General features: G+C 41.3%; 3 protein-coding genes and 1 long non-coding RNA gene across 8 annotated transcripts; 2 read left to right on the forward strand and 2 right to left on the reverse strand.

Moving 5' to 3' along the window:
- The first annotated feature begins 4,617 nt into the window (after positions 1–4,617).
- LOC137596462 (alpha-2-macroglobulin) lies at positions 4,618–32,560 on the forward strand. Its single transcript, XM_068317030.1, has 36 exons — positions 4,618–4,873; positions 8,189–8,369; positions 9,220–9,376; positions 10,598–10,650; positions 11,240–11,260; positions 11,530–11,698; positions 11,787–11,871; positions 12,848–12,968; positions 13,045–13,159; positions 13,243–13,352; positions 14,042–14,197; positions 14,559–14,795; positions 15,081–15,144; positions 16,997–17,142; positions 17,721–17,870; positions 18,111–18,386; positions 18,482–18,569; positions 18,814–18,961; positions 19,246–19,471; positions 19,575–19,701; positions 21,495–21,616; positions 21,743–21,794; positions 22,252–22,335; positions 22,440–22,616; positions 23,400–23,481; positions 24,930–25,086; positions 26,577–26,651; positions 26,791–26,947; positions 27,344–27,540; positions 27,629–27,844; positions 29,445–29,563; positions 29,699–29,789; positions 29,869–29,937; positions 30,197–30,302; positions 30,395–30,436; positions 32,066–32,560. Exons 1-36 carry the CDS (start codon positions 4,791–4,793, stop codon positions 32,104–32,106), a joined length of 4,500 nt encoding a protein of 1,499 aa, XP_068173131.1. The 5' UTR covers positions 4,618–4,790; the 3' UTR covers positions 32,107–32,560.
- Positions 32,561–34,886: 2,326 nt separating this feature from the next.
- phldb1b (pleckstrin homology-like domain, family B, member 1b) lies at positions 34,887–108,180 on the reverse strand. Of its 5 annotated transcripts, XM_068317025.1 has the most exons (23): positions 108,008–108,180; positions 95,492–95,590; positions 92,838–92,961; positions 91,617–91,787; positions 76,114–76,239; positions 67,634–69,132; positions 53,269–53,586; positions 52,439–52,585; positions 52,205–52,342; positions 50,885–51,013; positions 49,526–49,681; positions 48,768–48,878; positions 48,574–48,663; positions 46,393–46,554; positions 43,611–43,748; positions 42,272–42,388; positions 42,027–42,129; positions 40,579–40,891; positions 39,424–39,514; positions 38,912–39,058; positions 38,608–38,827; positions 36,362–36,447; positions 34,887–35,295 (listed from the first exon to the last, which is right to left on the reverse strand). In XM_068317025.1, exons 2-23 carry the CDS (start codon positions 95,546–95,548, stop codon positions 35,155–35,157), a joined length of 4,584 nt encoding a protein of 1,527 aa, XP_068173126.1. In that variant the 5' UTR covers positions 95,549–95,590; positions 108,008–108,180; the 3' UTR covers positions 34,887–35,154. The 5 variants fall into 5 exon arrangements, with proteins under 5 accessions (XP_068173126.1, XP_068173127.1, XP_068173128.1 ...); XM_068317026.1 differs by lacking the exons at positions 46,393–46,554; positions 108,008–108,180 and adding an exon at positions 98,500–98,619; XM_068317027.1 differs by lacking the exons at positions 43,611–43,748; positions 46,393–46,554; positions 108,008–108,180 and adding an exon at positions 98,500–98,616.
- An 8,507-nt stretch (positions 108,181–116,687) lies between these two features.
- On the reverse strand, positions 116,688–124,882 carry arcn1b (archain 1b). Its single transcript, XM_068317031.1, has 10 exons — positions 124,711–124,882; positions 123,474–123,737; positions 122,109–122,288; positions 120,653–120,858; positions 120,394–120,555; positions 119,353–119,518; positions 118,684–118,831; positions 118,493–118,601; positions 117,711–117,915; positions 116,688–117,494 (listed from the first exon to the last, which is right to left on the reverse strand). The coding sequence occupies exons 1-10, from the start codon at positions 124,711–124,713 to the stop codon at positions 117,405–117,407; spliced, it is 1,533 nt and encodes a 510-aa protein (XP_068173132.1). The 5' UTR covers positions 124,714–124,882; the 3' UTR covers positions 116,688–117,404.
- On the forward strand, positions 117,888–120,817 carry LOC137596464 (uncharacterized). The gene is made up of 4 exons (XR_011035546.1): positions 117,888–118,027; positions 119,395–119,526; positions 120,051–120,148; positions 120,687–120,817. It is a non-coding gene; the product is annotated as an uncharacterized lncRNA (long non-coding RNA).
- Positions 124,883–126,613: the final 1,731 nt, after the last annotated feature.

Here is a 126,613-nt window from a genome sequence, read left to right on the forward strand (position 1 = left end):
GGGTTTTTCTGTCTGTTAAAATACTTTGAAATGTCTGTTGCCATGATTAAACGCTTTATAAATAAAACTTGATTGATTGATTGATTGATTGATCGATTGATCGATTGATCGATTGATCGATTGATCGATTGATCGATTGATCGATTGATTGATTGATTGATTGATTGAAATCCCGAAATCAAGTTATTGATACATGTAGCCACAGATAATTTGAAGTCGTATTATTGATACATACCTAGGCTAATAGATATAAGTCATGTTACTGATACTTCCAGGCACTGATAGTTTTAGGTCATGTTATTGATACCTATATCTACAAAATGCCATAAATCACATTTTTGGTACATGTTGCTACTAATAAGACTGTAAGTCATTTTATTGATACTTGTAGCCAACGATAGTTTTAGGACATGATATTGATAGAAGTAACTATTGATATCTTTAAGTTACACTGTTTATATATGTAGCTGCTAATTCCCTTAAGTAAAATTTATACATGCAGCCACTGATAGTTGTTTGTGAAGTCACCAACACCTGTAGCTGTCAGGTTAGCTCAGTTGGTTACAGACACAAGGTCTGACTCCTGGCTGGCTCAGTCCACTTTGGGGGTGGCAGTAGCTTAGTCCACTGGGTCAACAAGCACTCATTGGGTGCAACACAGCCCAGCTACCTGCGTCCCCACCATCATCCTGTCCTCTGTTTGCATGCTTACAAGCCACTTCTTCTTCTTTTTTTTTGATAAATGTATCTACTGTTTTATAATAATGTCTACATTTTTGAATTTTTTAAAAATTTGCAATATCAGTGTAAAATAGACTTGAAAGCAAACTGGAATTATGTATAAAAAAATCTCAATTCATAATAACAATTCAAACATTTATAATCCTGTGAAAAAGTGCAAAAATGCAACTTTTAAATGATAATTTTGTTCAATGACAGTAAAAGATCATTCAAAACCGACGTCATCGATGTTTGTAATTACCCCCTAAACCTAATAACTCGTTGTACCACGCCTGAAGGCAACAACCGCAATCAAGTGTTTTCCATGACGAACAATGACTCTGCACTGACGTGGTTTCAAGCACGAAAGACCTGTGTAAGGTCTTTACATGGTGACTCAATAGGACTGAAGTCCAGACTTTGAATGCTTTACTGGCATGTTTCAGATCATTTTCCTGCCGTGTAACTCAAGTGTGCTTGAACAGGAGGTTGGGAACTGACAGATACTCTCCAGCAGAATTTAGTGCCCCATTAATTATTCATCTACCTAACGAAGCAGCAAAGCATTACTGGACCATCACACTACTACAACCATGTTTGACTCTTGTTTAATCATGTTATTGATACATGTAGCTACTAAATTCATATTATTGTTGCCTGTACTTTTTAATAGTTTTAGGTCATGTTATTGATACATGTCTGAAAGTCTGAAATTTTTTAATGATGCATTTAGCTATTGAAAGCCTCAAGTCATGTTATTGCATGTAAACAAGAAAACAGTGGGGTTGTTTCTTTTTGTTTGTGACTTTAATAATAATAATAATAAGCAATCAATAAAATGCATATAAATCCCATGTAAAATGAAGACACATGTGGCTGATTGTATACATGTACAAGTTTTTCGGGAGAAAATGTCAAATTTATGATGTAGAAGTATCCAAATCCTGTCCGAGTGTATTATACATTTGGTCTTATGGGGTTTTACTCATGTTATTGATACACGTAGCAATCGAACACCTTCAGACATTTCCCCTACGGATTAAAGCCCTCAAAGACCAAAAGCGTGCTTCAGCTGAGTTGCGGGGCGTGCATGCAAGGGGCACCATGGCTGTGAGTTCATTAACCTCACTTTGATGGACGCTCCCTCTCACTCTTTCTTTGGGTTGGGGAGAGGAAATGGGAAGGGGAGGTTGATCCACCTCTCTCTGTGATCCACGGCTGCTGACATCACCCTGCAGGAGCTGTCTGTGGCCCTGCAGGGGATAAAACCTGGCAAGTGGGCAGCAGTGGCTCCGTGGTAGAGCAGGCGGTAGAGCGGGTCGTCCAATGTTCCTACGATCCGTGATTCGATTCGCACTCCCGTCCAAAAATAACCCCAGAGTGTGAGCTGACAGTGGGAGGTGCCAGCTCACCTCCAGAGCACTGCCAAGGCGCCCTTGAGCAAGGCGCCGTCCCCATTTACAAGTTGCTCATTTGGGCGCTTCACAAAGGGACTGCCCGCCACTCTACCTCTCCTTGCATGCCTACAGGCCCCTTTGTGAGCCTGTACAAACTAACATGTATGCATTTGAAGCATTTTCTAACTAGAGTGTGCTCTTAATTTATCTTCGGGGGATCAGATCAGTATATAAAATTTTTTTTTAAAAAGTCTCCTGGCCTAGATGGCCTGCCTATTGAATTCTATTAAGAATTCTGTGCAATAGTTGGCTCAGGGAAAGCCTGATGACAAATCAGCTGCCCCTGAGCTGTAGGAGGGCAGTCCTCATGCTCCTGCCGAAAAATGGAGACTGGCAGGACATCAGGAACTGGTAGCTAGTGTCCTTACTCTTTACAAACTACAAGCTCCTCTCCAAGGTCTTGGCCTACAGGCTTAGAGACCCAAGTGGAAGAGTGAGGTTACAGGGAGAAGAGATCAAGAAGGTGGAGGATTTTAAGTACTTAGGGTCAACAGTCCAGAGCAATGGAGAGTCTGGAAAAGAGGTGAAGAAGCGTATCCAGGCAGGATGGAACGGGTGGAGGAAAGTGTCAGGTGTGATGTGTGATAGAAGAGTTTCAGCTAAAATGAAAAGAGAGGTGTACAAAACTGTGGTGAGACCAGCGATGTTGTTTGGTCTAGAGACAGTGTCACTGAGGAAAAGACAGGAGACAGAGCTGGAGGTAGCAGAGATGAAGATGCTGAGGTTCTCTCTGGGAGTGACCAGGAAGGATAGGATCAGGAATGAGTACATCAGAGGGACAGCACATGTTAGAGGTTCTGGAGATAAAGTCAGAGAGGCCAGACTGAGATGGTTTGGACATGTCCAGAGGAGAGATAGTGAATATATTGGTAGAAGGATGCTGAGTTTTGAACTGCCAGGCAGGAGGCCTAGAGGAAGACCAAAGAGGAGGTTTATGGATGTAATGAGGGAAGACATGAAGGTAGTTGGTGTGAGAGAAGTGGATGCAGAAGACAGGGTTAGATGGAGGCAACCGATTCGCTGTGGCGACCCCTGAAGGGAAAAGCCGAAAGGAAAAGAAGAAGAAGAGGAGACTGATCCCTTCCCGGTCAAAAGTTTGTCTCATGGTTTTAACGACTCAGTGTCAGACCTGATCAGCCTCAGTGACAGTGATGGGAAATGTACTACCTGATGGTAAAGATTATAAACAAAAACAAACTTAAACATTGGGTTCACACACCATTGAGGGTTCACTTCGGTCTGAGAGCAGGTGTAAACCCTTCATGGGAGTCTTTCTACAAGCCATTGTTAACCAAAGAGGTTGAAGATCTCCAATGGAGAATTTTGCATGATGCTGTGGTCGTCAACAGTTTTATTTCAATTTTAAATCCAAATATGTCAGAAAACTGTCCGTTCTGTACTCACAGAGAAACTGTCTTTCTCTGTTTCCTGGACTGTCAGAGGCTTGAAAATCTGTTCCTGTTAGAGAAAATTTTTCTCTAATTTGGTCTCATTCTTAACAAACAAAAATATGTTAATAGTTTTAAACACGGGAAACATAAAAAAAGTTGCGGCAAACTTTATCTACTAAGTGTTTTAAGTCATGCTATCAATACTTACAGCTTTTGATAGATTTCAGACATATTGTTACATGTAGGTACTGAAAGCCTTCAGTGATGTTATTGACACTTGTAGTTACTGATCATTTTAAGTCATATTATTGTTTCTTGGTACTACTGATAGATTAAATTCAATATTATTGATAAATGTACATGTGACAGTATTTTCCGTGGACTATAAGGCACACCTTCATTGAATGGCCTATTTTAAAACAGTTGGCCTATTTAGAAACTTTTTTTCCATATGTAAGGCACTCTGATTATGAGGCGTATCTGATTATAAGGCACACCTTCAATAAATGGCATATTTTAAAATGGTTTTCACATATAAGGCGCACTGGATTATAAGGAGCACTGTTGGCTTTTGAGAAAATTAAAGACTTTAAGGTGCGCCTTATAGTGTAGAAAATACTGTAATAATTTACTGAATGCTTTATGTTATTTAATTGACACATTTTATTTAGACATATGTACCTATTGATGTGTTTTATGTATGTTATTGATATGTTTGGCTACTACATTATTGATACTTGTGCTCTGCTTATACTTGGAGATTTGACAATCAAACTTTAACCTTGTCCTACAGAGTTCATGAAAGACCTCTTGTGTAATATCCTTTTCTTTTCTAGTCATTCTCTTTCAGTTTTCTGTCAGCTGTTGGTCAACAGATCATCGGTCATCATGTTTCTGTCAGACTGTTCTTTTCCACCTTCCAAACCCCCACCCTCTGAACAAGAAGAGTGGGCTGCTGACCGGTCTGGGCTGCGGTTCAACTTTTTGGGAAATTAACCTTCTCCGGGAATGGGGAGGAGGCTGCAAGGACCGGACGACCGAGGGGGTGTGACTCCAACGGGAGAGGTGGCCGTGGTCGGACATATAAACAGCGGATCACCTCCTCCGACCGGACAACTTAGTGCGTCCGGCTGAGGCGATCTGTCCAGAGGCTTGAGGAACGCGGTGCTCCGGTCCGTCTCTTGCTGCCCCGCTGCCCGAACCAAGTCGCCTCTCTGCAGACATGGCACCTGCCCTCCAAGTGTTCGCCGTCATCATCGCGTCAGCTTTCCTGCAAACTGCGACATCGGCCCACCTCAACGACACGTAAGTCCAGAAACACCCTCCGATGTCCGGCAAGTGTGATCTGAACCCACGACAAGCCAACTTCTTCTTCTTCTTCTTCTTCTTTTTACAAGAGAAGCGCATATATAAGAGGAAATAATCAATCAGTTGGTATATCAATCAATCAATCAATCAATCAATCAATCAATTCAGATAAATGTGAAGTGTCATGGGATCAGAGACCGATATACAGTCCAGTGACAGTAGTAGAAGGGGCCCAAGATAAAGAAGGACTATTAAAAGTGCATTCAGTCAGTTAATCTGAATGAATTTCAGTCAATCATGTATCATCAGACAGAATTGATAACATTAGTTATTGTATTTTGCTTTCTGTTTCTGATGACCAGACAGGTGTGTTCCGTTCTTTGTGTTGTGAGGTAAGACAGGTGTCCGGACTGACAGGGGCCGTACTTAAGAGCATCCTAAGATATATTAGATACTGGTTAAATGTGCTCTGCTACCTTGAAATGTGAGTTGACTAAATGAGGATGAGGTTCGTTTCAAATAAAATAGAAAAAGAAACATGTCTAATCATAAGGAGAAACACATCTGCTTTTCCACGATATCACAAATTCAGATATCAACAGGTTTTCATGAGAATCAGTTATAACTGTTAGTTTATAGCATGCTTCAGACCTGATATACTTGAGTTTTTGTAAAACACACACACAGAGACACACTTCTGTGTTCATTCGTTTGTCAAATTATAACTTAATCTGCAATTTACAAAGATTCAATACAATGAATTCCAGTCTTGTTAGCATTTAAACCTGAAACAGTGGCATTAAAATGTGAGAAGCGACAAAGAAATAACTGTCAGTCTTGCCTTCATGGGAGGTTATATTTGTGATTGTGTCTTAATTTCCCTTCGGGGATCAAAATCCGTATATACAATTTTTAAAGAAAGTTCAGATTTTTGTAGCCCCTTCTTCACAAGTTTGTGAAGACAACCTACTGATTGGGAGGTGTATTGAAGGTATATCCCTGATCCAGCATCAACCCACTGAGCAGAGTCCATGGTTGGTTTACTGTTATATAATCTGTAGAGGCAGACCCTCCAATATGTGTCTGTCTAAAATGTGTGTGTGTGTGTGTGTGTGTGTGTGTGTGTGTGTGTGTGTGTGTGTGTGCGTGTGTGTGTGTGTGTCTGACACTGAGTCGTTAAACCATGACCGCTGTCTCATTACAGGAGTTCCCATTCTAAATGGAACTGGGAGTGATGACTGATGTGCACGTGTGTGGTTAAATCACTAAATTATCAGAATTATCACCAATTATCAGGTTAAAGGGAGTTATTGGTCTAGTCACATGTTCAGGTCAAACAGCTCTTTGTCATGAAGAACATTTGACATGACCTTATTGTACATTCCTACATGTTATCAGTGTGGTGCTGATTATGACCCAAAGGCCTCCCATCAGCTTCCATTGTTATTCAGATTCCCTGTAAAGTACATCAGTTTTCTCTGCAGCACCTCCCAAAACACAATGAACGTTCCCTTGGCCCATGAGTACCTGACACCCCCAGCAGCACGAGGCAGGAAATCGTCAAACAGAAGATAACAGACCAGGAAGTCTTTAAAATGAACACAGTATTCTAAACTCATGATGTGAAGAATATATCACCAAGGTAGAAAAAGTCCTTTATTCCAAACGATTTCCAGTCTCTGGCTGTTGATCTCAGACAACACGATATCTTTACATCTGACCGCTAGCAACACTGGACTGACATATTAATTCAGTCTAAAGGGACCTATGATGCAGAGCACCAGCTTGATGGATAGTCACGTAGACGTCATGTCCCAGACAGTGAATGCTAGGTTTACATGGAATTAATCATAACGCTTCGGTCAGCAGGACTTAATGCTTCAAGGTTAGAGGAAAAATGAAGTGTTCTAATCAGAATGTATTATAAAAGCTAAGATTTACAAGACTTAAATATTCATGTTTGTGCTTTTTTGTGAAAGTATTCGAAGATATGCCCACAATAGACACCTTGATATCTTAGACATAAGTGAATCTACCTGAGCCTCAGTCTCAAAGCATTTTATAGCAGTGCTAGTGCTTTGAGTTTGACAATGTTTTAATGGCTATATAGAGCCAAGCAGTGAGTTAAAATGCTTTGTAGAGCCTGGGCTGTAATTATTTTATATTGAAACTTTTTTATAAAGTTTGGCAAACTTTTTGACCAGTGGCCCACAAAGATTTCTAATTGATACGCAAGCAGTACAGTGTTTATTTGTACTACTGCCAAAGGCACGTAAAAACCATTACCCTGTACTTTAAAATGTTTTGGCCTTAACAGGCGGCAAAGCATAGATATGCTAAACTTATTATAGAATTAATGTACAAAGGCATTTCATGAAATTAGTTATAAGCTATAAACAGGTTTGGGGGGCCAGATTACAACGCCTAACGTACAGCACTTTCCGCACTGTAAGGTGCACCTAAAAGCCTTTAATTTTCTCAAAAACCGACAGTGCGCCTTATAATCCAGTGCGCCTTATATATGAAAACAGTTTTAAAAAATTCAGAAGATGGACGGATGAATTCATTGAAGATGTGTACTCAGCTCTTAGCTGTAACCTCAACCCCCACGCTGTTGCCTACCTGGTCAGCAGCCCAGACAGAACACACAAGTCTAAACTGCGCCCCCCCCCCCCCACAGTCACCTGCTGTTTCCGGTGTCAACCATATTTGGAACCTATTGAAGCATACCAGGCACCTTTGGCTAGCAGTGACTTGGCTCTTGAAATTTGAGAAAGGTCCGTGAATGCAATCCCTTTAGCGCAGCTCAATCTAGTGGATACATAACGCAACCACAGCCGTTACAGTAGTTAATATTCTCAGCGCCTTATACTGTGATGCGCCCTATTCTGGTGAAAACAGTTTTAAAATGGGCCGTTCAATGAAGGTGTGCCTTATAATCACGTACGCCTTTTAATCCCGTGCGCTTTATAGTGCGAAAAATACTGTACTGTAAATGGCCCATGGGAGATTTATGATCCTTTTGGGTTCCATAACCCAAAATGTGATCCTTGAGGAAAATTTGAATCTTAACAAATAGCGGCATGTAGGGCCAGAGTGATAAATGGGATATCCAATAGGAAACCACAAAATCAGAAGGGGGCACTTCCGGGGCCAGTTACACTTCAGCTGAGCCAATCCTCCTCTGGCCCCGCCTCCTGATCTACCCATTCCTTACAGTCTAACAGATGACGTTAGTAATGCTGCTCCTGATATGTTCTGTCCACTTCATGTCGTGACCCTGCTCCCTTGCTGTCATCTCTCTACCCCCAGTGTTTTTGCAGTGACTGTGAGCTCCCAACTGACAGGAGGGAAGCAGGAGACTTTGTGTGTCCACATCCACGGCCCAACGGAGCCCGTCTCTCTGAACGTCACCCTCCACCTGGACTCTGTCATCAGCGTTATCCTGGAGACGGCGGTTAACCAGGACTTTTACCACTGTGTAGACTTCAAGGTCTGACATTTCCACGTATAGTTATGTCATTCGCACAATGATGCCATATTTCATTTAAAGAATAACACTTGTTTGTCTAGAGCACAATATTAAATGTTTGTCAAACATGAACACATCTGACATCTTCAGAAAGGGTATTCTCTTATCTCATACTCAAGCTCTCTTTTTCATTAGTAATGCAATTATTAGTAGCTTCATATTGATAAATTTCGTCAGCGCCAGTATAGATTTCCACTCTTGTTTCCCTCCACCACTGTCCTGTTACGCAACTTATGGCTCTGGATCCATATTGACTTGAAACGACCCACCAACCCCAATCAGCTCTGGTTACAGCAGCGGTCGCCCCGGTGTTTGTCCCAGTCCACCACGAGTCCATCAGCAGCTACACAAAGAACGCTTTCTGTCAGAGGCCGACTACACACACACACACACACACACACACACACACACACACACACACACACACACACACACACACACACAGGGAGAGAGACAGATAACACCCCTCCACAACTCTTGTCATTGGCTTCAGTCCATGTTGTGTAACTGATGTAGTTGCTGCTCCAGTAGCATGTTAGGGTCAGAGGTTAGGGGGTTATCGTTAGAGGGTTAGGATTAAATGGTTAGGGAGTTGGGATTAGAGGGTTAGGACTAGAGGGTTGGCGTTATGGGGTTAGGGTTATGGTTGGGGTTTTAATCTCTCCTTTACCACTTCCTGTCCTATTCTTCCGTTTATAGGGTCAGGATTAGAGGTTTAGGATTAGAAGTTAGAGGGTCAGTGTTCAGTGTTCGGGATGGCCGATGTCCTGAGAGGTCCTCTCTGAGAGGAGTGTGCTTTCTGGTGTCACAGGTTCCTACAGTAAGCTCCAGAACTGTGGCATCTATTCTTATCAGTGTCGGGGGGGAGAATGAAACTCTGAACAAGAGAACCAAGGTCGTCATCGATCCCCCTGCCTTCATCCACATCATCCAGACTGATAAACCCATCTACAAGCCAGGCCAAACGGGTGAGCATTGCTGTTGTGTTCATACAGGCCACTCTATCTCTCTGCTTAACTATTCTGCTGCACTTGCATGATTTTGGACTACATTAGGAAATCTGCATAATGCTGAGTCTCTGGTTTAAACTTTAGGAATGATGTCTGTTGAGCACGCCGGGCGGTGCTTCTCTGTTTGGGTGTGTTGTAGTAGATTTGAGTCGTGACACATTTATGCTCTTCATAACCCCCTTCATGAACCAGCTGTTGCCGGTTACAGTCAGGATGTATACTGTAGCACGAAACCTCCCGCCCTTAAAAGTTACTGCATGTATGTACCAGGGATGAGCGAGTACACCCCTATCTGTATGTTCAACCATCTAAATTATCTGTATCTGTACTCGGAATGGGCGGTACTTAAACTGGAAGTGGGTGTGGTTTGACTGGAAATGGGTGGGGCTTAAATCAGTATCATTTTAAGTCTGAAGTTGATATGGATTGATCAGAAGTTGCTATATTTATTGTTCGTTTTTAAAACTATTTACAGAACAGCCTCAAAATTTAGATTCAAATCAATGTTTTTGATCGCAAACGTAAGAGAACTATTTACAGAACAAGTTTTTAATGAACTCAATGAACTTTTTGTGTTGGATGGACTGCTGTTTGTCCTGCCTCTATGACTGCATGGAGGCCAAGACTGCATCTACATGAATGTAAGGCGACGCTGGGATGTTTGTATATACCAATACAGCCACGTTAAGCTGTACACAGATCACACTGTTATAAACCAGAGGGTGTCTACATAATGGAATGTAGCTAATCCCCTTTTTTCTCAAGTGGTGGTTGTGAGAATAAATGTGACTTTTCCATTACGCTGATGTGTTTGGGTAAGAGTAGTGTGAACGGACCCGGAGCATCCACCGCCAGGCTTCTATTGACTGCTTGTCCTGGAACAGATCCACATCTGATTCTCCTCATGTGGCCTGAATGATAACTCTCATATCTGATTATTTGACTTTGGCAGTTTGGCTTGTCTTGCTTTGCTCAAGGGCACCTTGGCTGTGTCCAGGAAGTGAAGTGGCACGGGATCATTTCACTGGATGATGGATGTATACTGTCAAGTCACAAATCTGATCCTAAGGATAATGACTTAGAATGTGAACGTATTAGTGCTCCTCACCTCCTGTTTTTCCTCAGGTGTTGATGTCAGACTTTTCTCAATGGTGGTGTGTTTTTGTTTTGTCTTTTAAGTCCAGTTCCGGGTCGTCTCATTGGATACCAGTTTCATCCCAGTGGGGCGATTGGTGAGTTTGATATATTATCTTCTGGAGCAATTCCTACCAAGCAGTGGGTGAATGTGGAAAGAGGTCTATTTTGGTTCAGGGGAGTGGGAGGTGAAAGTAAGGCTGTTTGTTGATTCTGAAGACAGCGTGGGCGTGAAGCTCTGTGTGCACTAGTGTGATAAACATGCTGTCAGAGTTCATTTGGCACACACTGCATTTGACCCAAACATCTGAATCAATATAGACTGAAGGTCTGTTCTGTCTTTTCAAGCTCAAATCAGAAATCATGTTAAATTCCTTTTTAGATGTGTTGTTGGACGATGGTTTTTCCTCAGGTGGTCTCACAGGAAACGGTGAAACACTCCACAATGTCTGCATTGATTTAGGACACATGATGATGATGTACAGTATTTACTGCTTCTGATAGATTAATATTATTTGGAAGTCAGGGCTTTTAAATTAAATTGATAAAGTTCTATTCTATCAAAGCATGTTGGTGGGAAACAGGTTTCTACTAACAGACAGAAGAAAATTGAGATTTTTTTGCATTGTGTGTGTGACTATTGTGTTAATTCTATGGAAAGGTAAATTTTCTTTTTTCCTATTTCAGTACAAAAGGTTGGAGCTCCAGGTAAGTTGGATAAACCTTTTTATGAAGCATTTTTGGGACCCTGAATGACACCTTAAACATGTTTGTCTAGCATTTCTTATTTGTTTGTATAAAAAAAAATAAAAAATAATGAAGAATTGAGTTGAATGTGTAAAATCACACATATTTTCTGAAACCTTCATGTTACCTGCTCTAGGTGCATTCTGGAAACGTTCCTGTCTGCATTACCTTAGTTCCTTTTGATTACCTGCAGTAAACATTATGAAACATCAGTTTCTGTTTTCATGTAGGATCCAAATTCAAATACCATTGCCCAGTGGCTGGATCGGACCATCGACCAAGGCATCCTCGATCTTTCCCATCCCATGATTCCTGAGGCAGTAGAGGGAACCTACGTGATCTCTGCCCTGACGGACAAAGGAGAGACAATAACCCACAGCTTTGACATCCTGGAATACGGTCTGCTGCAGTCACCTGACAAAACCAGAACTGTCCAAAAATGAGGGTTGATCGTTCAGATTTATGATTCTTTTTCCTTCTGCTTTAGTTTTGCCAAAGTTTGAAGTGACGGTTCGCATGCCCAGTGTGATCACCATCGTGGACGAAGAAGTAACATTCAGGGTTTGTGGAAAGTGAGTTCACCACACTAACAGGAGAGATGACATTTAAAAGTGTCAGTGATGTACACTGCACACTTTATCTAAACAGTACATGCACAACATTTGGGAGACCCATTATATACGGTTGTATTTTATCCAGAAGATGAAGGAACCTAAGCTAAGCCAAGTAGCTCTTTCTAGATTGCTAACAAGGACATGATTCTCATAGGCCCCCTGGAAATTGTGTACAGAATGTCTAAATCCAGAGCACATACGTCTGAAACATGTATAGCATTGTACAAAGTCATACTTTACTACTGTACAGATGAAAAGGAAGATTTCAATATGAATCTAGAGAAGAAGGGAGGTTCTACCTCCATCAAGATTTGATTTAATCTTCAAAAGGTCCATCAAAACCTACGAGAAGTTGAATCATGGAGACAGCATCTTTCAGAGGAGCCACTGCTGGGGAAATACTTAATCTATTTATTTAAATGCATTAAGGTTTCTTGCAATGCTGGAGAAAGTGAGCCACTCCTTTTTAATTAGATTTTTTTTTTGTCTAAGCTTCCTCCCAGTTTCAGGTCCAAACGGCATCATTTTGTAAAGTCAGGAGGGATCGTTCCCTTCATCCAGATCAAGAGTGTAATGTCTTTGTTTCGTGTGTAATCCATCTAACAAGCAACTACAATCAAGTTACTTTTGTGTTTCAATGATAACTATAATTAAATTTACAGGAAGCATTTCTGACAAAAAAAAGGATCCCTTCCACAAAAGAATCACTCAATGAGTATCACTGCCCATCGAGTGAAATGTAAAGACTACACATCATGAATTTGTGTTTTTTAACTGTATATGATCAATATTTAAACTAAATCTTAAGTCATCAATATCGACCAACGATTTCAATTGACTCCAATTTAAATTGATGCAGATTAAATGAATATGTCGTAAACTAATTAAAATCAACTGCAACTGAAACCATGTCCGGGTTTGTTTTGTCCTGCAGGTACACTTACGGGAAGCCAGTGATTGGTTCAGTGAAGGCTGTGTTTTGCAGAAGAGCCTTCCGTTTCCGCTGGCATGACGTAGTTGAACACAAGGACTTGTGCATGAAATATGAACTGGCGGTCAGTGTTCCTGATTAAGAAAAGCATGGTACAGTTGTTACACTGCATAGTTTAACAGCGACTCTCCATATTCCAGACGGATAGAGGTGGCTGCGCTACACAAACTGTCATGCTGAAGGAGTTTGCCCTGAACAAGCCCATGTATGAAGACAGTTTCGAGGTGACCGCTGAAATTGAGGAGTTTGGCACAGGTAGGTGGGCTGAAAACTGATCCCGCATCAGAATGAGGATTGATTCCTGATGAGGTGTGACCTGTGTGTTTACTTCCACTCAGGGGTTGTTCTTGAAGGCAGTGGGAGGTCCGACTTCAGCATCTACATCAGAACTGTCTCCTTTGAGGATGTATCTGACGCCTACAAGCCTGGAATCCCATTTGAAGGAAAGGTAATCTGTGAACACCTCCAGGGCCACAGGGGGGCAGACACCCGGCTGTTTTAGTCGAACACCTCAACCACTGCTCCCATCACTTTTAGTACCTCTGTGCTCCAAGAAGGAGGTTTACAGTTAACTAATTCGCTGCCAGGACAATTAATATCCTTTGGCGGACTTTGTCCAACTCCCCCCGGACACTTACTCATCTTTTCTTTCTGTTCTTGACCAATGTCAAGATGCTTTGTTCAGAACCACACCATGCACGTTGGCACACGCAAAATGTATTTTATTGTTAGTTCCTGCAAATTGTCCTTGTCCGTTTTCGTCTGATTCAACACCCTCGGTTCCTTAACTGGATCAGCCGTCATTATAGACATCAACGACAGCCAGTAAGTTAGTATGTGGCTGAATGGCATCATGGTTTTAGACATCCATTTCTTGATTTCAAATGTTATATTGGGTAGAAATGAAATTTCCTAGATAACTTGATGAGATTTTTTGTTTTTTTTTGTATCCTTGGGAATGCTTCTGGAAGATAAGGGGGTCTGTGGTGAACCACCTTGTAATAACATGTATCTTTGAAAAAATTATTCTTTATATGGCCGTCATCTTTGGTGACCAGCTGCAGGGAAATCACTGGAACGGACATATCTTTGGTCTCAGAAGATTTCTGAATATTTGCTGTGGTTGTTTTGTTTCAGGTCAAAGTGGTCGGTGCAGACAACCAACCTGTGGCCAACGAGGCCGTGTACCTGTATACTGTAGAAGATCAGAAGCAAACACTCACTACAAATGAGAAAGGCTTGGCTCCATTTTCTCTGGACACTACCCTCTGGACTGACTTTGTCAATTTAATGGTTTGTAACAGTTCAGGATATATCAATAACAGTGAATGCCCTGTCAAAGAAACTTTGCATCACATGGTTGTTGGAAGGGAAGGCGAAATCCATTAGAAATGTATTTGAATTGGTGGGCAGAAGTCTGAAAAATCACAACATGACAACAGTTTTTATGATGTTTTCGTGATTATCAGTGAAACTCTAGCTGGAGGGGTTTAGTTGCAGATATTTTTTGATTATAGTAATAGAAGTCATTCATTCGGGTTCATTGAAGGCACAGAAAACTGTCTCTATATACATAGGGCACATAATATGTCTTTATATATGCATTCCTGATAACTTTAAGGCTGTTACAGAGTCTTTGTTCCTTTACCAACAGGCAACGTCTAGGAAGATCAAGGAAGACGAGCCATATGTGCCCAATGTGCGTAAACCAGAGTACAGGTCAGCCTTTCACCATTTGGTAGCATTTTACTCCAAGAGCAACAGTTTTGTGAAGCTCATGCAAACGAACGGAGAGATCACCTGCTGCAAAGATACCACTGTGCGTGCTCAGTACATCATCAGAGGGGAGGAGCTAAAGAAGGGGCAGAATGTCCTCAACTTCTTTTACCTGGTAGGACTCATGTTATTGTTTTTGTTTTTTTTTTGCAACAGTCTACAGAATTGCTATTATTGCATGTAATAAAAAACCAAATCACATAAACCTGGTGAGACCTGGAAATGATGACATCGATAAAATCACTTAGATCATGAAATCTTTTGTATCTACTATGTTAAAGGGCTCCACTGATTAAAAAGGCTTGTTTTTGTAGTAACAGAAGCTTTAAATGAATTGAATTGAACACGGCATCACTCAGTGTATAAGTATTTTATACACTTAGTCTTTGTTTGTTTGTAGGTGATGTCCAAAGGCGCAATCATTCAACACGGTGTTGTCCCGGTATCTGTCAATGACGGAAATGGTAAAAACAAGCATCACTTAACGTAGTTTGGGTGTCAAGCATACATTCAGCAACCTTCAAAAAAAACATGAATTTGTTTGATTTGAGAGGATTTTAATAATCCATAACCTGCTCAGCAATAAACATCTAATGTTAGCTTCTGGTGAGAATGTTAAAATGACTACTAAATATTTATTTACGAACACCGTTGGTTCAGAGAGGTTGTTCATAAGCTTTTATTTACGGTATTATGTTTTAATCCATAATTGCCATTTGAGGTCATTTAAATGCTATTCCTACTCATTAATACATTAATATGGAAGTACAGTAATATTCCCCAAGACCTATCAATAATAATTACATGATTACATAAGAACCACACATAATAAAATAAAATACAGGTACGGGTCGTTTCAAGATAAAGTCCTTCTCAATTACATGTTAGTTTTCAAAAAACTAAACACTTAAAATTCACTTCACTCAAATTTACATCTGTCCATTTCAAATATCATAAATGTAAAATCATTAGAAAACGATTAAAAGCACATAATGGCATGTTACGGTACAATGAATCACGTACATATAATTCCAGTGTCTGTTAAGTGTCACTCATGAGTCACAAGATTGGTTTGAATTCAAATTGGTGTACAGTAAGATTTTGGTTCTTTATCATTTAATCTTTGAAAAGAGGAAAAAAAACACTTAAAGGAACTCTCGATCAGTTTTTGAGTGCATCCAACAGCAGCCAGAGTCAGCTGTCGATGCTGATTGTTGATGATCTACTGTAGGGCACTGGTGCATGTACCTTACGTTTAGAGCAGAGGAGTTGTCGTTGGTCAGAGGCAGAGTTGTCATCAAGAGATGGTCACTAGATGGGGGGGGGGGGGGGGCAGAAAGGGGAACTACAAGATGATAGTCAAACATGGCGGCGCATGTTTGTTTGTATCTCCGAAAGTTTGTAAGTCTAATGTTCGTAAGTTGAGGACTATCTGTTTTACTTTATCCACTGGTACTTTAGTAGCAAGTTGCCTGCAGCAGACTTACTCTCCCCTCCAGTGGTCAAAATGTTGTGGTTGTAAAGCATAACTTGCAACTCGGTGTTGTCAGGTGGTTCATTGCAGTGGCTATTTTTAAAACCCGTGGGGATCTGCCTTCTTATAAACAAGGAGATGTAGATAAAATAGCAAAATGTAGAATGAACAAAATGTAGATTGATATACAGTAATCCCTTCTCGCAGTCACGCATCACCACACACAGCTTCAACTCATCGTGGATTTTTAATAGGTAGTAACATGATACCGTAAGCGCATTCTATTGGCTGACGGCAATAGTTTCAGAACGCAGCGCACCTCAGTGAGACACAAAACTGCTTTAAACAGTCAATAAGAGTGTGGGAAAAGTAAAGTACTGTATTGATATCATTATGGGGAGGGTTCATACACGTTTAAATTATTGTAAATGATAAAATAAATTGTCGCTATATCGCGGAATTCCGTTTTTGCGGGTGGTTCCTGGAGCGCATCAACTGCGAGTAACAAGGGATTACTGTATACTTTTTTAATCCTGGAGGAAATTGTGATGTGTCAGATTGTACCGAATTGTTGTTGGGGAACAGAGTGTTTATACCGACAAGCAGTGCTTTAAGTATTTGCAGTTGCAGTTCCTTCTGAGAGAGTCCACATATGAGTTTAATCTGAACGCACCTCTTGTTACATGTCTCATACCATCACCACATCAATGACAAAAACACCCACAAAAAGTAGTTTATCTAATTGGTCCAGTTCAGCCTAACCATGGTAGCTCCAGCCTGATACACTTCTGTGTTTTTACTGTATTGTGGATGTCAAAAGTTTTCTGTGTTTTCTGCCTCAGTCAACAAAGGAGAGCTGTTTGTACCCCTTACCCAGACCACCAGCCTGGCACCATTTGCCCAGGTGGTGGTCTACACAGTGATGCCCAGTGGAGAGCCTGTCGCTGACAGCATGGACTTCCCCATTCAACTCTGCCTCAAGAACCAGGTACACCATAGAGCTACAGGAAATTGTTCGCGACATGCAATGAAGCCTGATTTATTTATCCCGCTTCAAAGCGGTGATGGATTGTAATTGTCAGTGTTCGTCCGTTCGCTGTTCCGACCGTTCATATGTCCACCAAATATCTTCGCAACCATTGAAGATAGAAAGATGAAACAAAAAGCACATTACTCGGGCAGCAAAGGGGAAGAAAATGAGATGATGACCTTGACAAAAATAGGTCAAGGTCGAATTTTAAATTTTCAACACTCAGGAACAGGATAGGATAGAAAGACGAGTGAGAAGGCCAGTTTGAATAAAACCATAGATCAAAGCTAGTGCTTTGATCTACCTATGCACCAGCTTTGATCTATGGCCTCACTCACACTGGCCTTCTTCAAATGCACTAGTAGCTGGTTAGTGCATAGACTTTCAGGGTACCCTGACCTACCCTGAAAGTAGGTCAGGGTAAGTCGCGGGATGTTGCAGTCTCTGACTGCCTTGGTTCTAGTTTAAGTCTTGTCCCTGCTCCTGGTCTCCTCCAATGTTCTCTCTTCCTGTCCACCTTGGTGTCTCCTGAGCAGGTGTCTCTGAAGTTCTCGTCCATCCAGCAGCTTCCAGCAGAGAAGACCAAGCTCAATCTTGAGGCGCATCCAGGTTCAGTGTGCTCCGTCCGAGCCATCGACCAGAGCGTCCTCCTGCTGCGGTCGGAGGAGGAACTCACTGTCAGCTATGTACGGAACACGGATGATGATGTTTGAATTTTAAAAAAACACACAAGAAAATATTGGCATGTCTATGAAAACACATTTGATTGGATAAATGCATTGTTTCCACAGAAACTGTTCATGTAAAAAAAAAAAAAATCATCGTTATATCATTAAAATATGACTTCTTTGTTATGACAGGTGTCACACAACACCTGAACTGTACCTTGTGTTTACCCTGTTCCGTGTACATGTGTGTCTGGGCAGGTATACGGTCGGCTGCCTGTACAGAAGCTGAGTGGATACAGCTATGATGTTGAGGATTTTGATCCGTATGCCTGCCTCCCCATGCCAATGCCGGAGATTGATCTCGAGGTTGACCCAGAACAGGAGATCCCGGCTGGGGCCGGCTCCGCCGCAGACGCCGGCTCCGCCGCAGACGCCGGCTCCGCCGCAGACGCCGGCTCTGCTGCTGGTCGAGCAAAGCGTTCACTGTTCTTTGAACCACCCAATCAAAAGAATGACGTCTACAGCGTATTTAAAGTATGAAAATTATTACATTTTTGCCGAGTCTTGAAGGGTAGACGTAAGTGAGCTGATGTGAGAGAATTAATGTATTTCTTTTTGTCTTCTTTTAGGAAATTGGAATGAAATTTCTGACCAACTCTGATGTGAAAAAACCCTATGATTGTAATTCAAGGCACTATGAGTTAATGTATGATAATGGTATGTTTTTCTGGTTTGCTTCTGATATTGTCTTTTGGCTGCCTTGTTTTTCGATACTGTACTTAAAATGAGTAACTACCATTATGCTGTAAGCTCTATTCTGCTGTGGATTTTACAAAGGCTTCTGGGGATTTTGTTGATTCTGATTCTGGGGATTCTTGGAATTACCAAGACCAAGCTGGTCTCTGTTGGGTAAGTTCAGTTGTTTTAATTGGGTTTCTTACTTTATCCATGTGTTCTTAAGATATTGTAGACTCTCCTGTTCCCATGGCCAACATGATGCCACAGGAATCAGGTGCTGAGTCGGCAGGTAACGGGGGGGAGACGGAAAAGAAGGAGACCATCAGGACATTCTTCCCAGAGACTTGGATATGGGACCTGGTTTCTGTTGGGTAATAACATGATGGAAATGATCAGTACTTCATATTTTATTAATATGTGAAGCTGTTTATGAGTATGACATGTCTTATTCTAAAACAAGGCACAATTATGAACATCACTTATTATTATTTGAAGAATTTCCTATTTAAAGAGCAACAAATTACTGTTGAATTAAAATTTGATTTCAAACTCCAAATATTCTTGAATTAATTCACTAAATGAAAAATGATTCAAGAAAAAGGCAAGTTCTAAGAAGTCAGTATATATATTGTATATTATTCATTTTGTTCCACAGGGATAGTGGGTTAGTGACAGTTGAGAAGACGGTCCCTGACACCATCACAAAGTGGGCTGCTGGAGCTTTCTGCGTCTCTTCTGTGGGATTCGGGGTGTCGCCCAACACCGGACTGACGGCCTTCCAGCCCTTCTTTGTCAGTCTCACCCTGCCTTACTCCGTCATCCGAGGGGAGGTGTTCACACTCAAAGCCACAGTCTTCAACTACCTCTCCAAAGGCATCAGGGTGAGTCTGGTGCGCAGAACGGGTTTAAATGGACAGTCATAAATTACCAAGTAAATATTGAGCGTTCTTTGTTTTCCGACCGTATCTTTCTGTCTCTTTGCAGGTGGAGGTGAGACTGGCTGACTCAGACCAGTACACATTCAGAAACTCTGATAGCTGTGCGTACAGTACGTGTCTGTGTGGGGAGGAGAGCAAGACCTTCTCCTGGATTGTAACTCCTTCTACTCTAGGTATCAACTGACATCCGACCAGAGAATCTGCCTCAGAGACATTCATTCGTTTCCTTTGTTTGCTTTACCACCTTTAAAATATTCTATATTAATACTTAAACTCTGTTCAACTCAGGTATTTTTTTTACTTATACTTTTTTTTGTGCTATTTTTAGTTGTCTGCTACAGTCAATAGATACTTTACAGGCAATAGATGTTATATTCTACAGATAGAATAAATAGATAGAAATAGAATATAATAGTTAAATCTACCTGAAGGGTAAGATAATTAGTACAAACTCATTAAAGTATCAAACAATAATTCCATTGATTAGGAAAAAAAGTAATCACATTACATAATATCATCCACCAATCTGAAAACTATAAACTACTAATCTGTATATAAATAATAATAATTTATATAGGCCTACATGAAATTTGAATAAATGAATGACTGCATGGATGATTTTTAGTAACTAATTATTACAAGCAAAATTGATTCATTAATAGATTAATATTTTTTAAAATGAGATGTAAAGAGTGTGGGGAAACTAGTAGACAAATTGTTTTTGTGTAAACTTTGTTAACTCTCAGAACAGTTATGTTCATAATAATAACTGTGTATAAAAATGTGAGTAAACCTCAAAACTCTTCAAATAATTTTATTTTGATGCACATAAATGAATTGGGGCACACAGTCATTGAATTTGATAATATTTTACAGAAAGTCAAGAAATATAATGTTAAAAAAAGAATATTTTTTGAATCTTTTTTTACATAGTCAAAAATGTATAAACTAAGAAATGCTTGAAGATTCAACTTCCCTGAGAAGCATTAACTAACATTTCGTTGCGTAACCATGGTTACTGATAACTGATTCACATCTGTGTCTGTTGAACTGAGTGATCTGATTGGTGACAATGTGAAATCTCATTTGTCTATTTGCGTTCCTATCCGTAACCAATCAGAAGAGAACAAACAGACGAAAGAGACAGATTTTAAAATGTCAATTTTAAAATGGGCACAAATGTGAGATTGGAATCATCACTGTAATCTAAATCTGTCGAAATAATCTTGGATTGAATGTTAGTTTTTGTCTAGAGGCTATATAACCACATAAAATTTCCCTTCGGGGATTATTAAAGTATACTAAATTAAACTAAAAGGATTACTTTTATTAAGTAAAACTTTGATGTTATTGCTGCAAAATATCAAATTCAGATTAGTTTTATTTTACACATGTAATCTGCACCATAACCTGGAGATTATTATCGCTGTCACTAATAATCTAATGTAATCTTTCTAAATTTAACGCTGCTGCTTGCTTCTCAACTCAAATTTGAATTCTGTGAGAGACGAGCTCATTAATCAGTATCAGTGTCAACAACAGCTGATGCGGCTTCGCTGCTCCAAGCGAAGAAAGAAGACTGTGGTCTAAAAACAGAGCTTTGTTATCAGCCCCCATCAGCAGGCGTGGAGACGAGGCTCTGATGAATGACAGATTGAGCTCCTCTAACCCCCCCTTAGAGGAACACTGACAATCACTTGTACTAACTAGTCAGGTAGCATCCCTGACGAAACACTCAGAAACCTCTCCCTCGGGGGCTGATCTGTACTTGTCCTCTGTGTGAAGGATTGTGGGCTGTGAAGGATTGTGGGGGTGGGGGGGAGACAGTATAACAAGGCAACAAATGGGGATTAATGAGGGTGACTGGTAAACAGAAGGGATGGAGGATGATGAGTTGGATTCTAAAACGTGTGACAGCCAATCAGTACACAGCATTTTCACAACAACACCGTTCTGCTGATCTCAGGTCACGTGAGTCTGAAGGTCAGTGCTGAGGCCATGGAGACTGACCAGCTGTGTTGCAATGAGGTGGCCACCGTACCCCCCATGGGCCAGATCGACACCGTGGTCCGCAGCCTGCTGGTCGAGGTCAGACACACACAAACACAACTACTGCATCAGGTGTAGGTGATGTCACCTACAGTGTGTTGTCGTGTTTGGTCACATCACCAAACGTGATGTGGGGCCCTGAATCTCTTTGTGTTTCTCCAAAAGGCTGAAGGAACCCCGCAGATGGTCAGCCATAATGCTCTTCTCTGTCCTAAGGGTAAGAACCCTCTATTGACCTGAGTGTCTGTCATCTAAAGTCTCAACTTCATAGCAAATTCACTGTGGACAAACTTCCAACAAGTCCAGAAGGCTGCTAACGTAGGTTAGAAGAAGAAGATCAACTTTATTAATCCCCTTTACGGGGAAATCAATTTTTACACTCTATACATGACTTTTTTGTGTTACATACGATTGAATTGCCGATGTCTTGGCAATGTCTGGTTGGAAGACGTCCGCTCTACCGCTGAGCCACTGCCACCCCAAGCTTAGTATAGCTTAGTTAGCTTAGTATAAGGGCAATTAGGAAACTGGGTAAAAACTGTGGTTTTATCCTGTGGTTGAAAATCTTACTCTCACATCTAAGGATTACTCTTTAACATGTTTTTATATTTTTGGTAGACATCTAATAAAATGATATTAATGAAAAATTTCTTCTGTGGTGTATCTTTTCTCAGAGGGACCAGTGGAGAAGAATATCTCTCTCCTGTTGCCTGACTTGTTTGTTGCTGGGTCAGCCAGGGCTTCCGTCTCTGTACTAGGTTGGTGACTACCTGCAGACACCTGAAGCATCTACTGAGGCCTCAGCAACAGCATCTCATTGGCCTGCTCAGGGTAAAAACCTTGTCACCTGGTGCTTCTGCAGGTGATCTGATGGGCCGGGCCATGAAAAACCTAGACAAGCTCCTCGCCATGCCATATGGCTGCGGAGAGCAGAACATGGTGCTGTTTGCTCCCAACATCTTCATCCTGAACTACCTGAAAAGCACGAGTCAGCTGACCATGGAGATTAAAGACAAAGCAGTGCGCTTTCTGGAGAGCGGTGGGTCTCGCATCCAATGAGTTTTAATTACAAACTGAATATTTTGTTGTATTGATAGTTTATTTTTCAGGTCACAAAAGTCTACAGGAAATGTTTTATCACTAATACTTTACAGGCTTTCAGTTATATCAGATAAAATACCAATGCTATTTACACATTTAAATGCATTATACATGGCAGCTTTCTAATTAAAAGATGCAAACAGTTGATTCATGAGTGACGCTTTAATTATCATTAACCGGTGCAGCAACCAGTCTCAATGTGCTTCATCATTATGTGTTTCCCAGTTTGATATCATTAAAGTATATCTAATCTAATCTAATCATCACTTGCAAGTCCAGTCCAGCCCCAACTCTGACTTGGTCAATGTGCTGCTGTGTTTTGGGAGCAAACACAACATTGTCTAAAGAAATGGTTTGATATTTATTATTTATTAAAAAAAAAAAAAAGAACAGTGTCTCGCCTCAAGAGAAAAAAAGATCAGCGTGTTCCTTAACACGGACATGATGCGTAACAGACAACAACAGATGAGCCTGGAATATGAATGATAATGAGAAAACCAGCTCAACCAAATAGTTTTGTGTTGATCTTCTTTTTCTTTGTGCGTTTGTTTACCGATTAAAGTGTTGTTGATCTTGTGATCCGCAGTTTTATGATAATAAGTGATTGTATCAAGGTTTCATGATGAATTTGCTCAATTTTGAACCCAGAGATATTAAATTGTTCCATGATGGGCAAAAAAGGGTTTACAAATGTGTGTGTGTGTGTGTGTGTGTGTTGTAGGGTATCAGAGGGAGCTTACCTACAAGCATGATGACGGTTCCTACAGCGCCTTTGGAAAGAGTGATGATTCTGGAAACACATGGTCAGTGAAGTCACATGTTATTTCTCCTCAAATGCAATAAAACAATAAAAACGGTGAGGATGATGCACCCTGGCTATCTGTTAATTAGACCCTTGGGTGGTGGAAATTTTTTAATATAGTTAAGTTGGCAATGTTACCGTACATAGCGGACGGCGTAACAACGTAACTCGAAACAATGTAAGCTGAGGTATAGCTGTACATTTTATGTATACATATGTGTATATATATGTATGTATATATATATATATATATATATATATATATATATATATAACATACACACACATATTGCCTGAATCGTATGCAAAATCAGCTATTTTGGAAAACTTTCATCTCAATTTTCCCTTTTGATCTTTACTTGAATGACTAAAATATGTTAATATTATTATTATTGACAGGTTCTGTCCATCAGGTTTTATTTCTGGAGCATAATTTAAAAGTTTCTTCTACAAAACTTTTCACACATATTAAAAATGTACTGAAGTGAATCCTTTTGCTATTTAGGAACTTTTATTCTTTACATTATTTTAAGGTTCCTTGGTTACAATTTGAATTAAGGCCAATTTTGAAGGCGCATATTTGATCATTAAATACAGAGTTTAAGATTACAGTATCTAATTCATGTTACCTATTGATCTATTAAATAATATTAATGAAAATACAAAATGCCATAAAAATGTAGATTGAATGATTGAAGTGAGGAGGTGCCAGAAATCTCACCCACATATTCCTTGTGTGTTAGTTACACACCTGTCACTAAATCTTAATTGTGTGCATGTTTCAACAGACGAGTGATGGTGAAAAACAGATGATTGTGTAACTCTGGTGTTGCGTCAGTGGTCAGAGAACAGCTCTGGTGTGGAACGGAATATTGTCACACTTCATTTAATGAGAGAATAAAACATGGTGACACAGTGGGAGATGTTTGGCACCAGCAGGCATCTAATGATTTACTTTATGGGGAAGCTGCCAGACACTATTAATATTTGCATTTAATGGGTTTAAAGCGCAGCGCCTGGGGCTGAACAATCCCCTCTGCTATTTGAAAGGCTGCTGGGCCGTTTGGCAGTTGGTGAGTGTGTGTGGGTGTGTGTTTGTGTTTGCGGAGAAAGTAGGACTCAAGTATTCAGTTCCATCGTATCGTAACAGGAGATTCTTCCAAATCACTTCAGATAGAACACACATTTATTTTTATTCCAAGCAGCACCAGTCAAGCGTGTTTGAGACGGTTGCTGAAGTGATGAATTTTTCATTTTTCAGTTTCTCATATCTGGTTTTGATTTTTTTCTATTGTAATACAGTATTTATAATATATGTCAGAATGACAAAAAAAAAGTAGCCCTGCATCCTCACTGAATGATTGTGTACTATCCAGATATATGGCTGACATTTAATGTTATTCTGGGGTGGGTTTCAGCCTTGTGTGTGTTTTCTGTGTCACCTTGAAGGCTGACTGCCTTTGTGATGAAGTCCTTCGGCGCGGCGAGGCCGTACATCTTTGTGGATACCAAACACATTGAAGACGCCAGAAGTTGGCTGTCCAGCCTCCAGCAGCCCAACGGCTGCTTCAGATCTGTGGGGAAGCTCTTCCACAACGGCATGAAGGTAATAAAATGTAGACATTCTGAAGGTTTTTTTGGTGAAAAGATGAAGGTTAATGCCGGTATATGAATTAGGATTTAACAGAATGTGTTTAAAATAAACATATCGTAGCTGTTATACACACATTCAACAGATGTGAGGAGACTGACTCACATCCGGCTTTCTGAAACGGGGACGCTCTGATGACAACACATCCAGAGGAAGTGACATTATCTCTTCAGGACAGTTCTTTTTATGCAGATTGCAGCTGGTGTTCATTTAAATTTATGAAATCGCAGAATGCTGAAAGAGGCAAGCCATGGCAAAGGGTAGGGGGAAATTGTATTTTGCCCACTCAGTCAAAAGTTGTGTTCAGCCAATGGAAAGATGGTGAGGAATATACAAGTACGATTTCTGGCTTCTAATTGCTTTGTATTGATTTTTGCCTGTAAACCCAGAGCAGTAATGTTAGTCCATGAGCGCTGCCCCAAAGCTGCCCCCTCTCTGGGTTGCTTCAGCCCCACCCGAGTGGGTACAGATTCCACCTGGGGTTCAACAGTAACGTTTTTTACATCCCACTGCAATGTATTGTAATTGTCAGCGTTTGTGTGTTCGTCCGTTCGTTAGTATGTCCACCAAATATCTTCACAACTGTTGCAGATAGAAAGATGAAACAAAAAGCACGTTACTCGGGCAGCAAAGGGGATGAAAATGAGATGATGACCTTGACCTTGACTTATGCAAGTAGGTCAAGGTAAAAATTTTAATTCAGGGGTGTCGCGGGATGTTGCAGTCTGTGACTGCACCGGTTCTTGTTTTTACCTTAAACCTCCGTGATAACACACAGAACAGCAGGTGGCACCAGTGAACACCACGAGCCAGCTTGTTCTTGGCTAATTTAGTTCCTTTTTCGGTTTGAAAAACCATCTATTAAACAAGAACTTTGGCAAAGTTCTAGTTTAATAAAAATTGATAGGTTAAACTGTATAATATTATTATTATTAATAATAATAATAATGAGGGTAGTGCAGTGGTTAGCGCTGTCGCCTCAGAGCGAGAATGTTCTTTGTTCTTCCTGTGCTTGAGTTTGAAGTTCTCCCGCGTCTGTGTGGGTCCTCTCCACACCTATACAGTAATCAATCTAAATTGACCATGGGTGTGAATGTGTGCATGAGTGGTTGTTTGTCCTTCATGTGGCTCAGCGATGTGCTGACGACACCATTGGCTCGACAGGCTTCAGCAGCACCTGTGTCCTCAGGGTGGTGAAAGCAGCTGTAGTCCAGACCATTGGGGTCAGAAAGGAATGAAACGGATGGATGTTTCAGGTTTTTTTTGCCACGTTTCAGTTTCAATGTGAGCAGGACTCGGAAATTAACCAAAATGTCACTTTAATCACAAACCTCCACCAGGGTACATGATGTCGTAAAATCTGTGTGCGTGTAAATAGCGGCCAGTTTGAGGCTGAACATGAAGGAGGAGCTGCTCTCTGATTGGTCCTGCTGTGTTTCAAACAGGGAGGAGTCAGCGATGAGGTGTCCCTGACTGCTTACATCACAGCTGCCATGCTGGAGCTGGGCGTCAACGCCACTGTGAGTCTGACATCACTGTCCTCTGGTTCACACGTATTCCGTTAGTGTCACCACCGTTTTTTAAAGATGAAAGAGGTTTTCCTTATTGTTAATAATAACTACTCCATCTGATGGTCCGGTTGTCTCTGTCGTGTGTCAGGACACCGTCGTGCAGAACAGCCTGAGTTGTCTGAAGGGGGCCAAGCTGGACAACCTGTACACCACCGCCCTGATGTCCTACACCTTCACTCTGGCTGGAGATGAGGCGACGAGGGGCAAACTCCTCGACTACCTGCACCAACACTCCACCACCGACAGTGAGATGCCTTCAGCATCATTACATCATCACTTTTTACTCAGTGCTGTCGTTCAAGTCTAGTTGGTGAAGGTTGGTTTTTTAAATGGTGAAACAACATGCCATTTCTAAACCTGCCAAGTTGGTCCTGAAGGTGAAACTTAACCTCAGTCTGAAATTTGTGGAACATTTGGAGTCTTATTCTTGGAAAAAATTTTATCTTTTTTATCCAATCATGTTTCACACACATGTATTTATTGTATCGTGCTCTTATTTTTTATATTTCATTCGACGTTGACTTCCTGTCCTGCAGCGAAACTTGATTTTCATTATGACGACACTAAACAGCTCGAAAGCATCGGTAGAAGCTGAACATGTGTTTGATGTGATTGCCCGAATTCCCTGATCTGATTGGCAGTTGGGACCCGTCACTGGAAGAGAGCAGAGGCTTCTGGGAAAGGCTTGGACTCCCTGGAGGTGGAGATGACCTCCTACGTGCTGCTGGCGCTCCTTTCTGGTCCACCCTTACCTGGCTTTGGTCTGGATTACTCATCCAGTATCGTCCGCTGGCTCACGCAGCAGCAGAACCCGTACGGCGGCTTCTCCTCCACGCAGGTGGATGGACCTCACACACAGCGTCATGGCAACCTCTCAGCCTCATTAAGTGTTTTTTGTGACCATCCAAACCCCCTCTGTTCTTCAGGACACCGTGGTGGCCCTCCAGGCTCTGGCTGTGTACGGTGCTGCCACCTACAGCAAGGAGGGCAGCACTACAGTGACGGTGACATCATTAGGAGGCCTGAACATACAGTTCATAGTGGATCAGACCAACAGGCTACTGTACCAGGAGGAGAGGCTGAGTGAAATCCCTGGAGAATACACCATTGGAGCCCAGGGCCAAAGCTGTGTTCTGGCGCAGGTCCGAAAATGTGGTTATGTGATCAATTTAAAGTCAAAAAGAAAGTGTATACCTTTAAAAATAATTACACTTTACAATGTAAATGAAATGAGTCACTTTAAAAAGAAGTTACATTTATAGTAAACATTAAAATTAATTATAAAAAAAGTAAATATACGGAAAAAGTTAGCATATTTCTAAATAAATCTACAAGGAAGCCAGCTTTTCTAAATATTTATATAAATATAATATTTATATTAATATAACAAAATTGATTTATATAAATAAAAAATAAATTTATATAAATAAATATAAATATTATCAATATAATATAGAAATTTAGTATTTATATTATATATGTATATAAATATTTACATAAATAATAATTTTCTTTTCTAAATATCTGTGGTATGTATATATATATGTATGTATTTATATAATGTATATAATATACACACATATTGCCTGAATTGTACGCAAAATCAGCTGTTTTGGAAAACTTTCATCCCTCTCAATTTTCCCTTTTGATCTTTACATGGATGACTAAGTATGTTAATATTATTATTATTATTGACAGGTGCTGTCCATCATGTTTTATTTCTAGAGCATAATTTAAAAGTTTCTTCTATAAAACTTTTCACACACATTAAAAAAGTACTGAAAAGTTCCTTGGTTAAATGTTGAATTAAGGCCAATTTTGAAGGCACATATTTAATCATTAAATACAGAGTTTAAGATTACAGTATCTAATTCATGTTACCTATTGATCTATTAAATAATCTTAATGAAAATACAAACTGCCATAAAAATAATAATAATAATTTTCTTTTCTAAATATCTGTGGTATTTAGAAAGCACACATTCACACAGCTCCAGCTCCAGATAGAGGTCCAGCTGAGAGTCATGTGACCCCACAGTTCTGCCTCTGTGAAAGTAGGGACCAGTCAATGCTCTAGTCATTCTAATGATTATTAACACTATAATTAACTCATTGGCTTCCATCCATTTTCAGAGCAGAGTTTTGTAGCAATGATCTTCTCTGGTGGACTTTCTTCGACGCTTTGGACTTTTATTGGTGTTTTCTGTCTGTTCCTGATCGATCATAACATGCTTCGCTCAAAGCGATACCGTGTTCGCTCGCAGGTCGGTTCTCACACATAAAAATTTTGTCGCATCGTAAGCAGCTGCGACTTGTCCGTCTACCTCTGATTCACCATCATCTGTTCCACAACTGGATCAGTCGTTATTACGCTAAATTCCATGATTAGACATTAGATGTGCCACTTTCAGCAGCTGGTTGGTTTTCTTGTCAGGATGTCTTTTTTTCTATATATAAAGCCCACTGGATTATCAGGGGGACTATCGGTTTTTGAAAATTTAAGGCTTTTAGGTGCGCCTTATAGTCCGGAAAATACTGTAAATCATTTGTCAGTGGATTGACTTGGTGTGAACTGACAGAATTAAGATTATAAACATTAGCACTGACCGTCTGGAGCTGATCCAGATTCTGAAGGAGGATCGCAGCTCTGCTTTTATGACCCTGCTCCATGTCAGGTCATTTTCTTTGGCTTCACACGTCTGATGTGAGGGCAGCTGATGAGTGACAGCCTTCTCTCCACAGATCTCCATGCATTACAACATTCCTCCTCCCCCAGACTTCTCCTCCTTCCACATCTCTGCCACCACCGTGGCGAAGTGCAACATCAGCAGGCCTCAGCTCAGCCTTTTCGTCCATGTCAGGTGTGAATACAACAACAACTGTTTGTCTCAGAGTCTGAAGCAGACCAGAAACACACTGCTCACCTGACTGGATCCAGCTCACGTGTGTCCAGCTTCATTTTTCACCATTTGATGGAGGGTCGTTTGTGTGCTCAGGTACCAGGGCAGGAGAGAAGAAACCAACATGGTGATCATCAACATCAAGCTGCTGTCTGGATACGTCCTGAATGAAGGCTCACTGGAGATGGTCAGTAAATAAGCATTTAAGTGAAATCCTGTTTGCGTGGCTCCTCCTATCTGTATGACGTGTGTCCATGTTTTCTCAGCTGCATAAGGATCGCACAGTGAAGCGAGTGGATGAGGAGGAAGGATTCATCAATATCTACATAGACGAGGTAGGGTCCACAGTGTGAAATAATGTTTCAAACAACAGTGATACTTTAAGAAGCTAACAGTAGTAACATGATATTTAAAAAAAAAAAGAAAAGCATGCTATTAATCTTATGTGGGGTTTTTTTTTTTTTTTGGGTTGAATTTATGATGTGATCAAGTACATGACACCACTTTGGAGAGCATAAACCTCCAGGGCTGATTTATCATAGTTTGTTCCCTCATGACTTTATTCACTAACTTGTTTTTGTGTGATGGTGTCAGCTGAAGAAGGACATCACAAAGATCTACAGCGTGACGCTGGAGGAGGATCAGCCTGTCAGGAACCTGAAACCAGCTGTGATCAAAGTCTACGATTACTACCAGACCAGTAAGACTATGGTTTCATCTGGTTACTTGTCTTTCATGCAGACAAATATGAAGGATTTGATCATGTCTACATGTATCTGTTGCTGTTTGTAGGTGATGAAGCCGTCACTGAGTACACTTCCCCCTGTGCAGAGAGTAAGTCACTTTTTCAGGATGCTGAAAGATGAACTAGCATTCACCTCACCTCAGAATACACTGAGTCATCCAGCTGATAGTCAGCCACGGACAGGGAGAACCATGACTTCACTTTAAACAAAATTCGATGTAAAAACTAAGATGCCTGTGTCCTCACAAACCCACGTTTCCCCACCCTCCACCCTCAAAATTTATCATGTAAACCAGTTGCGGGCCGTGCGTTTCATACCGAGGCCTTCAGTGATGCTATCCTGAGTCAAACTTGCATAAATACATCCCATAATGCTGTGAATAGCTCCCACCGCTGCCACCAATGTAGCGTTCAGGACTGAGACATTTATACCTTCTCTCAAATGGGACAACCCCACTCCTTTTATTGTCACTTGGACAGAAGAACCCCGCGGCCACACCTTTTATAGACGTCACACAACTACGTCACAAAACAAAACCGACTGAAATGATCATCATTTATGACACCACAGCTAGAGAAACAAAATACAGACATAGACTAACACTACTAGATGTTGCATTACCTCTATCAGGTATAAAACAGGCTGTTTTCCAGCAGGTACACAAGTCTCTATGTGTATCTCCACTACGATCACACAGCTGTGCAAGTACACCACATTATTAACACACATTGCAGAAGAGCATGGATTTTTTATTATTTTTAGTATATTTGTAATTTCATTTCATTAATTTATTTGATATAAATGAAATTAAATTACAAGAACATTAAATATGAAGACTTGAATAAATGAAATGCTTGTACTCACCGAAACAACTCTTCAAACGGCTCATTTAAACACACAATCCATTCTCCTTTATTTCCTCAAGAACACTCCGTTAGCTAGAACAGGTTAGCTAGAACAGGTTAGCTAGAACAGGTTAGCTAGAACAGCTAGCTCCCTCAGGGATCGCACCCTCCTCTCACTGGAGCTTTTCTTCAAACGTGCGTTTGCATGGCGCCGCCTTCTCAGAGTTAATAACCAATCAGACGACATGTACATGTCAGGTCAACGTGAGGCCAGCTAGAAAGCCTTAGCAACACCAACTCGTGATCTGATTGGCTATCGCGTCTGTCTGTTAACTATATGTTCCCGTTCACTCACAGTGCAGAGAGACCTGCGTTCTAGATTCTGAAAGTCCTGGGCAGATTTCATTCAACCTGGCAACACAAGCTAGCTGAATTTTGATTGGATAAAACCCCTCTAACCTAAAAATAAGACACCCAGCGTTGGTCTATGTCATATTATATCCAAATGTTTAAACATATATTTGAATATATTTATTAAAGGAAAATGCATTAAAATATAATTAACTTTCATCATAGATATTATCATGATCTCTGGTTATGTTAGACCAGCAGAGACGGCCTTGCTGGCCCTGACCGCCCACCACTGACGTAAACAGTTTTGAGTGAAGTTCTAAATTACAAGTACACCTGATTGCTATGTGGTCATTTATACTGAGATTTATTCACTCATAAATTCAGTAACAGGTTCTTGTCTGATAGAAGATTGATCCTGTCATGAAATGTGTTGTAGTTTGATTTAAAATGTTAAGTCTGACAGTGATGGGTTTGGTGTAATGGACTAGGCTTCATGAGGGACCATCTGTCTTTTCCAGGTGATGATGTCAACGAGGTGCTGACCGCATCCAAAGCCTGAAGGGACTTGACCCCTGACCTCCAGATGTTCTTTTTTTTTTTTAAAAAAACAAACGAAAACATTTTAACTTTTGTAGCCGTTTCATTAAGTCTAGTAGTAAAGTGTAGTTCTAGAAACTACAACAGCACCAATAACAACAGTTGTACTGCAGTTTTCAACACTGGAACCTTAGAATAATAGCAGACGCTTTCTGTAACAGCTGTTTTTAATAGCTTTATAATGTCGTACGTGAAAGAAACACGAGACACACAGAGTACCGGTGACATAGTCCAAATGCTTGTTTGTGACAGAGCGTGAAACATGATTTGTGTGCAGAAAACATGAATGATGGTGACTTCTTGTGTGTACGGACGTTTTTTGCTGCATGAGTTAAAAAAAAAAAAAAGGTAGACTGATACATCACTACCGTACAATTTGAAAGTGTAATTGATAATAAAGTTTCTAAAATGAAAAAGGTTAAAAAAAATCGTATTTCTTTTCCATACCATACTTTCATTTCAATATCATTTCATTAAAGCATCCATTACAGTATTTATATTCTTCTTTTCAACACGGATCACAATAATGTATGAAGCACCAACCATCAACACACATGATCTTTATACTGCAGAGAAAAAGGCAGAATATATTAAGGTCTTTTCACTTGTCTTTAGAAATAACTGCATCTTAGGCACCACAACCATAAACTACTATTACTGCACCCACACGTGTTCCTAGTTTCTGCTTCTACTGAACAGTCTGAACTACAAACTTGGCCAATCAATAGTCACAATGTGGTGATCAACACCTGACAAAAGACACAAGGAGAGTCTGTTAAAGCTGAATCTGCATCCTCGAGCCAGAGGGATGCTCGTGTTCGTGACACCGACTGGTTGGAGGAAGTCAGCGCTGAGTGAATGGGAGTTTATCAGAATACTTTATTGATCCCCAAGGTGGGAATTGCTTTTATCAATCAGCCGGTCTGAAACACGAGGGACGTGTTGGGGCTGAGGTTCCGTTTGTGCACTATTTTTACCCGGCATGTGTGGTTAAGATGTAAAAGCAGCACTTCAATCATTCTGGTTTGGAGATAATCCAGGGCATACTTTTCCAACTCCACCCACCTCCACTGTGTTCGGTGTCCTCTGAGGGTCCACCACATAAATCCCATAAACCAATCACATGAGTCATGATGTGATAGAGCCCTCCCACCGACCACGTAGACCAAACGCATCTAGGTCATTAGGTCAGGCTGGACCAGAACCATCAGAGCTACGGGTGATGCATGCTGTCCCCACCAACTCGCTGGGTAGCTTAAGGCGGAGGCGTATCCCTTTAACATAATGAAATGGGTGAATCATTTCTACGTTGAGGATTTCAATAAAATCTGGCGGCTGCGGTGAAGAGAACCCCATCTGGCAGGTTCACCCCACATCCACCGGAGGTTTTCCTGCAAGGCTGTGACAGTGACACAGTCAAGGCACAGTTCAGACATGCATTATTCAGTACTTCAGGTGTCGTGTTCTCTGTAGCGCCCTCTAGTGGTTGTACTTGAGGATGGCAGTGACGCTGGACGCTTCCTGCCGTGTCGTAGCGAATCATGTTTGTTAAAGGCTACGTGGCAAATAGGTGAGATTTTTTCAGTCCATACATAAAAATAAAAACCTTTGTCCATCTGATATATTAACGTTAATATTTACAGTGGCTATGTGGCCACTATGGACCAATATACAAGTTTTGGGGTATCCAACCAATAAGATGATGGTCTGACATAACTAAAAAAATATATATTTTGAAAGGTTGAGTCTCATGTTCAGTTTATCTTAGCACAAAAACTGCAGATGGAAACTGTCTCCTGAGAGGAGAAAGGCTAGCCTAGCTCTACCGGAAGGTAAAAATAAAAACAATTCATATAATTAAACATTAAGGAAAACGGCTGGCTACCTATGCGAGCTTCTGGTGTTAATGCTAACCTAAGTAGTGTTTGGTTGCATGTTTAAGAGAGGCAGAGTGGTACCATCAACCCTCAAATCGAACCATATTGATAAGCACACTTGCTAGAGCTTCTATCTCAGCACGATGACTGCAAGTAAAAGTAAAAATCCAGCACAAATCTCCCTTCTAATGAACAGCTTGCGATATTTATGATCGTCTAAACTTTTGATCGGATTTAATTATAGGTAATACTGTCTCATTTAATTAAATATTCATTCATAGATTTGAGGGCTTCGAAGGAGCTAGCTAGCCGAGCCAGTTCCAACAGCTTTCTTATGCTACTATAAAAACATAAGAGTGGTATCTGCTTGTCTCACACAGCCAACAGGTGAGCAGGAAAGATTAAAAAAGGAACTAATTATATGGTGATAATTTGATCCTTTGAAATAATAAAGATTCCCAGTGGAACACAGTGGCTGCTGTTAATTTGATGCTCCTTCCTGTTTTTACTGATCGAATGGTGACCTGTGTGACATCAGGACCAGATTATTTTATTCCTGGTGAACCACGACTGGAACTGTAGTGAACTCTTGAGCTGTGATTGGGCAGCGTGACTTTGGTATGTGGAGTACCGTGACCCTGGACATGTCTGAGTGGGAGGAAGCGCGCCAGGAGCCCCCATCCATCTCCAGTCCCACTGACGACTCGCCGCTATTTAACCCAGTATTATCACTTTAACCCTTTAAACACTGTCTAAACAGAACAAACTCACGATTGAAAACTCAAACAAAAACATTGGCATTTTTGTCATTTGGCAATTCTCTATGTAAAAAAAAAAGGAGAAAAAATACAAAGGTAACTACAAGATCTACATGTGCTGATATAAAAAAAGGCTTTTTATAAATTGTTATAGTTGGTTTTATATACAGTGTGTGTGTTTGTGTGGTGTGCCTGCATGCGTGACAGTGTAGGTGTTTTGTGTGTGTGTCTCCCTTTATCTATCCAGACAGAATTAACAGAAAATGTGATGAGAACATTAAACTCAGAGTGTGTGGCGCTGAAACAAGGCGTTGTGTCGCTGCCGACTGGAAACGGCCCGTCGAGTCCGTGATGGAGTTCCTGCCATGTTCCTGCTCAGTTCATGAACTGTGTGTATCCCTCCGCTCCAGTGACGATCACATCCATCCAGATCCTCATGGCCTCTGCCGAGGGGGCCACCATGAAGTAGAGGCGGTCGTGGGTCTTCACGCAAAATGTCAGGGAGGGGTTCGGGCTCTGGGGTACAGAGAAACAGACAAAAACCAGAACCGCATCAAGACCTGATCCACCGGCACAGACTCAGACAAGATGAAGTGTTTATGAGATGAAAACTAGGCTCGTTGTCATGGAGACAACTTTTTAAAAAAAGGAACCGTATGAAGCTGTTTAAGAACACTGTATGACAAGGGTAAATAACATGACAGGAGAACCTGAAGATGTTCCATCAGCTTTTATTTAGAAAGCACTTTGACTTTAAGGCACACCTTCAATGAATGGCCCATTGTAATTTTTTTTCCATATATAAAGCGCACTGGATTATAAAGGACACTGGATTATAAAGGACACTGGATTATAAAGTGCACCTTCAAGAAATGGGCTATTTTAAACCTTTTTCCATATATAAAGCACACTGGATTATAAGGCTCACCGGACTATAAAGCGCACCTTCAATGAATGGGCTATTTTAAACCTTTTTCCATACAAGGCACACTGGATTATAAAGTGCACTGGATTATAAAGGGCACTGGATTATAAAGCGAAACCTTCAATGAATGGCCCATTTTTTAAAAAAATTCCATATACAAGGCACACTGGATTATAAAGCACACTGGATTATAAAGCGCACCTTCATTGAATTGGCTATTTTAAACTTTTTCTTTATATAAAGTACACTGGATTATAAAGCGCCTTGTTGGTTTTTTGAGTAAATTAAAAGCTTTTAGTTGCGCCTTTTAGTGCGGAAAATACTGTAATGACATCAACAGACATTACAGTATTATACATTATGTATTATATTAATTAATGTATTATACATTAATATATACATTACAGAAGCGAATTTACAGGCAGAGAAACCCAACAGAACCCTCCTGTTTCAGGTGTGACAGTCTTCCATCGGACCATTCAACACGTTATTCTAACATTCCTTCACTCTTTTAAATGTGAACCCCCATCTAAACAGTGAGAAAAACCCAGATCACAGAAGGTGACAGCAAAATCAAAATATGAAACATTCAACTCAACACATTTGATGGAGGAATCACCGGCAGAAGAAACAGCAGAGCGGAAACGTGAAGCGTACCTTGGTGGCGCTACGGAGGTGATCGTAGTAGACCTCCTCTATCGCCTGGAAGTAGATCACTCCCTTCAGCTTGGTCTCATGTTTGTCTGCGGGAGGGGAAATAAAGTGAGTTTGTTAAAAAAAAAAAAAAAAGATTCAATGCGTTGACATGACAGCCTTTCTCCAATAGTAACGCTAAGAAGCATCACTCTTCCAGAATAACGATGGGGGAGACGTGACCATTAGAAGACACAAGAAATCAAACTTTTGATCATTGACAATTAGAGGATCGTGATGATGGATGAAAAAAGACAACCACAGCACTTTTTTTTTCTCTCCTCTGTTTTTAAAACCAACAGGCCTCTCATTGTGTTTTCACACTTGACTGCATTGTTACACCACTCTGGTAAACGGTTGCAGTTTGTTTCATCAGCCACTGCAGAACTGCAGTCAGGAACCGGTGGGGGAACTCGGCAGCCCCTCTTCACCTCCAGGCGCAAAAACACTCCAGCAGCCAACTTAAGAGCAGTAGGTAGAAGAAGCTGCGCTTCATTTCGAGGAATAACACTTTTCTTTAAATATGCAGCTATTATCTGATAATGACCTCTTTAGCATTCAAATAGCCCAGCGTCTGCGTCTCGTCAGCCTGCGTGGAAATGAGCAGAACTCTTGCTGGCAGTTGAGGTTTCGATTGAATTAGCGGTGCTTCATGACGGATGCTTGTCACCTCTCCTCTTCCTCCCGTTCAAGGTCAGGACACACGGACAGGAAACGCATCTCAATCAGGCGGGGGGACGTGGCGCCGCACACGTTAACCACTGCCGCAGTAATCTCGCTGCGCCGCCTCCCTTTTTCAAGGCGCTAACGCTTCAAGCGCAACCTTCTGAGGACTTCAAAGACCTGACAAGCGAGTCAGCGTCCCAGAAGCCACCAGCACCACCCAATCAAATTACACCGCCGAGCAGCGCTACATGCTACATGTAGCGCTGCTCAAGGTCCTGAGGACACATGTTCTGTCTGCATTCACTCACAGCAGGAAGGTCTGCTGCGTTAGATGTGAAAAGAATTTAACCGGCTGTGACTGCTGGCATTTACATACAGATAATATAATGCATTTATAATATAATATAATATAATGTATTATATTTCCACCAAGGGCCACATCAGCCTATTGGCTGTCCTCAAAGGGCCACATGTAACTTATAAATGTAACTAAATGTAACTCAATGTAATTTAAAATAAATGTAACTACTCCTTAATGTTAAGTAACTCTGAATATATCACTTACTCAAGTTACAAACATAAAAGTTACATAGAAAAAAATATGTTATAAAATGTTATAAAATAAATCTTTAATTTGTCAGGTTATTATGAATAAAGAAAAATAACATCAAACACAAGTTACGACATTAACTCTGTTCAAAATGTCTTTCTCAAAGTTAAAATGGGCAGAATTACTGCATTGTGGGAAATGTAGTTTTTGGTCAAAGCACACGCTCCCCTTTTATGCTCTTGCGGGCCACCCAATAAGATGTGGAGGGCCACATTTGGCCCCCGGCGCCGTGAGTTGGATACCAATGATATAATGTATCCCCTCTGACCACACAGCAACACACATTTAAGTACAGATGAGCAGGACCATCTAACACACACACACACACACACACACACACACACACACACACACACACACACACACACACACACACACACACACACACACACACACACACACACACACACACACACACACACACAAAATAAGTTTACATAAGTTCAAACTTCACCTCAATACTGAACAGATGCTAACGATTTTAGCTTACAGGCGAAAAGCTTTTAGTTTAGAGACAAAAGTAATGCTATTAGCTGAGGGACGACGCTAACAGTGTTAGCTTTGAGACCACAATGAAGGTTTCTCCTTGAGGTGTCTGTGGGAGTTTTCTCTGGGTTCTCCAGATTCCCTCGCAAACATCTCGTCTTCAAGAAAATGGATGGATGGATGTAAATGACATGTTTAATCCACTGGGGGCGCTACGATGAGCTGGCAAACTGCCCTGAGTGTACCCCCTCCTCCACAGCCGGCTGAGATAGGCTCCAGCAGATCTGTGACCCACAAATTGGATAAACCACAGTAGACGGGAGGACTGTGGTTGCAATTGTCTCATCAACAAGAAGATGGATGGATGTAAAATCTGAGCTGAAGCTACAAGCATGTTATTAATACTTATTAGAAATAAAACAAAAAGTTTTAGCTTGGAGGGGCTCACCGACGTAGTACGAGAAGGTTCTTTTGAGGCGGTCGAAGACGAACCAACGTTTCTTCCAGGACTTGATCTTTCCTCCCATCTTCACCAGGTAGCCCTTACACATCTTCTCTGTGAGGATGACCTGGTAGCAGGTGTCCACGCTGTGACCCGAGGACTCCACGTGGGAGCGCAGGTCGAACTCCTCCTTCCGAATGGGAAGGTATCGGGTCATGGGACGGGCCTGGACACAGACAGGAGATTTAAATGGCCATCAGGGGTCAATGCAGGGGTAATAAACACACTAACATTCTCCTGTTTCACTGACCTGAGACAAATTCTTGGCCCTCATCTTCACCTCCTTCTCCACCAGATGCTGCCGGTGGATGGTCTCGTCCTGCAGGCGTTTCTCCACCTCCTCCCTCCTCTTCCTCTCCTCCTCCAGCATCTGATGGCGAGCCAGGCTCTCTCGTTCCTGAAGGACGAGACATTAAATATTTTATCATCCTTTTTCAGCCAGTCATAATCACATCGTGTGCGAACACGGCGTCGCTCTGTTGCTCACTTTTTCTTACTTTGGCAAATTTTTCAATCTTAAAAAATCTTTTCTAGACTGTGATAAAATCAATGTCTTCAAAACAATTGATTTTAAACAAAAAAAAACCACAAGAAGAAAGGAAAGCAGAGTTATAATTTCCTGTCAAGCGTCATCTTTTTCTGATAATCAGCCTAGATCTATAAAACATTGACTAACATGAACTTTATTTTGAAATTCCGGTTCAACGCCATTGACAAACGCTCCAGCGAGCGTCATCCATCACCGTATGGACTGATTCTTACCCGTGACTCAATAAGTCTGGCTTTCTCCAACTGAGCCTCCTTCAGCATCTTCTCCATCTCCTCAATCTTCAGTGTGTCCACTCCCCCCACACTGGCGTCAAACAAAAGTACACAACTTATACAATTAACCACAAATCATGATGTCGCTTCTTTTAATCCACATTTTATCTACAGAACTAAACCTCTGGAGTATGAGAACCAATACAAAACATGTTTTTATAATGAAACCCCTTTAAGACGCTTTGGGCCAACCATCAGCTGGAACCCAACATCAGTGTGTGGCCAAACGTGTGTGTGTGTGTGTGTGTGTGTGTGTGTGTGTGTGTTTGTGTGTGTGTGTGTGTGTGTATTTCTCATGCAATTAAATAAATGTAACAATGTTATGTACGTAATTAAATACATATAATATCATGATAATATAATGTAATATGTTATACATTAATACATTGAAATCATTTATAAACATAATATATAATAATTATATATCTTTTATAATTATATCATAAAGTAATATAAACAATTTTGATATATATACATATATACATATATATACACTATTATTATACTATTATATTATTGTTATTATTTATCATTTATAATAATATTAATGATTTAATATAATTGTATTACTATATATTATATTATTATTATTATATTATTATACAGTATTTAATATTCATTATCTGGTGTTCATTATGAAATAATGTCATTCTCATTGCGGGGTCTCTATGAGCATATCATCGGGGTGTGTCCTTCCTGGTCATGTATATTGGGTGTGTTCTATTTGTTTATGGTATTTGGGTGTGTCCTACTTGGGAGTGTTATCAGGGGGTGTCTTAAGGGATGTCAACAAGTAGCAGGGTATTTTTAAAAACGCATATTTTTTCCCTCCACTGAGAAAAAAATTAGCATCCACATGACATTTGTAAAAAAAAAATGTGTGTCCACATTTAAGAGCATATGTGGGTGGATCGATACCTTTATAAGCATAACAGATCAATAATAACTCCAATAACGACAGGAGCAAGGACCAGGACATGGGGAAAGTCAATTGCATCTCAGAGTTCTCCCACCAGCTGGATGTGTCTTATCTGGGCGTGTTATTGGGGTGTGTCCCCAATAACACGTGTGTCCCCATTACTGGGTGTGTCCTACCTGGACAGGTTATCGGGCGAGCAGGCAGAGTTGTTCCCGGTGGACACGCTGGTGTCCAGGCTGTCAGAGCTCTCCAGGCTCAGGGTGTCGTAGGGCTGCTCCCCGGCCGACAGCGGCTGATGGTGGAGGATGGAGTGGTGAACCGAGGGAGGGGGTGTGGGACTGCAGGCCATCAGCGGCGAGTAAGAGGGCGACAAGGTCAAGAGGTGCGTCTGAGAGCCGTGGAGCGCCTCCCATTGACACTGGGCCTCGGCGGCGGCTCGCTGTTTGAGTTCAGCCAGACGGCGGCGCTGCTCATCGATCACCTGCTGACCTGGAGGGAGGAGGGAACTGATGAGCGGACATTCGGACAAAGCGGGGGCTAAACCTGTATGGAACAGCATCGAGAAGTCATCATTCGATCACCACAGACCAGGACACTAGGTAACACACACCACACATACGAGGATGTGGTCAAAGAAATCTACAGAAACCCAAAAGGTCAAAACCACAAAGTTCAGTCTCTGCCTCCTCGTATTTCAAACCCTTTGTGCTGCATCTGAGGAGGAGTAATAGAGCCCAGATCAATGGATTCACAGGCGCCGCTCACTGAACACTCAACATGCAACATTTATTCTCTGCTGGCAGAAGCATTCATGGAAAATTGATGGGAGAAGAAAGGCCGGCTCCACGGAGCAGAAAGAAGACAAAATGAAGAGAAAACTGAGGGGGGAGACGAGTTAATGACACAGCTGAGGTGGGGGAAGAGGATGAAGATCGTTGGGTCTGAAATTATCAGCTGCCACGTGTCGGTTCTGGCTAGCTTTGATTCATAATAAATAAAAAGCTGCCAGACAGGATCGAGTTTGTGATGAGACATAGTCTTCAAGACTCCCCTTGGCTTTCACCTGTGTGTTCAAACTGGCTCCTGATTGGCTCCCTGTTACGTTCTCTGCAAACTGCTGACATTAAATCATCTGTGACATTATTTTTAAAAGCTTGTTTGCAACTTGTTTGGCTCTTGATGGACAGATTTCAGAAACTGAATATTAACGGATGAGAGGATGTATGCAGAAAACGGAGAGCGTGACCCCTGGAGGCATCAGGGGTCACCTGCTGAGTTCCCGTCCGCTCTGTCTGAAGGCCAGTGGCTCTAGAGCAGCGATGCAGAAACAGACACATAAAGAAAGCCTGAACTGTACAAACATGAGACCAATTCAGGGTTCCTACTCAGAACTGATCAGATTGTGTGCGTTAATTTATGATGCCTCACATTTATTTATAAAGACAAGCTGAGAGCCAAAAGCATTTTCTGTATGGGTATGAAAAACAAAGGAATGGGTGATGAATACTTCTATCTGCATTAATGAGTGGTCAATGCTGGACATTAGAGAGTTAGTAAAGTAAGAAATGATGAAGAGTGAATCAGTCTGTGTTGAGACATGTCAGTGGGCGTTAGTTCACGCTACCTTTCTGCTGCAGAGCCAGCTGTCTCTTGGTCTCAATGTCCTGCAGGGTTGCAGCCAGGTTCCTGGGGAGGCTGCCGGTGCAGTTGGCTACCAGCAGAGGGCTCTGCTGGGTCACAGGGAACAGACATAATGGTTGGGATAAGTCCCGAAAAAATTTGGATGGATTTTTTAAAAAGTCTGTGTTGGAAATTTGCAAGATGACTAAATGACTAAATACAAAGGCTGATGGTGTGAAGTCTGAGTACCCTTGAGCTGGTGTTACGTCCCAGTGTTGATGTTCCATGTTGCACAGGAGACGCTGAGCCAGATTTAGCTTGATAAGGAGACTGACCCGGATCACTGTCCATCTTAGAGCGGAACACCTGAAGAAGGACAAATAGTAGGAAGTGTTGCTTATAAAGAAATCCATCTGTGTGAGATGGAAACACCCGAACAACAGTGGAGAACAGCAGGAATGCAGGGTTCATTGAAACATGACAATAATCCACAAAAAATTACATCTGATGGACACACATTCATAGGTTTTTTTATTTGTACAGTATTTTCCGCACTATAAGGCGCACCTAAAAGCCTTTAATTTTCTCCAAAACCAACAGTGTTCCTTATAATCCAATGCACCCTATATATAAAAACCTATATATAAAAGGGTTTTAAAATCGGCCGTTCACTGAAGGTGCGCTTCATAGTCAGACTCGGCTGTAGACGAGGTGATGACCGTCTACAAGAAAATGGACGGACGGATAGATTTCATTGATACACTTGTCTTATCCAAATACAATTCTTTAACTGACTCCATGTATTTGTTTTATGTGTGTTTTATGTGTGTTCAATGAGTATTGACAGATTAGATTTGAGGAACAATTTTGTAATTGTCTCATCTTGAAGATTATGTGAAGTATTTTGTTGCCTTCATTTTAGCTGGATTCTTATTGTGGGTTTTTTTTTTAAATGTTGATAATAATCTACACATCTAAAATCCAACACTAAAAAAAAAATCCAAACTCACAGTCAGAACAACACCCTGCTAAAAAAAAGTGTTTCTTATAAAATATCAAGACGGTGTCACATGTTGGTGTGTAGTCCTATAGGATACCAATATTTACCATCAATCAAGTGTATTATTTTATTTTTTAATAAAGATGCAACAACTGTCTGTCCCGTGTTTGCCTTTTCTACTTTAATACACCACAGTTCTACCAATTCACATCAAACCTGTCTGGTGTGCCCTAAAAAAGGTTGCAAAATGCAAAACTTCAAGAGCAAAGAGTTAATTGCTGCAATCAAGATGTTCTGGAAAACGAAACCCATCGAAGAAGCAACAACTACATCAATTAGACAAGAGACGAGTCATTTAGAGTCATTTGGCTGAACTGACGTCCTATCGGAATGAAGTCGCTGCGTCGATGCACCACACACTCCCAATCCTTTTGTCAAAGTACCATCGACTTTTTTCTGTTACGGTCGTCTCGTCTACTAGAAAATGGATGGATGTATTAATCATCGGAATAATCAGTGCAGAACTACAGCCCCACATAACAGGAAACACACACAGGTGCAAGTGGAAGAAGAAGGAAAGGTGTCTACCTGCAGCACAGGCTGTCGGCCTGACGGAGCCTTGCCTGATAGAGGAGGACAGAGCTGGCTGGAGCTAGCCATCAACTCCTGGTACCACTGCTCTAAATCTAGCTTGGATAGCGGGGGCCTAGAGGCCTCAGATGGGCGCTGGAGACCACAGGAAAGCAGCAATGAGAGGAAATGGAGGGAAGGAGAGAAAGGAAAGACAAGGAGAGATTATAGAGCATCCAAAGACAGCAGGAAAATAGAAAGAGGCATTTGTTTTCTACACCATAGTAATGTAATTATGGTGTTTTTAAGACTGGAGATTCTTAAACAAGCACCCTCCAGCTGCTATATCCATATTTTACATGTCTCTACTCTAATCCTGTGCTGCTGCACTGACCCAGTTTCTCACATTTAAGTTTTAATCTCATTTTGTCTTGCTTTAGCCTTACACTATCCCAAACAAACATTCTTTGTTCATGAGAACCGTATTCTGAAAACACATTTGCTGATTGAGACATAAAGTACATCAGACTCTAAAAGACTTTCAAACCATTCACAAGTTTCACAAGCTTCTCTACTCTCAAAGTGGCTCTGAAATTTGGGAACAGTCGTGGGTCGGCTGTACTGGATCCAAGCAACAACCAACAGAGACACTATATTTGTGATTGTGCACTGCCCTCTAGAGCACAGTCACAAATGCTTGTGAAACAAATGCTTGACCCTCTCTGATACTCCTCTTCCTCCCCGACCTTTCTTTCTCCAAGTCTACATTCACACCCCACTAACTCAACTTCTTCCCCAGAGTTTCTGTGCTCTATGTCCTCACAGGTTTTCTCAGGTTCTCCCCTCAGCCCATCCGCTGCGGACCTGCTCCTCTAATCACACCAGTATCACCCCTCATCTATCCTTTCTTCCTTTGTGCCACCATACAGTCCTCCATGCAGCTGTAGTTGTGCTTTGAATTAACCGTTTACATGATGGGGAACATGTATTGAAGACAACAACCCAGGAGTCGGCGAACGCAGCCTAACTTTCCCGTCCTCCCTTTCAGCGCCTGCATCAAATCGCCTAACTGTAACCATAAAGACACTGAATCAATCTCTCTCTCTGTCTCCTACCCTGTCTTTATCTTCATTGTATTTCTTTTCCACCCAAGGCGGATGGCCGCCCAAAGAGTTTCTTCCTCAATGAGGGTTTTTTCCCTGCCCCTGTCACTTATCCTTGTTCTGGGGGGTTCTGTTGGGTTTTTCTGTCTGTTAAAATGCTTTGAAATGTCTGCTGCCATGATTACGCGCTTTATAAATAAAGTTGATTGATTGTTCATGAGTTAAAATAAAGACTGCTTTTATTTGAATCGATGACTGGTATGGCTCCTGAGAGGTGGGATCCAGAGATCATGGTTAATGACTTTAGGGTGAAGACGGGCGTAAAGGTGTTTTGAATCACCACGTGATATCTAGTTCACCTGCTCAGTGCTACCTAGAAACACTACCATAGGCACGATTTATCTGGGAGGATGATGTTATGCTGTCATATCTGACCTTCTTTCCCACCATCAAACATTATGAAGGCATACGGAAGCCACCCTCTCATCTACCGGGATAAACTGCAACACAGCGGTATTTAGTTGGGGGCTTGTGAGTATCCCCACAACTGCCCTGCACCTCAAGCCTGATGCAACTCCAGAGAAGAACAAGCTCCAACACCTGCTCAGGATTTTGGATCCAGGACCGAGACTATACGTGGAGGTAAGCCCCACAAGATCCAACTGATAGCACTCCACCTCCGACACAAGCTCCAGTTCCTTCCCACCAGTGAGGTGACATACCACATCCCCAAAGGCAGCTTCCAGCGCCTGGGTCTGGTCCGTCATGAGTCCCTGTCTTCACTACCACCCATATGGCAGCGCACCCGACTCCATCAGTTTGCCCTGCAGGCCCCGGGTCCACAGGGTTGGGGAAAATCTGCGTTGCCTTTTCAGGCTGAGCCCGAACCGGCCCCGTGGCAGACCTGGTCACCAGGTGCTCACTGATGGGCCTTGAGTCCAGGCCTGGCTCCAGACGTGGGCCCCGGGCTTCCTCCAGCAGAGCCACTCTTTTCCCTCCTTTATTTCTCATCGGGTCTTCTGAACCATTCTTTGTCTTGCCCTTTACCTAAGACCTGTTTGCCTTGGGTGACCCTACCAGGAGTACGAGTCTCCTGACAACACAGCTCTCAGGATCCTTAGGGCACACAAACCTCTCCACCACGATAAGGTACTGGTTCCTCGGAGACGCTTGTTTCAAACATTTTTTTAAAATGACCTCCACATTGCAGTCTGAAGAACTTTGAGACTGCAACTTTTTTCTTCTTGCTTAAATAAAATGCCAGAAGAACATTTAAAATCTGCCAATCTCTTTTTTAGATTTTTCCTGCGTTTAAAACCAAAAATACAGACCTGTTGGTTAGAAATGAGTCCAAATGAGGGAAGACCCCAGCAACCGGTGCCAGTTTAATGGCGTGCCGGCGCATCAACTGCTCAAACCCAGAGCTCACGACATATTACCCCTCTGGGCGGCCAGATTGCCCCCCCCCCCATATGTAACCGTGATTATACAAAATTAAACAGATGTGAATAAACATCAAAAATAATCAGAACTGAATGAAAAATGCACCAAGATGCCACTCTCCTCACTTCCTTTCATGCCCTCTCCCAGCATGCACTGAGAAAGAAAGCAAGAAATAAAGAAGACAAGAAAGAAAGCAAGAAAGGAAGTGTGAAAATAAGAAATGAAGCAAGAAAGAAGAAGGCAGGAAGACAAACCTCCAAAGACAAAGAAGGGGGGAGGCCATGAGGAGATGGGAGGCAGGAGAAGGCAGGTTCTGGAGCTCTAGACTGAAGGGGCTGGTAAAGCGGAGAAGTAGGGGAAGAGTCCACTTTAGGCATCCCATAAATATGATCCACCTGTCCTACCGTCATGTAGGCCTTACACACACACACACACACACACACACACACACACACACACACACACACACACACACACACACACACACACACACACACACACACACACACACACACACACACACACACACACACACACACACACACACACACACACACACACAAAGGAGAGAGAAAGACAGGCAGCAGTGAAAACAGACCGCAGTGCGAGGGACACTGGATGACATCTTACTGCGAGAGGAAGCCCAGAGTGTATTACAACACTCACCAACACTCTAAGACAGGGGTACTCAGTTAAAAGTCACGGAGGTCCAGTTATTAAAATTTCCTCTTTGTAAAAGGTCTGAACCCAAGTCCAGTTTGTGTCCTACAGCCGGCACCTATGTCCACATTTTCATATATTATCAATTTTCAATGCAGGATATGTTAACTGTGTGCACAGCTAGGAGAAGAAGAACGGCAAATGGGCAGACGTAAGAGGCAGGCTCATAACTATCACAGGGGATCTTACAGACATCTGATAGCTAAGATTAGGGTTATGAGGGGGGGTACAGGGCATTGATAGGGTGATGAGGGGGTGTACAGGGCATTGGTGGCTGACTTCGTGGAGTGGTGCCAACAGAACCAGCTCCAGCTCAACGTCTCCAAGACCAAGGAGATGGTGCTGGATTTCCGGCGGGCACCTCCCTCTCCACAACCAGTGATCATCGAGGGCAGTGAGGTGGGGGTGGTAGAAAACTATAAGTACCTGGGACTGCAGCTAGACAGCAGACTGGACTGGTCACTCAACTGGGACTGTGTGTACAAGAAGGGGCAGAGCAGGATGTACTTCCTGAGGAGGCTGGCCTCCTTCAACATCTGTCCTAAGATCCTTCTCATGTTCTATCAGTCCGTAGTCTCCAGTGTGCTGTCATACGCCATTGTGTGTTGGTGTGGGGGGGCCAGGAAAAGAGATATGGACCGTCTGAACAGACTCATCCGCAGAGCGGGCTCAGTGGTCGGGCTGAGCCTGGACTCTGTGGATATGCTTCTGGAGAGCAGGACCATGTCTAAAGTCAGAGCTATCATGAACAACACCAGGCACCCCCTACACACCACCTTCTCCCAGCAGAGAAGCACCTTCAGCGACAGACTGCTGTCACACAGCGCCTCCACAGAGAGACTGAGGTCCTCCTTCGTGCCCCGTGCCATCAGGGGGTACAATGACTCTCTCAGGAGGAGCGAGGGGGAGGTGGCGAAGTCAGCACGGGGTTGAATGGATTTAATTTAATTTTATACTGTTTATATATTTTTTAAAATTTTATACTGTTTTATATTTTAATGTAATACTGCTATATTTTTTAAATTTTATACTGTTTCTTTTTTAATTTTATACTGTTTATATTTTAGTTATAGTTTAGTATATCAGTCCTGTTAGTGCTGCATGTGTCTGTTAGTGTAATGTATGTCTTGGGGTATGTCCTGTGATATCAGTGTTTCTGTTTCTCCTTGTGTTTATCCAATATTATTCGTTATGTAATGCCTGAGCAGTGGATACATACAAGTATCTATCTATCTATCTATCTATCTATCTATCTATCTATCTATCTATCTATCTATCTATCTATCTATCTATCTATCTATCTATCTATCTATCTATCTATCTATCTACCTACCTATCTATCTATCTATCTATCTATCTATCTATCTATCTATCTATCTATCTATCTATCTATCTATCTATCTATCTATCTATCTACCTATCTATCTATCTATCTTCAGGTATTAGCATCAACAGCCAACAGCCAACAAAGGTTGGACAGAAGAAGCCATGATATTTACAGAGGCCTACATCTAATGCACAGCAAACAAGGACAGAGTGGGCACACATTCAATGAAATTAAATTGTCTTAAGATTTTAGATAACTCCAACAACACATGAGGACCTGGTTGTCATTAAAACACTCAGAATTCACCAGGTGCTCAGACAGGAACCACAGGCAGGTCAACAAGGAGTGTGTGTTCAGTGCGTACACAGACTGTTTCAGCAGGCCTCACCTCTCTCATTGCAGTGGACGACCTGGGGAAGCTCTTCCCCCCCGTTAGGCTGTGGTATCTCTTATCCAGGGCCACCAGCCTCTCCTTCTCCTAAATGTCAACACAGAGCGCATTTCAGGACACAACACAGGTTTGGCGTGTCATACACATCAGACACACGTCACAACCATCCAACATCAGATTGAACTGGTCACCTTCTGGAGCATTTGCAGTGTGAGGGTCCGGTCTTTGGCCACGCGATCATACTCTTGAGAAGCCTGGATACTGAGTTGGTTGGCCTGGTTCTCCAGAGCAGACATCTTCTCCTATACAAAGACTTACATCTTTAAGTGGTTAAAAAAAACCCTAACTGGCATCATTAACGGAGCAGAAGCCACTGAATACTGATCAGTACGGAAGAGAAAATCCAGGACATTTCTCAGCATCATATGATGAGTTGCTTTGCAAAAAGTCATCAATAAGTCATGGTGGAAAAACTGATTTCTGGTGATTGTCTGAAAGAGTTGTTGGTGTTATGATCATTGTACATCTGTAAGGGAACTGTAATTTTCTTAGAATTTCTAGAAACATACATAAACTACAAAAATACAACCTCCATTGTGGAGCTGAGGCAACAGTTTTATATACAGATGTGTATCATTAATTTTAGCAGATCCAGCCAATGTAGACTAGCGGGATTTTTCTGTCTCAGCAGAGGTGTGTACTCCTCTGCGTGTCGTTCTAGTTCCATCTGAGACAACATTTCATCAATTACTGCATAATAATGAAACTATGGACCCTAAATCCTCCACATCTCACCAATCACCTCTGCCTGCTGCCTGACATATGTGATCCAGCAGCTTCCTTATGCTAACAGTAACCTGCCGATGGCTGTTTGGACAATGAATCTTGTTTTACGTAGGAGGACATTACTGCAGACCAGATGGCCACCATCTGCCAGGTGGTCACTCACCTTCCTGCGGGCCATGCTGCTGTGGTACTCCCCTCGTTCCTGTAGCAGCTGCTGGCTCATGGTTTCTCTTTCCTCTTCCAGGCTGCTTTCTCTCTCCAGCTGCTGAAATTCCAGGTCCTCAAACTTTTTGGTTCCTGCTTCCAGTAGCTCTCCATCCTGGAGAAGTGCCGCAGGCAAAATCAGCTCCCATCATGAGAGGAAAGACTCACAGTATTCATTATTCAATAGAGCTCATTCTAAGAGTAGAATCCTGTAGCTACTGATAGCAAAGCCAGCAACCATTTATTGTGTGAGGAGTTAAGGCATTACTAGTGTGGCTGAAGCTCTGCAGGAGTTACCTAAAAGCATGTCAATCAAACAAGAACATGCTTCCCCTGCAGCACAGTGGCTGGTTGATTCTCAGAGTTCCTAACCCCTTACATCAGAAATACTTGAATGAAAACTGATAATGTGGTCTAGCACATCTTGGCGTCTGTAAAATGAGAATATGATTTAGAACATCTCAACATATGAACACTGAGAACATGATCTAGATTGTCTTTGCGTATGGAAACTGAGATCTATTATCTAGGTCATCTTGGCAGCTGGAAACTAATAATGTGATTTAAAACTGTTTTTCAACTTTTTTGAGGCATGGACCTCTTTTTTTTTCATAGAAAATCTGATTATCATTTCAAACTTCATCTTGTGTGTTCAGTTCAGTCCGATGATAAACAAGACAGTCAGAGAATGCAACATCCTGCGACACCCCTGAATTTAAAATTTTACCTTGACTTACACATTTTTCTGCCTCTGGCTTCCTGAAAATGTTGCTTTTTTGTTTTGTGATTACAGTGCGCCCTCGCGCATTCGCGCATCAACACTCGCGACTTCACCTCATCGCAGATTTTTAATAGGTAGTCACGTGATACCGTGCGTTCCATTAGCTGACGGCATCCGGAACGCATTAACCGCGAGGAACGAGGGATCACTGTATAACGTGTCCAGTTTTCGTTCCATGAACCGGTTCAAAGACCTGACAGGAATTCAAACAGCTTTAAAAACAGGAGGAACGGTCACACAGGAGGGATCCAGTCCAGGTATCAGTTAATTGATTAGTGAGCAGTTATACAACTTATTCGAGCCAAGACCAATCACAGAAAAGATGCAGCTCAGACTCACACATGCAGGGATAGAGTCACATGATGCTCATGTGACCAGCTGAAATGACCAAGAGCTGGGTGGTGACCTGACAGTTTCAGTCACATGGGTGTGGAGGAGGGAAGCCTTAAATTAACGAACTGACTGGATGAGATAGTTGTGATGGAGATATAATAAGATGCTGCTGCTCTAAACGCTTCTCCTTCACTGACAACCCACCCTCTTGAGCTGTTCCTGTAACTGTTCCCGCAGAGACTCGGGACAGTTATGAAGCTGGTTCTTCAAATCAGCGTAGCCCTCCTGGAGGCTCTGCAGGGACCGGCGCTCAGCCTCAACATTAGCCCTTTCCTGGAAAGACATGTCCACACACAGAAAGGGTGGAGGAGAGAAGGAGAGAAAAACACACTGCTCAAAATCCACGCCATGCGCACAAAAAAGCTAATGTTAGCCATCAAACTGGTGGTGACAGACTGTTGGGTCAGAGCTCGGTCCATCAACTCTGCCCAACATCACATAACATTACATGCACATTTATGTTGGTCTGTAGTAACAAGCACGCTCAAGGCGCAGCGGCTCAGGACCAACTCTCCATCTAACCTTGTAATTTCGTTATACAATCATTTGATTGATTGATTGATTGATTGATTCCTTCATTCCTTCAACCCAATTCATCTCAGACTTCTCAGACATTCGATTACTTTAACATTGAATACTTGAACACCATAAAAGGAGACATCATTCATCAACAAATCAGATGATATCATTTTTCAGGAGGAAGGGTTGGACTGATCCGACTTCTCTTTACCTAAATATATCTGGTCAAGGTACTACACCACACAGGGCAGTATCTACATTCAGGTGGATGAGATAGTTGTGATGGAGATACAACAGGTCCAATAAGTAGAGTTTTTATGGCTTGAAAAAGTCCAGCAATTCCTTTTAATCATCACATGACCACTGTTCTGAAGTTCTTGTGACTGATACTGTCCCCAGACATACCACTGACAAACAACAGAAATGGGACCAAGGTGCTAATCATAAGCTCAGGAGTCAAGTAATATCTTATTTTTTTGTCTTAACTAAACTTTTCAAAATGTTCCTTTTAATGGGTGAGTCTGAGGACCCCTGCATTACAGAACTAGAGGGCCCAAACAGCATTTGAGGAACAGTTTCCTCTTCCCATGGGTCTGTCATGCAGATATAGTAAATGTGAGAATAGAAAGGATTAGAGGTTAATGAATGTCATTAGTTGGTCCAGCAAAGAGGAACACATGAAAAAACCCCAATGCAGACCATCTCTGGATGGGTCCCAGAGAAGGTCTGGGACACGTTCGCCTCTCCTGCTCAAAGATCCTCTGTGCAGACAGGAGAGGTGACTCATGTCAAGAAACCATCGAGAGGGTGGGGTGAGACTAAATCACTCTGTCCAGGACACACAGGCACGTGTATGTGTGTGTGTGTGTGTGTGTGTGTGTGTGTGTGTGTGTGTGTGTGTGTGTGTGTGTGTGTGTGTGTGTGTGTGTGCGTGTGAACCCTCACCTTGTCCTTCTCCCTCTGGATGCTGCTCTCCAGCTCGTCTAGCTTGAGCTGCAGCTGAGATATGATGTCAGTTTCCGCCTCTATCTGGTCCAGCTCCGCCTGCCTCTCGCCCTGCAGCAAGGCACGCTCCATCTCTGCCTGGAAGAGGACACCACACACAACCTCCATCAGCTGCAGACTCACCCTCATGTGGTCTCAACGGTCCACGAGCATCCACCTGCCGTACAGTTCTACCTCTTGTTTGGACTCCTGCAGCTGCTGCTCCAGTTCCATGAGACGGCTTTTGAGCTCATCGATTCGAGCGAGGATGCGAACCCGCTCATCTTCTAGGTAGCCCAGCTCCAGACGACCTGCACCACCTGAACTGGATGTGTCCTCATGCTGCAGGGAAAGGAAACCAGACGTCAAGATTTAAATGAAGGAAATGAAGCTCAGTGAAGAAGGGAGACTGAGGATGAAGAGGATTCCTGTCCAATAACTCATAAATAAATGAATTTAAATGAGATGTCTTGACTGTAATTCAGCAATAGTTCTCTATCTGCAGTCCTGCCCACACCAATTGCCTTAAATTTGACAATACTGACTTATTGATCTGTAAAGGGACTGGAGTTGGTAAATAAGTGGAGCACAATCCTCTACTGAGGCCTAATAGCCCCATATAATACAATTTGTTGTTGTTTGGAGTCGCACTCGGTTCCACAGATTTATAGACACTGACTGACTAAGTATGTTCATGCATTCTCCATCATCACGCATTTATTACTACGAAGGCATTAGAGAAAGTTACAGTAATAAAAAAAGAGAAGAAAGAATCTGGAACTCTTTATCCATTTGGGATCTAATCTGGCCCATTTTCTAAACAGGTTCACAGGAAATCTGGATATATACAGTAAATATGTAGATTACATAAATACAAATCAGATGCATGCATATTTATACGGATTAGATAAATCAATGAACCATGTACAATCTGACTTTACAGACTTTACACTGGTCTGTACAATGCTGTACAGACCAGTGCAGACCTTCTACGTATATTATTAGAGCACCTCCATCCCTCTGACCTTTCTGTCTCCATTGTGCAGTGCGGATGCTGTGCTGGCAGCGAGAGGCGTCCTCACCTCCTGATGAGTACTCTCTGTGCTGCTACACTCCTCCTTCAGGTTATCCTCGTCACTCTCTCTCTGTTTCTGTAACAGACGGATCGAGGCTGAGGGCGTTATCCCTCCCAACACAGTTTCAACAGACGCCTTCTGCCCCAAGCTATCCATCAGCCCTCCGGGGAAACCCATCCTTCCAGGACCTGGGGGCTCCAAGCCAGTGCTCTCTCCTTTGTTGTATTCAGCACAGAGGTTCAGGATGGTCTCCAGGCGCTGCCTCTCCTGTAGAAACAATCAGAGACCACAGAGAGACGTCACATCAGATTCGTCTCTTCTTGATAATCTCAAACATTGACACTCTGAAATATTGAGTGTAATCTGAGGCTGTGTGAACACACACATACAGACAGACATCCAGACAGACAGGAAGACACACAGAGACACAGATACATTTAACGCAAATTTATATCACAGATCAGTACTGGAGATGAACAAGTAACTATTTTATGAAAAAATTACATGTACATTACATTAGATTTTGATAGGAGCCTGTCTACCTGAACAGCTGTTCTCCACATCCACACATGGATTCAGGTTCTAATATAATACCATGACGTTACTTCAGTGAAACCACTTTGCGCTGCTACAAGGCAATATTTATTTAAATCTTGTGCAACTTTAACTAGCATTAGCTGTGGCTGACTTTGGCTTAGGTTGATGCTAATATGGAGAACTTTCCTCTCCCTGGGTTCCAACGGGGTTCAACTGTGCGTCGTTCCACACAGACGTCACTTTTCAAAATGAAACATCTTTCAGAGTCCGAAATAAATCAAACGGAAGTAATGTAATTTTTTCCTTTCTGTTCCAAATGACCCATGAACCTGTAAAGGACCAGCGACCCGGGGGTTGGGGAGCACTGCTGCAGAGCATAAGGGTTGCTCTTATGGTCCAGTTCAGGCTTCGTTCTAGTTCTTCAGGAACTGTTCTGGTGTGTCTTGCCCCTCACATTACAGTGAGTGTAGCTTTCCACTCAAAGAGCATCTTGAAAACAGTCACAGCCCCACCACCAGCTTTAGTCTGTAATCTGGGGACAGCTAGCTTTTAACTGAGTGAGTGGGTTAAATACCCCTTTGGGCCTTGAAACAATGTTATATATCCACAGAATGAGTTGTGCTACAGACAGTAATTGGCAGTCTGCTAATGTGTCCTCCCACTCAACATCTGCTCCAACAACCATATGGATCAGACCAGCCAGCATTCGGACTCCTGCCTGTTGGGTTGGGAAAGCTGTTTGAAGAGTCATTTGATCACCAAATAACAAGCGATGATGAGGAGCACATTGACAAAACAAACAGGTGTTTGGCCTCAACATAAACCAGATGCAGCACTATGCCTGATGTCACAAATAATGCACCCAATTCACTACATGTTGAGAGATGAGCAGGAATCTACTATTTACTGTTTTTAAGGTGGTTCTTTTAGAAGTCCAACCATATTTTGACATCCAGTTTCAAAGCGGTGGTGTATTGTAATTATCAGTGTTCGTTTGTTCGTCCGTCCGTCCGTTAGTATGTACACCAAATATCTTCACAACCGTCGCAGATAGAAAGATGAAACAAAAAACACATCACTCAGGCAGCAAAGGGGATGAAAATGAGATGATGACCTAGAAAACTAGGTCAAGGTCAAATTTAAACTTTGTACGCTCATGAACTGGGTAAGATAGAAAGACGAGGGAGAAGGCCAGTGTGAGCAAAACCATAGATCAAAGCTAGTGCTTTGATCAATGACAGTAGGTCAGAGCACTACCTTTGGTCTTTGACCTACGCAAGTAGGTCAGGGTAAAATTTCGAATTCAGGGTGTCGTGAGATGTTGCAGTCGGTGACTGAGGGTTCTAGTTATGTTTTGAAGTTGTTGCTTCCACTGGCATTAAATTTCCTTTATTTTCTAAGTCTGTAAGTCTCTGAAGATATAATTAGCAGGTTCCTTAGGGCTCTGTTTATTCACAACACAATATCAGGCTATGTGAAGTCTCTATGTGCTTGTTACAAATTACAGTTTGTTTTCATTCATTCATTTATTCAAGAAGCTTTATAAATGTATACCTTTCTGATTTGTGCCTTTGCAAATTAAACATTTCACAAAATGCAACATAAAGCTTCTCTGTTTTAGTTTGGCTATTTGAAGTTACCTATTGGTTGAGTTGATTTAGAAAACTTAATGGAAAGAAAAGAAAGTAGTCAAGCATAAATTGGCATGTTGGACTTGTGATTACAAGGAAGCACATCAGCGCATCATTCATGGAGGTGCGATGGAATTTCTCAGTGGCTTCAAGCTTGGTTTAGCCTCTCTGACCCTTTCTGTTACCTCTCCTCATCTCCATAAAGACATTGACTCTATCTGGCCTATCTGCCCTTCTCTCTGTCTCTCACCCTGTCTTTATCTTCATTGTATTTCTTTTCCACCCAACTGGTCAAGGCAGATGGCCTCCCACCAGAATCTGGGTCCTGCCCGGAGTTTCTTCCTCAATGAGGGAGTTTTTCCCTGCCGCTATCGCTTATTTTGCTCTGGAGGGTTCAGTTGGGTTTTTCTGTCTGTTAAAACGCTTTGAAATGTCTGTTGCCACGATTAAGCTCTTTATAAATAAAACTTGATTGATCTCCCCCGTCCTACCCAACACATATACAGTATATATACACTGTACATACATATACAGTGTGTATGCATACGTATATGCGTTTATATATATATTTATATATATATATATACATACACACACACACACACATTTTTATGAGGAAATATTTTCACACTCCTCCCTTCTGTATCATTTCAGATCTTCCTCCTCTCATAGTCAGCTACGCCTCTTACGTCTTCCTCTCTCCCCTGAGAGTTTGCGTTTGTTTTTTTATCACGGCCTTTAATGTTCTCACTCCTCCTTCCTCAACACCTCAGGGACATTCCCCATTTGTACAACTTTGATCAGAGCAATTACTGGAGTATGCAGGGCCATCCTGCTTCACCAAGTTCACCTACATCACAGGCATAAATGCAAATCTCGTAGTAGTCGGAGACTGAGCTCAGAAAGATCAACAAAGCCTTAATCTCTACATACAGAAGCAATCCCTAAAAACCTGCACAACGAACCCCAATCAAGAGACTCTGATCCTAGATGGCCTCAGGTCACAAAGGAGGAACAAACGCATGATACAATATTTTTTTCATTCTCATTTTATTATTTTTCTGCTTGCAGAACACAAAAGAATCACAGTACAAAACAAGAACTAGGACAAATGAGATTGTCCAGTGTCTTGTAGCCCTCCTTCTGGATGACAAGATAATGCTGATGCTGATGTCAATCATCTCAAGATGGTACTATGTAGGAACACAGTGAGCAGCAGGTCAGTAGAGATTCTTTTTTTGGAATTAGAAGCGCTGCTCTTTTTCTTACTATTGTTATTGTGTCATTTGTGTCATTATAGTAGTTATTATTAAATTATTTTCTTGTAATCACTTTGTTTGAACTGTTTTGAAACAAGTATACAAACATTCAGTGTGTGTTCTGGGTCTCCATCAGGTCTGTCCCACGCCCTATAACAATGTCTTTGTGGTGCAACTGGAGCATCTGGACCGCCACCCCAATACTGCCACACTAAACTCAACAAACGGTGCCAAGAATGTTAGATTAAAGTTCTTGAAAGTCGCTATGTGGAATGTTCACACATTATTTCAAGCAGCTGTACAATGTCCTACGCGAGATGGACAGGATGAAAATACATTGCTTGGATCTCTGTAAAGTCAGATGGCATGATGTCGGGGATTTCAGGAAGGACATCAAACGAATACTCGACACAGTTGGACACACTCATAATCGTGAAGTTGGTCTGGTCCTTGACAAATGGTTCCAAAACTCTGTTCTTTCCTTCTGGTCAAAGTACGATCGCATGCTACTATACTAGAGTACAGCTAGTCCATTCAACGTTAATATTTTAGTTAGCTACACCCCCACAGCAGAAGCTGAAGACCACAAGGTCAACAGGTTCTACCAATAACTCAACAAGATGATGAAATCTTGCAAATGCTTAATAATAACCTTTTAATAATCCCCTAAGGGAAATTACTTTTTTCCCACTCCAAATATTCGCACACACATACATATATATATCGTACAGACCCGTACACACACAAACACACACACATAAGCATGCTGTAAGCATGCTGATAATTGGAGGTAAAGTGGCGGGCAGCTCTGGCGTGGGGCACACCATGAGGAGCTTGTATGGGGATGGTGCCTTGCTCAAGGGCACCTCGGCTGTGCTCAGTGAACCTCTCCACTGCCAGTTCACAATCCAAATATTTTGTCTCACGACTTCCATTTCCCAGTTCTTGTCGGCTATTTACCTGGATTTTTACAGGGGACAGAGCTCAAATCTCAAATTAGGAATGGATTCAAGAACCAAAGCTCATACAGAGGTGTTTGTGTAAATTCAGACCACAATCTGGAATTCTAAAAATTTAAGCAGTTGCTGAAACGACAACTTGAAACCCAAGCTTAAGCTCAAGTAAGATTTCTCTGCTCTGTAAAAGGTTGAGGTACATTACAAATTCAAGGCAGAGGTATTCAAGATGCAACAGGTAACATTTACAACCATACACGTGCAGTGGAAAGCAGTACCATTATCGATCCAACGGGTCACCACCAATAAAATCCCAGCAGTAGAAAAGAAAAAAGTATCTGCGACACATTGATTTGACGTGGAGATAAAAAGATACGCTCAGGAAACGAAGGAAGAAAACTGGCTGCAAGAGATTGAGTGCAAAGAAACGGAATATTTATCGCTGAATGCAAAGGAGACATTCACGAAGATCAAGGACATTGCGGGATTCTCTTCGTGGAATATGCCCAGTTATGTATGTGTGTGTGTGCGTGTGTGTATACACACACACACACACTCACACATATATACATATATACATATATATGCAGTAATCCCTCGCGCATTCACACTTCAAGATGCCCAGCTTTAACTCATCAAGGATTTTTGGTAGGTAGTCACATGATACCGTACGCGCATTCTACTGGCTGACAGCATTCGGAAGTTTTAATATTATGTAAATAAAACAGTAACTGGGCATATGCACGTTACAAAAACAGTTGAGAAGAATAAAATCCTACCATTGTGTATACCTGTATTATATAATAACTGAAATCAAGAGCTGGTATCTAGCTCTTCTTCATGATTTCTTTGATAATAGCCAAAACTGCTTTAGTTTTTGCATCAATAGCTGTGGCATTGTGTTTAGCGCAGAAAAATTAAGTTATATCGTGAAAACGAAAGTGGAAAAACATGAGAAAAATATGAGCGACATACGTAGTAACGAAGTTACCGAAAGTTTAAAAACCATGGACTACTAAGTGGATAGAACTGCGTGCGCGATCACGTGGCGCATGTAAACAAAATGCCACGTGAACGTGGGGGGGTGGGGGGTGTTGACTGTGGGAGCTCGGAGGCATGCCCATTTAAACAAAACGTCGGGACTGGAAGTGATTTGATCAATATTTAATCAAAGATATTGAGGGCCACGGGCAAGATATTTCAAATACTGTGTAGTTGGACATTTGGCAGCTGAATGACATTAATTTAGAAAAGCATAATATGGGAGCTGTAATGGAATTAAATTTTGCGTATTCTGATCTTTCCAGCTGATCCAGATAGTGCTGATAAGAACCGGTACCAGAAATCACATCTCTCCAGTATCAGCCTCTCTGCACCAACTCCATGTTAAATGCAATGGAATTGAATTAAAACCCATTGTCATTCCCTACAACCCATCCACAACATTAAACTCCCAAGATGCAGGATTACTTGTAGTCCCTAGAGTCTCCAAAATTAAAACAGAATTTAGAGCCCTTTGTTCTCAGGCTCCTTTCCTGTGGAACCATCTTCAGCTCAGGAAGCAGACCGCCTTCCTACGGAGGAGACTTAAATCCTTGCTTTAGATAAAGATTATCATTAAGGGTATTTGTAGGCTAGTACTTAGTTACAATGCCATGATTAAGACCAGCGGTCCCCAACCTTTTTTACGCCACGGACCGGTTTCATCTAAGACAATATTTTTACTAACCGGCCTTCATTTACACGAAAAACGTTAATGACACCAGGACGACTGTAGTCTAACAATAAATCATTGGTCTTATGTAAAACGCAGATATCTACAGACAATAAACAACCTTTTGTTCACAAATTGATAATCAACATCTCTGTAACTGAAATGATTTATTTTACAGCAAAAATCCTTTTCAATAATAATTATAATTAAAAAACTTGATTCAAGTTACTACACTAATGAGGTTTATTTTGAAATGTAGCAACTGATCATTTCTGTATAAAAATGGTGAAAAAGTAAATGAATTAGGTATTGGGCCATTAGGTACCAGTCCCGACCTGGTACCTAATGGCCCGGTACCGAGGCATGACTCAGTGGTTGGGGACCGCTGATTGAGGCAGTTAAGAGACTTCCCATGATGCATTTGCTCACCCTCTCCTCCTCTACACTCATGTCTTATTAATTCAATTCAGTGACTTCATGTCTTCCCTAGAGTTTTTGTGCTTTATTTATTCAGGTTACCATGGAGCTGATCTACTGCTAAAATGATGGTTGACACCTACTCACATCATCAATATAATGTTTCATGCTGTTGTTGTTGTCAATACTACAATCTGCAACGTTGAAATGATAACTGTTATTTTAGTGTTTGAGATATTTGTCCAGACAGAAAAGCAAAGTGAGAGAGCGAGAGCGAGCGAGAGCGACAAAGAGAGACGTGATGAAGTGACTTGACTTTTAATTCTGCTGTGATTACACAAAAGATCCATCAACACTTAAACTAAATGCGTTTTTAATTCACGTTTCTCCTCTCAAAGACAATCTGAAATTTACTTTTACCTGCTACATCAAGCAACGTTGCAAATGGTACCGTGGAACAAACCAACCAGGATCTGTGGTGATATTGATTCCTTCAGACATGATTTAGTAGATTACCTGTATTGTATGATCAATCAAATAATCAAACCTTGTTTATTTTAATATTGGCCACTGTGGGTGTTCTCTAGCAGAAAGGCAAAGTTAAACACATTTTATCTATTATTATTCCCTATTAAGGAAATAGTTAGAATAAACTAGTTTATCCTTAAAAATATTTGTTTAAAAGATATCTTGAATAACTGTGTTCTCTTCCTCTTTAATGAAGTTTGACCCTGAATGGACATACAGCTATTTTTCTCAGAATGAGTTCCTACTGTAGTATTAGGTAGATGGATAATGCCCCCTAGTGGAGAAATCACAAAACATCAGATTGTGTAGACTCCGACTTTGGACGGTGTTAATAACACAAACCAGACATCCTTATTCCAACATTCCAAATCAGCTGAACATGAGTCAAAGAAGAAAACTGACATGCTGTTTGTGAGTCATTCATTGTCTAAGGACTGGATTACATCTGGACAGAGAAGCAGAGTCATCTCTCCATCCCTGACAGAATGGCATGAATACCAACAGTCTGAACTGCTGGAACAGTTTAGCCTCAAACCATATGAGAAATGTCCCAGAATTCTACTTCATATTGCTGAAACCACTCACACAAACATGTGAATAGGCAGGTTGATCCTGGAGTCTAAACACTGAGCCGAGTGCCACAGAATCATGGCAATGAAGAAAAGGGGACAAAAAAGGAAAGTTCCAGTGACAGTCTTTCTAATTCATCACATGAGAAGCTCTCCAAGAAAAGCTCAAATTTGTGTGTAAAACACAATCAAAAACAGCATTTCATAATTCCAATTCTTTATCATTCTTGACTGACCCTGAAGCTTTGACACTTTGTGAGAAAGAGACATGTTTGGCAAAGAAACGTTTAGTCGATGTACACTGGTTTGATAACATAGGAAAGATGAGGTCATCTTTGGCAGACCAAAGTAGATGAACACAGACTAATCCTGCTGCCATTCAGTGTATATGAGTAATCCTGCTGCCAATCAGGTGAGTGTGTTTCCCAAGACAGTGTGAGTCAGACGACCACATGGAGAGAACATTGAGCCTTCTGACTAGGCTGCTTAAAAAGCTTGTCATCAGAATCAGCATCACCTCCAAGAGCAAGAAGCTGAATTCATGTTTGGAAGTTTTCCTTGTGGTTGAACTCCAATGTTTTTAATTATGATTTGAAGAGTTTTGTCTATTCCTTTTTTTTTGTTTAGGGATGGGTGTAGCTGCCGGGGGGTCAATACCAGCTTCAATCTCTTGTTGAATTCATTCAATCAGTCCGTTTTTTACTTAACTTCTCAGTTTGAATGAAAGGTTTGGCGGGTCTTAAGTATTAAGTCTTAAGTCTTAAGTATAAGACAAAGAGGCAGTTTAATCTGTTTTATCAATGACCTTCACTATTAACTATTATCAAATTCCAAGAAATTCATTTCAAGATTGCTAGATAATAATACATGTTTGAAAATACTCAAATTCAGCCGAAAAAAGCAGTATTTAGCCTACAACCCATCTAGATTTGATGAAGGCTGTCACATGAAACAGATACCAAAAATGTCAACTTTTTATACAATTACCTGTTGTCAGGTGGGAAATGGCAGTTTTGGTTTACAGCTCTGGAAAGAGTAAGCCAGAACATTTAGGTCATGACAAATTAATTACTCTAACAAATAACCAGAGGATCACTAACTAGCTTTTAATCTCAAACTGCACCAGAGATGTGAGCTCTCCCCTCTCACGCTAATGCCAAAATCAGGGTGAAAATAAGTTGAGTGAACAGACTTTTGTATAAATACAACAAACTTGAAAAGTATGGGTGAATAATCTGAGTCAAACATGCTTTATTTTCCAAAAATAAGAATATTTGGTTTGGAATGATCAGCAGAACAAAAACATTTAAAATGCATCCAACCACACCAGCCATTCACCTTTGGGTCACTTTAAAAATCACTACATAACTAATGTACCTTCATTCAAGTCTGTCCATCTTATACAGGGGGCAAGCTAACAACGTAGTTTATAGAAAATGTTTTTCTTTCAAGGAGTTTGGAATATGAATTATACAGTTTAAACTGTATGTCTTTTTTTTTCTTAAAGTAGTTTCCTTCTTCTTTAGATGTATGAAGAATAGCATAACATTGTTTTGCTTTGAAGTTGCAAAAATGTTTGGTGCACTGACAAAATGTGACCCAGCTTTCCATCAGCACACGGGCGAGTAGGAAATTGAATTTGGTTTTTTTGGTTTTTGTTGTGTATTGTTTCTTTAAAATGCTCAAAGATTTAAACTAACAATTTTAAACAATTTTATGTCCTCTTGCCTAAAACATTGGATCATGTGTTACAGGAAGCCATTTTCAACCCTCTGCTCAGAAACCATACGTGTGTGTGTCCAAAAATTTAAATGAGTTCAGGCTAATCACACCCCTTTCTGAAAAAATTGGTACTTGGATTTGCCAGTGTGTGTGTGTGTGTGTGTGTGTGTGTGTGTGTGTATGTGTCTGTGTGTATGTGTGTGTGTGCATGTGTATGGGCAGACTGAACTCCAAGTCTTATATGACATCACAGTCGATCTCGCATCTGAATGGTGCTTCGGGGAAAATGCCTTCTGAGAGGTGGAAAGGGTTTTTTCCATATCTGTCTGACAGGGAGAAGTACTCTTACTGGAAAACTATGAATAAGTATACAGTAATACCTCTGTACTCGACCATAATACGTTCTGAGGTGGTGGTTGAGCACCGATTTGTTCGAACACCGAAACCAATTTTCCCATAAGAAATAATGGAAAGTATTTTAATCCGTTCTTACCATTTAGAAAAATACCTAAAATATTATAGGAACGTGTATCTAAACAACAATGAAGACGTAAATGTGCACAAGCAGTACATGATAGAGATAAAGCATTATAAACCATTTTTTATAATTTACTTTACGTTTTAGAGAGTGGTTGATGGCACTAGCGTCATCATGGAAGGGGAATCCCCTTCCATGATGACGCTAGGTAACGCGCCTTCAGGGGTTTTCTCCCTTCTCTCTCTTCCGTGGAGGTGAATCTGGCTGGGCAGTAGCCTTCCTCTTTTCTTTAAGAAGGAACCTGTCCATTGTCAGTTGCTTCTGCTTCAAGATAGTGGAAATGGTTGACTTTGCCATTTCGTACTGCGACGCGAGGTCGGACACTCGTACACCACTTTCATATTTTGCTATAATTTCCGTACGTCTTTGCGAACGTAATTTGCGTACGTGTTACTCCACTGGCGGTCTGAGTCGAACTGACGCTTACCCGCTGGCCGAGGAGCGCGTTCGGGTCGACTCGGCTAGTCGAGTACCGAAAATCTGTTCGGGGGTCCGATACATTTTCTACTCGAATTTTTTGGTCGAGCACCGATTTGGTCGAGTATAGAGGCGGTCGAGTACAGAGGTATCACTGTATTTGGAATAATATGACCTTTACCTAATACAAACAGGGTGTTGACATAGTTATTTTTAAATAAATTATATATATATATATATATATATATATACACACACACACACACACACACACACACACAGTCAAACCTCGGTTTTCGAACGCTTCTGTTCTCGACCAAATCGGTTTTCGACCAGAAAATCCGAAAATTTTACGTCTCTGAACTCGACCAAAATTCGGCTCTCGACCAAACCGAAAGAAGCCGAGCGTACCTGAACGCGACTCACTCGGGAGCTGAGCGAACTCGAATGCCCAGGATGCTTCCTCCGTAGCGCATTCGTGTTCAAAGTTCGACAGGATATCTTTTATTAAAATAAAACAGTGTCTATTTCTACCATTTTTTATTTATGGTAAACAGTATACAGTGCAGTTTATGGTGTAAAATAGTAAAAAAAAAAAAAAAAGACTTGTTGTTTTTTAGACTTAGAACGGATTAAAATTATTTACATTAATTATAATGGGGAAAAATGGTTTCGGATTTCGAACAACTCGCTTTTCAAACAGCCTTCTGGAACGGATTATGATCGAAAACTGAGGGTTGACTGTATTAGACATGGAGGCCGAGGCACTTTTCATTTTCTGGGTGAAGAGTAAATCATTTGATATAATAAAGCTGAGTATTTTTCCACTAATGAGTTTGAAAAGCTTGAATTTCAGATCACACCACATGAGGTCAAGGACTATGTAAGCAGTATAAGGTATAGAAACAATAGAAATCTGACGTAGCAGCCTGGTGAACACAGAGGGTATCTGCCAGAGCCTCTGCTGCCTCTGAGCTGTGTACTGTTGATTTCGCAGTGAGACTCACTGTTCACATAACTTTGTTTTCCGGTAACCAGTTGTGTGAATGAGTAGCAGACTGTGTGTGAAATCATTTAAAACGCAGACGCTCTGGGGCAAGAAAAAATCTGTCATGACAATGTGAGTCAACTGTGACTAATTACAGGCCCTGCAGCTCCACACCCTCAAAGAGCTGAACAACAGAGCGGCTGCAGAGGAATCCCGCCTGACGCTCTGTCTGTTCCTCTGCTCCGGTTCCTGCATGAAGGTGTTCTTCACCTGGTGACGCCACATCTATTCTTATTTATCTAAAGTCAATATTGTTTTTGTCCTTGTTCAAATGTTGCTGTGACCAATCCGCTTTGAGGAACTTCAGATTGAAGCTTGACTGCCTAACATTAGCCATGATCGAAAAAAAACAAGCAATTCATACCATTAGTTGTCTCGAGTAATTTTGTGTTCTTACTTTAGATTTTGACTCGTACTGATTTGCTGCCTCTAGAGCAGTGCTTCTCGATTTTTTTCTGTTACGCCCCCCTTAGCAAGAAGAGCACAATTCACACACCCCCACTCTCCCCCGCGACTATAATTAATATCGATTGTCTATAAAATTGTTATAAGTACACCTCTGCATAATATTGTATCCTTATTAACATTAAAGAAAACTTAAAAGAAAAATATATATAGTTCAATCAATAACAATGAATAATTTTATTACATTTTTTAGCCGAACAGAAAAAATTTTAAGATTTTAAGATTTTAAATTTGCTTGAAATAAAAAAAAAAAAACTTGTTTCAACTGTAAACCTGGAGCCTGGGTCCTAACCGGAGTTTCTACCTCAATGAGGGAGTTTTTCCCCGCCACCGTCGTTTTATGCTTGCTCTGGGGGGCATTGTTGACTTTCTATCTGTAAAGCGCTTTGAAATGTCTTCAGATATGATTTAGCGCTATATGAATAAAAGTTGATTGATTGATTGATAAAGATGTTTGACCAACTTATTGCACCATTTGATGCTGAAAAATTAAATAAAATCAATAAATAATATCAAATTCAAATTCGGTTCAGCAACATTAACTGAGGATCACAATATATAAAACACCTTAACCTATAAAACAAAAATTAATAAAACAATTCGTGCTCATTTTTTCATTCTTTTTTTTTTAATCAAGAAAAGGAAGTCAGGATTAATGGTTACAAAGATCCAGTTCTGCAGTGCACAGCTGTTAAAAGTGAGGTTTGACATAAGATGCTGAACTTTCAGCTCCTGCTCAATGTTTCATCTCCTCTGCTCGTGTGGCGCTTTTTGCACTGAGCAGTTTGGTACGCCACTTTAACGATACTAACATCATATAACAACATATAGGATGCTCGCTGGTTAACTGAAGTAGCATTCACAATGCAGGACGATTGCTGGCAATATTCAGCACGTTTTTGTTGAAAAAACTCCAGCGGTTTATCAGCGTTATTGGGGTGTAATGTCTTTAAGTGACTTCTTAATTTAGTACGGAAAAGAAGCATGCCACCCTGGCATCGCGCCGCACCCCCTTGGGGTGGGCCACCCCACTATCTGGGAAGCGCTGCTCCAGAGGGAACAACGCAGACAGACTTCAGTCAACTAGCCAAGCTAATTTCCCCCAGTTACACTCAAACATCTCCTCCTGTCAGTGTTACTATGGATGGTAGACCAATTCTGACCGTCAAACCTCCTTTTCAGTAACCAAAAAACACTGAGACCGGAGCCTCTGGAGCCATAACCCCCCTTACAAGAGAACCATCAAGCCAAGCCTCTGTCCTGCAAGAAGTTCTACATTTTATCCCAAACTACAATTTTTCCAGTGTCGACCATACCAATGGAACTCAGTTAGATAGTGTTTGAGCATCCATCCCACTGTGTTAATCTGTGCAGTGGATGTTGAGGGACCTTTGAACGTTCAACAATGGGAAGAGAACTATTACTAACATAAAATACAAGACCGCCTTTGTTTCATTCAATTTCTTGTTAATTACAATAGCTAACTACTGTGTCGCATGTGACTAAAACAGACAAAAAATGAAACTTGGATTGCCTAAAAGCTGTTATAATCAGGACAATGCCACAGCTATTGATCTAAGAACTAAAGTAATTTTGGCTATTACCAAGAAAACCATGCAAAATGGCTAGATTTCAGTTATTGATTTCAGTTCTTATATAATATAGGCTTATGCATGGGTATGAATATTCTTTTTGTGAACTGTTTTTGCAACGTGCATACGCCGATTTATTCTTTTATTTAATTAAACTTAAACAGTTTAAATAGGTTTCATTATTTAACAGAACTTAATAGCATTAGTCTTGAAATTAAATCTGTTATAGCCTTGAAATTCATTTTAATCGTTAAGTTAAATCTGTTTTACCCTTTAAATAAAATCTGAAATAAATTTGTTTCAACCTTGAAACAAAATCTGTTTTACCTTGTTTTAACTTTGAAATAAAGTTTACTTAACCTTGAAATAACATCTGTTTCAACTTTAAAGTGAAATATTTCTATCCTGTAAATAAAATCATTTCACAACCTTAAAATGAAATACGCTTTAACTATTGAGTAAAATCTCTTTGAACCTTTAAGAACAATCACTTTTAACATTAAAGTAAAATCTGTTTACTTGACTGTAAAATAAAATATTTTTCTAACCTGTAAACTAAATCTCTTAAAAATTAAATGAAATCTGTTATATCATTTAAATAAAATCTGTTTCAACCTCGAAATGAAATCTTTCTTAATTTTAAAATAAAATCTGTTTTATTAAAATAAAATCTGATTTAACCTTGAAAAAAAAGTTTCATCCTTTACATAAAATCTATTTCAACCTTTAAATGAAATGTTTTAATCATGAAGTAAAATCAGGTTTATCTTTTAAAAAATTATTTAAACTTGTATGTAAATGATTTCACTTTCAAGTGAAATCTGTTTTAATCTTTAAAAAAAACCTGTTCAAACTTTCAGCATGATTGTTTTTGGGCTACACACCTGAAAGCTTCTGTGATGTTAGCTATTCCAGACTCACCAGCTTCTCCATCTCCTGCTCTCGAAGCCTCTCCTCTCTTTGTCGTCTGTGGTACTCAAGCAGCTCATCCTCATTGTCACTGATCTCTGAGATGCTGTTCTTCCTTTCCCTCATTCCAGGGTGGGGCTTTCCTGCAGATGCCTTCCTGCGTGTCCTGGGGCTGGCTAGGGGGGACGAACCAGGCAAGGATCCTGGGCTATAAGTAGGTGATAGCGAATTTCCAAAACTCGCCTTCCGTATTCCCGTGCCACTACTGTCCTCCATCATCATCATCGAGGTGGGTGATGGACTGCGTGTTCGGACCAACCTGCTGCCTGTTAGGTCCTCAGATGTAGATCCTGACTTGCGACGAGGCCGTGGACTCTCAGGAACAAACTTGCCCAGACTTGAGGGGCTGTCTGGAGTCTTAAACGAGGGAGCTGTCCCTGGGAGTGCCCCTGGGAGTACCGGTACGCCTCTACGAGCCACTGAGGGGCTAAGAGGCGGCAGCTCTTTCATACTGCTACCCCTTACATTACTGCCATTCAAATCCATATTTCGCCTGGCAGTGTGAGGGCTTTCAGGGGGCTGCAGTGAACGTGGATGCTGCTGCAGGGGTGATCCTTGGATGATATGGACAATGGGGTCCAGAGGAGGCTGACAGGCTCTGGTGGATTGGGAAAGCTGCCTGGAGGGGCTCGAATTTAGTGAGCGATCAGCTAGACTGATTTGCTCTCTGAAGGGGCTGGCAGGCCTTTCTTGGAGCACTGAGGCTGTCTTGGTCCTGGGACTGGAGGATGATGAGGATGAACAGGTAGGGAATTTGTGAGCAAGTCTGGGGCTACTTGGAACAGAGTTTCTACTAATAAGGGATTCAGTTGAAGACAAAAGAGGAGTCTGTCGGCTTTCAGACCACTCTTGGCCTTGTCCTCTGCGGCTTGGTTTGGGACTTGAAGGAGCCTCTATTAAGATTTTCCTCTGAAGCCTTGGGCTTTCCTGAAACTTCTGCCCTCCTCCACCACTGTTGAAGTTAGGCATTATGGTTCGTGGCTGGGGCAAAGGTGGAGGCTGAGCGGTAAAGTTGTAACTAGAGGAGCGTACAGGCACTGGTGGAAGAGAAGTACTCTGATCTTGGGGTCCGCTAGGAGACGGGCTGGTAAAGCTCCCACTGCTGGCTGCTGAGGGAGAAGAGAGGGGAGAGAAGGGAGGTGATGCATTCTCATAGCTGGATCCAACAGACATGGCACCAGGGCTAGTAGGAGGTGAAAGCAAATACCGGCCCCCTCCATTGACCATGGGTGATAAAGGGGAGAGGGAATTAAGTTGACTTCTAGGGGACTTCTTGTCCTCTGACGAAGAAGCCTGAGGGTCATCCATGGCTAGGGAGTCCATGATGTCCTGGAGGTCTTTCTCAATAGAGCTGACAATTGCACAGTGCTCAGATTGAACTCTCTCTCCAGGAGCTGTGGGGGACTGGACTGAAAAGGCCTGGTGATTCCCATTGATGACAGCCTCTGTGTCTGAGAGAAGGAAGACATAAAACAACTAACATAAGTCTTTGTTTTAAAAATCAAAGACAAAACGGGTAAAAATGAGTCGTGATTACTACTTGGTGCAACTTGATCTCAAACAAGACAAGTTATCAAACCTCAACAGCAACTTAAATGCAAATACATAGAGTGCAAGAAATGCAATTATGATGTTGACTAGGACCAACATATAGCCTCCACATTTTTCCTAAAGACAGCCAATTATTGGCCATGAATGTCCAGAGACTGAGGACTGACAGAATGTCTCCAGGTTTTCCAACAGACAAGCTGGCACTGGAAAATCAAAATCCTTAGACAATTCAAAATCAGACAATCATCTTAAACTGTGTTCACACCAGACACTTTCTTGTTTGATGTTGTTCGATGTGTCAGCTGTTTGTTGGTCCACCACTGTCTCTTGCTGTGTTTCATTTCAACAGATTCACCTTTTCCCATTGATTACACCATTCAAGCCAGCCCCAGGATGGACATGAAAATAATTCTAATTCTTTGTTTTCACCAGCATGTCTGATATTGTCACTGCACGCAGCTTGTACCATCTATGAATCTCCACAAGCACCATACGGTCAAGTCTAGTCAGGTTTGTTATAAAAACCTCCAGATGCACTCTGATCTCAGTGAATACTGCCGCCTGAACCAAGTCAGGTGTCTGGATACTGACTGTTTTCGATAGTACACACTGTGACCCAGTCTAATGAGCTGTTGGCTGGGGTCAGAGGCAGGATTCCCTAGTCGGATACCAAGTACACTCTCCGTCTCGCCTGCTGTATCTCTCCAATCAGTGTTTTGTTGTTGCCTTTAATCATTCGCTGCCAGCACTATGTAGCTCTTGATCTCCTTAAGCGAACTTTCTCGACACTCCAAACATTTATCAGTGTTTTCTTTTTGCTCTTGACAAATGGCAAGATGCAAGAGCAACACTGTTGAAAACCGTAACTGGTATGTATAGATGTCTTAGGCAGCCAGTGAGATAAGTGCCTCCACTTCCCCATCCCAAAACAGCATCACTTTTAGGGTTACAGCAGCAAATCAGTGTTGAGAGGGAATGCCCTTTGATAGCACTGATGAACTGTGGTCTGTAAGCTTCACAATGTAAGCAGCAGAGCAGCTATTAGAATCAGTTCCACAGGTAAAAGATCTCCGGTTCAGGTTGAGTGGCAAAGGTGGCACAGAGATGCATTTGAAAAACAGATATCTTGAGATTGCTCATGTTACCGAACACAGGTTCAAGTCATTGAATACAGAGAATTTCTCTAGCTTGTCCCTGTAAATGGTAATTCGTCTTAAATCCATGGTTAAGAAAAAATTGTGTTTTCAAAATATAGAGAAAAACAAAATGTTAAACATTCTAAATAACTGGAAGCACAAATAGCAGTTGATAACACTTGGCCCATATACTCATACATTGAAGCTAGAATCCTCTAATGGCTGAAGCAAGATCGATTTACCCATAGCCTAGTGCCTCATGTCTTCCCCTCACAGTCTCACACATTTCCTGTCCACTCTTCCCAGTGGTTAGAAATGCCCCAAACAAAATCCCTGGTAAATACAGAGGCATCTATCCACATCATAGGAGATGTGTACGTACAGTTTCGTAAAAACAAAATATCATTACGAAGACGTTGAATTACCCTGTGGACAGAAATATATGTATACCCCGGCGTACTTCGTTAATGGTTTTCGACATAAATTGAAAAACTACGTACAACAACATTCCCAGTTCTGTACTGTACATTATTTCTGAATGAATTTTTCGTAATACATGCTTAATACAAATCTACTATGCGCTTATAAACAATTACACTTTTTTCAGTGTAGTACAAAAAACATGATCTTGTACGTTGCTGTCTCATCTTCAGCCACTTCTTCCGTGTTAAGATTAAATCAACTGTATTAATCCCTGAAGGGCAATTATTTGTTCACTGTCCTTAGTCTATGTTAATAACATGCATAGAATATACAGTATGTGTACAGGCCCATCACACACACACACACACACACACACACACACACACACACACACACACACACACACACACACACACACACACACACACACACACACACACACACACACAAACAAGGAATGTAAGCATGCAGATGAGAGGTAGAGTGGCTTCATGGTGTGCCCCCAATGAGAAACTTATAAAGGGGACGGCATTGTTCAAGGGCACCTCGGCAGTGCTCAGGAGGTGAACTGGCAACTCTGCACTGCCAGTTCACACTCTGAAATGTTTTGCCCGACGCGAATCTTGAAGGAACCATCCTCCGTTCCCCAGCCCAAGACTAGTGGCCTGAGCTACTGCTGCCCCACGACTGGTAACTAAGGTGGCTAGTGGCAAATAATATATTATGTTTTATCTTTTTTTACTGTACAATAACATATTATGTGCTTTTTAATGGTTTGCTAGTGATTTTACAATTCCAATATGTGTGGTGGGCAGAAGTAGAGTAAAATGACGTAAATTGGATTTTTATTTTTCTGTGTATTTTTTTGAAAACCAATGCATAATCATTAAAAGTTGTTTAAAAATCATTTAGGACACACACTGCAGCAGCGAGCAGCCTCACCTCACCTCAGATTGAACTACAAATCGATCAAAACAAGATTTAATTACTAAAAGAAGATAAACATCGGTACTTAAATATCTGCTTCGAGCTTCAGATCAGGAAATAACCTGCCCTGGAATTTCGTTTTTAGTGGGTGATCCTGGAACGCATTAACCGCAAGTAACAAGAGATTACTGTATGTTCAAAAGCATGATCAAATTCATGTTTTCCTGCTTAGAGAAGAAATCATAACAGACAGGAAAGCATGAAGGCAGATGACAGGTTGTTGGTGAGGGTTAGTGAAGGAAACAGCTGAGAAGGCAGGCCTGTGCAGTGGATAGGGATCGGGAGAAAATGTGTCCATAACCTAATTACTGTGTGGTCCATAAGCAATGTGGAACACAGGCTGGGTAATCTAATCCTGACAGTCTCTCTCTCTGATGTCAGCACCGCACATCATTACAACAGAAGCACAAGCCACGTGGGAAATTCACCAGTATGACCCTGAGACAGGAATCAAAACACACAGGGGTTTCATCCATAATAAACAGAACCTGTTCGATGGGCCTTCTTTTCCATTCAAATGGAAATATGGCAATTCTATTACTAATAAAATAACAAATAATAAAATAAAATAATAAAATAATAATAAAATAATAATAATAATAATAACAATAAATAACAAATAATAATTAAATATGGAAATTCAATTCAAGACAACAGATTCAAGAGCTGTCATGTGTATCGGTGGTGTGATAACATGATTTTTTTTTTTTTTTTAAACCTGGGATTCAGATCAGCTCACAATCACATAAAAAAAGGATGATATAAACTAGAAATAAGGATGATGTCATACGCTTCCAATGGACCGATTTAAAATATAGAAGCTTCACAAATAATGCATTAGCGTCAATGGGGAGCAGCTTCCTGCCATCTCCTCTGTAATGTAATGTAATGTAATGTAATGTAAAGTAATGTAATGTAATGTAATGTACAGGCGGCTTTACTCTCAAAATGTTTCCATATCAATTATACAGCATTGATGTGGGCGCGATGCTACCGGAATATACTGTAGTTCTCCGTTTAGATCAGATCCCACCGATAAACCGGTTTCAATGTGATGGAGTCCAGAATGACGTCAGGATGACAAGAATTATAAAACCCGTTTGAAGAGCGCCACCGCGGTGACGTCACTGGACGTGTCTCCAGTCCATCAGGCCAAACGTCATTCAGACACCAGCCAGTTTCTGCTTTTTTTTAATTTTTCCATCGAATAAGGACATTAATTGACCACCTGTGCGCTGAATTACAAAGGTAATCCCAATCGGATTAAGTATGAAACTGTCACCTACTGACTGCTAATTCACGGAAAAGCGACAAATCATCAAAACCACGGATTTCTAATGGAGTTCGGCTGAAGACCGGTTCGTCTCAATCAACTTGCTTCGGAAAAGCTCGGTAGGGTTACTCACAGCTCGCTTCACCTGCTGTATGACACACATCCTGGGGCCCACATCCTCCGGACGTGAGACGGAACCCTGCCGTGGCTGGCTCCACACACACCGGGAGACATGACCGATCCACCGTCGAGGCGATATTTCAGCCGGGGACTGTGGAGCTAGCCACAGCTGCTGCATCCGGAGCAATGGCGTCAAGCTACACACAGCGTGTCATTCGTTTCCGGTAGCAACTTTCGACATAAAGGCCGTAATACGTCTGCCCGTGTCGTAAACGTCCCAAAATCTGCTCTTAGTTTAATTTCCATTTAAAATTGAAATGGACTTTTTGTGATAATGAATGTCCTAGGTTTTTAAATTCCATTCCATCACTTTCACAACGCTCCATTCTCTTAAAAATGCTTTTATTTTGAAAGTACATTGTTCCGTTTCCTGCGTTGTGGTAAACTTGACGCAACACCAGCGAGTCGGGGTCTTCCCAGTTTCTGGGGGCGCTCGTGTGATGGTTTAATATACTGTAAAGCTACACTATCCCTTTGCAGGGGAAAAGGTTTTTCCTGACATTTTTCAAAATGCATTTTACATAAGTTCATGTAATACATATCGGTTCATTAAATACTTCAAATATCTCTGAATAATTTATTTGAATATTAATATTTTATGTGAATGTAAAGACATCAGACAGACAGTCGCAACTGAAACGCTATGAGTAGTGAGGAGAAGATGCTGTAACTCAAGCAATCAGAAACTTTAAGCATCCAGAACTGAAGAAGCCTCTTGGATGAGCGCTATAATGCCATCAAGAAACTACACAGACATTTAAATAAGGATTATAAGATTCTGTGACTGTAATCAAGTACTGTTATTCACAGATTTTTAGACGGTAACACACCTAGAACTGGTGTTTGTTCTGAAATGGAATATTTGCTCCATTCTCTGTGATGTATTCTTATTTTAAATAATGCTAAAAAAGTGCAGTATTACACTTCACAGTAATTTTATTGTCAGTGGAACACAGAAAAAAGTGCTACAAGTCTCATATTTTGAGATCGATTCAACCTGAACAGAGTTACTAAAGTGTGCTTTCTGGTGCATTAAGTTGGAACGTTTTGTGCACGTTTTGTGTCATTTATCATGAATGAAAAATTTATAATGCTTTTCATTTTCATTCTTCCTTGTATCTTGGTTTTCTTACGATTAGATTCAGATTGTCATTACATGTACGCATGGAACAAACTATGGGTTTTTATATTCCTACAACACAAATTAATTAGAACCGCATTCAAAAAATTGGAACCTTGAAGTCCAGTAACGTTCATCTGACCGGATTATCTATAGAGGAAAAGCGTGATCTGTGTTTCCCAGTAGACATGATAAATGCATCTTGATTACCACGGGTGTGGTATAAGCACTGGGTTTCATCTGAATGCAAATCAAGAATGTATGACTGAGTAAAATAATAAACTCGTAAACAACGGAAAGCTTTAATTACTGGCTCAGGAAGTCCACAGTAGCCAGCATGTCTGTGGTTTGACTCTACCCCAGTCAGCAAAACGAGCAAAGACGTTCATTTTCATCCAAGTACTGGAGCTACACACACACACATACAGACACACACACACACACACACACACACACAAAGACGCATATAAGCACATACATATACACACACACGTAGAAATACACATACAAACGCATACATACATAAACACACATAAACACACATGCACACATATAAACATGGACAGATGCACACGTACATACACACTAAAACACAAACTGACAGTGATCTTCATACAGGTAATAGAGATATAAGGTGGTTTAATGTCAGTGTGTTTATATTACTGTAAATAATACAATAAATAAAATTAATGGATGAATCATTTTACCTCAAGAAAGTATTGCATTCCTAGGATGCACGTCAAGAAAAATTTGTGCATCCCAACATGATGTCTATGCATCCCAAAAGTAATAATAGAATATACGATAGAAGCGTACGCAAGGATTAAGTTTTGCCAATAGAACAATATAAAAACTGAACTTTTAATTTTACTGATTTTATAAATAACAACATCATAACTGTTTAAGTAAAAGGAAAAAAAAGAGTAAAATTACATATTAGTTTTATCAAAATGTTAAAGCCTGGTAGTCATTTAAAAAAAACAGTTTTATAAATATAGAAAGATGTAATACAATGGGGGTTTTTTTTTTTACTTTTGCTTTTCACTCAGCAATTTTCTTTGCTTCTAATTCATATAAAGTATTCTCCTGTGGACACTGCACCAAATTTCAGTCATATCTGTCAGTAAATCTGTCTCTATTTCTTCAAAACTTTTGATTGTTTTTATTTTTTCAAGAATGCACTCATTGTCACTTTTTGTTTCTCCAACTTCTGCATCTTTTTCGGCGGCATAGTGATAATCAATCAATCAATCAATCAATCAATCAACCTTTCTTTGTATAGCGCTTAATCCCGTTAGCAGACATTTCAAAGCGCTTTAACAGACAGACAAACCCAACGGGGCACTTTTTCTCGCTCTGGAGGGTCTAACTAACTCCTCTCTCACTGCAGCGCGTAAAACCGAGCAGTTTGGTCGATTTTAATAAGACAGAATCACGCAGGTGATTCTCGTGACAAGAAACGCGCAAGAAATTCGCGTGAGATCAAAACATAACGGTGATTCTCAAGTTCGAGACAAGTGGAGAAATGGAAAATTTGTGAATATATTTGTTGAATGGAGGTGCATCTTTCCCCAATATTGTATAGTGGAAAAAGGTAGCATCGATATTGATTTTTTACTGTAAGTGTTTAAAACTCGCGTCCCAGGGAAGCACGTTGTCTGATGATTGTGCGTCCCTGTCAAAAATGTGTTGAGTGAAATCAGGCTGAAAATACAGTAAACTACTGAAAGGAATAATGTAAGTGTACCCTGTCATACAGTACCTGGACATAATCTGTAGTCCCCAGTGGAGACACTTCTTCCCTGGGGTACCCTAGTCTTCATCCTGATGGCTTCTTCAGGGTGGTTAAAGCGGAAGAAGGTTGACTGGCCAAAACACAGCATGCAGCCTGAAAAACAGCAAGAAGATTAAAAATGTGAGACTGACAGACAGATCGGTGCAGCTTCCGTGGCGATGCGGTCGCTGTATTGGTCTGTCGTGGTGAAGAAGAAGCCGAGTCGCAAGACGAAGCTCTCGATTTACCGGTCAATCTACGTTCCTACTCTCATCTATGGTCATGAGTTTTGGGTCATGACAGAAAGGACAAGATCCCGGATACAAGCGGCTGAAATGAGTTTCCCCTGGTCTAACCCAAACACTATAAAGGTCACAGTCAAAGACCATTTAGAACTCTTCTGCAGAGGCTTGTTGCTGCGTCCAGTACTCTATCCTCACCAACTTTGTAAATTGCCCAACTTCTTCAGTAAACCTTACTTGTACTACAACTTGTCTCATCATTGATGATACGCCTCTTAACTGGGCTCAAAGAACCAAAGAGGGTTTTTCTCAGAATAAAACACTAAACACTATTAATTAAAGAAACAATATTTTGGTGAATGCATTTTTTATGCTGTCTTTCCTAAAGGTACACCATTTGCATATAAGTATACTTGGAACTTCAGCCAGAAGAGCACACTTAGTTTAATAAAAACCAAGACATCCATTAAAGATTTGCTAGAAGGAAGTGAGAAGTGATGGAGGTTTAACACTTTTAAAGAGAGGAAGAAATAAGAAATCAACTAAAAAGGGCTATGGTAATTTTATTTTAAGTAGACAGAAAGGCAAACTTTAAAAACTGACCAATGGAACTATCATCCTGAATCTGTGTCACCTCTTAAAACCGTCTCCGTTAGACAAAGACACAGGACACCTTCATACCAGAGATATAGAAACCTGAGTCACAGACACCTGAGATAAATACACAATGAAAAACAGGCATCAGGACTGGTATCTGGGGCGAAATATAAACCAACAATAAGTCTAGAGTGACAACAGTGACTCATATCTGAGTTCACACATGCCACACATCTGCAGGAAATTCATCCCATTAAGGAGATAAGATCCAAATGATGTTTCAGAAGGTGTTTAAGTCAAAAGTAAACAGTTACCGAATAAATTTCCTGTCTAAGATATTCACTTGACTACAGTATAAAACTCAGTTGAAGTGTAGTGATTCATCTCATTTCAGCGCTGTAGGTTGACACTCCAAAAATGACATATTTATCATGTTTCATCAGAGTATAAATAAATAAATAAAAGATTTTTGTTCCCAACTGGAAGTTCACCTGGGTGTCTCCTCAAGTCTGAAAGGAACAAGAAGAATTGAAGGAAGGAACGAATGAATGGAAAAATGGATAGAAAAATCAAATTCACTTACATACTGAGTGTTTTTTTCCTTTTTTGCTCAAAGGTAACCATTCACAACAGTTGGTTCTACTTGCTTGTCAGCTGATGACAGGATCATGGGGGGACCATGCCACAGTAGTTTCACATCTCATCCCATCTACCATGAAGAGGTACTACCTTGTACTTGAAAAGGACTGGTAGAAAATCAGAGTCAAGTCGAGTCAAGACCAGTCGAACCAAGTCAAGCCAATCCGTGTCGAGTCAATTCTTGGAATCGCAGCTAATATATGGTACATTTGACAATAAAGTTGACTAAGACTAATGTAAATTACAAAGTCAAGAGTACATTACATGAAAAACGCCATTCATCGTGATAAAACAGTAAACATACACCGATTTTCCATTCCTCCTCAATTGAATAGAGCATTTTTTGGGCCTTTGAATTTTGGTTTGGTTTGGTTTTACATGCCAACATTTTGCTTCAAGTAGTTTTCAGCAAAAAGCTCTAAGACACTCTCGGGCACATGCATCAAACTCAAGGCCTAGGGGCCAAATGTGGCCCCGCCACATCATTTTATGTGGCATTCCAAAGCATAAAAGGTCAGAGTGTCTGAAAATTAATAGGTCAAAAGTGTGCTTTGACCAAAACTACCATCCCACAATGCAGTAATTAAGCCCGTTCTAACTCTGACAAAAACATTTTGAGTAAAGTTAATGTCTTAACTTGTGTTTGATGTTATTTTTCTTTTTTCATTGATAGTTGATTGATGGAGTTCTGTGGGTTTAATAACCTGACACATTTAAAAGGATTTATGTTATAACACAGAAACAAGCAAATATGTTTTTTCTGTGCAACTATGTTTGTAACTTGAATAAGTAATACATTTAGAGTTATTTAACATTAAGGACTAGTTATATTTATTTTACATTATATTGAGTTACACTTACTTACATGTATAAGTTACATCTGGCCCTTTAAGGACAGCAATTATGCTGATGTGGCGCTCGGTGAAAATGAGTTTGACACTCATGGAAACAACTAGCCAGTGATCATAGCGACACATTTGCAGTTACAGAGCACAGTCTTCACCTCAGGAGTTAATAGAACCTCAGAAGAAAGTAGCTGTTGTTCTAACAGTCATCAGCTACACACAAACACATGACTCGATTCGTCACCTGACTGATGGTCTGCTCGTAAATGGTAGTGTGGGAGTAGCAGCCTAAAGGATATGCTGCTGATTGAAGCAGTCCAATGAGAGTTGTGAATTTTTGAATAAAGAAGTCCATTATGTTCTTTTAATGTGAAGGAGCAGGTATGAATATTACTGATCCTCACACCATACCTACTAACAACATCCCAACAAACACATATGTCTATGGTATATTAAATAACGTGATGGCTAAAGCACATAACACACGTAGCTTATGAGCCATAAGCTCAATACCAGATAAGCAATCTTATTTTACTGCCTTCTCAATAAAACAATTATTGTCCTGCTGCGGTTGTAGGAAAAGATGTGTCAGCAGACAACATGGGACCTGAGGTACACATGGAAAAAAAACACAGGCTACAATCACACACAACCGAATCGCATACCCACATCACCTGATTGGAGTTGAACTGGAGAATAGGTGTTCAGTTTTGACAAGTGGTGCTGTTGTTTCTGTACAACAGCATCATTGTCTATTAATATTTGGTACTTTCTTATAAAACTTAGCTCACCATACATTTCTTTTTGTGAAGTGAAGAAGCCAGAGTCTAAAACTTCTCTAAGCATTTCTCTCGTGGTGGCAACATCGTTCTTAACATAACTTTGGTCAGTAATTTCCACAGCAGACACTGTTTCTGTCGATATTTGGAAAATGTCTGTACCATCAGTCTGGTCATGAAAGGGAGAAAACGATGAATAAGCTGTTTGAAAGCCTTCATCAGGATGTTAATACTGCGGTCTGTAGAGCCACGTCAGCTCAGCCAGCGTGTCATACTCTTTGCTTCAGCAACCATCTGACTCCCTCACCTAGCTCCTGTTTTCTCTATATCCACTGTCCTCCCTCCAGCTCCTAACTCACTGCAGTCTGAGTCTGACATGCACTAACATGATCTAACCAATGAAGATCATTCAGTCACGTTCATAAGACATGCTTTTTAAAAGAACATTGCTGGAAGCTGTGAACAGAGCCATGAAACATTAATGTCTCACCCTCCGATCAAGATTTGATGGCAGCTCTCTGAAAAATCACCATCATCTTTATTGGGTTCAGCCTGGACTGCTGTTTCTTTGCATAGAAACTGTGGTAATTTTGATCAATAAAGTTTTTAGATAGTCTGTAGGTAAGATCTGTATATAATACCTGTAGGTAACGTCTAAAAGTAATATTTGTAGGGAAATCTGTAGGTAATATCTACGTACGGTCTGTACGTAATGTCTGTTTGTGATGTCTGTAGGTAAGGTTTAATGGTATTGTCTTTATGTAAGTTCTCTAGGAAACATTTGTAGGTTATGTCCATTGGTAATGTCTGTATGTAGCATTTGTAGATAATGTCTGTCAGTAATGTTTGTAGATAGTCTCTGTACTACTCTGTACTACCTAATCTCTGTACTACCTACTCTGTAGGTAAAATCTGTAGGTAACATCCGGAGCTAATGTGTGGAGACATTTTATGTAGGTAATGTTTGTAGGTGATCTACATCTGTAGGTAACACCTGTAAGTAACATCCAGGTCATGGGTTACACTGGCGCCTATCCCAGTTGACATTGGGCAAAAGGCAGGGCACACCCTGAACAAGTCACCAGTTTATTGCAGAGCCACATAGAGTTAAATAAACAAACACTCTCACAGTCATACAAAAAAAAAAGGGCTGACGGGTAGAAGACAGTTGGTTTGTGAAAACCTTTGCTCCTGGGGGAAGTTAGGAAGCTTACGTTGAGTTAAGGATGATACACTTAACGCCCGACTGTCACAAGCCAACCACAAGCAGATGAATGCTTTACTGTGTGTCTGATGCATAAAGAAAACTACTGCTCACAAGGTCTGCAGTCTGAGCACATCTCATCACATCTGGCTAAAGCTGTTTACAAGCTGTTCAGAAGTCTGCTGCTGTCTTTTTCTTGATAAAAATTCATCAATTCCTCCTTTCAAAACAACACAACTAATTATCATGAAAGATTCTCACCAGCGAGGGGATTCTTCAGGGTGTGTCAGACTATTAATCTCTAAGTAGATTTATGTTCCTTCAAGGCCTAGAATATTTATCCAGTTCCCTGAGAGGGAAGACACGGAGATGCTGGAAATGGACCATGAGTCATATTCAGAGTGGAGTTTGTGGGGAGAGTCAGAATCATAAACCATCAGGTGTTTCACTAAAGAACACCCACCGTATAAACACAGAAATATGGTGCTTCACTTTACAGATACAGGTATTAAAAATACTTTTATTAATGCACAGGCTGTAAAGTGTATAAACTTGATTTGACCAATGAGATGTCTGCTACCTTTCTAGCTTAGCAATTTCACAATCTGCAGAAAGCGCAGTCGGGATCCTGGCTGTCCTGACAGTTCATGAAAAGGGATTTTGGTCTCCAGGCCACAACAATACGTACAGGGATACTAGCTCTGTGACTCTTTCAGGTAGCTAAATCTACAACCAAGCGCATTTGAAGCGCATCCCAGGGATGCACTACTTTCTTGAGTCATAGTTTGGATCCTACATTTCCCTATCGTGCAACTCAATAACAATATTAATTGACCACATGATCCAAAACCTACAATTACTTTCTGATGCAAAGTCAGCATATTAAGGACTCGTGTCCAACCTTTAACCGTCATGATGTCATCATCTTTAGACCGTGAAAATATTTTTAACCCTTATACAGTCTGACATCTGGAGTGGTCCCATTGGCTAACGTAACATGATATTTAACCATTGAATCAAACTAGTCAAACTAATCAGAAAGTTAAACAAACTACCATACTAACTCCAGCCCTGAGCCTGTGGTATGTTAAAGATCTGCCAAACACATGTGTAAAATGCACACTGGTTGCTGGACCACTGTTCTGTCGCCGTAGTTTGGTTGTGTGGTGATAGTGCTGTGTAAAAAGGATCAAAATTAATATATTGTTCTTGAAGCCCATATAAATCAACCTCTCCATCACCTCTTTGTCCCTAATTCCTGTCAGAAAACATATTGAACCAAATTCTGATCCAACATTAAATTCCACACATTAATCACGTCTATAAATCAACAACCAACACATCTGGTGCCATGCAAGCACTGGATATTTAAAATACACCTCTATCTCTTTCCTTTTTCTTTCCTCCCTCCTGTAAAGGAACCCTCTGACCCAGGATAAGAATGTCAGGATTCTTCCAAGAACCAGCAGTTCTGGATTCATTTTCTCCTCCTCAGCAAGAGCTTCCACCAAACCCAGATCAGGTCAACCAACAACCTGCAAAAATGGAAGAAATGACCCATCTTCACCTCAGAATTATAACAGCCATTTAGGAGTGTTTTCAGAGTGGATTATGGGACGGCACTGCTATCATGACGTGATGTGATCATCCATGCGTTTGATGTGCACACATCTGTCCCTATGAGTGAAGGTCGTCACTACCTTCCCACAAGGACTCCAACCCCAATCACTCATGAAACTGCAGGAACATGTAAGTGGATTAAAGAGCACATCCTGTGATGTGAGCTGATGCAGGTCCGGCCAAAGTGGATACTGTCATCAGTATCAGTCATTTCATTTTTTTTAAATGACTGAAAGAGACAACTTGCCTTATTAAAACACGACGTCTGATCGTTTTACACGCTGCAGTAAGAGAGCGACGAGTTAGTACATTATCACTGGAGAAAAACAAGTGACAATGAGTGCTTTTAAAAGTTAATGAATAAAAAGTGACAGATATTACTACGGATATTATGGATAAAGATGCAGAACTAGCCAAGCAAAAACAAGCAAAAATCCAAACATTTCTACAGCAATGGATGGAATTGTTTCCATGGGTGAGGCATGGCTAAATGTCAGCACCCAAGACAAAATAATGAAGTTGCAGCTGATAAAAATTTTGTGAGTGGAGAAGGTTCTTTGAGCTTGGCGGAGTGTCCACCGGAGAATATATGAATTAAAGCCAAAGAAAACTATTCAGTGAAAAGCAAAGGTGAAGAACAAACTGCATTACATGTTACTTTATTTCTAAAACTGTTTTTTTTAGAATGATCAGGTTGTAACATCTTGATAAAAATAATATGTGATTGTAAACATGACATAAACGTCATGTTCAGATGTACAATTTTTTTTGAAGCGCATCCCAGGGATGCACTACTTTCTTGAGTTAAAATGATTCATCCATCCATTTACCTTAAACTAAATGATTGATATGCTATAATTCACCAGCATTGAATAAACAATGTGTCCACTGACAACCACATCGGGTCTGGTTACTACATCTGTATGAGTCAATACTTGTTTTAAAAGTACAATTAAATTTGTCATTTCCTCGATGACAAAGGAAAACGGGGCGGCAGTGACTCAGTGGTAGAGCAGGTCGTCCAGTATTCCCCAAGATCGGCGGTTCTGTTCCCGCTCCCGCCCAGCGACCTCTGGAGCACTGCCAAAGCGCAATGGAGCAAGATGCCGTCCCGCTTTACAAGTTGCTCATTCGGGGAACATCATGTAGGAGCTGCCTACCGCTCTACCTCCCATTCCATGCCTACAAGCCCCCTTGTGTGTGTGCGTGTGCTACAGGGGCCTGTACACACTAATATGTATGCATGCATTTGATGTTTCTTGGAGGAGGAAGCAGGAGAACCCAGGGGGAACCCACACAGACACAGAAAACCCCCACATGGAGAAGTCCTCAGCTGGATCGCCACAAAGAACCTTCTTGCTAACAGTTCACAGCTACCCATTGCTGAACTGGACCGAACTGCACTGTTCCTTTGGAAGTGCTAATCAGCTTTAATGTCACATCATACTTCAGGGGTACTGTGGCATTAAACGAAGCAGTGGTTGGTACAATGTGAACGTCTGTGGATCAAATGTTCCATCATTGCCCTGACAACACCAGTGTGGTTCTTTTCCTTCACTCTGGAATCTTCCAACTCAGATTTCCAAGAAGACTAAATCAGAGGAATCAGAGGAGGTCGGAGCGTTTCATTCTGCCAGCGTGACGTCATGCAGTCAGGAGCTTAAGTTCTGCTCTATAGACATACGGTGGCTCTGTGGGTCAGTACTTTATAGCTACAATCATGTCACTCCCTCTGCACAAAACACTATCACAAACTGAGGATACACACATTGCTGCACCTCAGCTGCTGTCTGTATACATATATCATATATCTGATATCCGTATCTGATCAACCAAGTTGGATTAAAGAAAACAAAGTTCATTGTTTTCAGTTTCATGGTATGGAAAAGGGTATTGGTGATTGGTTTTCATCTGGAATCACTGTTTAAAGTGCCTTCGTTCAGTGAACAATGTCTACTTTTACTGCAGTGCCACTAAAACGTCGGAATGACGTGTCACTAAAGCACAAAAGCACTGCAGACAACGGGATGGCCAAACCTATGGCAAACGGTTGCAATGGAAACTGATGGTTTAAAGCTTCAGAAAAGGCTAGAGTCACCCCCCCACTCCCCATTAATCAATGACTGCCTTCTGCTGAGCCAGGACCGTCAAACAGACTCACATACCAGAGGAAGATGTGGCGCTGGGTCCACAGGAGTGCACTGGGGAAGGGGAGAAAGGGGGGAAAAGAGTCCTAACCCTGCATTCCCATCATGCAGGAATAACCATTCTAAAGATTCAAATTCAAACTCAAAAAACTTTATTTGTCCCCAAGGGGCAAATGAAAAGCACATAAAGCAGGATTGATGTAAAAGTGCAAACACACAGTGTAAACATAAAGAGTGTAAATATTAATAATAAAAATAAATAATTATTAAATTATTATTATTAATTATTTATATATATATGTATAATATAATTATTAAAAACCCACTTAGTTCAAAACGTGGTTAGTTAATGAAATCGGAAGAAGTGATCACATGCTGAAAGTGAAAGCAGAGTAATGCTGGTAAGTTAACAGAATGGAAGATAACAAAAACAACTGGATGGCCCCCCTCCAAGTCTCTGCCTCAAATATTTGAATTAAGTAATTTAAATATTATTATCAGCTTTTCACTGAGTTTCATATGAAACCCAACCTGTTGTACTTCTTTCAAATTTATATCTCGCTTAGTTGTGAAAACAATATCTCATCTCTGATTTAATTTTTCCATTATGTTGTTAATAACTCTTTACTCACTATTTTGCTGTAATGTTTACAAAATAAGGCATTTAACATTGTTTATTGTTTATTGTCCCATAAACTTATATAGTGTATAGTCCAAAGAACAGTTAGAAATACTACACATGTTAATTAATGAGTTACTAAGTTTATTACCATGTGACACGGTTTTAACTGTGCAATAAAAAGTGCAGCTTTAAATAACCTGAGCAGACTTTTAATACCTCACTACATCTTAATATCACTGCTAACAATCAGATGTCCATGATTTTGACAGATGAAGGACTCCTTCATTGAAACCAAGCCACTCTATTTTAAGTGCAAAGTGTTAAAAATCTGAACTTTCTCATGATGCAGCTGCTTAGTGCTGTATATTTAAGCAGGCACCTGCTTGAGTTTCATATATGAGATATTTTCCGTACTCCAGAACTCACCCTTCAACATACTGGACTTCACTGATCCTTTTAAAACACTGTATGACCAGCTCCATTCAGACCAGGTGCAGCATCCAGAGATACTGAATGCTTATCACAGCAGCGTGTGAGAGGCTGGTTACTGCTGATCTGAACAGATGTTCACTTCTACGCCCCCCCCCCCAACCGCACCCGTTTTCTCCATCTGTCAGACGAACTTCAACCTTACCCCCCGCTGATAAACATGTTCCCCAGGGAAGAGGCCTGACCATCAATAAACCCAAATGATGTGAAAACAACCTGTAGACGTGATAATTTAGTCTTTTTTTTTTAATCACATCAATCAGTTCATTTTCAAGTCTTAAATTTTTGATTAGACGTAACAAAGACTCTCTAAACCCTCCACCAATACCTCCACGCTAGCAGCAGAGCCAATACATTGCATATGAATGGACAAAATCGAGGACACCATATACATGATGGACAGACATTTTAAGCATTTTCTTTAACTTCTGATAACATTATCTTTGAATTTTGTGAGAACAAAATGTGGATCTTGAAAACAACCATTGCATTTATGGGTTGATATCTGTGATTGTATGTAAATTAGAGGTAATAAAAATAAAATTCTGGAGTCAGCAGACTAAAATGTTTGTCGCCAATGCAGTAAGATTAGGTGGTTATATGTTAACAGTTTGATTTTAGCCTGGGATTAAAATTAAAGTGCACAGAGGTAAACTATCAGGCACAGACACTGAGTCCCACTCAGTAACAGCCTTGTTGATGTGAACTCAAATCTAAATTGATCATTTTTTCCCCTGGTTTTGTCTTTTTTTATGACATTAAACCAACCGATCAAACAACTGTCCTCTGTAAATCCTTTGGTTATGTTGTGTCTCTTGCAGGTCATTCCCTCGTCGCGTTTTCTTACTTTCCTCGAGTGTTTGAGTTGAGTTTGGTTGCAGTGTGTTTGCTGCAGTACCACAGTAACCATTCAGACACGTTTCCTTGACCTCAGTGCTGTCAGAGGATGCCTGGTCAGAGATAACAGGAACACACACTGACATGCTGACTGAGCACCAGCTGCTACCAACTCTGGGCTGTGGGATCCCATTCACAGAGGTCTGTTTGCAGAGGGTCCCCCTCCTTAGACTCCTAACATCCTACAGCGAGACAGACACTCTGTCAGAGACAGATGACGCAGCCTTGAAGAGTATTTGAGCTGCTGTACAGTCCTCGTTCTGGATCTGATAGCTTCAGAAGTCGGGGTCTGAGAGGACTCAGCATAGGCAGTGTGCATGAAAGGAAATCTCTATTCTATTCCAGTGACCAGGCCTGGTTGGGTCACATTGGCAACCAGGAATAGCAGTGTAATAGTAGACAGACAAAGTGAGGTCTGCTCATGTCAGGCTGGATCTACAGATAGCAGACCTGTATATGTTTGTAGTCTATAAACAGAAGTCACATGCAGGCAGCCAACGCTCAGAGTCAGGGGGATTGACTGGCTGGAGACAGCAACAGTAGGGCAGGTGTTCATGATGCATGGGCCACACACCAAAACTTACTGTCTTACTTTTACTGTACTCACATTTTGGTGTTGGGACCCCAATGAGGAAAAATAATACAGATTTTGAAGAATGAAGTCAAAAGTGTTGACAAAATTTTATGTCTATTTCATTTTAATACCATGACATTATACTCATAATATTATCAGTATGTCATTGCAATATTGTTCATGTATTGTGACTTTTATGACCCCAATGAAGCTACTGAAGTGACCAGCGAATAATTAAAGGGAGCGACCTCTGAAACCAGGCCATCCCACAACTAATGCTCCTCAGTAGTTTGACTGACACCGAAATTATATTCGTTGGATTTCTAAAGAGGGTTTGACAAAAAAAATCAACAAAAAAAAAAAATCAATAGAATACTTTTGTTTAAAAATTTAGAATAAAAATGAGCCCAATTAGGAACAAGCACCAACTAGTTCACTAGACATCGGCACTGGACAGCCCGTCCAACAGTCTGAAGAACTTTAATGACGTCATCCACCCCCAGACGCGCCAACCGGGTCGGGTCAGAACCCGCTCCACCACCAGCACCGGCTCCACACCACAGGAGTAGCAGAAAAGAACTTACTTTAGTTCCGGTAAATGTTCATCAAAAGTCTCTCCGGCGTTCTCATCTCTGCTCCTTTGCGTCCACACACGTGTTTTTCTCACTAACTGACAGCCAACAGAGGCGTTTTTGGGTTCAAATCCCGGTTCGGTGCAGTAATAACCCGAATACACCGATGTGTTCTCAGCAACTGTTGGTCCACCTATGAAAACTGGAGTCTAGCGAGAGGCGCGGAGGAAGACCCCCGTTCACTGGAGGCAGCGCGACCTGCGCCCATTGTCTCCTGGAGGCATAAAGACGCGACTGACTGGAACTCCAGCCAGAAAGGGTTCACAGACATCTCTGAGGGGAGGGCTGTCAAAGGGGGAGGGGGAGAGGCGAGAGGGAGGAGGTCTGGGAGATAGACAGGCTGTCAGAGAGGGGGGAGAATCTGAGAGGGGGAGTTGAAGGAGGATGGAAAGAGATCAGGGAGAGAACTCGGAAGAGAGGAGAAGAGTGAGAGATAATACTGTCAGAAAGGAGGGGAGAACTCTGGAGAGGAGGAAGAGGGAGGAGTGAGACAGACTGTTAGAGAGGGAGAGAGGAGTGAGAGGGTGAGACAGGCTATTAGAGAGGAGTGGGGGAAACTATGGAGAGAGGAGGAGGAAAAGGATGAGAGACAGTCTGTTTGACAGGGAAAGAGGAGTAAGAGGGTGAGAAACAGGCTATCAGAGGGGAGGGGGAGAAACTACAGGGAGGAGGAGGAAGAGTGTGGAGCACAGGCTGCTAGAGAGCATGAGGAGAAATTCAGTAGAGAAGAGGAGAAAGAAGATGAGAAACAGGCTGTTGGAAAGGAGGGAGAGAAACTACAGAGAGGGGATCCATGTTTAAATCAGTCCACTGGACTGTAAGAACGTTTCTTGAATACGTTTCGCCTCTCATCCAAGAAGCGTCTTCAGTTCTCGTGGTGACTGGTCTTGTCCCAGTTTATTAACCCTGTGAGGTGTGGTCAGTGCTATTCATATTCCAGCGACCATAGTTGAAACCCATCTGGCTCCTAAACAATGGTTGATGGGGGTGCCAGGGGATGATAAAGGGGGTTGCAGACTCTACTAGATGCAGTAGATTTTAGTAGACCTTTGTAGGTTGTATTAGACTGTAGAGTCTGTAGACCATATGACCCCACATAGATTGTAGGAGACAGGCTGTCAAAGGTGAGGTGGAGAAGCCAGGGAGAGAAGAAAAAGAAAGTGAGAGAAAGTCTGTTAGAAAGGAGGCGTAAAAACTACAGACAGGAAGAGGAAAGAGTGAGAGACAGGCTGTTAGAGGGGAAGGAGAGAAACTAAGGACACGGGAGGAGTATGGTGAGAGAGACTGGTAGACGAGAGGAGAATAAACTGGTGAAGAGGAGGAGGCAGAGGTTGAAAGACATATATTAGAGAGAAGGGGGCAAAATTAGGGAGAGAGGAGAAGAAAGGGGTGAGAGACAGGCTGTCATAGAGTATGAGGAGAAACTAGAGAGAGGACGTTACTCCAGTTGACAAAAGCAGACTGTAATAGACTAATAGACTGTGGTACACTGTGGTAGAATGTGGTAGACTTCACTAGACTCCAGTAGACTTCAACAGACGGCAGGAACCCAAGGTAGACTGTGTTAGACTGTAGTAGACTGTAATAAACTGTACTGGACTATAGTCGACTGTAAGAGTTGGGCTGTAAGAGTTCAGGGGAAGAAACTAGGGAGAGAAGACGAGAAAGAGGATGAGTGTCAGACTGTTGAGGAGGATAAGAAACTGGGGAGAGAGGAGGAAACGGGTGATACACAGGCAGTTATTGCGGATTGTCATATTCTGTGGTTGACTGAAATAGACTGCAGTAGACTATACTAGACTTTAGTAGATTGCAGTATGCTGTACTACACTGAAGTAGAAGGTAGTAGACCACAGTAAACTGTAGTGGACTGTACAAAACTTTATTACACTCTGGTAGATTGTAGTGAAGCGACTGCTATAAATGGTAGACTGTCTTAGAATATAGTAGACTAGTAGACTGCAGTGGACTGTAGGGGACTGAAGTAGACTGTTGTAACCTGTGGTAAACTGTATTAGACTAGTAGACTGTCACTTACTGCAGAAGACTGAAATAAAATGTATTAGATTGTTGTAGACTGTAGTAGACTATACAAGACTGTAGTGGACTGTAGTAGACTATGTAGCAGACTTTAGTAGACTAAACTAGATTGTATTAATCTAATACAGTCAACAGTAATACAGTTTACAGCAATCTACTTTAGTCTCCTACAGTCCACTGCAGTCTTGTATAGTCTACAGTCTACAAAAATCTAATACATTCTATTTCAGTCTATTTCAGTAAATTGTAGCACACTGTAATAGACTGTAGCAGACTACAGTACCTAGACATTAGTAGCCTGTGCTCAACTGCAATGACTATAGAAGACTGAACTAGAGTTTAGAAGATTGTAATATATTCTTGTAGACTGTACTAGACTGAAGGATACTGTAATATAATGCACAAGACAATAGTAGACTATAGATGATTTAGTAGACTGTTCAACTGTAAGATGATATTTTAGACTGTATGTGACTGTAGTTGACTGTACTAGACTGTGGTAGACAGTAGTAGTTTGCTGGACTGTACTAGACTGTAGTAGATGACATTAGATTTCGTTAGACTTCGTAGACCACCAAAGGTATCTGAAACACATTTTGTAAGAATGTGTTCATTCTATAAATTGTACTCCAGATAGGTCAGACCTGCCTGAAAACTAACAATACAAATCTGAGATGGTTTGACATTTCCTATGAAACACATCAACAGGTATATATCTTCCCAATTCATCACTGAAGTGTACCAACCTGTGTTACTCATCTAATGTGTGTAACTCATGGGAGTGGTTTCTCACACATTGTGTAACCAATAACGTTTGCTCTGCCATAAATGTAGCTCTATATCATGACCAGAACTTTTTACTGATCGCAACTCTTCCGAAGTCAAGAAAATGAACTCTGCTTTGCGATCAAAATTATCTCTTCAGCCTAAAATCCCTTCCTGGGCTGAAGTGGTGTCTGCCTGGGTTAGGGAGGCAATATAAATAGCTCCATGTCCCTGCTCATGTTACGCAGTCACAGTCCACGGTGAAATACTAAAAGACACACTGACAGACAACAAAAATTCCTCAGGAATCCATCACAAACTCACATCGGACACAAAACAGAAAGCCTTTACACAGGTTGAGAATTATTGTGTGTGGTATTTCCATTTTGTATTTTTTGTAGCTAAGTGCTTATCTGTGAATGAGGAATATGTCCAACAACACAGTTTAGGACTCCACAGCAGCAATGTGAGTCACCATGAATGGAGTCCCATATTTCATAATACCTTGAGGTCCCTCTGATGCTCTGATGTTGATTGTTGAACGTAAACTCCATGAACTGTATACTTCTACATATGCCCTCAGGAAAGAGATATGAGGTACCACCTTTCAAGAAGGTTAGACTAAAAAGTCCTTTGTCCATCAATCAACTATAATACTCAACTAGGAGCTAAACTTCAGCTGAGTGGCGGCAAAGCGCTCTCGATTATATGTTTCCATGTATGTAAATATATACTGTATATATTTTGTGTTTCAATGTGTCATGTCAATGTCTGTGATATATGTTTTCCTGTTGCATACAATGGATGCTGGGTCGAAAGACAAATCTCAGCACTGCTGACAAATAAAGTTCACATCGCATCATATCATATCATGTACTTTGTCATCAAAGTTACATTGATGACCGTTTGACTTCCTCTTTGAATAGTTTAAACACTGCCCTGATTGAGCAGTAAAAATAAACATATTAGTCAGTTGAAACTACTCTGCGGTGATCCTAACTTTCCACACTCACTCATTTGTCTCTCATACAAACTTCTATCAGTAATGTATCAGCAAAGGCTCTACGAAGTCTGTGTCATGGTAGACAGGCAGATGAGTCTGTTGAAGCAACAGGTTAAACTTTGCCTCGTCTCACCACTTTCACAAGGGGTTTCAACCTCTATAAATCAATCCATCTCTCTTTGGACAGTATCCACACATTTTAGCACAGCAAATCTCACTCTTACTCTCGGGCTATTGTTCAATCTATTACTATTTTAAAATATGATCCCTTTGAACAGACTTGCCTTCACTCCATTATGAGGGACTGATCTATGTTTGGTAGTGACTGAGTTCATAGGCCGGTGGACTTGCAGCTTATTTCAGCAGAAACCAACAGATTCATGCAGTGATCCTCACCTTGTGACAGACGAACAGCCTGCTTGACCTGGAGCCCATCAATAGCGCAGAGGTTCCCACAGGGGTGTAAGGTGATGACTCCTGACCTGTTCTCTATGTAGCAGTGCTGGGCAGCCACCCCTGGGCCCTGGATGCTGATGTCCATGGGACCATGACCCAGTGTGGTCCTGCCTGAAGGAGGAGAAAATGATGGAACAGCTGTCACATTAATGCGGGCATAATAATCTATTTGACTGGTTACAAACAGAATATGCTGTGGAATAATGAGATTGTTCAGTCTGTGTTCCGGCCCAGTACCAACCTCTAAATCACTCAAACAGGAGTGTTACATGGTGAAAGATGCTGACATGAAAGAAGAGGAATATTTTGTGCATCACTGCAAATGTTCAGAGGTCAAAACGAAATGTGAGAGAAATTGCTCAAGTAATATTTTGATCCTGTTTAACAAATGGAGTCCCAGCCATTGAAACAAATAATAGAGATATGACACCATGCTGTTTTATTTTTCACTACTTAAAAAGCCAAAGAAAATTTTAACGCATTACTTACTTATTTAATGAACTCACATACAGTTATTTACTTATATATTTTAAAACGGTACACATTATCAGTACGTCTAAAATTATCAGTGTAATCTGTATTTTAACACTTAATTTTGGAATACATTTTTTCAGTCCTGCAGTATTCTGTCCAGCTGCATACAGCCTCAAACTACTTCAACCACTAAGCAAAGACAAGCCGGTATGTTATCTGAGAGGTTCAACCCATGGTAAACAGACCACTGCTTAGAACTGGAGGCAGCTATGATACGTGTGTCAATCTCTCCTTCATCTCCAGTGGAAAGAGACTCACACAGACTGCTTACAGACAGACAGACAGACAGACAGACAGACAGATAGGTGGACAAACAGATCAGCATCTGTCCAGCCAAAAAATCCTCAGACAGAAACAAGTGATGACAAAAAGACAGAAATCTCCTTCCACCTCCAAAAACACGCTCTTCAATTTAATTGGCCGGTCCTAAATTGCCTGTATGAGTGAGTGTGTGCGAGCATGCATGTCTGTGTCTCTGTGTGGCTCGGCGGTGCGCTGGCATCGTGCCCGGAGTTTCCCCTGCTTCACGACCGGATGAAGCGGTTGACGGTGAATGAATGAATGAATAAAACAGCATCAGTGATGCACTGATGAACTATTGTGCTGGTGATGGAGCAGATGCCTCACCCTCAGGCAGCGGAAGCAGGGTGATAGCTGTACTCAGTCGTCCGCTACCAAGACTGACCAGGTGGGGGCGCTCTGTCTGGAACTTCAGGCCCTTCCTGGTCTCAGTCAGGTCCAGAGGGGTGCTCTACAGTAAAGGGACAAGCAGATGGTGACTGGTGATAATAGTGGAGACATATGTGGTTTCTAGGGTGTTCGTCATGACAACAGCAGGAGCACATTTGTTGTTTAGAACAATGCTGTTGGTATTTCAGGTTGTAATGCATTTTAAAACCACGTTTTGATAGGGTAGTAAAACAATATCATTAAACGTTCCCAGAAGATGGATGTGGTGAGGGATGAGCATTTTTAACATGTAAAAAAAATTTTAACATTTAAAAATGCTCAACATTTTAAAATGTTAAAAATGATGAGCAGGTCGTTTTAAAGCCAAGTCCGAGATCAGGTCCCTAAAAATCATCAACCTCTGTCACCTTATTGGTGTCAATGGTTCTGTTCATCTTTGTCAATCTGACTCTGTGTCTGCATGTGTTAGTCCTCCTCCACGGGGGGGGGAGGACCCGCACAGCTCTGCGTAAAGCATCACCCTGTATTCTGAGCTCAACAAAGGATAACGAATGTCACCATAGCAACAGCACCCTGCAATTAAGAGAGATAAAGCTCCTGGAGCGTGTTCAGTGGGCCAACATGAGAAAAATCTTCCTTATACTGCTAAATGAGTGCCAGCGTGGAGCTGAGCTTCCGAAGGACTGACATCATGGATAATTCCTTTAGCTCGGTAACCTTCCAAAGGGAGAAGAAGAAAATATTTCTGGCATGTACAGGAATGTGGATCCTCAGGATGGATGTTCTCCTCCCATCACATAAATGTCAGTGTCTCATATATTCGACTGTTTGGTCCGTTACTTAAACGATCACTTTGAAAGGAAGACCGTTCATTTCTAGGAATGAAGAGAGAATTTCTTTTTCATTTCTTTTTTGTCTTGTTTATTTTTGTTGAGGAGGCAAAGGGAGGCAATGGGGGGGGGGGGTCAAATTGTCTCATATGCTGTGTGCTGCTGCTCCCATGTGGTGCTTGGAGAGTACAGCACTGACCTGCAGTGACAGAACACCATCAACTTAAATTGATGGTATTCTGTATAATATAATATAATATAATATAATATAATATAATATAATATAATATAATATAATATAATATAATATAATATAATATAATATAATATAATATAAGAATAAATAATCACTCACAGAGACACTAACACCTCCACGGAGAACAGGACTTGAACCTGGAACCTTCTTGCTTTAAGGCAACAGCGATAACCAATGCGCCTATTTTTGCGCCAAAATATTCGCATATTTTTTATAGAACACTACTGGAATGCTTATTACTATAAAGAAAGATATAATAACAATGAAACAAAATTAACAATGAACCTCTTTGTTAGATAGGAGCCACACCGACAGCCGCTGACGTAATAAAGCAGAATTAGTTACTAGATATTACTAGTTTTTCTCCAACTATTAAATCTCAGCAGAGATTACATTCTTCCCTGTAATTTCACAATCCTCACCCAAACTCAAACTCATGGTCTGTGTTATCAAAATTTATGGCTGTCAGAAGCTGGTGCATCTGGATTTTTTATATTTTTTTCTCGTTGATCTGCCCCAAATTACACTACTAGATACCAACTTCCTGAAAATGCCTGAGACAGAACTGCATAATATTTAAGAAGACAAAAAAAAAAAAAATCTTTTTTAAGGATCCACACCTAAAATCTAATGGCATCTATTCTATTCTGAGCCACCTATTGATTTAATCCTGCTGGTTAAGTAACAAAAATGATTGGTAACACGTGTTGTGCTTTTGCGTGGGCACTGCATATCCAACGCAGGATTAGATTCACAGCAACACCAACGTAGGTCTGCTGGTTCATTACACCAATGCACGGTTTATTCCTTAGAAAGATTCTATCAAGGCTTATTTGTCAAACTTGTTTTTTCAACGAGTACAGAAAATAATTAAAAATGTGTACATACATTTATATGGAATGTTTCTCTGTTACACATTAGATTAGCTGATATATAAACGGGTCCATATTACTGCGTTCTCGCTTGTTTTAACAGCAGCTTTGTCCCAGTTTAACTGCAGCCGCATTAAAGTTTAATCACAAAAATCTTCCTCCCTTCGATTCTTACACGTATATACATAAAGAAAACGCAGCAGACAGTACCCCCACCCCCCACCCACCCTGTGTGCCTGAGAGGATTGTCAGGCCCAGCAGGGAGTCACAGACGTCCAGTCTGCAGGTCTGTCTAATTACTGGATTCAGACTCCTGCTTGACGACATGTAGGATGTGTCTTTGCTGTAGCCTGACCTGCTACCTTGTCTCCTGAATTTCCAGCTCAGTGTTCACATCCATGAGGAGATCCCACAGCCGCTGTGCCAACATTCATCACAATGGAAACACTGAGAACTTAAACTGTGTCACTGACTCCGTACTGGAAACATGCAACAAACTGACTCAGAGAGCACAGACTGTTTCTGTGGAGAACGAGTTCTGTTCAAGTCTCCTTCATTCCTCCCACACATTTTCTGTGTCACAGTGCTCTGGAACACACACACACACACACACACACACATACACACACACACCTGTAACACTTGCTGGGTTTGCTGTCCCGTCCCTGGCATGTTCCTGTTTAGGTCCATGTCCACTGAGGCGTCCTCCGCTTCCTGAGACACATGAATATCCTGAAAGAGGAAATGAGTAACAAGTGTCATCTTACGTACAGGTCCAGACTGAGTCGGAGTATCTGTTGTAGTCACAAAGTTTGCTCTGTAGCATCTTTGATGTATTGTAAACATATTGAAAAATCATTATATTTATTAAAATTAATACAGTGTCCGATAATTACATTCATTTTATGTTTGTTTGGCAGATGTTAGGGAATCTCATTTGAGTTTTTTCACCATTTTATTTGGACAAGAGGCTTGAGATTGGGACAAGAGGGGAAGTAGATATCACAAAATTTACCTTCTGCCATGAAGGATCTCCAGTAAATTCCTGCTGTAATAATAATAATAATAATAATAATAATACTAATAATACTAATAATACTAATAATACTAATAATACTAATAATACTAATAATAATAATAATAATAATAATAATAATAATAATAATAATAATAATAATAATAATAATAATAATAATAATAATAATAATGGATTCGATTTATAGTACTTTTATCCCCAGAGACTCCAAACAGTTCACAGTTGTTCCATTATTCATTCACTCCTCCTTCATACTTGGTGATGGTGTACTACATATGTAGCCACAGCTGCCCTGGGGCAGACTGATGGAAATGTGGCAACCAATCCGTGGTAAAGGCCTCTCCGACCATTCACACATGTTCACACACTAGCGAGTGCTTCACTGGAGGCAAGGGGTTAAACGTATTGCCCATGGATGCAATGACAGATGACTAGGGGGAGTGGGATTTGAACTACGATCATTGGGCGACCTGGTCCAACACCTGAGCCAGTGCCGCCCCAAATAAATCAAGAAAAAAATAAATCAACTTGACTTGCATAAGGTTTTCAGAAATAATTTTTCCAGTTTGACCAAATGGCTTCTTTAACTCCTCTCTCCAACAATCTGTCTTCCTATAATTAAACTTGGACATTAGTGTCCTTAAAGAAGTGGCCTGAAAGACAAAGGTCATGGTCGTTTGTGTATTTTCTACTGCAGTAGGAGTCCTACACTGCTGGAAACTCAACATCAAGACGCACTGAGCTCCTCTCTCCTCCTCTCCGACCTCTCTCTTTCCAATCACACCCTACTAAATCAACTTCTTCCCTGGAGTCTCTGTGCTCTATGTCCTCACAGGTTTTTCTCAGGTTCACCCCTCATCCGCCCATCTGCTGTGGATCTGCTCCTCCCATCCCGCCAGTATCACCCCTCATCTCTCCACCCCTATCTATCCAGCGTCTGCATCAAATCTCCTAACCATAACCATAAAGACAGACTCTATCTGGCTTATCTGTCACTCTCTCTCCCTGTCTCTCTCTTCCTCTTACCCTGTCCTTATCTTCATTGTATTTCTTTCCCACCCGGTCAAGGTGGATGGCCACCCAAAAGAGTCTGGGTCCTGCCCGGAGTTTCTTCCTCAATGTCGCTTATGCTTGCTCTGGAGGCTTCTGTTGGGTTTCTCTGTCTGTTAAAGCGCTTTGAAATGTCTGTTGCCATGATTAAATGCTATATAAATAAAACTTGATTGATTGATTGATTGATTGATTGGTTGATTAAAAAAAAATCCACAATTTTTCCATTTCTCCACTTAAATTTCAAACCCAGAAATTGCCATTATCTTCTGATCTAGTTTCCCATCATGAGACTCACTGGTGTGATTCTGCCTTACTAAAAATTGGCCAAACGGCAACACGGCGTCTGCTCATTTTACACGCTGCAGTGAGAGAGCGAGGAGTTCGTTAGATCCTCCAGAGTAATCATAAGCTGTGGCTTATGCTCGGAGATCCCTATTGGGTTACAGCGGTGTTACAGCGCTTTGAAATGTCAGCCACTGTGATTAAGATCCATACAAATACTGTAAAGGTTGATTGATTTATTATCACCATGCCTCTGAAAAAGATGCAAAAGTGTTTTCTTGCATCAAAAGTTAATGATGAAAAAGAAACAGATATTACTACAGATATTACTACAGATATTACTACAGATATTACTGAACTGTGTGTGGAGAAGGTTCTGTCAGCTTACATGAATTAAAGGCAAAGAAAACTATTGAGTGAAAAGTAGTTGTTTTTTTTACATAAAAAGCTATGATGTCTTTAATAAAAACACTATAATTAAAATTTTATTTTTTATATTGTACTATTGGCAAACTCGCTTCTACCGTATATTTTATTACCTTTTTATTACTTTTGGGATGCATAAACGTCATGTTGGGATACACAATTTTTTCTTGAAGCGCATCCCAGGGATGCACTACTTTCTTGAGTTAATTGAACTCTGTTTTGTCCTTTAATATTGTCCCCCCCCCAACCCAAACTGTAATGTTAGCTTGCTCAGTCAGCTCAGTTAGCCCGGCCTGTTATCCCTAGGATGATATAAAAAAACAAAAATCAACAGTGTTTGGATTATTGAGAGCAATATGATTCAAAGAAGATATATTTTTTGTCATTTCTTCTTCATATTTAAGAGAAAAAAGTCCGTGGCCAATATCTCCAAACATCTGCAGTTTAAAACAAACGGTTCTAACGGATAGAATAGACAGATTAATGTATTTTAGTCCAGGTAAACACAGACAGAGTTATTAATATGTGCTGTTTGAGGTCATGAGCAAACAGAAAACTGTGCAGGAGAGTCCAGGACAAATCATGAGAGCAATAAGTGAGAACCGGAGAGAGACCATCGTCTTAAACATGAGATGAGATGAGATTTCCTCTGATCCTCAGGACAACTAAACACTACATTATCAAGAGTCCTTTGTGACTTGAGACGATTCAGAGAAGTCAACCCCAGGAAAGAAAATATCAAAACGGCCACAAAATATAAGTAAATAAGAGAAGAAAGTCTTTGAGACAGAGACAAGACAATCACCACCAAAGGAACCTTCATTTCCTATAAAGGACTGATTACCTTCCTCCAATTGTCCAGGAAATACATGGCCTCCATAGCAAAGCCCTGCTCCTGACGTCTGAACCAGTGCAGACACTCCAGACTCAGTGGATCACCTCCATTCAGGAGGACCTGTCGCTGCTTGCTCCACAAAATTCAGAGCTACATTCCTGACTGGCAGCACCAAATAACAGTGTGTATGTGTGCGGGGTGGGGTGTGGGTGGGTGGTGGAGTCTCAAATGACAGAATGATAAGTGAAAAAGTAGAGAAGGAAGACTGGGTGATCAAAAAATTTAGGTCAGCAGTAAAGAAGAGGTGGATACAGCATGCTGGGGAGGAGGGGGGGTCCAAATTCAACCATCAACAACAAGCTGTGTTTGGGACATTGAAAGGTTACATTATAATCATTAATATTGTACCAAGAGCCAACGGACCAGGTCTTCTAGGGCAGCGGTCCCCGACCACCCGGTACCACGGGCCATTAGATGCCGGGCGGCACAGAATCTTTGGATTTTTCTTTTTTTATTATCAGTCCAAAGTTGTTTTATTTTGAAAAAGTGACTTCTGAGCAGAACGACGCATAGACAAATGCATGCGTCTGTGTCTTTTGACAGGTCTCGGTCCTGTACCCCAATATTAAGCACCCACAACTGTGCCTGTGCCGATGTTCTGGATTAACATCAAGGCAGAATAACCTGAGATTGCCCAAAAACCAGGAGCATAAAAGCAGAACAACTCCGACAACGACAGAAGCGAATGTTGGTGTCTTTGGCGAGGAACATACATGAATGAATGAATGAATGAATGATGTTTATTGTCATTGCTCATAAAATCAGGGTTCTGTGGGCAACGTGATGAGGACGATCCCCTTAGGTACATTTATAACAAAAGAAAAACAACAATAACAAAAAGAGAGATGTTGTAATTACTAAATATATACAATAGAGTAATCCCTCGCTAATTCGCACTTCAAGATGCACGGCTTCACTACATTGTGGATTTTTAGTAGGTAGTCACGGGATACCATCCGCACATGCTATTGGATGACAGCATCCATGCGTTGTGTTCCGAAACTCACAGAAGGCGGCGCACTTCTGTGTATTACACACTTTTCTTTAGTACAAAAGTGTTTTAAACAGCCTATAGAAGTGTGGGAAAAGGTAATACAGACATAAGGTGGTTTAAAATCAGTATGGAGAGGGTTTATAAATGTTTAAATTACCGTAAATAATGAAATAGTTTGTTGCCATGTTGTGGAATGTGGTTTCACGGGTGATCCTGGAACGCATTAACTGTGAGTAACGAGGGATTACTGTATATATACTTTATAAGTCCACTAAAGAATTCCACTAAAAACAGACAAACAAATATTCAAGTGTCAACCATGTTTGCAAACATGTCTTCAACGTGGAGTGTTTATGTTGGGCTTCAACAAGAAGTCGGCTAAAAACGCCTGGAGAATCGTTGCCACCAACACGATTTTAACGACCTCCACGCTGTTAGTATACGTATGTAATATGTTAATATGTTAACGTAACAGCAGTTTTCGTCGCAGCCAAGACGTTTCAAGACTGAAAACTTCATTTACAGCCGTCCACACGAAAACGGCGTTTTGGGAAATCTTCAATTTGGCCGATGTTTTCAAAAATCTTCTGTTTTTGTCATGGATACATGCATTGTCATGTGGAAGAAAGGCCTAGCCGTGGAAAAAAAGATGCGTTTTCAAAAAGACCGGGTACGTGTGGACACGACCTTAGTTTCACTTTTAATTCTATCGTTTTTTTGTGTTCCTGCATTGTCGTCTATCATGTCAGAGCCTTCTCCACCCCCATGAACTCAATCAGTTCATCTCCTTCTCCTCTGTTGCCTCAGTCACCAGCAGCCCATCTCTCAATCAGCCCTACATACAGTATTCTCTGCTCAGCCGTTGGTTCTCTGCCAGGTTGTTGGTATTTGTCCTACTTTCCAGCATTCCTCTTTTCTGCCTGACTCTCTAGTACCAATTCTGTTTGATCTCTGGAATGCCTGTTGCCTGCTCTTTGTCAGATTTGTTTGCCTGTTTCGACTGATTACCTGTTTTGAAATCTGCTTTAGAATTAAATGCATATTTTGATGTCACTCTATGCCTGAAGCGTGACACACTGCTTTATAAAATCACAGCAGCATTCTGAGACAGGAAGCCAGTGTATACAGCTAGGTATTGGACCAACTCGCCTAGTTTTAGTGACGATCAGTAGCATTCATGAATTCAACCAGCATTATAATAACAGTCAAGTCAACTAGAGATAAATGCATGGAGAGGGTTTTCCCAAATCATTAATCCCCAATATGTTCTGAAAGTGGTAGTCAGCTGACTCTGTGATGCCATTATGTGGCCAAATAATAATAATAATAATAATAATAATAATAATAATAATAATAATAATAATAATAATAATAATAATAATTATTATTATTATTATTATTATTATTATTATTATTATTATTATTATTATTATTATTATTATTATTATTATTATTATTATTATTATTATTACGGTATTATCATTATTATTTCAGAAACTATTCAATTTAAACTCAAAATTCAGTAATTGAGTGGTTCAATGTACTCACTGAGATTATAGTCCAATGACAATATGGTAATGTACATTAGTATGAATTTGCATTGTAATGTTAACATATTTTATTGTTTGTTTCATAATCTGAGGTATTGGTATTATGTAGATATTGAACAGAAAGGCCCCCAGAATTAAGCCTCATGGGACACCGGGTGGTTTTCGTGCACAATTCTGTAGTTTCCTATAGGTACAAAATAATCCCTGTGCTTTAAATGATTTTAGCACCGTGCCAGAAACTCCCACATGGCTTTCCAGGCTGTGTAATAATATGATAAAGTAAAAGTAAAACTGAAATTTTGTTTGTTGTCTGACTTTTAGATGTTTTTATTTTTAGGATGTCTCAGTTACCACTCAAGGGAGACACAAGCAGATATCCAATAATAGAAGTTTAAGATGGCCAACCTTTTAAGACTTTTTTTTTTTTTTTTCTGCCACAGAATGTGTAACAGACAGCAAAGAATGAAGCACTATTTACACCATCCAAACATAGCATTTACAGGCTGCATGGGCTGAACCCTGAATAGCTCTGGTTAGTGACGTCCTTACTTGTGGTGTCTAAGCATCAGGAAAAATGTTGTGTTAAACCCAAATGAATCTTTCTCCTGTATGGTCGTTTATCTCGCTGTTAAATCTTGAACCAAAATGAGCACGGATTTCTGTCTTTCTTATCCGGATTATATTTGATCCTTCTCTGGATAGGTGAAATGTCTTGTGGCTGAGAGGAGGAGAATGATTCTGTGTGTCCAATAAATACAAAGATATAGGAATTAAATGAAGTAATGTCAATTCGATTTAGCATGAATTCCAAAATTAATTGTCAGATAATAAATTTATTTATTGCACTAATAATTAACAAGATTCCCACCTGAGATCACAGCAATGGTTGAAACGGTTTGTTGTCAAGGTAGCCGTGTCCTCAAGAATTTGAGCTAACTGAGGCAAACTTAATGTGTATAACTTTATTTTAAAAGGTTGATTCAAGAAGACTTTCATCAGACCTGAATCGATTCATCAATAGTACATGAAACAGACGGACGAACAACAGCAGAATGAAAAACGACAAATAAACAACAGCCGGATGATCAAGAGCAGATTGTCAATAGTGTGAACAACATCAGATGAACAGAAGCAGAATGATCAACAACAGGATGAATGAGAGCAGACAAACGACAGGAAGATTAACAACACGTCACATCCTCAATGAAATGTAAAGGAAAATGGCCAGCTATATCGACGAAAGTTCTGACATCATCCGTCTCAGTGAAACTGCAGTTTAACGGATCAGGAGCCTGACACCGCCAGATGATTATCTCCAGTAACACTGACAATTACTGGTCAAAATTTCCATGAAAACACACAATCATTGCTAATCTGAGTGTGAAGAAAGCTCAGAGTTTCTCTTGAGAAGAGGAAAGAGTTTTAACAGCTTTGACCTTTCAAGAAGCAATCCTCCGTTTTATTGTCTTCTCATACATCTGATTCATTTCCACACACTTGGTGCATTAGCTCAGTCTTTCCAGTGAAACTTCTTCTCCACTAAAAATCCATAAAGCAAGGAACAAACTTCACAACAACACTGAATATAAACAGATATCCAAACATGCGTTTGCACGTCTAATGTATGTATTGAAACACACGTTAGATTAGTAACATGCTGTGTACATACAGCTGAGCGCTGGTGACCCACTTAGACTAGAACTGGTCCAGTACCCATAAAGCTTTCCGCTCTCACAAGTCACAAAATACAGCCAGTTTGTTTTCCATACACTGTACATTAGTAAGTGTTGAGTTTCTATCCAGTGATCTCCATGTTGATGGAAAGTCAGGTCATGTTTGTGTTTTTTAGTTTATAGCACATTCCACATCATGACGTCAGTGTGAGTATATAGCAGGAAAGATCTGAGGCACCTGAATGATCAATGTTAAACTCTACAGATATCGTTTCATCTTTAAAACAAATATAAATTACGTTCTAATCTTTCTAAATCATTCTGTGCCCTCTGTACTTCAGGAGATTTGGATTGCCCTAAAGGGGTGTATGAGCTATTTCGGGATTTATATCTTCCTCATCTTGGATGTCAGGTGTTTAGGATGACATTCTAACATTTTCTTGGGACGGAAGTTATCAAAAACTTTTTATTTGGGGTTGAACAGCGATTATAAACCTACACGTATCAATATGTTGGGGAACAATCAATGGCATGAGGGGGAGAAGCTCCTACTGATTAAAAAAATTGATGACATGACGGTGATCAACTTCTTGAGACGTGTTTGGCTCAACCTCCTGTTGTAAAGTGTTGAAACTTTGTCACATTTAATGTGTAAACACGTCAACAAACGAACAAACAAATGAACGAATACATGCGAGAACGAACGCAGTAATGCATGAATGCGTGTATCAGTGTGTGAAGCTCCCTGGACTGTTTGAACTGGTCAGCTCTAAGCTTTCATCAGTTCACAATGTAGAAGTCCAAACCACGCTTCAGAGCTAGATGTCCCTGCAGAAGATGTTATCTAGTTTGCTGACTTCTTCCTCCTTCTCAGTGGGTGAGCAGGAATGTAACGATCCACTGCTCACTGGTTCCGTTGACGTCTGGCTCAGTGTTTCCAAAGACGTGGGTTTGACAGACATTCCAAGACTGGAGGACAAAGAGGGTCTTTCTATACTGGTAATTTAGAGAGAAGAAATGGGAGTGCTGGTGACTTGCTGCTCCCCACTACGGTTCACACACACACCATAATCTCAACACACTGTGTGTGTGTGTGTGTGTGTGTGTGTGTGTGTGCGGTTGTGATGGTGGGCCCATAATGGGTCTCTATTAGATAGGGATTCATTTTAAAGGTTCCAATATATAAATAACTCAAAGCACGTCTTTGTTTTATAAAAAAAAAGTTAAAGCATTTACGGATCTGTGAGAAAATCAGGCATCTACCAGTCACATGTCTACCTCCATTCTCACCAGACCTGACCAGCGGAGGAGTCTGAAGCCCTACACGATGAAGACCAGAGCGCTGATGACCTGCAACCAGAAGACCATTGTTCTGTAGACTGTTCTGTAGCCCTACCTCCTGAAGATCCACACCCTGAAGCCTTGCCTGCTTCCTGGAGACCAGCACACTGAAGCCCTGCACCCTGAAGACCATGTCTTTGAATACACCCCAAAGATCTGGGATTCCAAATAGACCTTCTTACATATTCTGTTCAAGGTGGGGCACTAGCGCTGTTTGTCCCCCCTTCAGTGGACAAAACAACCAGGACATGAAGTTTGTGTGATATATTGATTATCCATGCAGCCGAGTAGCTTTAGAAAGCAGCTAGCAGCTAACTCAAAGAAGGAAATCAGCCAAAATGTCTTCAAATGTGGAGACAGACCTTCATCCAGGGGAGATCAGTCTTCATGTTTGCTGAGAGATTTATGATTCTTTTCATTTTTCCAATGTTTGCTAAGTGTTATTTAAAGAGCGTGTAACACAAAGCCTACATCTGCACCACCCCAACATGCTGGGGTGGTGCTTTGCTTGTCTGTACAGACTAAATAAGAAAAACTGTCATGAAAGGTTTGTGTGGTCTGTTTTTAAAAAAGGAACAACCAGTAAAAGTAGAGGTAAGACTAGACACAAACCCACTGACTTCAGACCGCTACGCTTCACAATCACGAAGAACTATTACGTTTTTTGTTTTCTTAACTTAAAACTCAGAAAGTACAACTAAAATTCTGGTCAGCGTTCCAAACTTTCTGTCCAGGACATTTATTTGTGCACAGGATAAATAATTGTTTTAATGACGTGACTAAAGTAGGTCATGCCTCAAAGTTCCCTTTATTTCACATTTTTAAAATCTAAAATATGACATGTCACTTCACTTCACTTCACTTCACTTCACAGCGTCACTACATTGGCTCCCGATTACTTATATAATACAATTCAAAGTCCTCATGATCACATATAAAGCTCTCCACTGTAAGGCTCCATCTTACATTGAAGATCTTATTGGAGTGTATCACCCCCCCCCCCCCCCAGGGCCCTTCGATCCGAGGATGCAGGATTTCTGGTGACCCGTCAGGTTTTTAAGAGTAGAACAGGGGGCAGAAGCTTCAGCTATCTGCCCCTTTACTCTGGAACGATCTCCTGGCTTCGGTCTGGGGGGTAGACACCCTGAGCTTATTTAAGAGTAGACTAAAAAACTCCTCTTTGATCGAGCCTACAATTGAAATAACAACCCCCCCCACCACCACCACCACTAGATATGCTGCTGTAGGCCTAGGCTGCTGAGGGCATTCTTCTCCGTCTCTCCCGTTAAAGGACGATACTCTGGAGCTTCTGTCACGTCTTTCTTTATCTTTCCATGCTCCCAAAATGTATTATCACTGTCAAATCACACTCTTTGTCTGCACAACACTGCTGCTGTCTTTGTGCCTCTGTTCCACAGGTGGAGAACGCGGATGGAAGACAGGATATCCAAAGGCCTGGAAATCCCGCCCCCAATTCAGCGACAGCGCACTAAGGACATGAAACTCAAACTGGTCTCTCTCTCTCCCTCTCTCTCTTTTACTTGACCTATCTCTGTCCCCAATGTATTTCTTTTTCCCATCCAACAGATCAAGGCGGATGACCGCCCTGCAGAGCCTGGGTCCTGCCCAGAGTTTCTTCCTCAATGAGGGGGTTTATCCCCGCAGCCGTCGCTTATGCTTGCTCTGGAGGGCATTGTTGGCTTTCAATCTGTAAAGCGCTTTGAAATGTCTTCAGATGTGATTAAGCGCTACATAAATAAAAGTGGATTGATCGATGTTAATCACAGCACACCCCCAACAGTTGATTTTACCATAACATAGCACTAACACACTCTAGTTTGCAGCATACTCACTGCAATTTCACATGGAGGTCACTCACCGATGTGAATACAAGATGCTCTGACTCTAAGTTTATCACCATTTCCTCATGCTTTTGAATAATTTCATTACTTCCTGGGATCTAACACGATGGAACCAAAACACATTGAGAAGAGGCTTGCTGCAGTCCACTGGTGAAGATCATCTCTCTGCACTTAATAAAGACCCTGAGAGCAGCAGCACCCAGAAATGGTATTACAGCCACTGGGATGGTACTGATGTCAGGTTGAGAGTGAAGGGCGTTGAATAGAGCGCCTCTGTGCTGGCCTGATTATACTCTGAAAGGAATGAGCTCACATAACAAAGGATTTATTATCACTAGCTGAAGGGCTGCTGTGGTCTGTGAACTCCGAACAGCCGCTTCTCTGCCAGGCGCCCCAAAAATGTGTCCGATCTCTGCATCAGTCGGAAGGTTCAAACAACAAACCCTGTGTTTGCATCTTTGGGTCCATAAGGCAGCTAGTGTTGCAGGGAAATACCACACCTCACAGGCCCATGAGTTCATGGTTTCCTCTCCATCTTTAACTTCTTTCCTATGACACAGTCAGTGACTGCTGGTTGGGTAAAACAGCCTCATTACATGGACATTTACCGGATTTCACTAACAGATGATTGTGAATAGATTAATGTAAAGTAAAGGCTTTTGGAGAGTGTTGACTTTTGTTCCTCGCAATCCATCTTTCTGGTCTCACCATAGATCAATAAAGAAATGGCACTTTGAGTGTTGAAATGCTGCAACATAACATCCTAAGATGAACTGAAAAGCTCTGATGCTCTACTGACCACTGGTGATTGGATGTCAGTCAATGCTCTATAAGCAAACAAACATCTATGTGGTTTGGACAAACACACACATTGTGTTCTGTTGTTGGTAACACAGCACGAACATTATATTTACATTTGAACAGCACGGTGTGTGTGTGTGTGTGTGTGTGTGTGTGTTTGTCCAAACCTCATAAATGTTTCTTTGCTTACGGAGTAGTGAATGAGATCCAGGGCATGACGTGAAACTGCATCCAACCTGGAGAGGGATGGGCGCCGCTAGAGTCAACTGCCCAAGACACACCATGTGATCTCAACCGCGGGTCCACTGTGGTGCCCCAACGACCCTCCTGGGTTATGGGATAGGCTAGGCTAGGCTAACAAAGTGTGTGATCATGCCTGTTGTTGTGATGTCCTCTTGTTTCAGAAAACAGCTGTGAGGTTGGATGTGGCTCAAGTGGTCAGAGTGTCCCCTCCAGACCTAGTCTTCCCAGTCTACATGCCAATGTGGTATCATGTATAGTTGTATGCTATGATTAAGATTCTTCTTCTCACTACGGACAAGGACATGCTAAGAGCATGCAAGCCTGTCCCACCTGGTGTTTGCAGTGAATACAGTTCACCAAACAGCATCAACCTGGACTAGTTCTATCTGCGGTGCTGATGGCCGAAGGAAATATCTCTAGAGACCCACAGGACAAAGACGATGAACCTAAACCCTTCTGACTCATGCTGATGTCAGGTCAGACACCGTCCCATCATCACCAGCACCTCTTTTCTTTTCTTTTCTTTTCTTTTCTTTTCTTTTCTTCTGTTTTGCTGTTTTGGCTCCACTTTTTAGTTCTCTGTTTTCAATTTCTTTCCTTTTGTGTTTGTTTGAAGTTACAGTACATTATTTGTGTCTTTCTCCCATTAAATGTTTAATCTGCCCTGTTTTCCCCTTGTTCTTTTTGTATCCCAGAAAATTTACTTAGTTTGAACTATTTTCTTATTTCTTGGTTTGATTAGATCTGATTAAAATGACATTCCCCGAACTGAACATCTGGTGTCCTGGGTCGCCATTCTGAAGTCTTTCAACGTAACAATTACAGCAAGAAATATAGTAAATAATATAAATAAATCAGTCAGAAAACCACTCTATAAAAGGAAAGAGTCCTGCCAACTCTCTCTCTATGTTTCACACACACAAACACACACAGTTGCTTGTGTGAAAACAGCAGCCAGCCCTTAGTTTAAAATGTGGGAAGGTCATACTTTACCTGACAGAGTGTAGGGTGTTTGCGTGAGTGTCTGTGTAATGTTGATCGGAATACTCCAGTAGTACCACAGGACTTAACACACACACTCGGATGGGAGCGTCAAACGGCTGCTGGTGATCCTGAGAGGAAGCTCCTTCGTCTCCCTCTCGTGTCGCCTCTCTCCCTCTGCTCACACACTCCTGTCAAAACACACTCTGGGCTGAAGCCATGTGGCTGCTGACACACAGTCTACTAGATCCCTCCCTCTGCTTCCCTCCCCTCGCTCTGTTTTGGCATGACATACACTCCTGAAACACATGCACCCTCTCTCTCTCTGCTTTCCTGTCAGGTCAGCCTCGCCCCGCCACAAGGCACCCATTCTTCTGCATAAAGAACCGCTGTGTTGTTGGCCAGAACCTGCAGATATGTCAGCCCTCAGCCAGACTCCGTAGGTAAACAGGGTGGGATACTAGAGAATGTCACACTGGAACTACTGTAAATGCATTGAGGAAACACTTTCCCAGATGTTCTCAGAAACATGCTTCATGCGGTGCGGTGATGGAAGCTGTGCTGATGTTTCACTAAAGAAAGTCACATAAATGTGAGGCAATCAGATCTGCAACTGAAGCTGGAGAGATAGACACAAGATGGCTTTGGATCAAGAGGGCAGAACCGTAGGCAGGTGCTGCTGCTACACAGGCCAGGGACTGATCACCCTGACCAAGTCACCTAGGCTCCAATGACCCTACGGGGAGAGAACCCCAATAGGACAAATAGAAACACGACTAGGAATCTAAGATGTAAGAATACATCTTGCCAAGATGAAACGCAGAGAGCAGAGAACATACTGCAACGCACAGGACCGGATTCTGAGACACAGGAGGATCTCGGCCAGGAGTGCCCCCACAGAGACCAGTCCCTCCAAGAAGTAGAGACTTCCAGTCCCTGCAGAATAGTCCAACAGAAGTCGATCAAGTGGCCTTCAGCCAAGAGCAAGTCAGCATGGTCACAGTTTGACACAGACGTTAGCAGGCTCCTGGAAACCTCTACCAAAGGGGGAGTAGACCCCGAGGTTCAAGACTATGACGGCACCTGAGAGGTTTGGCCACACCGAGAGAAGTAACATCAAGCCCAGTTTCACAGTAAACCGCAGAGCCACCCTGATTCACAAACTGTCAAGAACTACGAAGCCTCAAATAACAGTACGAGGCGATTAGCGGGGACAAAAATCAACCGCTTGCCGTGCTTCGTAACGTCTTAAGGAAGAAGCTCACGGTGCTGTGCAGAGCAGAGTGGCACCGATGGCGGAGGAAGGGAAGGGCAAGAAAGCGGGGCTGCTTTCATTTCCAACTAATTCACTTTCAGGACGAAGCTCATCTTGTCCCCGCCGCTCAAGAAGGGGATCCCTGGAACATTTACTAAATAGCTGCCCTTGGAGACGGACGCCGTCTTTGGTGCTACAATCAGGTGCTTAGGGCAGTTGATGACAACATAGCCACCACTATCAACACCATTAAGGCCCCCTTCAAACCTAGTACCACCAGATTCCATAGTCTAGCCTCCTCTCCACCGCCACTGACTGGCAACTGGAAGTGAAAAGGGGAAAGCAGCTGAAGTTCCCTTACAGGATTACAGCAACAAGGCTCCACCCAGATATGATTACTGATTATTGGGTTTGATGTTGAAAGACCCAAAATATTTTTATCATGCAGCTCCTGGACTTCAATTGTTCCCATAGATAACAAAAAAACACCATTAACACCATCTTATCCATCACTGAGGCAATGTCCTGACCTCAATCTGCCTGTCTGTCTGTCTGAATTTATTGTTTGTTTGTTTGTTTGTTTGTTTGTTTGTTTGTTTGTTTGTAGACAGAATGACAGAAACTAAATGGAAGACATGTGCGTAGGACAGCGCTTCTCAATTATTTTTTTGTTCGGCCTCCCAGAAGGAAGAAAACAGTTTGTGCTCATCACCTTCCACCAGGCACACTCTGTGGTGTGTGTGTATGTGTGTGTGTGTGTGTGTGTGTGTGTGTGTGTGTGTGTGTGTGTGTGTGTGTGTGTGTGTGTGTGTGTGTGTGTGTGTGTGTGTGTGTGTGTGTGTGTGTGTGCGTGTGTGTGTGAGTGTTTGCTCAGTGGAAAAAAACGTACACCATAACAGAGGAATAAATATACTATTAACTTCGGTTAGTGACACATTGCATGTAGACATGGACGCATCACTGCCACCTACTGCAGTGGCTGTGCAATTACACTTTATTCTGTTAAGTCGTGTACAGTATGTTCCCCGGGGTCACATGCGCCCCCCCCCCTTGAAGGGTGCGTTACACTATTTGTAAATCACTGGCATAATGTTATGTAATGCTGTTTGAAATGACCAACACACTGGTTTGAATTGTTCCATTCTGAGCCCAGACTCCCGCTGAAAGCCCTACACGGATCGTGTGTTGAACCGGTTGGATACAGGAAGAGTTTCCATGGTGACAGGGATGTTGTTCATTTTGTTATAGTCACATTTATATATAAGGAAACTTTTCCTACATTCAACCTGTTCATCCAAGTGAAGCTCTCCTTTCTTTGCTGGAGGGAATGTGTACGTGGTTGTATGTTTAAGCGTGGCTCCACGGTACACGGGTGTGACCCCCCCCCACAGTGTAGCACTGTTGCATGAAATGTTTTGTATCAGGTCTGTTTGTGAAGATCCATTTTTGTGCCACATCATTCTTAGTGTGAGCAGCAGACAGTCACAGGACCTGGAGATGGAATCTGCTCCCCATCTCTCAGTAACTAAGACTAGAAACTCTGAACAACTAAGATCAACTATCTCCAGAATGACCGTCAAAGTCTTTTTGTCCGATAATGAAGTTGTTTCCTTTATTACAGTTGTTGACGTGCAGTATTCAGTTATCTCACTTCAGGATTTGTAGTTTTCTTGAGTAAAATCTTTATTATTTCTCTGAACTAAATATGTGGATATGCAGACAACTTTTCAAAGTGAACTGGGAGCTGGTTATAAAACCTCAAATTGTTTGCATTTCTTTTTTACGTATCAGTGCAGATGGAGAGATGCAAACCAATATACAGTAACACCGAGCCTCATGTTCCTGCTGACGATGCACAGAAAAGGCAGCAGACATGCACCAGCTTCCAGGTAAGCACAAATCACTGAGGGGGGTTAAGGTAAAGTTGTCTTTTATGTGAATACACACACACACACACACACACACACACACACACACACACACACACACACACACACACACGCAGCATAAACAGATGTCTGCAACAGTAAAAGCTCTCCCTCCTTTCATCTTTAATGAAAAGCATATTTGGTTCTGCCTCCTCCCCAGCACCACAGCGCCCACGCTCCCATTCAAATTCTAACGCCTTTACAGAAACACACACTTGCAGCGCTGCAGGCCTGAGCTGAGGGAAACGCTCATTATGAACATCAAAGGAGAGATGGGCGCTGACGCGATCTGTTCAGATGATTGGAGAATTTCACTCAGCGAACAAAAAAAAAAGAAGCTCCACGTCTCGCCGGATGGAGATTCAATTACTGAGCAATTCACGGATGGTAGAGGGGGAGGAATGTAAAGATTTGAAGGAAATGGGTCATCATTTTTTTTGCCAGGATGTGTTTGCAGTGGATGGATCAGACATCCCACATGTTGCCCCTGAAGCCTGGGGGCCATACTGGAGCTCTGCTCGGCCAACAATGTGGCATGTTTCATTGAACGGCGCTATCTCTGGGAGACTCAGTATTCCCTAGGATAAGTCCGTGTCAACCTTCATGTCATGCTCCTTCTTTCAGAGCTGGAATGTTTTTCCTGTTTTCCACAATGGCCAGCTGTGTTTTCTTAATGTCTGCCAGTGTTGCTGATCTGAGGATTACTGAGAGTTCAGCCTCAGGCGTCGCTTCTCTCTGATGTCTGAGAAGAGGACAGGAGACACAGCGGAACACCCGTGCCATCTAGTGCTACGGAAGTGAACTGATTTAGGTATGCTTTGCAAGATAAATGTATTATAGTCAGAAGTTAAATTACACTTGACACTGATTGGAAACATCCACCTCAACAAAACAGCAATGGCACAAAAGACAGTAACTTTATCGTTGTACAGTAATCATACAGTTGAAGGACCTAGACTGTCCAGTTATCCTGAGTTTGAGCCCAGGTTTGAGTTTGTTTAAGAAACAAAACCACTTTCAGGTTAGGAATGATAAACGTTTTATTTTTACATCAGAATGTTTTGAGTGGAAGAAAAACTTTAATAGTTTTGTGGAGTAAAAAGAATCGGTTCACTGAGAATCGCTCTAGGCTGGTTGAAGATAGTTCACCTCTCATCCGTGAGGGTCCTCCCCGTGTCGCAAAAACTGAAATAGGGAGACAGAATATAGCAGAACGTTGTGAGGAAACGTTCAAACACAAAGCTGCTCAGGACCCCCCCACCCCCCCGCCCCACCATCACCCCACCTGCTGCTGCTTGGAGCCCCACCAAGAGGAAATTCCACATGTGGGTACAGAATTCCTCAAATATCCTCCTCTGACTGCTTCTGGTCTCCAAACAGCCAATCCAATAAGAAAACGTTTTTTTTCCGGATATTTATTGTTTCTTTATGAAGTTTAGTATAGAAAACATGCCTTAAGGGCTCCACAAAGACCTTGATTGTACCCAGAGAAAATCCAGTATGTGTGTTGCAGTCCTGATATCGAAGTTTTGCTCAAAGCTCAAACTCTCCCCACTTATTTTGTAAGTTTGGGGTCATTCTGGCTTGTTTCCAATTTTATATGGGATGTGTGGTGTGGGAATGTTGATTACAGTGGGTGACATCAGTGTTGGAGTGGGGGTACCGTAATCAGAGTGAAGGGGGGGGGCTGGTAAATTGCCTACAAATCTCCCCTTTAAATCGTGCTTCCACAGCCTGCTCTAGCAGAACCACCAGGGGCTCAAACATGACGGGTGAGTTTACTACTTGTGTCTACCAATGCAGCTGTCCTCAACAGGTGAGAGTACATGCTTCTCTTTTTCTTAATGTTACTATGGCATCCCAGTTCCCTTTTTTTTATCTTGTGGCTTTCAATGACTTTTAAACTAACTAGCTAAAGGCTACACAGATAATCAGCATTATTACTCTTCTGTTTGTAGTCGTATTAAAGAAATGCAAAAAAAATATTTTGACAATTTTGCAGTAAATTTTTGTGAGTTTTGTGGTTTTACAAGGAGATGTCGTTGTTTTATACCACTGCTGCAATGGAACTTTAAAACTTTAAAAAGACAGTACAGCAAATAGATCCACCTAAAGACTGATGAAGCAATGACCAGCGTCTGTAGCATGAGAGAGAGGATGAGCTCGGACCGGCATCACTGCACACATAACAGTAAATCTCTCCATCTGTAGCTGCAGAGGCTCCTGAGGCCTGTAATCAACCACAGTTTGGCACGACTAAAGTAAATATCTTATCTTAATTATGTCCTCTGTACCAGTGAGCAGCAGGCTGCAGGTTTAACCCCTTGAGGAGCAGACAGGGCTGCTGATGAGGAGCCATCAGAGGCACACGCTAGTACACACTAGTACACACTAGTACACACTAGCACACACTAGTACACACTGGTGCTCTTTGAAGCAGTGGGAAACAAACTGTGGATCAAAGCAGGCCTATTCAGCTGTTAAAATGAGGACTTGATGGTATTGGTTCATTTGTTTTTTATCTCTAATATCAGGCTTGTGGAAGTTTTCCCCATTACAATCACTCACACTAAATTACCAGAGAGCAATTTACAAAAAAAGGTGCATTTTCGTACCTTAAATCGCACTTTCTTGAGCATCATGGTTTGTTCCAGGGACACGGTAACAAAAAAACAAAACAAAAAAAAGATTTCAGCAAATTTTTCCAACTCCTCCCTCCATCCAGGAGCCCAGTTCACCACTCAGTCGCCCTCTGTCTCCAGATTGGCCCATACATCCAAGCTGGACCACTTCTGCCTGTCGACTGTGGGTTCAGCATGAAAAAGACAACAGTGTCTGCTCCAGTGTCACCCTGCTCCCCCCACCCCCTCCCCTGAGACCCTTCTTAAAGCTTATCAGTCTGCTCATTCGTTTGTAGAATAGACACACCCTCTTTTTATGACCGGAGGGCTGCTATTAACACCCCCTCACCTCTAACAACATCCCACAGTCTAAATAAGGATGAGAAACTCTCTTACCATGTGCCCCTTTATAGCCCTGCCTCCCCCGTCCTTCATTTCCCAGTATTCCCCCCATTTCGTAAAGTCAGAGAGACTCTCTCCATCTTCTGGGCTGTTTAACCAGGCTGGATCATCTCCTTTTCATTTTCACATCTTTACCTCTGCTGAATCAATTTTATATTTGGGTGGCGTAAAGATATCATTTAAACATAATTTAAACATAGAACTCAATGTACCTGTACTACTGTAGAGGTCTACCTCACACAAATCCTTATAGCAACCATTACAATATAATCTAGGACAAACATCAAGTTGGACTTCTGATAAGTCCTGTAAGAGTTCTCCTGCATATATCTGAGGAGCAGCTTAGGAGGACTCCTAATCTAGGATGCAACTGGGCTCAGAGGGTATGCAGAGGTCTATAGCAATGAGGCTGATGCAGAGCAGGTCGATTACGTTGGCCCCACATCTGTTTGTCATCTGAAGTTCCTTGATAAAACCTATAACCTGCTGACTGTTATGTTAGGTTGTGTGGGGTTAGTTAGGTTGTGGTAGAGGTAGGGTTTGTTAGGTTAGAGCAGAAGTGAGGTTCTTGATTTTCCTCTTTGTCCACATTATCTGGAGTCGGGAGTGCAGTGGAAGCAGCTTTTACAGGGAGCCCCAAGCTTCCCTTTCCCTGACCACATCCACCTGCTCTGACTTGGGGATCCCAAGGCGTTCCCAGGTCAGTGTTGAGATATAATCGCTCCGCCTGGTCCTGGGTCTGCCCCGAGGTCTTTTCCTGGCTGGATGTGTCAGGAACACCTCCTTATTGAGGCACCCTAGAGGTATCCACACCAGATGCCCAAACCAGCTCAACGGACTCCTTTCTAGGTGAAGGAGCAGGACTCTACTCTGAGCCTCTCGCTAACAGCAGTGCTTCTCACCCTATCTCTAAGGGAGACACCAGCTATCCGCTGGAGAAAACCCATTTCGGCCACGATCTTGTTCGTTTGGTCATGACCCATCGCTCATAACCATAGGTGAGGGTAGGAACAAAGACTGAACAGTAGATGGAGAGCTTCACCTCTCTGGCTGAGCTCCCTCTTTGTGACGACAGTGTGATGAAGCAACAACAATACCGCTCCTGCTGCCCCAGTTCTCCGTCCAATCTCACGTTCCAGTGTTCCTTTACTCGTGAACAAGACCCACAGATTCGTCACTCGGAGAAGGCAATCCACCAGCTTCCTGCTAAGAACCATGGCTTCAGATTTGGAGGTGCTGATCCTCATCCCCACCGAGTCACATTGGGCTGCAAACCAGTCAAGTGAGTTCTGCAAGTCACAGGCCGATGACGCAAACAGGACCACATCATCTGCAAAAAGCAGTTTTCTTATACTTAGCTTTCTGTCTACGTACAATAATCAGTTAACGTTCCAATCAGTCATGGTATTTTAATATAAGTTCACACAATGAAACTTTTAATGTTTCATCAGTGGTGTTGAGGCTATCAGCCTGTGGTTCTGTTAAATTCTAGAAGACAAGGTTGTTTGACAGTCTCAATCCATTCCTTGTGAAGCCCCCATTAAATTCTAGAATCAACTTTAAGACTTCTCAAGGCTGCAGTCTTAGATGCTCTACTTCTGCATGTTTCAGTACATCAGGGGGGATTCAGTTATTCTCAATAATCCACTTACAAGAAACAGGTGTACTTCAAACTCTTCCAACATCGAAGAGATGAGTATAACTACAGTATATTATTCACTAACCCCGACACTGAGATCTACACATTCATACGTTAGCAATTATGTAGTTTCCCAGCAGGATTTATTCCTGGTTCTTATTAATGTGTTACAAACACCATGTCAGACTTCCATTTTCAATAATTATTTTTATTCAATTACAGTTTTTATCTAATTGTACACTGGAATGTTAGGATTCCCCTTCAGTAATTGAGTTAAAAATGCTCAATGCAGTCATTTTCAACTCCACTTCACTTCCCACACAACCTCAACTAAATCAAAATTTGGGGAGTACAAAGAGAATGATGTAACATGTAAATGAAGTAAAGGATGGCTGGTGGATGAGCAAGGGTGTGGAGCAGGGCTCCGGTGGTCGGTCAGTCTCTGCAATTTTTGCAAATGTTCTACAATATCACACCAATGCAGACGGCCCTCAATCATCTGAAACAGGGGTGTTGGATTAAGGGATGGCATGTTCTACCAATAGGCTGGTCACTACACCTCCACAGACCAGAATGAAGCATCACTTATCAAAAAAAAATGAGGACTGCGATGGTGTTAGATGAAGATAAATGGTTTTGTTTTCTGCTGGACGTGTCCGCCCTGTAGCTGAGGATTGCTTACAAATTTCTGCTCATTTCGGTCAAATTTAATATATTGAGTTGTGGTAAACGTGTGTGCACAAACAGTAAAAAAAAAAGTGGTTATATAAGAAAGGGCACAACGGAACAGCTTTTCTGCTAACCATTGACATAATTGACAACGTAAGTAGGTGGAGAGTCGTTTTGCCTTTCAGTAAACCAATGAATCAGTACAGAAAGAAAAATATCAGATGTAAAACAGTGGGAGGATAAACAACAGATTAACAATCAAAGAGTGATTGGTTTATCATGTTTAGGACAAATAGAAGCCTGCAGTAATTATAGATCAGGACATCTGAAGAAAAAAACAAAACAGAAAATAAAAGTAAAGAATAAACAGCATTGTTGATGATCCACTAAGGAAGGAGGAGGCTGTGGAGGACGACCGGTTCTCAGGACGGATGCTGAACTACCAGAGCTCTTTCTGGTGGAGACTTATCCAGTAGCCTCAGGTTCCTGTTCTCCACCTCCTGCGAGGGTAGGATGCTGGTAGGTGGATGAGAAAGTGGCTGCTGGTCTCTTCTGCATTCCTGCAGTCATCCTCTACAGTCTGAAGTCTACTTTACAGTCAATGCCTTGTGACAGCATCAGTGTAGGTTTCCTCTGTGTGTGTGTGTGTGTGTGTGTGTTTGTGTGTGTGTTCAATTAACTCTATATATAGATGATCCTCTCATACAAACATAAATACACCACCGCTGCTCTGCTCCACTGCAGAAAGAGACTTTGCCAGACACAGTCTTGTCAACAGACAGTCTCTCAAATAGTATACAAGGGTGGGGCAGGCAAGAAATCTCGCAATCTCCCTCTGGAGCATGGATTTTTTTTTCTTCTTTTGATTATGATGTTTTCTTTGAATTTTTTTTTTTTACAGGATTTCATATTTGTCAACAACAAAGGAGGTTTCTGAAGAAAATTTAACTGGGCTGTCACCGTCGACGTACATCACTTTGGTAACCTGAAGAAGAGAGAACATGTTGGTCACCAGGAACACCTCCATGTCTATTCAGTCATGGCAGCCATCAAAGATAAATACTGAATAAATGTCAGTAGAATTAGTTATCGCGTATCCAATTACAATTATTCTGCTTTCCATTAAGGCTGCGGTAATCATGGACCCCTAACATAATACTGGATGTAAACCAGCTGCTCTTGTGTCAGTGTTCCCACCCACCTGGATGTCACAATAGTTGCGCTTGGACACAAAAGACACGCTGATGGGAAAGAAATCATTGGGTTGTCCAGCAATGCTGAACTCCAGGCTGCCGGTCTTGTTGTTGTCGTCGATGACAGGTAGGCACCACTCCAGGATGTTTCGCCTGCTGTCGTGTTTGTACTCTCCATCCAGATCACCAATCACAGGCGCTCCCACACCAGACCTGCAGAAGATTCATGGAACAGCCGTGTCAACACAAGTTACTCCCGTGGGACAAGAATCAATGTACAGCAGTAGCTTGAGATACGAGTTTAATTCATTCCATGATTGAGCTCGTAAGTCAAACAACTCGTAACTCAAACTACTTTTCCTCACTTAAAAATGACTAAAACCAGCCTTGTAAAAGAAGTCAAACCCCTCTAAATTATGTGGGGAAAAAAAACATGTTTTATTAACCAACGTATAATTAATCATATATAACTTACGCAAACAAAGACAAAGTATGAAAAGAAATGCAAAAGTCACTAGAACACGCTAGCTACGTCTTTACTCCGCAATTCCTGTCTCAGCACAGCTTGTACCTTGGATTTTCGCTCGTACGTTGAACGAAAACACAGTATGGACACAGCGACGGCTCGAATCTAAAAAAAAACTTGTATGTCCAGTGGCTCGTATCTCAAGGTACATGAAAATACAGTCAAACACATGGGGTGCCATACAAAGTCTCGCAGCAGATAGCATCCCACGCCACAAATCATCTCAGACGTGTAACGATTATTTAACAGCTGTTCAGTGCTTACGGTACTGGGATGCTGATCACCACATCGTTCAGCTCCAGGCTCTCCTCCTGCAGCTCATATTCAATGTTGACATCACAGCCACTACCACTCTCTGAAGGCCAGCAGTTTACTGTGGGGTGAGTAGTAACGTTATTAGTAACGTTAACAGAACATTAAACTGGCCCAGTTACATCACACGTGCTGGTACCTACTGGTTAGTGGGATGAGGGCTTCGTCTGTGGTCTGTAGCCTCCACTTTAGCACGCCAACATCATTGTTTAGAGGGAATGACTTCTCTGGGTTCTTCAGGCCAATCACTGACTCAGCTGTGAACAACTTTTTGTCCACATTGGGATGTGTCTGTGAACAGGTTTTAGTGCACATTAGGAGGGCCATTCACAACTGCACTGCCATCTAGTGGTCGAATGAAGCAGTGCTAGTGCCACACAAACTAAGAAAATAATGACAATACACTATCAACAACGTCTAAATGACCAGTTTGAACATCAACACTGTAATAAAGGCACATCACACGGCATGAGCATAAATAGAATAAAAATAGTTGATTTAATTATTTTAAGCATGATACTTAAAATACTCTAGGAAATGTTTTTTTTCTGTGGTACATGGTTCATCTGTTTAACTTGGTATGAAATCCTCTATTTTAGGTTTTTACATTGTGTTTTTAACTTTTTTTTACAGAATGTATGCATGTGGAAAGTCTCTTTGAAAGCATACGAAGAATTTCTGAATGATACTGGTGAAACAGAAATGATTTTAATCCAAGGAGATTTAGTATCTTCTTATAAAAAAAGTTAATTACATGCAAGAAACATAAGATGATTGGCTATGTGGCTTAAATGTCTTCAGGTTCGACCTACTTGCAGCTGTAATCCTTTGTTGTCGTTATTGTTGATAATAAGGCGGATGCGGCCGTTCTTTTCATCGCTGACCCGGAGTGTCACCATACCCAGCACCTCCATGTTCTGGAGGCCGCCGTCACGACCGCAAGTCAGTGAGATCTTCTCCTCTACACGCAGATGGATGCTGGGAAAGTAAATGCATCCACACACAATTAATGTGCAGTACTCAACATCTACTGCATACTACACAAGATGTCACCCATAGTTCATAGTTTTGAGACCATACACTCCCCTTTAATGGTTTCTATGACACAAATGTGTCGGTAATTATTTTTAGTTTCTGAAATAAACCGTTACAAAGATTTGAAAGGACTCAGGAGGAATCAGGCTGCTCTACTCCTGCATGATCCATGTATGCGAATGTGGCCCTTTTTAAAGTGAAAAAACAAAGATATTCGGTCATAAAACCAAAGACTTCTCCCTTCATTTAATGCATAACCGCTGCGTGAACTTCATATCATTAAAAAATATGAACTCTGGCAGAACAAGTTCATCAGATGATCTGAAATACACCTCAATGCAAGCCATTCCACATAGAGAATGTGTGTTGTGTTTGACAGTCCATTAAAAACAGTTCATAATTAAATTAAATCAATAAGTTGATTTTTTTAAAATTTCATTTTCCGCACCACTTATTCCGCTCTCACGGGTCACAGGGGTTGCTGGAGTCTATCCAAGCGGACTTACACGCTTTAGGCAGGGAGACGCTCCGGATACGTTGCCAGCGCATCACGGAGGAGATACTACAGTGACAGTGTGTAATAAATACTGTCTTTGTGATCATCAATATGGAAATAACAATTTTATAAGCAATTATATGTGTCCCATAGTCTGTCAGCTCTGTCTGCAGGGCATGAAAAATGTATCACCAAACAGAATGATTTTAAAACTGGACAAATAAACCCACTCACCCAACAGCAGTCAGTGGAAGCATGCTTTGAGGTTCACATCAACCCTATAGTTAAACATTTAATCAGATAAAGCAGGATGTTCATGTACCTCTCCATATTGACTGGTGGCGGTAAAGCTTTAGATACATCTGAGCCCCTCTTTCCTGTGGTAGGCATTATGGTTTCACCTTCAGACTTGAGCTTGTCAACAAAGTTGTCCACCTCTTTGCCTCTAGCGCCTAGTTTCAGAGCCTTACTGGGTCCGCTTGGTCTAGGAGGAGAAAAATGAACAGTAGTCTCATAGAGGTGTTTAACATAACGGCAAAAAGATCCTAAATATGTGACATTTGGGTTTCTTGGAGTCATACCTGACTGGCGCTGGTGTGATCTTGGGCTTTTCAGGCTCCACGATGGTGTCTGTAATGATGGACCCTGAAGATACGCTGGTCATGCCTGCGCTGCCGAAACCCCCGAAAGCCGGCACCTTTTTTCCAGAGCGTTCTGCATCCCGCCTGGCCTGCTGTAGCTCCTTGGCCTTTCTCCTCATCTCTGCCTTCGCCTCTCTTTCCTGTGTCTGTAGATTCACACAATTGTCAAGTGGTTACAAATGCTGACATTAACAGAGAAAATCATTTTAGCTGCTGGTTAAACTGTTTTTTTTCATGCTTTGCACTTGTTCTCATTAGAAGGCTTCTAAAGAAGACTACATTTGTCTTTGGTTCAAGAATTGTTTTGTAGGAAAAAAGGACTTTCCTTTTGTGAGCAGAAAATAAGTCGCAAAATTAAGCTGACGAGATAATTTTCAATGTCAATAAAAATAAGATACCCCTTTAAAATATCTCAATGGATTAAGAGGATTCACGAAATCGATGATCCATCCAATTTCTTGTAGAAGAAATGCTTGCAATCGTCTCATCCACATCCACAACCGCTGATCCGCCTTTTCGAGTCGCGGGTCTACTGAAGCCCATCCCAGAATTTATAACCAAAAGGCGGGGTAAACCCCAGATGAGGTGCCAGTTCATCGCACAGCCACAAAAAAGACAAATACACGTGCAAAACTCACACCTACTGAGGGATTTAGTGTTACTGATTCACCTAAGTTGCATGTTTTTGGAGGCAGGAAGAAGCTGGTGATAGAACCCATACAAACAACTCCACCCTTAGAATAAATCAAATTGAATTCAAATTACCAGGAATCCATAATAAGCAGAAAATTGTTATACGTGTAGTAATGACCATAGTTTTACGTTTGAACTTTCCATCTTATAAATCACTTTTCAGACTGATCTTATTAAATATTCTAAAATTCTGAAGCTGTCAGCCATAATTATCAAACATTAAAACAAAAAAAGATTTGACCTATTACAATGAATGTGATATGAATTACAAACATATAAATGTGTTCCTGTAACACAGAAAATAATGGGAGAAAAATTAACTTTTTCATGAAATTCTAATTTTGTGAAATACAATGTAGCCCTACATTGTTTTGCATTTTTAACCAACCATTAAACATTACTGTATTTAACTCAAGTTCTACTCTTGTGCTACTTTTAACTACTGTTCATGTCACGTTGTGTCCAGTCTGGTCTATGAACTGGATACAGACAACGTGCTATTGTGGGAAGCTACTTCTCTTTTACAATATAGAGAGTTCCTTATGTTTTCCTTTCTTTTGAACAAGATCCCACACGCTCATATCTGTGTCACAGCAACAGCAGAAACAAACACTTCAGGAACAAAATAATGTCAAATCCATTTTCTTTATGTGATGTAATGAATGAATTTTTAGCCCAAAGGATCACAGAAGTGTCATCTCACCTCTCTGACAGCACGGAAAACCTTTTCCTCGTGTGAATCCATCTCTGTGAATGTGCGGATTTGAGCGAGGTTGACGTTCTCTCTGTAGCCCAGAGCCACAATTTCATCGAAGGCAAAGATCAGGTCAAAGCAGTGCTCTGATATTTCGCTCTCTTCCAGCACACGACAGTATTCTGGGATCTGGAATGGTAACAAAAAAACATTTCCACAAATTAACCAGCGCACACATTTGGTACACATGGCACACTGAAGTGGGTAGACACTGAACTCAAAACAAATCATACACAGATACACGCTCCAAACCTGACTGCTGATCCTATGAACATTTCATTTTCTTTAGTAGCATTTTCCCAGTAACTTTTGACATATAAATGCAACTTTCATCTATTACTAATGACTCTTTTCGGATAAAGTGATAAAGATGAAAGGCTTGTGGTTGCGTATATTAGTCCAGATGTAAGTTTAAAAAATATATATCAGCAGTCATTAGATGTACTAAGTAACAGATAACTTATTGTAATCTCGCTAATTATGTTTTATTTATGCATGATTGTAGGATAAGTCAGAAACAGAAAGTAAAGTCTATTTCCTTGCAAGTTTTATGTACAGTAAGTTTTAGCAGCTCAACAACCAAATCCAAGTTGTATGTAAATAAATAGTACTTTTAGAATAAGTAAAATACACAAATTAGAAAATTATTTCGAACATTTTAAAAAAAGATTAATTGCAGTGATGACATTTTCCAGACAGCAAAAGGAACAATGAAGGCAGCATGACTTTGTTACATGGCAAAAAATTTTGGCTCTCCAAAAGAGGCAATAAACCTGATTAACTTGTTAGGTAAGATAGAAACAAAACCGATCAGAGTCCTATCTTTTCCCTCTGATGATTCATTGTGATATCCTGATACAAGTCAGTATTCAGATAACGGTGAGACCTCAATGTCAACATGACTGTGGCTCAAACCCACAACTTCCTGTTTTCTCTCGTTCTTAATTTAGTTTTGCCTGTTCTTTTGACAGCCTGGCTGTCATGCTCCTGCTACATTTGAAATTACATTTTTATTTTTACCAAAGCAGAAAGTATTTGATTCCATATAACGGAAATCCACACTGAAACTCAAACGTAAACTTTCTTTTAACATGTGCAACAAGATGCTAGAGGCATCATTCTGACAGGTTTCAATGGCAGTAAGTTAGGGATGCTTGAAGCACAAACTGATTACAACTACAGACAGTAATTGCTTACTGACTCCTCTTTTTTTTCCACACTAATGTAACGACAATGGCCACTTTAAAATCACCAAAAAATCATGTGAAATAATTCTGTTTATATCTGGACAAAGTCAGCCGTGTGTTTCCTCACCACACGAGAGAAGAGTCTGAGCGTCTCCAAGTCCTCCAGGATGTTGCTGTTCTTGGTCGTGATGAGGACCATGTAGAGTTTCTCAAGTGGCTGGTACACATAACGGACACTGTCTGTTTCCACAAAAGTGTGCTGTTTGCCCGTGTTCATCAGTTTGGGGAATGCAGCCAGGAGACCCTCAATACGTGTCCTGGACATTTCCACAAACTGTCTTGATACGATGGCTTTGCCAGCCTTGGTGCACACCGCCGCTGCCAACAGCACCTGTGGGTAAAACAAAAACCTGACTGTTAAAGTGAGACTTGTTTTCCCAATCAAGAGGCAACACCTTCAGGCAACAGCGAGTCTCTTTTGACACAAATTCAGCCCTCAGCTACAGATTTCAACTTATTACAGTGGTTCAAGACACTCTGTTCACTTCCTATGTTGAATTTTGGTTAAAATATACTAGATAAGGTCACATTTAATTTAAAAAGGATTGCTGCCAAAATGATAAAATATATCCCAGCCTTGACAACTGTGTGAAGGGCTTGAATCCAAGTGTCAGTATGTATGATGAATCCTAATGTCTAAAAAGATCCCAAACAAGCAGTTACAAAAAGTAAATGTCATCACCCAAATGCTGCTGGGTTGTATTAAATCAACACATACAAACTGCTGGTGTGGTTTCATGTGAGAATGCTTATTTGATTCATTGTAAATCAATTCCGGAATGAAGGGACTGCATTTATTCCACGTTGGCAAAAGCAGAGTTCAAGAGATGAAAACACTGTTGGCTGAACTTCATGAACCAGCAACAGCTGTGATTAACCCCGACGGTCCAGCAGAACCTTGTCAAGTTGCATCACATAATAAAACACAACGTAATTGTGTGTAATTCCGATTTAAGTTTTAGAGCCACGTATCCGATGTTGTTTGTCTGGGAACAACATAGCAGGTAACGTTAGCGTTAGCTTGGGTCCGTGCAGCGATACATCCAGCTCCATTCGCTTCAGCTACTAAAGCAATTCACGTCGAAGATGTCCAAGTGTCGCCTCACCAGGAATGAACCTCAGTAAACACGGCCACCGGTAATTTAGTAGGTAAAATAGCTAAAGTTTTCCACCTTGTTGCGTTGCTGAACCACTGGGCTAGCGGGTAGCTAGCTTTAGCAAGTTGCGAGGTTAGCCAAATGTCATAAATGCTACTAGCTAGGCCCGAAAAGACACAACTGTGCTGATTTTCGACACTCACTCACCATTTTGGTCTTAATAATACAGCGATCTGTGTCTCTCGTGGGTCTTGATTGCGTGAATTTCTAGTTTCTCTAGAACACCGAGTTGTAAATGTCCAGCTGATTTGAAGTTGCGTGAATATTCGCTAGCCAGTGTCAATATGGCAGCAGCGCAGAGCCACGTCTCCACCGGAAGCGCTGCTGGATCCGCCCACAGCGCGAGACCAGTGACGTAGGCGCCAAAGTCGACCTGCTGCCTATAAAACCTCCTGCCGCGCCTGGCGGCGCTCCTCAGAAGCAGTTCGAACCGTCCATCTAGGAGAGAAACACGTTATAAATACCTCAAAGATCTGTTCCAATAATTCAATGCCCGTTCATAATATAATCAATAGAAAATAATTTAAACTTATAAAATAAACTTTTCTTACACTGCAGTACCAGAGCGGTACATTTTTACACACTGTAGTTGAACTCGGTCGTAGTGATGGGAAAGGACGCTCCATAAAGCTTTGAAGCCTTTCATCCAATTGGTTCACTGTAGCACAGTTTCTTGGTCCTGTATTTGCTCTAGTAGGACATCTACTGGATGCAAAATTTACCAGACCCCTGCTGGCATTTACAGCAGTGGTCTCCAAACTTTTATTGTATGGGCCACATACCATAACTTTACCCCTCTCTAATGGGGGGGGCTGCTGTCAGATTGTACCAGAAAAACTGTGTCGATCGCAGGGGTGCTTAAAAATTAACATGTATTGACTTCCAGAAGCAAATATTTAGTGTCGCGGGATGTGACTGCAACATCCCGCAACACCCCTGAATTCAACAATCTACCCTGACCGACACATTTTTGTAGTTCTGGCTTCCTGAAAATGGTGTTTTTGTTTTTTGATTATATCTCATCAGGTTTCAGAGATCTGTACTTCAAAATGTATACAGTGCGCCGTCCTTCCTCGCGATGAATGCGTTCCAGGAACGACACAGGATTAACGAATTCCGCGCTAGAGTGACAAACTATTTTTCTCATTATTTACGGTAATTTAAACATTCGTGAACTCTCCCCACACTGATATTAAACCACCTTCTATCTGTATTACCATTTTCCACACTTTTATCAACTGTTTAACCACATTTGTGTGTCACGAAAGTCTGAGACTGACAGAATATAGCGCACTTCCAGATGCCGTCAGTCATTAGAATGCGCGTATGGTATCACGTGACTGCTTACCAAAAATTGCGAATGTGCGAGGGCGCAATGAAAATTTGACCCTGACCTAGTTTTTCAAGGTCAAAGTTGTGATCTAATTTTCATCCCCTTGCCTCCTTGAATATAACGCCTTTTTTCATCAATCAATCAATCAATCAATCAATCAATCAATCAATCAATCAATCAATCAATCAATCAATCAATTTGTATTTATATAGTACTGAATCATATGAGAAGACATTTCAAAGCGCTTTACAGATAGAAAGCCAACAATGCCCTCCAGAGCAAGCGTTAGCGACGGTGGCGGGGAAAAACTCCCTCTTTCTTATCCGGTTCCTGAGATATGTGCAAAAAAAATGTACAAAAGTTGAAATCATCTCATTTTCATCCCTTTTGCCACCCAAGTAATGTGCTTTTTTTTTCATCTTTCTATCTGCAACAGTTGTGAAGATATTTGGTGGATGAATACACATACACTGACAATTACAATACATCACCGCTTCGCGGGATGTAGTAAACATAAATGAATTATCTATAATATATGGCTAAAGTATGACAAGCATTGATTAACACATTAAATCTAATTATGTTCAGTTTTATACAGAAAATATATGCAATACAGGAAAGGTCAAATCGCTGTTTTCTGGAGTTATCGGTCGTTGTGTTGCTGCAGTACAGCCATCCTGCCAAAGAGGGCGCTCACGTTCTCAACGAACGGGGCGC

This window comes from Antennarius striatus, chromosome 6 (genome assembly GCF_040054535.1).
Source record: "Antennarius striatus isolate MH-2024 chromosome 6, ASM4005453v1, whole genome shotgun sequence".
Lineage (NCBI taxonomy): Eukaryota > Metazoa > Chordata > Actinopteri > Lophiiformes > Antennariidae > Antennarius > Antennarius striatus.

Bases quoted from the DNA above. Each gene is read 5' to 3' on its own strand.
- LOC137596462 (XM_068317030.1), top strand. From the start codon at position 4,791: ATGGCACCTGCCCTCCAAGTGTTCGCCGTCATCATCGCGTCAGCTTTC. The intron at 8,370-9,219 runs GTCTGACATTTC...CTGGTGTCACAG, and splicing joins ACCACTGTGTAGACTTCAAG to GTTCCTACAGTAAGCTCCAG. The intron at 14,796-15,080 runs GTAGGACTCATG...GTTTGTTTGTAG, and splicing joins TCCTCAACTTCTTTTACCTG to GTGATGTCCAAAGGCGCAAT.
- phldb1b (XM_068317025.1), bottom strand. From the start codon at position 95,548: ATGGACCTAAACAGGAACATGCCAGGGACGGGACAGCAAACCCAGCAA. The intron at 49,682-50,884 runs GTGGGTTGTCAG...GCACTTCTCCAG, and splicing joins TACAGGAACAGCTCAAGAGG to GATGGAGAGCTACTGGAAGC. The intron at 48,664-48,767 runs GTGACCAGTTCA...GTTGACATTTAG, and splicing joins CACTGCAAATGCTCCAGAAG to GAGAAGGAGAGGCTGGTGGC.
- arcn1b (XM_068317031.1), bottom strand. The intron at 120,859-122,108 runs GTGAGATGACAC...GTGAATCTACAG, and splicing joins TTTTCCGTGCTGTCAGAGAG to ACACAGGAAAGAGAGGCGAA. The intron at 117,916-118,492 runs GTAAGCACTGAA...AATCTTCTGCAG, and splicing joins GTGATCAGCATCCCAGTACC to GTCTGGTGTGGGAGCGCCTG.